At 38.0% G+C, this 121,896-nt stretch overlaps 4 protein-coding genes across 4 annotated transcripts; 3 read left to right on the forward strand and 1 right to left on the reverse strand.

Annotated features, from left to right (window-relative positions):
- Window positions 1-27,018: 27,018 nt before the first annotated feature.
- LOC5566180 lies at window positions 27,019-29,157 on the forward strand. The gene is made up of 2 exons (XM_021837319.1): window positions 27,019-27,907; window positions 27,972-29,157. Exons 1-2 carry the CDS (start codon window positions 27,019-27,021, stop codon window positions 29,153-29,155), a joined length of 2,073 nt encoding a protein of 690 aa, XP_021693011.1. The 3' UTR covers window positions 29,156-29,157.
- A 10,571-nt stretch (window positions 29,158-39,728) lies between these two features.
- Window positions 39,729-41,956, forward strand: LOC5566819. The gene is made up of 2 exons (XM_001651177.2): window positions 39,729-40,709; window positions 40,770-41,956. The coding sequence occupies exons 1-2, from the start codon at window positions 39,809-39,811 to the stop codon at window positions 41,924-41,926; spliced, it is 2,058 nt and encodes a 685-aa protein (XP_001651227.2). The 5' UTR covers window positions 39,729-39,808; the 3' UTR covers window positions 41,927-41,956.
- A 20,257-nt stretch (window positions 41,957-62,213) lies between these two features.
- Window positions 62,214-64,591, forward strand: LOC5566178. Its single transcript, XM_001650500.2, has 2 exons — window positions 62,214-63,164; window positions 63,228-64,591. Exons 1-2 carry the CDS (start codon window positions 62,321-62,323, stop codon window positions 64,478-64,480), a joined length of 2,097 nt encoding a protein of 698 aa, XP_001650550.2. The 5' UTR covers window positions 62,214-62,320; the 3' UTR covers window positions 64,481-64,591.
- On the reverse strand, window positions 64,442-121,695 carry LOC5566179 (DDB1- and CUL4-associated factor 6). The gene is made up of 5 exons (XM_021839137.1): window positions 121,566-121,695; window positions 98,070-98,654; window positions 77,963-79,451; window positions 77,649-77,904; window positions 64,442-64,914 (listed from the first exon to the last, which is right to left on the reverse strand). Exons 2-5 carry the CDS (start codon window positions 98,176-98,178, stop codon window positions 64,639-64,641), a joined length of 2,130 nt encoding a protein of 709 aa, XP_021694829.1. The 5' UTR covers window positions 98,179-98,654; window positions 121,566-121,695; the 3' UTR covers window positions 64,442-64,638.
- Between the last annotated feature and the right edge of the window lie 201 nt (window positions 121,696-121,896).

Below are 121,896 nucleotides of genomic sequence, written 5' to 3' on the forward strand. Positions count from 1 at the left end.
GACGATGACGTTTATCGAGATTGTTCAAGAACTAGTCCACGTCATATAAAAATGGGTAAACATACATGTGTGAATAACTTGAAAACTAATTGGCTCAATCAAATCGTCTTTGTTTTGCTATGTTTGTTTATATCCTCCTAAATTATGTGGGATTTTTCCTCAAAAATAATTATGCAATAATAATAATAAACCTTCAAATTGTTTAGTGGAATACCTATAAATAAATGAAAACCGAATTGAGAACTATATCATTTTATTCCACTACAGTTTGTATCCTTTGACAGTTACGCATTATTCAACCTCCACTAAGGCCGTTGTCAGAGTCGTGTACTAGGCTCGAAAATTAAATTATTATTTTAGAGACTCCCTCCAACCTCTTTCACTCACTTTACCTAACATATACACTATCACTTTTGAAATCACATAGCCCTCCTTCAAATGATGCTTGAACGATGTTTTTGTTAAGGTTGGTAACATGGAACTAATTTATTTTAAATAACTGGAATCATTAATTTTATTACTAGAGCTAATATGGAAACGTCAAAATATGCAGTCTGGGTAAGCAGCTTTCTCATGAGCACTTCCACAGATATTAACTAACAGCTCTCTTTGTCAATCGACCAATGTTGCATGTGTATATCGTGTGACAGGTACGATCATACTCTACGCTCAGGGAAGTCGAGAAAATTCCCTTTACGAAAAGATGCTCGACCGGCTGGACTCTAACCTACGACCCTCAGCATGATCTTGCTTAGTATCTGCGTGTATACCGTTATGGCTATCTGGCTCCCAATATCAAATTTACTTTATTTTATTTTTTACATCGAGTCTATTTGCTTAAAATGGATTTTAAGTCATTGTAATACAGTAGAGACCCGATTTTGTCAGCCCCCCGATGAATTTTAGGCTGACAAAATGGGGAACCTGACAAAATCGGGACATATATTTTGTTTCTGTTTTTCAAATTTTAACGTGTTAATATTTGCTTATGAACTACGTTTACGACCTACATAGCTTTTAAAGGGGGGCGAGGGACATGGGCGTAGTCAAGTTTTTTTTGTTTATCAGGGGGAAAAAAGCGGCCCTCACAATTTCATTCTCAAATTTCACGCCAAAGGATCCCTTTGATCGGCAATTTTGCTCTGGCCTGTAAGACAACCGGCATCAATCTGAATCTTAGTTCTACCTAACCGTTGAATTATCTAAGCATTATTTCTTAGGACACCGCAATTCCTAAGAAAAATCAATCGAAAATTTCTTTAGGTTTTTTTCCAGAATTTCTTTTAAAATGGCATCAGTAATTGCCTCGAAGCTCTTCTTGCAATTCCAAGTATAATTCATAGAATATTTCAACTGGAGATTTCTATGTAAATTTTAAAACATTTTTAAATTCATCCAGAACTGTTTTTAAGATTTTTATAGAATTGTTTTAAAAGTTTCATCAAGAATTTGACCTGGAATTGTTGTAAAAAAAATGTTTCCAGTATGAGATTTTTAAAAATAATATTTTAAGAAACTTTCTTCAGTTTGCGATTTTTTTGTGTTCTTAGAGGTATTCGTAAATGACATTCGATAAAGTCGTGAATAAATATCTGAAATTATTTCCATACCTATGGGATGATTAAATGCTTGAAAAAGATCTTCGTGAAATTCCTGGTCGAATTAATGAAAAATCTTGTGAGATGATTCCAGTAAAAATCCTTCATAATCTTAGCAATTTTGCAAAAAAATAGAAGTGAAATTAGAGGAATTTCTTAAGGAATCTCTAAGACAGTTTTAAGAGGAGTTTTTGAAACTATTGATGAGTCCTAGGCCAAACTACATTAAGAATACTGTGAGCAAATTTCATCAAAATGTAGTTTTGAAGGGATACTTTCAAGAGCTTATAGAGTTATTCAAGGCAGAAAACCAATAAAACATTAGGAGCAAATTTTAAAGGCAATCCTCGAGATATTACTTTAAAAAAAAAACCTGAAAGAATGTAACAAAATGTGACCAATGAGTTGAATTTATAGTACAAACGGTTACCTGGTTCTCTAGATATGTGCTCTTGAAAATTCGAGGTTTGGCTTCGATGCATCTTAACCTTTAGAGAAATTTTTAGAGGAATTCATGAATGAACCTACATACCAAATTTCTTTTTCGTGAACTCGGCTGTGTTTTTCGGTTTTTCATTTTTAACAAATAATTGCCAGGTTGCCAAGTAACGAAGCACGATTTACTGATACTCGAGAATGTATGTAATTCGTTTGTCGACTACTCAGCTGTGCATATCTCCATTGCGGACTGTTGATAAAATCTTCGAACAATGTCTGACAATGTTTTCAAAAAGTCTGATGTTTGGTAGACTTTTTAGGTTTTATAATCTACCATGACGTAACCACTGCATAAGTACGAGTGCTGGAGACAATCTTTGAAGAATTCAAACACAAGATTTATTCTCATAGTAAAATTGTTCTTTTGTACAGAGGGAAGGAGGATTGCCATTGTCCCCTCTGGCTACGCCCATGCGTGCATGACATCGAACATCGTCATCAGTATTAATGTAAACGGGTACTACATGACGAAGACAATTTTTGGATATATTCAAGATAGGCTGACAAAATCGGGTCAAAAAGCTGACAAAATCGGGGGCAGACAAAATCGGGTCAGTACTGTATTAGTTTTTAGTAGTGTGTAGGATTGAAAGAACTATGAAGGATAACTTACATATAACAGGGAATTCAAAAACCCATTCAAAAAGGATTGACAAAATCAGGTCAAGAACCATATTAAAGAAATTTGATTTTTGAAATTGTTACATACATATATTCCAGCTAATTTAAAAATTACATAGAACGCTCAATTTTTTTTTAATGTATTTAAATATTTGAAAACTTCCAGATTACTAAGGAAAATGTAAAGCTCGACCATACTCGTAAGTTTTGTTTTCCCTTTCGTTTCGGTTGCATGTACATTTTTAGCTGTCAATCCTACCGTGAAAAGTTTCCTGGACAATTTTGAAAATTAAAAATTTATTTATTTCGTCAATCATTTGTAGACTACATAGTTACATAGTTTCTTATATTCTAAGATTTCCTAGTGAGTTAAAATATGATTTCAATTTGGTCCGGGGCATACTAAGATCAATCATTTCACAGTGCTCATTGTAAACAGACATCATTTGATTTAGAGGACTAAATTTGGCGTAGTTTGTACGATAACGATCTAAAGTAAACAAATTTCTGTGACGCAATTGTCGATTAGGATGTATTATGTACGATTATGGCCTTAAAAGGAAGCATAACACGAATCAACGGACTAGCATGCAACGCCAAATGGCACAATCGTAATACGTATCTGACGAAAAAAAATACTGCAGCGGGAATTGAACCTAAACTACTTTGCTAGTTATTTTGCAACACTGTACGCACGGCAATAAAGTACAGATTTTTAATTTTAATATATCAGCTTATCTAAGTCTCAAAATTCCAGATTAGGACAATATATGTTTAAACGTAAAAGGAATGAATCGATATTTTTTATGTGAGCGGATAATCTAGACTCCATAACTTCATACATTGTTTAATAGTTAAGTAGACTATTTCAAACGCATTTCATACATCATTAACAACATATTTGCGAGTAATACCAGCAGGGGCCTTCCTTAGCCGAGTGGTTAGAGTCCACGACTAAAAAGCAAAGCCATGCTGAAAGTGCCTGGGTTCGATTCCCGGTCAGTCCAGGATCTTTTCGTAATGTAAATTTCTTTGACTTCCCTGGGCATAGAGTTTCATCGTACTTGCCACATAATATACGAATGTGAAAATGGCACCTTTAGCAATGGAAGCTAATAACTATGGAAGTGCTCATTGAACACTAAGCTGAGAAGCAGGCTCTGTCCCAGTGAGCATGTAATGCCAAGAAGAAGAAGAAGAAGACTAGCATGGGCTGCATACATCAATAGTATGCCATTTAAAGGACTCTGTGGTTCGGAAGCAAATAGTAAGTAAAGGTTTTCAGCTTCAGTTGTCAAATTTCATAAATGTTATGGCAGATATACATTGTAGAATACTAAAATGGATTATCGCGTCAACGTGGTACACTGAGAACAGCGTTGCGGTTGAAAATACTATATCAGAGGGTTAAATTAAATACACAACGCCACTTGATTTGTGCAGACTAAATTCGCATTTATTTAGAATATTTTGTGCATTCAATTTTACCATGGCACCATTTGTATAGTAAAAATTACTATATCATGGTTAAAAACTTGCAGCAGACCAGAATCGAACCGAGGATCTGGCGATTGTCAAGCGCGAACGCTAGCCGCTCGGCTATCGACGCGGTTGGATTGAGAGGGAACAAAACACAAATAAAAAGCGTTCATGATAGCTCAATCGTGGTTGGAATAGTAAATTTAAAAACACGTTCATGGTTCTCATTACTGCAACGCTTGTTTCAGTGTATTGATCGATTATCAAAGCAAGGGGAAATTCAAAAATTACGTCCATTGTTTTTAAGTCAATCTAAATCCTCCCCATGTCCACTATCACGCTTTTGCCCACATGCACTGTCGCACTTTCATACACCTCTACTAACCTAAATGAATGACGTAATTTTTGAACGATCCCCTAAACTTTCACTTTGTCTTAAACTGTGCTAAAGGAGATTTAAAACATTAAATGTGATTCCCAATCTATTTCAAATATGGACGTATAAAACATACAAGTTTTTAAACCAAAGCTATGAGTTTCTGTTACATAGTTTTCGAACGGTACATCATCCTGATGATTCGTATGGAATCACTCATTCATGTTTGAATGCAATGTTATGCACTATTGTGGACATTGAAACCAGATTTAGCCACTTAATTCGATCAAAATACTGAAAATGAAAATTGGTAGTCTACAACGAACATCGACCGGGTAAGTGCCGGCACCAGCACAATTGTGCTGGTCCCACTTTGTCCCTCCAGAAATATTTGCTGTGTGAATCAATTCTCATTTGGTCTTCACCGTTTCAAAGAATGACTCTTTCACTCTCGATTCGTATTTGTGCATACCTAGAAAAAACGAATAGTTAAAAAGTTGCGACAGATAAAACTTTTTCAATTCTTACGGTGTTTGTTTACTTTTTGTTTACCCTGAGCTGGTGTTTTCTAAACACGATGTAAACAAAAGCTGTTGTGCTTGATTACAAGTATCAATGATAATTCAATAATTGAAATCGAAAAAGTTTAGTAAAACAATGATTTATTGGCTGAAATAGTCATTCGATGTCAAGGGTGCTGAACAGCACAATTGTGCTGGTTCGTCCCGAAAGGGATATCAAACAACATGACACGATAAGTAGAAATTAGCTGTGATGTTAAAGTCACCAAAATAGCTTTGGTGAGCGAATTTGACGGATAGCGCCGACAATTTTTGTCGCATAGGATTCATCGAATGTAGCGCGGTTGTTGCACCATGGCCAGATTCATTTCCCGAGCGCGTGTACGGAAAGAAATAACAATTGTGATTTAAAAAAAAAACAGTAGCGGAAAATCAACTGATGATCATTGTCGTTCTACTATTATCAAACATTTTAATAAAAATAAAATGCTTTTAGAAGTGCGCAGCAATGCTAAATCGGTCTGATGTATTCTGCGCAGTTCATATGTATTTTCCACACGTTCTCCTATAATTGTTTTTAATCCACTTCGATACCGTCAATCCGCCCCCAAACTGGATGGCGTACACTCAGCTTAAGGTGATTATAAAACGAAGCCAAACAAGGGCACAAGACTGGAGAATCTGACAACAGTTTGCGTTGAAAACCAATCAATCTGCTTGCTTGCTGGTGGTGACTAATGGGATAAATTTTCAACGGTGAGAGCTGTTTGGTTCTCAAGTCTTGTGCTTTTGAAAATTTGAGGTGTGGCTTTGTTCTATAATCACCTTAACGCAATTTATAATTAAGTATTGAGTTGTTAATATTAGTATATATTAGTTGTGTTGCTAGAGGACATCTTGAAAATTCACTGAGATTCTTTCAGAAACCCTTCTGAAATTATTATATGTAGTTATTTCTTTGATCGCTCTGATTTTTCCAATAACCTCCTTGGGACTTCCTATTGGACTATCCCAGAAACCCATCTTGGGTTATTATGGAAATCCTTTCAGGATTCTGCTGTAAAATTCTGGAATTCTGCCGTAAAATTCTGGAATTCTGCCGAAAATGATTTAATGATTGCTTTCCAGTGTAATGGAATCTATTTTAAAAATCTGGGTTCGGGGATTCTCACAAAATTTCTCGGGATTTCTTCTGGAAATCCAATCGAAATTATTATTTAAATTCTGATATTTTCCTCGTAATTCTTCAGTATTTCTTCCGTGAAACTCTTTGAAAGTTCTTCAAAATCCCTTTGAGATTCTTTCCGAAAAATGTCTTAGATTATACCTATTATTCTAGAATACTCTCGGAAAGACGCCTGAGACTATAATCAAAAAAATCTATTATTTCACTTCACTTTCTTCCGTGCAAATTCTTGGGATTCTTTCGGAAATTCCTCTGGAATTCTTTTGTAAATCCCAATGGAATTCTCCCAGAAGTCCATGTGGAATACTTCCGAAAATCCTGCTAAGAATCTTCCAGATGACGGGGATTTTTTTAAATCTTTATTTATGGAAATCATCCGAAAATTCCTCTGTAATTGTTTGTAAATCCTCCTTATATTCTTACAGAAATCCTAATTATATTCTTACAGATTTATTGCTATTGATTTTATTGTTTCTGCCTGAGATAATTTTGTATATCCAGAATTATTCCGAAAATTCCTTCGTGATTCTTTAGAATTTTTTTCTAAGATTTTTTGAGAAAAAAAAACTCTGTGATTCTTCTGGAAATTCATAAGGAAGTGTTTTTGATTTTTTTCGTGATTTATCATTGATTTTCCTTGAAAATTTTCTTAAATCCTTGGCAGAATTTTCTGAAAATCCCTCATGACTTCAAATGGAAATCCTCCAAGAAAACTACCGGACAGTCACTGGGACTTTAAAAAAATACCTATGAGATTCTTTGATTACTGATCTAGCATCTATTGAAAGTGACTTTTAAATGGTTCTGGAATTTCCATTTGAAATTATTCCGTAAATCTTTCTGGAGCTCTTCTGGACATCGTAATTATTCTGGAAAATATTCATGAAATCGTCTGGATGTCTGTGACTTTTCATTGAATCTTCAGGGGTTCTTGCGAAATAACTTCTGGGATTCTTTTGGATATCACTGTAAAAAAACATTCAAAATCCATTCGAAATTCGAAAAGATTGTTTCAGGAATTTACGAGAATCCTTAAAATAATTCCTTTAGAAATCTCCCTGATAATATTTTAGTGATTTCTCTGTGGTTCTTCTGTAAATCGACCTGGGATTCTTCCGGAAATCCTCCTTTAATTCCAAAGCAATTTCCAGAAGAATTTTCAGAAGGATATTTTTAAGAATCCTGTATATTTTTCCCTAAGAATCTCAATGTATTTAAACAAAATACCAGGACAATTTACGGTTGAATCCCACAAAAACTTCCGGTGGAATTCTTGAATGCTTATCATTCAAGCAGAATTCCAGACGTATTTCCGGATGAATTTCGGCAGGTTTTACGGAAGAATCCCAGCAGAATTTCTTGAAAAATTCCACTAAAATTTCTGGAAGAATCTTTGAAAGATGTTTGAAGTCCTCCAGCAGGATAACAGAAAAAAATCTGGGGGTATTGTAGAAGAATTTCCTAAAGAATCCTAGAGAGATAGTCGAAATAATAACAGTTTTCTTGAAAAATTCAGGAAACTCCCAGAGTCTAGAGGTAATTCGGGAAGAATTTCTGCAAGAATCCTTAACAGAAGGATTTGAAGGATCCTCAGAAAGATTTTCGAAAGTATCCCAGAAGGCTTCCCGAAAGAATGCTAGAATTATATCTGGAAGATTTCCTACAGGATTTTTGAAAGAGTCCCAGACAAATTTCAAGAATATGGACGTAAAAATCTCAGTGGCATTTCTAGAATAATTTCAGAAAGATTTTCGGAAGCATCCTCGAAAGTATTCTAAAGGGATTCCGAAAGCATCTCAGGTGATTTCCGGAAGAATGCCAGAGGTATTCTCATAATAATCCCAGAAGTATTTCCGGAAAAAGGCCAGAGTTATTTTCGGAGGAATTCTCGACGAATTTGTAGTAGAGTCGTAGTACATTTTTTGGCAAAATCCTCTAAAAATATCCAGAATTTTTGTTAGAATCTTCCATTGAATTTCCGAAAGAATCTTCGAGAATTTCGATTCGAATTTGATTTCCAGGATTTCAAAAGTAATCCTTAAGGAGATAAACGCAAACTCACATACAGATTTATGCAAATATTCCAATAAGATGTCCAGAAGAATCACAAAGGATATCCGAAAGAATCTCAGATATAGTACCGGAATGCTAACGATGTTTTTTAGATGAGTTCAAAAGCGATATCTGTAAGTATTCTGTGATTTCCAGAAGAACTTAGAGAAAAATCAGAAATAATCTTTAGATTTCCAGAACAATCCCAGAGAGGTTTTGAAGGATTCATAAGTGATTTAAGGAAGAATCCCAGGAGGGAAATTCCATAGAATTCTGGAGTAATTTCTGGACCAATGTCTTTTTATATGCTGTATCAATATTTACAAGTAATTATAATAAACAAGTATTTATGGAACAATAACAATTTTAATTTATCCCCATAATTAAACGACAATATTATTTAGAATATCATCCCTCTCAGGAGAATATTTATTTAGAATATCATCCCTCTCAGGAGAATTTTGATTCCCAATATTTTTTTTTGCGGTGGTTCAGAATTGAAAATATCAAAAGTCTATTGTAATCACATCCTTTTTGTTCAATTGCATGTGGTGTTATTCGATATTTAAAATAAGATTCGTTAAGCCGAACATGTTGATCCTTCCACAAGAACCAACAACAAGCATTGCTTATGTTAAGAGATTTTATCGTAATGCACAACCAGCCTAAACGTTATTCCCCTTTTGTATATGTACTAATTATAATTTCAAATTATTTTAATTAAATTAGTTGTGTTGTCTACTATTGTACACGGCAATATGTTTTAAAATAAGTGGAGCTGCTTTTAAAACAAACTTTAACATCGATCAACCAAACCATAGAATATCCAATAGCAAAAAAATAATAATAATAACCGATCATTGCAAATCAAGCCGAACTGGCGCTCTTTCCGTGCGCACGCGCTCTGTCCGTGCGCACGCGCTTTCTGCAGAGCTGTCAAACAGACTTTTGTGCCTTCCTTCTTTCGCTCTCCTTCAACTCAACAACTCAGCACGATCCACCTCGCGGTGGATTGGTGAGCTGTCTGGTTGTTGCAGATGAACACTTATCGTGTAGCGTGACATCATCATTGACAGTAAGCGTGCAACTCACCAGACAAACGATAGGTGTAATTAACAACTGGACTATTGATAAGCGTGGATACCAACAATTTTCTGTCTCTCCGTTTGTGTCATCGTTCTGAACCTCGGATGCAACCGAAGATTGGCACCAAAATTTGAACCGCGGTTGCAATCGAGGTTCAAATGGACCGGTTTTCGAACCGGCGTTTGCTGCGATGTTCATTTTACACATGTTTGGGTTTGGGTTCAGTTTCGAGCGTTTCGGTTTGCACACGAAAACAGAGTACAAGGAGAGTACGAAACCGCCTGAACCAACGTGTTCGGTGTTCGTTTGGAAAGAGTGGTTGTTTGATAAATATACACTGAGCTAATTCCCTCGTTGAATGCTATATGGTAGTCATATACATCTGCACTATTAGATTTTCCTATGAAAATTACCATAGTATGAAAATGTATGTTTGATGTCATATGCGTAACATATGAGATGACTTTTCTGTATCCATGTCAGTGTTATATGCAAATATATTACGGTCTACGAACCGTGCGAGTAGGTGAATATCATTTGCATGTCTAGTATATGCTATCGTAGTTAAACTGAACATTTATATGTAAAAGCAGTATCTTCTGAGTGCATCCAATAAACTTTTTATTGATATTTCGAATAGTTGATACAAAATACTAACACATATTCTTTTTCAATGATTTTGTTCTTTTTATTTCAAATTTATTATTTACCTGTTACTATTAACAACTTCTAAATTTCAATTCTTTTTGTTTGATCACCTATGGAAGAGCCCAGTATCTTGACAAGTGCGTTGTCGTTCACGAAGTCGGGTTGCCTTGAATGTTCATTATTTTCCTACAAAATCAACAAAATTCAAATCCGACATAAACATTTTCTCTTCAGTAATAATTTGTTAAAACATATGAAGCTTAAACTTACTTGTCATTGCCAAAAAGGTCTTAATCTCAATGGTTCGATCCTTACAATGTCCATTGTATCGCTTTCATTTATTTGAAGAGACGTCGAGTAGTACATTCTGCAAAACGGAAAAAGGAACAATTCAAACCAATATCAACTTTATTGTCAAATCAATATAAAATACAAAACTTACCATTCTTAATTGAAAAAAAAAAAATGTTTGCTTTTGCTAATTTTTCAGTAATTCTGTTGGTTTGCCTTCCGCTCTACATCTGTTGCCCTCACTGGGTAAAATCATAGTGATGACATGAAGTATACGCATATAAAAAACGCGATGTCGTTGAACCCGCTGAAACTATATACGAAACATGTACCGGTTATATGTCTCATGCTTATAGCTTCAATGTAAGCCATCGACTATAATGTTTATGAGGACGCTGTTGAATTCAAAGAGTTTTGCGGATGATATGCATAGGAATCCATATAAATTTTAGGCAACGAGGATACAGTTGAATTAATATGAAATTTCTAATAAAATAGCCTGTTCGTTTTATTTCAGTGTAAAAAATAAGAATAACTTTGCATCACTTGAACATGTTTGGCGTGTATGGCGTTGATTCAAACATGTCAAAATGGAGAAGGGAACGAAACGATGCGATGGATTCAGAAATTGAAAATTTTCGGGTGGAAATGAATACGTCGGTTTGATGAGCAGGGAGCGAGAAGCACGGCACGAATTAATCAGGGGAGAGACTTCGGGTGATTACTAACGACATGGTGCACGGTAGACACAACAAGGTAGGCTATTCCCACGTGTAAACAACGGTTTTCAATCAAAACAGGTGTCGTCATTCCTATCGTCAAGCATGAGCCAGTAGAAGTATTAACCTAAGAATGCTAATGTCGCTGCTTTTCGTGTTACCAACATCTAGTTTGCAACGAACTGACAGCGTGAGTACCGGGCCTCAAAGTGTCAGATTAATTTTCAAACCCAAAAGAAAGACATGGTATTGACCAAACAATAAAAATCCATAATTTAAGGTAATAATAATTGAAATCAGTTTTGTGTGAACAACGCCATTAGCGTTCTACTTCTAATATTTCTATTCATGAGCCTTACAGGATAGTAAAAAAGAGCAAGCCTTGCTTTCTTTTGCACTCGATCGAGTTTGCGATAGGAATGACGTCACTGCCAAATGTAATTTTTCGAAGTATAATCAGTATAATACAATACCTACCTTGGACATGGTGTAAATGTATGGCATGTGACGAGCCACCGAGAGTGTAGAAGAGAAAAATGGCGTGTAAACTAGTACTGCATCAAATGTTCAAAGCCGCTGAGATGATATTGAAAGTTTAGTCTATCGTAATATGTTGACTCGATTGGACGCGCTTTGTACAATTTAATTGGAGAAAAATGAACAGGCGTCACGACAGCCTCTTTCAAGAATCAATTTGGAATTTTGGGATTTCACATGAAATTACTCCAAGCAGTCTTCCAAGGATTCATTCTAGTTTTCTAAAGGAGATAAAACAGAAATTATTCGAAGCATTTGCACTAAGTGTCCATCACGTAGCACTCCAGAGATTTCTATCGAAATTCATCCGGCGATCCCTCCAATATTTTGATTCAAGATTTCTTCATGAATTATATAATATATTTTTGTTTCTAAGGATACCTTTAGGAATTACACCAGAGATTCCAGCAGATCTTATTTAAGCAAGTCCTCAAAGAATTCTATCACGAATTTTGCCAGGGATTGCATTGCAAAAATCTTCATGATTTTTTAAGCATAAACAATATTAATGGATTAAAATTTCAATGAACTCGAAGTAATACCTACACGGTGGTTCGCGAATACCCTTTAATGGGTAAAAATTTACCCATTGTTAAATAGCACACACTTCTGTCAAAAAACGGGTAAATTCAAAAATGAAAAACGGGTAAATAAACACCCATTATGTTTTGGCCATTGCAGTTTAAAAATGGGTATTTAAAAACTCATTTATGGGTGAAAAATAGTTAAAGCAAACATTCCATAGATGCAGCTGTGTTGTGCGAAGTTGCGAAGATTAAGTATAATTATAAATCTTTAAGTTCATCTTTCTTTTATTTTGTAAATACAGCGGTCAAAGAAGAGGTAAGTTATTGACTTATATAGTAATGTAAAATGTATATTGATCTCAAACTACACAGACATTTCAGATTTCCCTGCTATTCCTGCCTCGGTTCCAGCCGGCTGCAGCAACATTCCAACAATTGACAGATTAATTCAGTTTATGTGTGAACAAAATAAATGAATGTTCTTATTAATTATATTTGTAAAATAATGCTTATTGTTTGTAATAAACAAGTATTTATATTGCAATTTCATTTCAAAACCCATTATTAAAGTTGAGGTTATGATAATTTGCATTCCCCTTCTAAAAATGGGTAAATTTTTACCCTTTTTATGCCGCAAGCGAAATTTACAAAAAGGGTAAAAATTTACCCATCATGTGACAGAAACCGCTTTTACCCGTTAAAGAGTAAACCGTGTTTACTCTTTAAATGTGGAGAGGCACTTCTAGCGGAAATGGGTAAAATTTTACCCATTAAAGGGTATTCTCAAACGACCGTGTAGGGTGAACTTTTGCGAAAATCTCTCTAGAAACTTTTGGACCCGTGAAAAAGTCTCTAAAGAGGTCGATAAGAAAATTAGAAAATAATTTCAGAGATTGTCTGGATATCCTGAGGGATTTTCAGATTAATATTGCGCATTTCTTTCACCACTGGACTATCGCAGAAGTTTTTATAAGTGCGGAAACGCTAATAAAAGTGCGCAATTGCATCAAATCGGCTAGGTGTCTTCAGAGGACTTATTCCTCGTAAATTAAAGAATAAGTGCTCTGAAGACACCAACAGGATTCAATGCAATCCCGCACTTTTATTTACGCTTTCGCACTTATAAGGCCGCACTTCGCAGTCGAAATCCATACAAAACGTGTGATATAGAGGAAAATTGAGGAGCATGAATATGGCAAAACTTTGCGTGACGTAGTTTATGGACATACTCTGATAAAGAAATTGCAACATAACGAATAAAAATTTCAGAGGGAAAAGATGCATGCCAGAGCTAAATCATTTAGTGACTTCAATTTAATTTTCTGCTCTACCACGTAAGTAAGCTACAGACATACATACATTTCCATACATGTACATGGGATGGTACACAAATTATGTCACGCTAAATTTCAACTTTTTTGACCCCCTCCCTCCCCTTTGTCACGTTTTTTGTATGAGTCCTTCAAATTTTTTGTAAGGCTTGTCACGCTTGGCTTGACCCCCTCCCCCCCCCCTCGGAGCGTGACGTAATTTGTGCATGACCACCATGCACAATTATGCACACTTACACCCTTTATATCAAAAACAAAATAAAATGTTTCGTCAAATATTTGGATTTACCTACAGATGTTTCAGAATGGTCTTCAAAAAGATTCTATAAAACTTGCCAGCTGATAATAAAAACATAACTATCAAAATATTTTTTCTGAGTCAAGTTATTAGTATACAATATGACTCGGATTTGAAAGCGATCGAAATATATATTTGGCTATATTAGAATTTCGTAAGTGCCAATCCAATGACAGTCAAATATTGCACTCCAACTATTACATGCTTTACAGACGTGAGTATTTGAAGCCAACATTATTCGTCTATAACGTTGAAGTTACTGCATCACTAATGCATTTGGTCTTATGTCACAATTCTTGGACCGAGGCTCTTTACTGCTACCTCAACGTGTCGCTGCAAACAACCCTACAAAAATACGACCAAACAATGGTGAAGGCGTAATCAATTTTCTTGAACATTCATTTTAGTAATTTTGTAGAAGTTTCAGATTAAATTGGCAACAACGCACTGCAGTAGCGCGTAGTAAATAACTGCTTGCAAACAATATCTTCCAAGCGCATTTATTACCTGTAATTTTGCGAATAATAATTTTTACTTTTCCACGTTAAGCTATAAAACTTGTTCTGCACTTAGGTTGGTGGCTATTTAATTTTACTCTCATTTAACAGCCACCCTTCACCCTTGGAGTTCAGTTCATGGATGGATAGGTCAATTAATCGTTTTTTTTTTGTTCTTCACTCCCTTCAAAAGATCATCTTTTTCATTCTACGGCTAAAAACATGTGTTTTCTTCATTTAGCCTTCAATAAATGGTGTCAAGGTTCATCTAAAAATGTAAGAAGCATTGCATCCAAAATAAGCGATTGTTGCTCGACTCGAGAGTAAGTATCCATTGTTTTGATCTAGGCAGACCAATTTCTTATTGGTTGTTTCCTTGATGTTTCACACATAAAAGCAATTCCCTGCTAATAAGTTCTTTTTGCGAAAATATCTCCTTTAGTTGGTCACCGTTTTCGAAGATACCAAATTTTTCATCGCTGGACTTCAATATAGGCGAATAAAATATTTGACGACTAGCACCAACATGAGAATGACTTCCGAACTCAGAAGGATTTATATATAAGCGAATAAAATGTGTGCCCTGTAGTGCCATTTAGGTGATTTCCGAAGTAATAAGTTTCCAGGCGAATAAGTCTCATTTAGTTCTTCAATTTTGTCAAAGTCACTAACTTTGTAATCACTGGATTGAGATATAAATAAATAAATAAAGTCTTTGCCAACTAGCGCCATCTAATGAATGTTTTTCTAATTTATGAGTTTTCGGGTGAGTAGATCTCATTCAGTTGAACACATTTGACGAAAACACCAATGTTGTATCTCATCACTGAACTGAGATATGAACAATCAACATGTTCGAAAACTAGCGCAATCTTTTGAGTGTTTTCCGAACTAAAATTTTTTTAGGCGAATAGGTCTCATTTAGTTGATTAATTTTGTCGAAGACACCAATTTTGTATCTAATAACTGGTCTGAGATACAAACAAATAAAATCTGCTAACTAGCGCCATCTAGTGAATGTTTTCCGAACTAAAAAGTTTTCGGGTGACTAGATCTCATTCAGTTAAACACATTTGTCGAAGACACCAACATTGTATCTCATCACTGAACATAGATATAAACAATCAACATGTTCGACCATTAGCGCCAGCTTTTGAGTGTTTCCCGAACTAAAAAGGTTTTAGGCGAATAGGTCTCATTTAGTTGATCAACTTTATCGGCAACGCCAACTTTGTATCTCATAACTGGACTAAGATATAAGCAAATAAAGTTTTGGCACACTAGCGCCATTTTGGGAGTGTTTTCAGAATTTATAAGGTTCTATGTAAATAGGTATTATTTAGTTGTTCAACTTTGTCGAAGACATCATTTTTGTATCTCATAACTGGACTAAGATATAAGCAAATAACGTTTTGGCTTACTAGCGCCATCTTGGGAATGTTTTCCGAATTTATAAGGTTCTATGCAAACAGGTATTATTTAGTTGTTCAACTTTTTCGAAGACACCAATTTTGTATCTCATCGCTGGACTGAGATATAAACGAAGCAAATACTTGTACGTCGGAAAGTTGTTTCATGTGTTGCTTATATATGCAACATTTATTGGCGTCTGTGCGCCACCTGGTGAGTTAATACTGAATTAAAATAGTTACCAATTGAAAGTCAGCAATCCTGTGATCAACTTTGCAGAAGACAGTTTTCTCGTAAACCTCTTTATTTTCAAGATATTTGCACTACAAGTACTGTCCTATTTATAAGACGCTGGGCGTTCGGGGCTTCTGTCCTATTTTTAGGACGCTGGGCGGATATGGATTAAGAAATAGTCAATAAAAACTGCTGAAGTAATCTCTGGAGAAATTGAAAGAGAAATTCATATATAAATATCTGTAAGTATCCCAACAATCTCTGGAGAATCCTGAAGAACTCAATTTGAATTTCTACAGATGTTTCTACAAAATGTCTGGAGTTTTTCGTGAAGAATTCCTGAAACAATTAGTATAGGAGTAATCTGTAGAGATTTTTTTAGAAGAACCCTTCTGGAGGAATTTCTGGAACAAATACCTTGGAATACTTCTTCAATAATCTCTGGCTAGGACTGCGTCTATTTATTACGAATATAAGAAACTATTTCAAGCATCAAATACACATGCAACAAGAATTTCAAAGAATATTCAATTAACCTTTACGTTACCGAGCTCCGATATGGAATTTTCAAACAGCTGCCATTTCAACAATTTCCACTCGATTTTTTTGAAACCACCTTCAGTTGACTTCAAAAGGTACCAGTTATTTGTCATGAATGGACAATGCAGAATTCGGATCCATACCGGAGATATTCCGGGTTGTACTGGGGTCACGATTTATTGCAATTACAACACCGAAATTTTAATGTAAAACGTAGCATAATGATCGATTTTCATCCTATAAACATAATTTGAATTAGTGGACCGTTCCGGTACACCGTAGTCGGTTCCGCCAGGGTTCCTACGGGGACATTTCCATTTCATGTCCAAAACATACCGTGCGACGTCTCAATCTTCAAAGCCTGTACTTGGTGCTCTGGAGTAATCACATTAGTTATCACGGCATCTTTTGAACATAAATCGGAAATTTCACCAAAGAAGCTATAGCGGAACCTGTTCCAGTTTTTTTTTGCGGAACCTGTGCCTTGAAACCGAAATTATCTTTCGTTTATTAACATGTTCTATCGAATGTAACTGGAGTAGCCAAATCAGTTGGTAATAAACTGATTCTTCATTTATTACAGAATTAAATTCGATGAAGATCGAGACATGAGTATGTTCTGGATATAAAACGGAAATATCCCCAAAGAGGCCCTGGCAGAACCTGTGTCAGGTGCTGTGGAATGGCCATCCATTCGTACCGATTTCTTTCTTTCTTTACTGACGTGTTCTCCCGAATTCACGAAGATTGAGACGTCGCACGGCATGTCTTGGGCAAAAAACGGAAATGTTCCCAAAGAAGCCCTGGCAGAACCTGTGTCAGGTGCTCTGGAGTGGCCAAATCTGTTGACATTTAGTTTATTCCTCCTTAATTGACATGTCCTTTCAAATTCACGAAGATTGAGACGTCGCACGATATGTTTTGGACATAATACGGAAATGTCCCCTAAGAGGCCCTTGGGGAATCTGTGCCAGGAGCTCTAGAACGGCCACATCCATTCGTACCGATTTTTTCTTCTTTTACTGACATGTTCTCCCGAATTCTTGAAGATTGAGTCGTCGCACGGTATGTTTTAGACATGAAATGGAAATGTCCCCAAAGGGGCCCTGGCGGAACCGACTATGGTATTCCGGATCGGAACACTATTTCAAATTATGTTCGAAAGATGACAATCGATCATTATCTTACGTATTACATTAAAACTTCGGTGTTGTAATAGCAATGAATAAAAAATAATCACTTTTCAAAAATTTGGCACCCTCGTGATCCCAGTACAACCCGGAATATCTCCGGTATGGTTCCGAATTTAGCATTGTCCTTTTAAGACAAATAACTGGTACCTTTTTAAAGTCAACTGAAGAAGGTTTCAAAAAAATCGAATGGAAATTGACGAACTGGCAGCTATTTGAAATGCCATATCGGAGCTTCCTTAGCTGTAAGGGCCTTCCTTAGCCGAGTGGTTAGAGTCCGCGGCTACAGAGCAAAGCCAAGCTGAATGTGTCTGGGTTCGATTCCCGGTCGGTCCAGGATATTTTGTGTAATGGAAATTTCCTTGACTTCCCTGGGCATAGAGTATAATAATAATATATATTTTGCCACACGATATACGTATGCAAAAATGGCAACTTTGGCAAAGAGAGCTCTCAGTTAATAACTGTGGAAGTGTACATAAGAACACTAATCTGAGAAGCACGCTCTGTCCCAGTGATGACGTTAATGCCAAGAAGAAGAAGAAGAAGAAGAAGAAGTAGAAGATATTGTTAACATATGAATTTTAACTCCAATACCAAAGCCCAAAATGTCCAAACCTTACCTCTATTTTTTTTTTTGCTGAAGCAGTTTCGATGTTTCGCATAATTTTTTATGATAAAAATTGGTATTTTAGAACCAAAAACGGTGTTCCAGAACTGGTCATTTTTTGTCGAATAAATATGATTTTATTTGATACAGTAAGAAAATCAACATTTAATTTGAATTGATTCTCCGGGATCGCATACTAAGACTTCCGGTCTCCTGGTCCATGCCAGTCCTGGTCCAGTGATTGATATGGTTCAAAAATGTTCCACATAAGCTCGCAAGACTTAATACATACTACAGTAGTTTCTCGATTTTATCACTGTTCATTTTGGTATCGCTTCAGTATATCACTCTCGATTTTAGCACGGTTTTCTGTTCGATTTTATCACACCACATATATTTATTTGACCCATGTCTCACATACTTTTCATTTCATTCGCTCTATTTCTGCCACATAAAGCACAAATTTTGATGAAAACTATATGGAAGAAAAAACATTTTCATTATTATTACGCTTCGGTAAATCACGCCAAAAATTTGCAATGCAACTAATCTCCTACATAATACTGTTAAAATTTTGAGAATTAATGAATTGAAATGAGCAAAAGAGTACAAAAAAGTCGTTCACGCCTTTTAAGGGTTAAGATTTTTTCGAGATTTCAATCAGATATTCGTTTCAGAATACCTCTAGAAATTACTCCAGAGACTCCAGCAATTTTTCAAGGGTTATTTTTTGATATTATTAGAAAAAATGTTGGATTAACTTCTTAAGAAACTTTCGATAATAATACCTAGTGATCTCTTGTAGAAAAACTTGGATGAACTTGAGGAAGTCTCTGGAGAAGTCGATAGAAGAAGTAGCAGTATGCCTGGATAAGATCCTGGAGGACTTTCAGAAGAACATCACGAACAAACATATGGTGGAATTCCTAGAAAATTTCATGTAGAAATTAACGATTTACCACTGAAAAAAATCCTGGAATAATTGCTACAGCATTTCCTTGTGGAAACCCATTATTCGATAAATAGTCAAGAAAAACTCTGGATGGATTGCTAGAGAAATTCATCTCTGTAAGCAGTCCAAGAGAAATCCCTGAATAAGCTTCTTGGGGAATCCCAAGATGAAGTTACTGGGAGTTTCTGTAGACATCCCTGGAAAATGTCTGGAAAATCCTTGAAGAATTCCTGAAACAATTAGCATAGGAACTACTGGAGAACTTCTTGAAGGATTTCTAAACCATAATCTTCTGGAAACCTTCTTTATTGATCTCTGGCCTGGCCTCTATTTATTACGAGTATTAGGCACTATTTCAAGCATATTTGATCACATACAACAAGGTTTCCAAAGGATATTCAATTAATTTCGCCGCATAATGGCGCTATCTAAAAAAAAACATTATTTTCTGATCCCCAGAATTCTATAATTACATTCAAATATATTTTGAGATATTTGAGAAACATTCATATGCGAACCAAAAAACTCATGAAAAAGCACCAACGTATGAAAAAATCACAAATAGATTTACTAACAAAAAAGTTACAGCCCTTCAAAGTTTAAAGACAAAGGGTCAATCCTTTTGCTGGGATGACAAATCATAATCTTAATCCAGCTTTTCACGTTAGCTGGCTATAAAATTTAATTCACCCCCTTCTGACGTTTTTTGACAACACTATAATTTTTAAAGCTGGGTCGCAGTAAGCTTTGCGGTTGTTGATTATTATCATGTTGTCAAAGAAACGCCAAATATTTTTATTATGTTGTTAGCTGGGTTTGGAGAAAATTGAAAAAGTATTTTATATTTACTTATTGTATACCTAATAATGGTTCTATTCTTTCAGGTTTATTGAAAGCGTATCAACAAGACTTTTGGTTGCAATTGTGCCTGTAAAATGAGTGCTGTTATTACGAATGAGCTAACGATGACGGTAAACAAATGTTACTGAAATGAATAAACGCGGTCGGGACGATTCCTGATGACATTTTTTTTCGAACTTGTGCTCGAAATGTTACGTTGGAGCACAGAAAAATTAGAGCGCATTGCACAAATAGCAAGTACAATTAGAAGTGTGAAATTGCAAATAGAAGTGCGGGATTGCAACGGAACGGTTCAGCATAAGTTCACGAATAAGTGAAATGAGAACATCAGACTACTCCGATGCAATCCCGCACTTTTATTTGCGATTTCGCACTTATAGGGGGGAGGGCTAGTTAGCAATGCTATTTATAATACCTTTCCCCACCTACCTACATCCTATCCTTAACAGTTCCCCGGTAAACCCCAGTCGGGAATACCTAATTAAAGTTATACCATGTTGGTTATGCATTGCGTTGTTCATAACCCACATGGATCTAATCTTAAACATATTTTCGAACATCTTAGATCATTTAACTTTTGCATCATCTTTGCACATTTTGCGAATATCTCGTCAGAATCACTCTGGCCAGAACGGATGTTCTCATGTGTAAATATTTGAAAAGTAAATGTCCTTATCGGGTCTATGAGCCTTTGTACGTGCCATAAAATCCTTTGTTCTTCTGACTTTTACGGTGCACCGTGTGTTGGTGCTGTCTCGCTCTCTCTCACGGGTAACTTGAAAACAGGGCGCACAGTAAAAGTCAAACGTTTTATAGCATGAAGAGGCCCATTGTTCTTTTATTCTGCGGTGTTTCGGTTGCACTTTTCGTATTCCTAAAAATAAATGCAATTAGTTACTAGAAAGATGGTATAATTACTGAAAATCGGAAAATGAAGCTTTTTAACTACCATGATATGTACAAACAAATGTAAACAGTGAAAATTCTTGACAGTTCAAACAACAATCTTAAATTCCAGCCTACTAAGAACAAGCTATAAAACTTGTAGACAAAACATGTCAAATTCAATTCACCCCCCGTAGTTTTATAGCTAGCGTAAAAAGCTGGATAAACCTCTATGTACTGTTTAGATCATGATATAATTTCTCATACTTTGTTGTACATCGCCTTAGGAATAACGTTAGGAGTATCTCGTTGGACTAACATGTGGCGGTCGAAAGGTGGTAGTTGTACTTCGATGAACAGTTGAATAGAGATAAATGCACATGAGGTAAGGGTGGAATGTCCATATCAGTGCAACGGACAAGGATGCTTACAAGATTGATAAATTGACGGCTGATAAAAACGTTAGTTTTGAAATACGAAGGCACATCTTTCATGGAAGGCTTATATGTAAGTGTAGATGCACCGAGAACACGTCTCGAATTGTCAAGAGCAAAAATCTGGAGAACAGATTTTTTTTTTATTCTGAAAAAATGATCGATTGACTGGCAATGATAAATCGATTATGTTTTCATCGCAGAGCCCTTTGTGACTTTGTTTTATCTTCTCCTGAATAGACTTCTGAAGAAATGCAAATAAAGCTGGAATGGTATTCTGGGCTGGACATGTTGAAAGATTGCCGACCGATAACACAGCAAATTTGAACGATAACACATAACACTGCAAATCGAGCGCGGTGTGGTGTAACTCAGCTAATAAATTAATAACTATAAATTTGCACTCTAAACTCTTATTCGGCGTTTGGTATGTTATGACGAAGTTGAAGGAGGCTTGAAAGCTTTCTGAACCAAGATTTAACTGTCAATTGGTGAGCTCGTTTCATGCGGTTTTTTTGTTTTTTGTATTATTCAAACGATAAGACCTACAAAAAAGTGTTGTATGAGGGACTGTCGTGAAATTTGCTGACGTTTTAGAGAAAAATATTGAAAAAAATAAAAACACATTTTCTACACTGAAAAAAAAAAATGATTCAAAACTTTAAAGTCGATTTAAAAATAAGACCATTTCAGATTTTTATCATCCTTAAGCAAAAAGTTTCGTAATTAAATTTACTAAAAGTCGTCCATACATTGCAAATTGGGCTTATTTTAGGGAAAAAAGTTTTTCTCATCGAATTTTTTATGTCCCAAAGTTTTTTTTTACTTTTTTTATAAACCCGTATAACTCGAAAACGGTAAGACCTACAAAAAAGTGTTGTATGGGGGACTGTCGTGAAATTTCCTGACGTTTTAGAAAAAAAAAATGAAAAAATAAAAACACATTTTCTACACTGAAAAATAAATCTCGCGGAACATTACTAAACGACCTATCTAACATTGAGAGGCTCTCTTTGTTTACTTCTTTCTCTTTCATTAATAACTGAGTCACATTAACTTCTTCTGTTGCGTTTTTTGTATGAAACGCTAGTCAAGGAAATTGACTTTCGATCTATAGTGAAAAACTTCCCAAAATCTTTAGTATTCCACTGTTATAATCGAAAGAGAACGAGAGAGGAGAGAATCTCTCATTTGTACATAGGTCCTTTAGTAATGTTCCGCGAGAAATATTGAAAAAATAAAAACACATTTTCTACACTGAAAAAAAAAATTCAAAACTTTAAAGTCGATTTAAAAAAAACGGCCACTTCAGATTTTGATCATCCTTAAGCAAAAAGTTTCGTAATTAAATTTACTACAAGTCGTCCATACATTGCAAATTGGGCATATTATAGGGAAAAAAGTTTTTCTAACATCGATTTTTTTAAGTCCCAAAGTTTTTTTTTACTTATTTTTATAAACCCGTATAACTCAAAAACGGTAAGACCTACAAAAAAGTGTTTTATGGGGGACTGTCGTGAAATTTCCTGACGTTTTAGAAAAAAATATTGAAAAAATAAAATCACATTTTCTACACTGAAAAAAAAAAAAAATCAAAACTTTAAAGTCGATTTAAAAATAAAACGGCCATTTCAGATTTTGATCATCCTTAAGCAAAAAGTTTCGTAATTAAATTTACTACAAGTCGTCCATACATTGCAAATTGGGCATATTTTAGGGAAAAAAGTGTTTCTAACATTGATTTTTTTAAGTCCCAAACTGAAATTTATTTTTTCAAAGATTTTGTTTTAAACCGTCAAATATGATTGTGTTTTCAAGTGATAAATGAGTTTGAATCAGAAAATAGATTGTATTTTTTATTGAGCATAGTTAAAAAACGGAATTATACAGTGATTATGTTTTTTAAATGCAGGCAATCAATGGACTTCGCCTCTGCCTATGAGAAAATCAACTCCGTCTAACAATCCGACGGATTTTTATGGTTTGAAAGGTATCACAACAGTATTGCAAACATTGAAAAGAAACAACCTTATCCATACCCCATAAAATTCTCTTCTAGAAAAAGTTTTGTGAAAAAAAAACTTACTAAACGTACCTGCGTTAAACGCCAGATGAATAAGAAATAATGAATGTGTTTGTATTGTTATCTATCTAAAAAAAGTTGATAAGCTCATAACTCATGATTTTATTTACAAATAACAGTCTGCTTTTCTAGGAAACAAAAAAGACTCCTTAAAACAAGGTTAAATACTGGTAATTAGCGACTTTTCTGAAAATTATAACGCTGCTCAAGGATATCACTGGAATAATTCCCAAGCAACGATACACCAATTCTAGATTTACCATAAAAAAAATTATAAATTGGAAAATGTTAGTTTTATTATAATATCAGACCCATGACACAGAAGCAGTTCAGCTATTTATTTCAAAATTGATAAATTTTGTTAAACAAATCAAAAGTTATTTTTAAGTTAGTTGGAGCTGCAGCTCATTATAAAAATAAAAAAAAAATTGTCAGCTTATGAAATTTCAACAAAGAGCAAGTCTTGCAAAATGCTATGAAAACACAATCGCACTCCGCGTAAACTATTCGACTGGGCAGTGAAACAAACTGATACATGTATCACCAAATTAAATTTCTGTTATATATCTAATGAACAATATGTTAAAATGTTAGAGGAATTGGTGGAATTTTTTGATAAGGTCAAAACTGTCCCTGGTACCCAAAAATATCATTGTTTTATGCCTATTAGTGATACACAAATTGCAGCCAAACGGTATACCAATTCAGAGGATGAACCAAAAATATTCAATTTATTCAGTAAAGCCCAAAAATAATGTAAATATTCATGTGCAGATACTACGTTTTAGGATATATAGCAATAATAAAAATAAAAACAAACCACGACTTTTTTCATAAGCAAAATATTTCCAGACACCTGTTAAGATTGGCTTTGACCAAATAAGAAATTAAATATTATTGTGATATCTTTCCAACCATAAAAAACCCATCGGATTGTTAGACGGAGTGAATTTTCTCATAAGCGGTTCGGTGCGAGATCAATTGAATTTAATTAAAAAACACTCTGTATAATTCCGTTTTATTTCGTTTAACTACTCCCAATAAAACAAATATGATCTATTTTGTGATTAAAACTCATTTATCACTTGAAAATATGATCATACTAGACTATTTAAAGCGAAATAAAAATAAAAACAAATATTTTGGACTTAAAAAAATCGATGTTAGAAAAACTTTTTTCTCTAAAATATGCCCAATTTGCAATGTATGGACGACTTTTAGTAAATTTAATTACGAAACTTTTTGCTTAAGGATGATCAAAATCTGAAATGGCCGTTTTTTTTTTAAATCAAACTTAAAGTTTTGAATCATTTTTTTTTTTCAGTGTAGAAAATGTTTTTTTTTATTTTTTCATTTTTTTCTAAAATGTCTGTAAATTTCACGACAGTCCCCCATACAACACTTTTTTGTAGATCTTACCGTTTTTGAATTATACGGGTTTATAAAAATAAGTAAAAAAAACTTTGACCCTTTCCAAATGTTAGTCTAGATCGATTTTGAAAAAACAAAATATGCAAAGTTAGTTTCACATACTCTTGACATCCAGAAAGTTTCATTGAATTCTGAAGGGGTGCTGCCAATTGCATGTCGAGTTGGCGTGAAATCCGTCAAATGAGAGGTTCTCTCCTCTCTCGCTCTCTTTCGATTATAACAGTGGAATACTAAAGCTTTTGGAAAGTTTTTCACTATAGATCGAAAGTCAATTTCAATTTTTTTGTTGCCAGTTACGACGAAATTTTGAACCTTTAATGAAAAACTGGATTACAGTTGAAGAGTGTTGCTATGTTGCTAGGCATTCTATTTTTCTGGTTTTGATCCCTTCTTTATTCTTCTTAAACAGTGTTGCCAGCCGCATGAACATTTGTGATTCGGCCGACTGTATGGCACGCAACACTTCCTTAAACTTTGGTGAACATTCGGTATCGTTATCTTTAAAATTTTTTGGTATTTGCATATCACACCCCCATAAAATTGGCTCTTTTGATAACAATCGAGCAGTGTTGCCATCTATTACCAAAATATGAAAACTTGAACGGCCATTTTTGAAAGTTCTCAACCCATGCTTCAACTTTGCCGAATATCTCAAATCAGTATTTCCGCATCTAGACATGGCATTTTTCAAAAACATAATTATAACCCTGATTTTTTTTACGACCGATTTTTTTTACGACCCCCCGATAACGGTCGTAAAAAGAGGTTGGAGTGTATAGCAATAATAAAAATAAAAACAAACCACGACTTTTTTCATAAGCATAATATTGACCCTTTCCAGACACCTGTTAAGATTGGCTTTGACCAAATAAGAAATTAAATATTATTGTGATATCTTTCCCATCGGATTGTTAGACGGAGTTGATTTTCTCATAAGCGGTTTGGTGCGAGATCAATTGAATTTAATTAAAAAAAATTCTGTATAATTCCGTTTTATTTCGTTTAACTACTCCCAATAAAACAAATATGATCTATTTTGTGATTAAAACTCATTTATCACTTGAAAATATGATCATACTAAACTATTTAAAGCGAAATAAAAATAAAATAAAAAATTCATTTTGAATTTAAAAAAATCGATGTTAGAAAAACTTTTTTCTCTAAAATATGCCCAATTTGCAATGTATGGACTACTTTTAGTAAATTTAATTACGAAACTTTTTGCTTAAGCATCCATCATGGCCGTTTTTTTTAAATCGACTTTAAAGTTTTGAATCATTTTTTTTTTCAGTGTAGAATTTTTTTTTTCATTTTTTTTCTAAAACGTCAGGAAATTTCACGACAGTCCTCCATACAACACTTTTTTGTAGGTCTTACCGTTTTTGAGTTATACGGGTTTATAAAATAAAAAAATTTGACCCTTTCCAAATGTTAGTCTAGATCGATTTTGAAAAAACAAAATATGCAAAGTTAGTTTCACATACTTTTGACATCCAGAAAGTTTAATTGAATTCTGAAGGGGTGCTGCCAATGTCGAGTTGGCGTGAAATCCGTCAATGTTTAATCTATTATAATTATTATTGGGATTCTTGCATATCGTTGTACAGTGATGCGTTAAGCTTAAAGGGTATCGCTGCCATGAATTATGACAATTAGGATGAGTAAATAACGATGAAAAAGTTATTTTTAAACCCCAACCATTAAGGTCGGTAATGATAACAACCATTATGCTCTGATACAGACATAATAAACCTATGTTCCATGGAATTCCATATATTCATAGGACAGATATGCGTACAACGCTAAGGTGTGATCAATCACATGCCGTCTGCTTCGGTTTGAAGTAAGTTGTCCGCCGCTGTACTTCTTCAAATATCCCGTGCTATTAATCATAATCACATTATGCATTTTCCCCTAAAGGACTCTTCCCAGTCATAACACAGACAAGTTTGATAATAAACGATGTAATAACTCACGCCTATTTATTATTCACTAATGGCCTATGTTATTCCCAATTTTCGCCTCCCTATGCAAACGATTACGCCATTAAATCTGTTATAAAAATGAATATAAAAATCCATCCGGAACGATGATACTCTAGTCTCGAATTACCCGGACTCAACATGATTACTTTCTCAATCCGCCTGACCGTTTGTCTGAGTTTGTTTCTTGGCCTGAAATACACGAGATCCGACGAAGACCTGCCATCATGGCTAACCAACGAAACCGTTCAATCGCACATCTCCGCCATCTTCAGTGGAATTGATCACGTCGACATAGTATTGGGCGATCTCGCCCCGAATCAAAGTTACCCACCGATCCTGGAGTGGTTGATTCATCGCAGAAGTCCACCAGCTATCCTTCAAGGCAAAACGATTCGCATCTACCAGAACGTGATTCCCGGCCTCAAGGACACCGGTTGCAAAGCGGGTCGACCAATACTGTCCGCCATTGTGGACACGGACGATGCCAACGAAGACGAACTGGGCATGATCGATCGGGACTATGGGGATGAGTCGAGGTTCATCGCGTTGGATCGATCCTTCGAATCGTTTGCGAGAGTTTGGGACCAGAACCACCAATACGGATATCTGGCGTTTGCAAGCTGGACCACTTTTCAGCTGTCGATGACCTGTCTTCTGGATCCGTATGCAACATATCTGATGATTCTCAGTGACCGTCTGGACTTGGAGGAGTTGACCAAATTCTCGAAAGCTACTTGGATTACCCAGGGCGTCTTCAGGGTGTTCTTCATGCTTGGAGAACGAATCTTCACCTTTGATCCGTTTTTGGCTAACGGGCCTAGGGAATACGGAGTCCTTAAAGAGTTAAGAAACTTTTCGGATATTCCGAGGATTCCCCAAGGTGACTTCAAGGGTTACCCTATCCGAATCGATAGGTTTCGAACAACGTTCTCTCACACACTTCTGAACAAAGAGGGCAAGGTCATCGACTTCATCGGAGCGGATGCTGAAGCGAGTCGCGTTGTCACTCGAGCGCTAAATCTTACGCGTACCGATCTAGATTATGATGGTGAAAAGCTTCACGTCTAATACGCCTTTCTTTTAAATTACAGCTAATTTTCTACCCCCGGACAAGGACCAGTTCGGGTTCAAACTTCCTAACGGGAGCTTCAACGGAGTCCTCGGACGACTGTCTCGCAGGGAGAGCGACATCGTTTTCGTCGGGTACTTCATCAAGGACTACTTCACCCGGGACACGGAGTTCACAGCCGGGATCTACGTCGACGAGCTGTGCTGTCTGGTTCGGAAGGCCAGTCGAATACCGGAGTATCTGCTGCCGATCACCATCTTCCCGGCCGATCTGTGGGGTCTGCTGTTTCTGATGGGCATCATTTGCGCTACCACGTGGATCATCATTCGGACGGGGATCAAGATGAAGGCCACGAAGAGCGAACGGAGAGCTCCGAAGACACCGTTGGCGTACCTATTCAACTTGTCTAATACCATCCGAGATGCCCCATTGTATCGCAAATTGATCCAAATTGTCGTCGATACCTACATCCTGCTGGTGAGCGCTCCCTACCGGAGATTCACCCGTTCGGGTATTGAACGTCTTATGCTTTTCGGACTAATGCTGGTCAGCTTGATCTTCGTGTCCATGTTTCAGTCCAGCTTGTCTTCAGTATTCCTACACCCAATGTTCTACAAGGACATCGACAGCCTTCAGCGGTTGGACGAATCCGGCATCAAGATTCCCGTCAAGTACAAGGGCTTCATGGACGATGTCTTTCCGGCCAACTACAGTTCGATGATGGATTCGCTGCGCAACAAGATGATCTACGAACCGGAACAAGACGAGGCCGCTATGCTGGATCGGGTGGCGCAGTCGCCGAAGATTGCCTTCGTGACCCGCAAGTCCTTGGTACCGCTGGACGATGCGATCTACATAGCGAAGAAGCAGGTGATCGTAGTTCCCGAGTGTCCCCGGTTGTACAATCTGGCGTACGTGGTTCCCCGTCATTCGGTGCTGCTTGAGGCGATCAATGTGGTCATTTTGCGGTTGCTGAACGGAGGTTTAATCGAGCAGTGGATCAATGTGATGAACTTCAACGCCACAATGCGTGACCTGGCACTGTATCGGAACGTGGATGATGAAAAGTTCAAAATCTTGACCATGAACGATTTGCAGTTTCCGTTCTACCTGTGGGCGATTGGGCTGATTTTGAGCAGTATTATCTTCATAGCTGAACGAATGCACTACAGGTTGGTGATATCCAACCGGATAGAAATGTTTTAATCCTATGAAACTATTACACAAATTAATGAGGAAGAAGGCATGTCAGATATGTACATTACATAAGATTCCATTGCAATATGATTGAAATGGAAATCAATAGAAGTGTGATAAATTATCTCCTATATATTTATAGAAATGACACCAAATATAAATGTTACAAATTCTCAAAAATGATGAAAAATAAAAAAATGACTGTGAGTAGGACAACAATTCTGGAAACGCTTCAATAATATTATTTAAGGCTTTCCCTAGAAATCACTCCAGCGCAACAATAAGGTTTTCTGCGAGAGTTCCTTCAGCCATATCTGAAGAATTTTCTCTTATAGTTTTCAAGGTTTTAAACCTCATATTTCTTAGAGATTTTCTTATGGAATAACTACGAATATATCCAGCTAGCCTTGATTACTAAGAAATGTATCTAGTTAACCATCACATTCAAAATTTATCATTTCTTAAGGAATATGTTATTTTTCTTCTTCTTCTTGGCATTACGTCCTCACTGGGACAAAGCCTGCTTCTCAGCTTAGTGTTCAATAAGCACTTCCACAGTTATTAGCTGAGAACTTTTTTTGCCAAAGTTGCCATTTCCGCATTCGTATATCGTGTGGCAGGTACGATAATACTTTATGCCCAGGGAAATCAAGGAAATTTCCATTACGAAAAGATTCATGACCGACCGGGAATCGAACCCAGACACCTTCAGCATGGCTTTGCTTTGTAGCCGCGGACTCTAACCACTCGGCTAAGGAAGGCCCCTAAGTAATATGTATGTACAAGAATACCTTGAAAACGAGAAATTCTCCAAGAATGCCTCCAAACATAAGTACCTCCAGAGATTTCTCAACAATTTGCTCCTATAATAACTTTAGAGATTTATTCAGGAATCCTAAGTAAACTACTGAAGTAATCATTGTAATCCTCATCCATGAATACCATTAAGGCTGATACAAATATTAATTTTCTTTTATGTCACCCCCCCCCCCCCTTCAAAAATTCAAAAATTTTGAAGGGGAGAAAAAAAGATTCATCATTGTTTTGACATCAGTTAGGTTTTTTTAATTTTTAGAGTAAAAACCAGGTAAAATAATGATCCAGATGACGATTGGAAAAAGTTTTACAACAATCGTTAAAAATAAAAATTCGAAAAAATAACTTGTTTTTCATTTTTATTTTTTTGTTCCTTATTTATTTTTATCCCCCCCCCCCCCCCCCCCCTTGTACCTTCCAAGTGATTTCGCACATAAAAGAAAATTAATATTTGTATCAGCCTAATGGTTACTCCAGAAATCCCTTAAAGAGTTCGTTCAACAAATTAGGCCAGTGATACGTTCAAAAACATTTTTTGAATTTGGTATACTAAATTTTTAAATAAAGCTGTTACATTAAAAAAAAAACACACTGAAAATCATATCTTTTTTTTTTTTTTTTTTTTTTTTTTTTTTTTTTTTTTTTTTTTTTTTTTTTTTTTTTTTTCTTCATTAGTATCATTCCAAACATTACATTCATTATTTCTTATATCTAGGTGTTCTGTGTTATTAGACAACACTATCATTCTAATTTGGTATTAAAAATCATATCTAATTTCCTCAACATTGGGTCGACCAAAATTTTAAATCAATGTGTCATTAGAATCGTAAACTTATATTCTTTGAAGAGACCCCACGAAATTTTGGCGGAGAAATCTTGAAAGTATTCAATGAAACAGTCAGTCAAGTCATCGTGCAAAAGTTTGGGTTCACCCCCCGAGGAGGAACAAATAATTTCCCAATAACTAATGCATACCATATTTTGGTATCATACCAAAATTAGGTATTGTTCAGTTGTCAATACCTCAATTTGGTATTATAATGGTATTGAAAAAAATCTTTGAAACAATTAAAAATACTTCATTGAGGTATTGAACAGCTATTGAGGTCTGCTGGAGGTATTGAACTACTATTGAAAAATTTCACTTTTATATGAAAATCCATCAAGTATTATTGAGGTATTACAATACCTGATCTAATTATCAGTTTGGTGTTCGTAGAATATGCTTGAGATATTATTTGAGGTATTTTACCTCTTATGCAGGGCTCATTCATTCCTCATTCAGGTTGTAAGTATTGGAAATTATCTGGTATGGAATACCTCAATTTGGTATTCAGTAGTTATTTTCTTCTGCTCGGGCCCTCAGTATGATGCAAATCGTGCAAAAGTTTGGGTTCACCTGAGCCGCACGCACATCATTTTTGTCAATAATTCTACTATTTTTCAACCGATTTTAATAGTTTAAAGCTTTTTTGAGTGCAAATAATGGCGCGTACATGATTGGTTTGAGATTTAAGTAAGTTCAGGTGAACCCAAACTTTTGCACGATACACCATACTGAGGGGTGAACCCAAACTTTTGCACGATGACTTGACTAACTGTTTCATTGATTTTGAATACTTTTAAGATTTTTCTGCCAAAATTTCGTGGAGTCTCTTCAAAGAATATAAGATTACGATTCTAATGACACATTGTTCTAAAATTTTGGTCGATCCAATGCTGAGGAAATTTGCTATGTTTTTTCATTATGTTTTTTGAAAAATGTCACAACTTTGTTTAAAAATTTAGTATACAAAGTTCGAAGAATGTTTTTGGAAAAATACATACGAAGTAAGAATAACTCTTTGCCTTTCGAATGCGGCTTAAAGAGTTTCAATTGGACGTGTAATCACAGAGATATGGACAGAACACTTTTGCATGTTTTTTAGAGGGTGAACCCAAACTTATGCACGGGAGTGTATATCCTCAGTCACCTATACCCTAGATTTGGTTGCCATCTTTTGGGCTGCCATGAGGGGTGGCCTTGAGTGGCCATCAACTCAATCATAGATGGCAATGTTCGAGCCACGAGATCAGGGACCTTAAGACGGTCGATGACTTCATGATTCGATTATTTGCTTACAGTTCGTCTTCTAAAGCAACCAAAAGTTCGAATCAAAGGGCATTTTTTAACTTAATCAGCTCACTTTTTAAGTAAACAACCAAACTTCAGTGTACATACATTTCGTTTAAGTTGCTTATAGAGAATGATATATATATCTTCAAGTAAGAAAGAAGTTCAAACTTGTTCTAAACTTTTTAGTTGATGAAAAGTTCACGATCAAGTTCAATAATCAAGTTCTGTTAATGTCCGTAGTGTTCTCGCAATCAGCGAAATAGTTTTACTGAAACAAGGTCTATATCAAAAGTGAACATTGGAGTTCACTGCTTTAGTACATTTGATTGCTTGCGGAGTGTTGAAAGGAATTGGAAAAAGGTAAAGGCGAAGAGGACTGTAGAATCCCACCGTCTTTTTAAGGTGAAACAGTTTGGATCCAATGCGAAGGAAGTGTCCAACAACAGGAAAACTTGAGTAGGGACACAAGTCGGCCATTGTGATGGCCATTTTTAGATTCAGAGATGTTTCACCTTAACTAAGAGTGCGATCCGTACATATATCAGTATCGCCGATCCGTACACATATCAGCATGACCAGGGTTTCAGGTCATTTGGCCGAACGCCATTTGACTAAAAAGGTCATTTAGTTGTATGCTATTTGGCCGAAATCAATTTGGCCTAATTTGACACCAATGGGAAAATATAAATATAACATGCCAGACACAAGATGTTAAGCTCTTATCTCGTTTGGGATAATATGATCCATATGTTATAAATGAAACCGTGGAGAGTGCGACTGTGAGTCCTCTAGTAGAATGACATCTCAGCCTAAGTTAACATTACTACCGGCGATTTCATGCAGATAAGCGGATATCGCATATGACTATTCTAACATTATTAATTGAATGAATAGTCAAGTAAAAGGAGGTCTATGAAAATATTAGAGTTCAAAATGTCAACAATCACTATCAGAGTTTTACTCGTAAAAAAATCGTATGATTAAAAGAAGGAAAAATATAATAACTGAGCATCAGCAAGTGCAATGCCAATAATCAAAACACAGCCCTTCATTACAAGAAGAGATAATCTATGATGAAATTTAAAGCACCTATAATACAAATAATCACTATACCTGCATACCTTGAAAGAATTGTTTGTGACTTCGAGAAGACAAAATTTCCAACAAAAAAGCTAGTTAGACACCAACCATTATTTAAAAGGTGTAACTCAATAAAACTGCCCTACGTTGAAAGAAAAGAGTATCTTTGATTTTCTGGGTCACACTTCTTAACCCTACGCTTCAGCATTGTTGGCAACTGAATTAATGGTAAGTTTATAATGCGGCTAAGCCATTCATTCGATCACAGGCTTTCAATAAAACGATATTCGATCAAATGGCTGGGAACCTATGTTAATAAGGGGGTGCACTTATTAGGTCAGCTTAGTAGTAATAAAGTGAGATCTGTGGCTAGCTAGCGAATAAATAAATAACAAAAGTGCTGTGGCTGCTTTTCTCGAATGTAAGAATTTCCTGCCTATGAGTTTTAATTGTGAGCGTTCTGACCTTTAGGTCAATGAGTCAATGAGTCTTAATGGTGCTCTTGCTCTAGAATATATTTCTACCAAATTTTACACCACGAATTGCATTAGGTTTTCATATAGGATTTTTATGAATCATCCAAAACTACTTACAAAAATTCCTCTAGGAACTTCCCGTGGAATTCATCTGGGGGTTTTACTAGTAGGGTCGGTGTTTCCTTAGTGGACAGTTCCCTATAGTCGCACAAGTGGCTTTTTACGGCCGTTTTGCTATAAATCAAAATATTTTTTCTCATGAAGGTCAGGAGCTATTAATCTAAGTACCATTGATACACAGCTTTATTATGTTCAAAAAATGATCGAAATAATAAGTTTTGTTTAAAATTTGAGCTCCCTTGCGCCTATAGTAAATCTATTGTTCCTACAGTAGCATAACTGAGAGAAACTATTTTTTATTATGCGAAATAATTAAGAACTTTGTTTACACCAAACAAAAGCTTTTAATCCACACTTTGTAGGAAAAAACTGCACACACTTGTTGGTTAAAAATCTTCCATGCTTAATTGTTAACGTTCCTAGAAAACTCTGCAGATGTTTACAAAAGCTTTCCTTAACCTAATTGGTTGAAATTGGAAATTTTTTACTCAACACAGATTTTTACCATGATTTTTTTAGGTTGACTACCAGTGAAAAAGATTTTTTCAACCAAAATCACAAATGAGAATTGAAAAATATGTGGCAACACTGGTTGCTACTCCGTGATCAATCAGGATAGTGATATTGCACAGAGAACGGAGAACCACTCAGATGAAGCTTGGGTTTTAGCTTTTTTTTCCATCTTCAATGTACAATCCCACAACCCTTGATATTTTTCGATTGATAATGGCGCCGGCCACGTCCTTATGTCCACCGGGGAGAGGAAGGAAGTTACTAAAAAGCCGGAGAATCTCCTGCATTTCCCACAGCTACCTTGGAGGTAGGAGTGTTTTATTAGTGATGGATAAGGTATTCGACCGTATGGAAACCACTGTGGTAAGCGGTTAAGTCGATATATTCAATTCTAGCGATAGATAGAACTGATGATGTTTGCGCCGTAATGACGCAGAGAGATAGAGAAAGACAGCTATTAGAAAGAGTGTTACAAATATGTGAAAGGGACTGGCCTGGGATTGAACCCATGACCTTCTGCTTGCGAAGCAGAAGTGATAGCCATTAGACCACCAACCCCGTCTCTCAATACAAAAATCTTGCAGAAGCTTCTAGCTATCGTCCAATCAGTTTGCTTTCCTCCATCAGTAAACTTTTTGAAAAGGTCATTTTGAACAGAATGATGGTCCACATCAACGAAACTTCAATTTTTGCCAATGAACAGTTCGGATTCCGCCATGGACATTCGACCACTCATCAACTCTTACGTGTAACAAATTTGATCCGTTCCAACAAATCTGAAGGCTATTCTACTGGTCTTGCTCTTCTAGACATAGAAAAAGCATTCGACAGTGTTTGGCATGAGGGTTTGATTGTAAAATTAAAAAACTTCAATTTTCCAACATACATTGTTAGAATAATTCAAAGTTATCTGTCAAATCGTACACTTCAGGTTAATTATCAGAACTCCAGATCTGAAAGACTTCCTGTAAGAGCTGGTGTTCCTCAAGGCAGCATTTTGGGACCAATACTATACAATATTTTCACATCTGACTTACCTGAATTACCTCAGGGATGTCAAAAATCTTTGTTTGCGGATGACACAGGCCTCTCCGCCAAAGGACGAAGCCTGCGTGTCATTTGTAGCCGATTGCAAAAAAGTTTGGATATTTTTTCTTTATACTTGCAGAAATGGAAGATTTCTCCTAATGCTTCCAAAACTCAACTGATAATATTCCCACATAAACCAAAAGCTCTTTATTTGAAACCTTTAAGTAGACATGTTATCACGATGAGAGGGGTTCCAATAAATTGGTCAGATGAAGTTAAGTATCTAGGGCTCATGCAAGATAAGAATTTAACTTTCCAAAATCATTTTGAGGGCATTCAAGCCAAATGTAATAAATATGTAAAATATCTCTATCCCCTTATTAATAGAAAATTAAAACTTTGTCTTAGAAGAAGCTTTTGATATTCAAACAAATTTTCAGGCCAGCCATGTTGTATGCTGTACCAATATGGACTAGCTGTAGTAATACCAGGAAAAAAGCTCTGAAGAGAATTCAAAATAAAATTTTGAAAATGATTCTGAGGCTTCCTCCCTGGTATAGTCAATGAGTTACATAGAATATCCAATGTAGAAACATTGGAACAAATGTCAAATAAAATAATTAATAATTTCAGGCAAAAATCGTTACAATCTTCTATTGCCACGATTAATGCGTTATATGTTTAGGTTAAGTAAGGTTAAGTATATTGGAAACTTTATTTTTTTCTCTTATAAGCAGGTGAAATCAACTCACCTGTAAAAAATCTGGATGAACTTGTTGTCTAATAACACAGAACACCTAGGTATAAGAAATAATGAATGTAATGTTTGGAATAATACTAATAAAAAAAACTCACATCGAAAGTGACGATGAGAGCGATTTTATGGGATTTCCAGAAGGTAAAGATCTGATACACAAATTATAAACAGCTTATTAAAAATGGTGCTTATTTTTAACATTTTTTTGCAGATGGACAACACACCTTGCCGATCAGTGAGGAATCGGGCGTGTCGATTGCTGCCCTATAAGATTCTGCAGGTGCGACAAACATCCACGATTCTATAAATACTTGTTCGTCTGGAATGGTTCCTACTTCAAGTTGTGCGGTAGATGCAGTGTTTCAAAGCATTTTTCCATTTCCGGAAGAAATGCAAAGATCTTACGAATCATCACGCGCTAAACAAAATTTTCGCCTTCCTGCGGTAGCGACAAGTCAGACTTTTATTGCATACCTGAATGCAAAAGAGCAAGAAAAAATAGCAATTGAATGCGAGAAGACTCAAAAACGGACAGAACGAGAGAAGAAGAAAAAGGAACAGGAAATCAAAAATGAAGAAAAAAGATTAAGCGTAAATTGAAGGCCAGGAAGTCATTGTCAAAATCCTGCAAAAAGAACTGAATCGTAATTGATGTTTTTAGTATAGAGCATTTTGACAAATAAAAACTGAATTTGAACCAATTTTCCTATTCCCGGATTTTTCCCGGATGCCCGAAGAATCAAAAACGGATAACAAATAGATCCCGCGAATTGATTTTTTTGTACAAGATGGTTGATTCAGCTTGTTTATAAATTATGTTTGATTAAATTTATAAAATTCTTTGAGCTCAAAACAATTTGAATTTCGAAAGAGTTTTGGACAAACATATACAAAACTATTTGTTGAAACATATGAAAAAAACTTGGATTTATATGAATAAATTTTTGATCTGTGTTTCTAAATTCCAATATATTTTCACAAAATAGCAAAGTTATTCAACTTTGCTATTTTGTGAAAATATATATATAGCCAACCCGCCAAGGAGAGATCTTTTTTAACAGAAACGATATCTCGCCAAAAAGCATTTTACTGTTCCCCTATGAAACTGTATATAGTTTTTCGACATAGATTCGAAAAAAGCATCTTCCAAATAATCTATCAAAGGTTTGGCCAAGAATCTCGTCAAGAACTCCACAAAAATCTGACCAAGAATACCTGAAGGACCCTGATATTTATTTATCCATTAAAGATCTTCTCAATTTGTTGAGAACGATTACTGTAAATCTGCAGAAAAAAATCTTTTTAGGGGCCTCATAACAACTTTGTCAAAGATTACACGTTAAATGAGCCCCATGAATTTGTAGGTTACAAAAATACAAGTTTTTAATCATTTTTCAAAAATACAAAAAAGCTTCAAAAGTCATAGAAAACTTTCCTTATGTGCGTGTTATGAGCTAAGATTTAAGCCAAAAATAAAATCATTTTGATGTTCGATCTACGAAAAATATACAAAATTCTAAAGTGTCCCCCGTCTAAAGGCGGGGTTGGGTATTAGAGGGTTAAAACATTGTCTCTTAGACTGGCCAAAACCGATGTTTTTACCATACATTTTCTAAGGGCATTTTATAGGGCTAGTACAAGCATTGCCAAATGGAAAAATAATTTTTCTCTATTTACGAATACGGTTCAAATTGTCCATTTTACCCTTTATTCTGCAAAATCGCAGCCTCATTATCACGTAAAACAAATCTCGTTTCTTCAGCGTAGGTCATGCGCTTCATTCACCTAACTCACTTGATATGTTCTTTTAATGAAGCATCTTCTTGAATTATTAATCACATTCGCGAAGCGTGAATTGACCCCCAAAATAAATCCTCCTCTTCATAGTAGGGTGCGGCTTATTTTTACGAAAGCTCTCGAAACCATAAATTAGTGTGCTCTGCTGAATACGAATCACATAAAATGAGAAACCTCGAAGTTTGAGCCAAAAATTATTGAGATTTAGAGGTGGCTCAAGAGACTTGAAGGTGAATTTTCAAGTTATGGAATATGACCTTCAGTGAAGTCTTTATAACTTATTTTGAAGATTCAAAATTATAGTTTGTAAACATTTGTAGAAATTTTTTTTCTACTCTTAGTTCAAGGTGAAACAGTTTGGAATCAACTTCTAAGATTGCACTGAAACTAAAATGACACAAATCTCGCGAAGAACGCATCCAACAACAACGAACTTTTTATTTTGGCTTTGTGCTCTAGCAGAAAGAAAACGTTTGCCAACTATTTCTCCAGTTTAGTGCCTTTGAAATCGTGAATTGGGGTACAAGCCGACCATTGTGACGGCCATCTTAGGATTCCGGGATGTTTCACCTTACAGTAGTTTTCTTCATTTTTTGTCCTTATTTAACTAAAAACTTATCTATGTTTTACCATAACTTCATGCATACTAAACCGATTCCAAATCTTTTTAAGTCAAACAACCCTTACTCGATATTTCGATCTCAACATCGAGTTAGACAACCACAATAAAAGTCGGTTTTCATGGCTTTACCTCGATGGTCGCTTGGATCCCATTTGCACTTTTGTGTTAACTTGATACCTCCCTAACTCGATGGTCCCTTCAATATCGAGTGACAGAGAGTTGATTGTATATGCTTTTGAAGCTAATGAAGTTTGTTTTTAAGTAGTTTTCGTTGAATGACTGAGTAAAAACTTTTTTTTAAGAAATGTGTTTTTTACACAGTTTAAAAAACAACTAAATTAGCATGCGTTCAAAATGTAAAAAGATTTAGAAGCGTTTGAATATTTATGAAGTCATGGTTGGCAAAGATTGTTTTTTTTTTTATAAAATGAGGAAAATATTGCAGAAAACTAGGGGCCCAGATAGCCGTAGCGGTAAACACGCAGCTATTCAGCAGGACCAAGCTGAGGGTCGTGGTTTCGAATCCCACTGGTCGAGGATCTTTCCGGGCTGGAAATTTTCTCGACATCCAGGGTATAGAGTATCTTCGTACCTGCCATACGATATACACATGCAAAAATGGTCAATTGGCAAAGAAAGCTCTCAATTAATAACTGTGGAAGTGCTCATAAGAACACTAAGCTGAGAAGCAGACTCTGTCCCAGTTGGGAGGTAACGTCAGAAAGAAGAAGATTGTAGAAAACTACGTTTAACCTTTTAACTAAGAATAGTTTTAAATTTAGACAAATTTGATGTTTTGAAAACATTTTATGAAGTTATGAAGACTTCACTGTAGGTCATATTTTGTAACTTGAAGATTTGTCGTTACCGATTCCGCCACCTCAAATCTGAATATTTTTGGCTCAAACTTTGAGGTTTCTTTTTGACGTGATTTGAATTTAGAAGAGCACACCATTTTTTGGTTTTGAGAACCTACGAAAAATAAGCCGCACCCTACTTCACAGGTATACCGATAGGAAACATTGTGCTTGAGAACGGCCCAAATATAGACACTCCATCCACAGCTGGCAATTACAAATTACAACTCGGCAAAATGTAGCACTGACTGACAATGGTTGAACATTGTCTTGCAAATCTCAACACCGTCCTCTGTTTCAATTAACAAAACATTTCAAGAGCCGTCAAAAAACTGTCACGTTCGATTCCTAATGAGCACACATTCCCTCTATCCATTTTCTATTGAGGCAGGTTGGCGCGATTCGCCACACCATAAATCCAACAGCCCCGCAAAGAATCAAGCTCAGTCGTTTCTCGACTTCCGGCTTATTCACTCAAAATGCCATTCTTATCGGCCTTTACCATCGCTATCCTGCTGCTGGTTCCCACCCCAACTCCATTAGCCCAAAATGCCGAAATGGACATCGACTGGCTTAACAATGGAACTATTCAATCGCTAATCGGCACCATCTTCGATCAAATCCATCACATAGATATCGTAATTGGTGAGCAATTCTCGGTCACCCGGTTGGGAGATCGAATCGACGGTCTCATTCATCGACGGGAAGGCCCATTGTTTGGCAAGTCCGTCCGAATCTACGGCGGAGAAGTGCTTCGATCCGACGACTACCAGGAAGGCTGTTCCGGCGATAGGTCCATCCTTTCCGCGGTCATTGTGAATCCGGCGGAATCCGGAGACTTGGACGCACTTGGAGTAATCGATCGGGACTACGCCGAGGAGTCCAGTTTTATAGGATGGGATGGCTCGTACGAGTCGTTTGCGAAGATCTGGGACCAGAACCATCGCAATGGGTATATAGTATTTGCAAACAGGGACTCGTTCGATTCAATGATGAAGTGTCTGCTGGATCCGAGAGGTACCTACTTGGTGGTTCTCGGAAGTGGGGAAGAATTTCCAATGGACGAAATGCGTGGAATGTTGAATTCACTGTGGATGCACAACGGATTGTATCGTCTGTTCTTTTTGAATAGCGATCAAATCTACACCTTTGATCCGTTCGCGATTGATGGACGCAGATATGGGACGCTAGTTAGTTTGCGAGGACCCGACGATATCCCAAGGATACCCGCGAGCGATTTCAAAGGTTATCCTTTGAGAGTCGATATCTTTCGATCTACATATTCCGAACCGGTGTTGAACGCCAGTGGCGCAATAATTGACTTCGAAGGAGCGGACATGGAAGTCAGTCGCGTGTTCACCGAAGTCATGAACTTCACAGGTTCGATGTGCTTCATTTTGATTTCGTGTTTCCGTTATTAACATTTGTTCTTTGTTGCAGCCGACTATCTGCCTCCGGACAAAGACAACTTCGGTGTCCAACTTCCGAATGGAAGCTTCAACGGAGTTATCGGACGCCTGTCGCGTCACGAGAGCGACGTCGCCTACGTTGGATTCTTCATCAAGGACTACTTTAGCCGGGACATCGAGTTTACCAACGGGATCTACACCGACGAGTTGTGTTGCGTTGTGAAGAAGGCCAGTCGCGTGCCGGAGTATCTGCTTCCGATCACTATCTTCCCGGCAGATCTTTGGATACTGCTGTTCATGATGGGTATCGCTTGCTCCATAGCGTGGATGGTGCTGCGAGCTGGTATCCAGGCAAAAGGAACCTCTCGCATTCGGTGGGTTCAGAAACGTCGTTTCGCCTACCTGTTCAACCTATCCAACGAGATCCGAGATGCGCCGCTGTATCGCAAACTGATTCAAATCTGTATAGACACGTATGTGTTGCTGTTGAGTGCTCCATACCAGCGATTCACCCGGTCCGGTATCGAACGCCTAATGCTCTTCGGAATCATGATGGTTAGCTTGATCTTCGTCTCCATGTTCCAATCGAGTCTGTCATCGGTGTATTTGAACCCGGTCTACTATAAGGACATCGACAGTCTGCAAGGGTTGGACGAGGCCGGCATAAAGATCCCCGTGAAGTACAAAGGCTACATGGACGACGTCTTCCCGGCCAACTACAGCCCGACTATGGATTCGCTGCGGAACAAGATGGTACTGGAAAGTGGAAAAGAATCGATGTTGGCCAAGGTGGCTCGAGTAGGAACGATTTCAACCGTTACGCGTAAGACGACCTTCTCTCTGGACAATGCGGTGTACATCACCACCAAGCAGCTGTTCATGATTCCCGAGTGTCCTCGATCGTACAACCTGGCCTATGTAGTGCCGAGGCATTCCGTATTTCTGGAAAAGATCAACATTGTACTATCGTGGATGCTGAACGGTGGACTGATCGACCACTGGATCAACGTGATGAACTTCAACGTGTCGATCAAGGACTGGGACAAGATCAGGAACGCTGAGGCGGCCAACTTCAAGATTCTTACGCTGATTGACATGCAATTTCCGTTCTATCTTCTGGTGATTGGATTGATTATGAGTACGGTGGTTTTCTTCGGCGAACTGGTGTATTTCAAATATTTGAAGTAGGACTTAAACGTCTTAGTATTTATTTGTATAAAACGCTCCATGCAAAACAAGAAATAAATCTCAAGACCAAAGGGTTTATGTCTAGGTATGCCTAACACGCATCGTTATCGCGCGAGGGTTCAAAAAGATAAAACGGAAATTATCAACTCTCGCATAATCTGGGATAACGCCCTAAAAGCCATCGGTAACCACGTGTGTAGCTCGTTTTTCCTGAGAAAATGAAAGAACAAACATCCAAACCAACACCACTGGCAGGTAGAGAATGATCCTTTCTTCACCATTGCGTTTTAACAGCGTGTAACTCCATTCAAATTCATAGAAACAACGAGCTACACACATGGTTACCAATGGCTTTTAGGGCGAGATCAGCAGTTATGTGAGAACTGTATTCAATTTTGAAAAATACAGTCGACTCTCCATAACTCGATATTCAAGGGACCATCGACTTATAGAATTATCGAGTTATAGAATATACTGACGCAAAAAATCCCAAAATCGAAGGAACAAATTTTTGTATTTTCAATATATATATATATATATATATATATATATATATATATATATATATATATATATATCTATATATATATATATATATATATATATATATATATATATATATATATATATATATATATATATATATATATATATATATATATATATATATATATATATATATATATATATATATATATATATATATATATATATATATATATATATATATATATATATATATATATATATATTATATATATATATATATATATATATATATATATATATATATAATATATATATATGATTACTTCTGCAAGAAAGCAATACCATTTTGTTGATTTTATTTGATGAACCATCATTTAAACCTAGTTTCCCAGAATAAGAAGGATTTTAAAATTGATATCGAGTCATGGAGAGAAATTTAACTCTCACGTGACATCGACTAGAGGAGATATCGAGTTATAGAAATATCGACTTATGGAGAGCAAGATGTATGGAAATTTGAAGGGACCGAAAAATCCATCGACTTATAGAGTATATCGAGTTATAGAATATCGAGTTGTGGAGAGTCGACTGTATAAAAATTTACACAAAATTGTGTACACGATTTATCGATACTTTGTCCCATATAATAGGATTCCCTGAAAACTTAGTTCTTATGTAATCCTTTATGATCTTCTGTAGCTCTGCGGTTACTATTGACGAATTTCATCCATAATGAGTCGAAAAAAATAAACATTGTGCTCGATAATCTTCGATTTGGATTAAATTTAACTTAAACTTTTGAAAAGGGCCTATAAGATTTTGCATGCAATTCACTTAAAAAATTCCAACTCCGAAACTGTTCATTTTAGAGAAAACTGTTGTACAGTCGACTCTCCACATCTCGATGTTCTACATCTCGATATCTTTCCCTATGTCGATGATTTTATCGGTCCCTTCAATCTGCATACATTTTCACTTTCTTTCTCGATAGCCTCCTTATCTCGATAACTCTCTATCTCGATGGGATTTTCGTTCCTGATTTTCTCTCCGTATGTCGATATGCCCAGAATCAAAGGTTACTAGACCAAATTTTTGGGATTCAAAATCATTTACTAAGACAAAATGACGTCTGTTTGTTTTTGATCTTCCTGGAAACGAAGTGATTTTCTATATCTCGATCTCTCTATATCTCGGTGGTCATTCGATGTTATGTTTACTGTACAGAAACAGTAGCGGATGTCGACGATCGGAAAATTGGAATAAATTTAGTGCTAAATTCACAATACATTAATTGAAGAAAGAATATATCTTTTTTTATTCTAAACAGATTCAAACCTGTTTTTTTTTTCATTAGTTACAAGGATAATAAAACATGTTACCGAAAAACTACAGAATTTCACATCAGTAAAAACTTAAATAACGAAATGTTGTGATGTTTAAAAAATTAAAATTGGCAAAATTAAGCAACACTGTTAATAATTTTGTGAATATAAATAAATCATTGCCCAAAACATGCTCAAATCGAATTTAGATAGCAAAGACAAATTTTTCTTCATTCCGTTTGCTCTGCTTGCTCACAAAAAGAAGGCGTTTATTGTATATTCGCGAGCTACGCACCAAACGGCGAATGCCATTAAAGAATTCAAACATTATGTCTATCATGTAGTCCATTAAAAGTCTATCAACATATAATGAACAAATTTGATTTACCTATTGTAGGTAATTTTATATAAGCATTTATAATTGCGCTTCATATACCTTGCCAGGATAAAGTTTTGACGCTTCACACATAGAGTAAACTTTTTCCAGATGGTAGCACCTTATATTCGTAGATTCAAATAAAAAGGCCAGTGCCTGCTTGGAAATCGAAAATGCATTTAAACTTTTTTTTCCATATTGTTGACAGTTTTCAGAATTCGTCATTCAACAAGCAAGAAATCATATTGATTGATTTGAATGCTTAGAAATAGGAATTGAAAATGTGGCGAACAATATTCACATCGATTTTTCTCATAATTAATTTGAGGATTGTCCCTTTTGAATTGTTACTCAAGAAATGTGTGAAATGTGGAAGTCCAACTGGCGACGTTAAAAATCAAGTCAGCTTAAATTTTTGTTTACCTTTCTCGTTGACCAACTACGTAAAGGTTCAATAGGGTAACGACTGTTTATTTCGTTCTTAAACGCTAACAGTTGGCACCAAAGGCAAAAAGTACAGGTAACAACCTTTCGAACATTCAGTTTCTTTCACTGGCCGTCGAGCGACGACACTGTTGTTTGTATTCCTCCCACTGATCGCGCTACGCTGGATTCTCAAATTTTTCAAACTTTCAACACAAGCGCATGGAAGAATGGTAGTCGGAAAACTGTCAAAACGTATGGAAAATAATGAAAATCGTAAATTGCTTGCAATTAGGAAACTGAATCAAAATAAGTATGGATTAGAAATCAAGTGTAAAGTAAATACATAACTATTTGTGTTTAGTTCATCTTCCGTGGTGATTTATTTGCTTTCGTTTTTACTACCACTGAAAAAGAGCCATGTATTGCCTTTTCAGTTTTGAATATCGCCCTATTTAAATGAAACCGATTTTAATTCTGTTAACGATTTTAATTCTGTTAACGATCACATTGTGCTCTGCGAGAAAAAATCAGCTAAACAAAAATAAAGTCGACTTAATTTCATACGTTGCGTTTCTATCACGGGAAAAACCTCCGCGCGTTACCGCCACCGCTGAATTTGAATATAAAACGAGTGCCGCAATATTTTGTCCTTGTTCAGATAATCGTTCCGTGGATTTTTCTTGCAGAGCGCAAAATTTTTAACAAGAAAAAAGAATGATTGGCAAAATAAATGAACATCACTAATGCTGTTGTTTACGAGACCTGTCAAACATTGCGGTATCAGATACCAGCGTTTAAAGTCATAATATCCTAATATACATGGTAATAATTTTAAATCTTCAGTGTTGTTTTGCAGTAATGTGGCATGATATTTGTCGGAATATCAAAGAATTACTACGATTTTTTTAAATATTGATCAGTCATAACAAACGAATATTGAGTTGCAATCAAATGTATCCATTCATAATTCAATGGATAGCAATATTTTTGTGATAATAGGCCATTGTCATTTTCTTCGCTTGACGTTGAAAATTTAGACAAAAGTGTGATCTAAACTTCAACTATATTAAGTCAGTGAAAAATAATAGTTATGGATACTAGAAGAAATAAAAGGCACTACTATATTGCAGAAGAATTCTTTCTCACCAAATATGGACATACGGTAAATTGATTTTGTTGATGTTTATTTATATTTCTTCAAAGGTAGTTATTATTTTCACAGAGGAAAAAACGATCCGTGGTGAACAACTCACAATGTGATGTAAAAACCACTGATTACGCGCAGACAGTGCAACCAACGACAAATTATTCCAGACCAGAATGTGAATCGGCTGATCGTGATGCAGATCTAAGATAACCATCAACACCAAGTCAGATGGAAGTCTGTGCAATTGATTCTGTGTTCCAGGAAGACATCAACGCTTCAATTCAATCTGACGGTAGTTCAGAAACATACATCGAAGATTCCTACTCCAGATCGGAAACAGATTTTCTAAATGAGCAGGAGCAAAATTGCTGGTTCGAGTTTGAAGAGATGGTATGATAAAAATGGTTACACTGTATCGTTGATTATGAGAACTACATGTGCGCATGGAGGAGTAATACAGTCAACTCTCTAAAACTCCACATAAAAGCGACCATCGAGTTCAGTGAAGAAAATCAGTGCAAGCGCATCAGGTGTCTTTCGCAGAAAAAACATTATTAAAATATAGTACAGCTAGGGCTCTATTTTATAAGTGTCGACTAAAAAACACTCTGAAATATATTTGCTTACTTTGATCGACAGTGATTTCAGACGAGTCACATGAATCTACACAATTTATAAAATAGACCCTCTGCCTTACTCGATATTTCGTATCTCGTGGTACAGGTTTGTTTTCATGACTAACTCGATGGTCCCTTGGATCGCAGTTGCACTTCAATAATAAGTTATGGAGAGTTGACTGTATCTTTAAAATAATCACCAAATAAAAGCTTAGATTCTACTCTTTTATTTGATGTTAACATAAAAATTATTAGTCGGGGGAAATTTTTCCATACAAACTTACCCAAAAAATCGGTATTTCTCTATAATTTGTTCCATTAAAAATATTTTAGACCCCCCATAGATAACTTTCGTTTTAGCATCATATGAAACAAGAGCTCGTAGGCTTCAATTGTTTATATGTTTTAGAGATACTTATTTTAAATTAAAGTTTTGTTTTACAGGCACCGTGTAGTGCAACCCCATACAAATAGACATAACAGTTAGAACAATTTTGAATTTAAAACAAAGTACGGCGAACATTAACGTTCAATGCTGAAAATACTGATTTTCGCCTTACAGAAACTAGGTGGCGATAGTGCGCAAATGACAAACTTGAACAATACGAGAGCCACGAGGGAGCATATGACACACTAACAAATATTCGAATTGAGCGCCATTTAGGTATTTAATAAATCCGAGTGTTATGCCTGTTTGTAAGTGGTGGAACTGCTGGACCATTGAAGTAGCCATGAAAACTATTTTTATATTTAGTTCTAAGAGCTCGATATCGAGACACGGAATATTGAGAGTTGAATTTTAAATTTCATTAATTTTTCGGTTCTTTGACCTTATGTCAAGTTTGTGGATTTAAGTTAACTGTTTATATCATTTTCCCATATTCATTTTTTATAAGGAAGTAAAACAGTGAAGTTCTATTTATTATCAACGATACAGTACTTAAATATGGATTGTAATAGAGTATTTTAATAAAATTTTAGGAAGTACCCGATACAAATGAGAAAATAAAATTCGACTCCGATGTGACACTAGGAGACGCGCATTTGATGATCCTCAATTATTATATAAGACATCGGCTTACTCAAAGTGCATTAGTAGATTTGCTCCGAATGCTTAATGTATTGGCAGGATATAAACTACTACCTGAAAGTTTTGAAACATTTGTGGCAAACTTTCCTAATCAGTACAAGCACTCTCGGGTATATTACTGTGTAGAATGCCAGTCAAGAGTTGGAGAAATTGTTCCTGATGAAAATGAAGTTTGTGCCATACCGGATTGCGGAAGTACAAAATTTGACTTTTTTATGATTATTCCTATTGAGCAACAAATAAGAGACACCATTGTAAAATATCAGAAAGAAATTCTAGACTACGAAGAAACGGTTAAAATTGAAGCGGTCAGTGACATAAGTCAAGGAAAAATCGTTAAACAAATCTCTGAAAAAATCCCTGAAAAGTTGATAACACTATCGGTTAACACTGACGGAGCCGCAGCATACCGCTGGAGCACTAATAAGCCTTGCTACCCAATATTTGTTACGATCAATAACCTTCCTCCTCGGATTCGATTCGATAAAAACAATCTATTACTAGCTGCAGTGTGGCTGAGTAAAGGCGAACCTAACATACCTTTATTCTTCAAAGATTTTTGTGAAGAAATCATCAAATTGGGGGAAGGCATCTCTATTGGACCTGTGAAGTATAAAGTTGTCGTCGTTCAAAACTGTTTGGACTCCGTAGCAAGGCCCAAATTACAGAACTCAACCCAGTTCAACGGAAAGTTTGGTTGCTCTTTGTGTTTGCACGAAGGAAAAATTATGCTCGGTAATCAGGTGCGCTATCCTTTGGAGAAACCTCGAAGCAGAAATCACACTGATACAAGGCGTGATATGATAGAAGCGCACCATGCAGGACATTCTATAAATGGAATCAAAGGCCTGTCAGTGTTTCTGTCAATACCTTATTTCGATGTTGTTTCAGGTAAGATTTGAAAATTATTAATGAACTGCATTCAAAATTTTAACTTTTGTTCGTTTTTTATGTAGGATTCCCACCCGATTACATGCATGCGGTGTTGCTTGGTGTTGTAAGACAAATGTGGGAACTGTTTACAGCGTCAACAAATCATTCTAAGCCATACTACATTGGTCAAAAGCTGAAAGATGTCGAACAACGTATGCTGCGCATACGAGTACCTAGCGTGTTTTCTAGGTATCCGGGCAAAATAGAAGATATTAAGAAAAACAAGGCAAGCGCTTGGGAGAATATGTTGTTCCATTATTTTTATCTGTGTATGGTCGGCGTTTTACCACAAAAATATTTGAAAAACTTCATGTTACTTTCTGATTGTATTTTTCAACTACTAGACATCAATCTGACGCAAACAAGAATTGATGAAGTCGAAAAGCAGGTAAACCGGTTTGTTCGTGATTTTCAAAAATTATTCGGAGAAGAAAATATGCTTTTTAATATACATTTATTGACACATTTGACTGAATGCGCTAGGAATTTCGGAGCATTATGGAACTCCTCACTTTATCCATACGAAAACGGAAACGGCATGATTTTAGGGTTTAGAACAGGTAATAATCATCCTGTCATACAAATCACGAATAAATATATTTTTAACAGAATTTGCCAAAACAAATCATTATTCGTAAACACTAAGCTCAAAGCATGGCATAATTATCTGTGGCATACGAAACCAACTATCCAGCCGAAGTTTGATCAGAGAATACGTTTCGAGTTACAAGATAATTTGATTATTGACGAAGGTATTAGAGAGAGTGAGTTCAGTTATCATGCTAAATTTACATTTGAAAATGTTCAATATTGTACCAGAAAAGCTTGTGAAAAACTTGGATACGACGATTCTTTCATTAAGATTGATGGGCAATTTATCCGTATAGAAAATATTTTGACTGATAAAAATGACAAGATTTATATTGTAGCACTGAAACTAATAACTTCTACTATCAATTTTAATACATATTCCTATGTTGAAAGTGGTCAATCGTACCTCAAAGAGGTAAAAAAAGATATTAGAATTTGCGTCAGCACTGGTACCCAAACTTGTAATAGTACTACGAATTATATTTCTGTATGTAAACCAAACACACAAGTAAACTAAACTGGAAATAAACATAAATTCGATTCGTTATTCACTAGACTCAATACAAACTGTAGCTTGAATTGGTTTAAATAATATCAATACACATTTTCCTGCGATTTTCAACACTGATAATTAAATTAGTTATCATTGAATTATCGATGATTTTGAAATGTGATAACTCAATAACAAAATGATAACAATGATAACATGGTGTGTTATCAACTTGAAATCATTGGGTTATCAGCCTTTGCTCGGGGGCCGCCAGACAGTTAAGAAATCGGAATTTGTTTGCATCAAATAATCATCGAACTAACTATGCAAAATTCGGCCCAATGAATCGAATGATGTGTCTTTATAATCAGCATTGCACAGAAATAGATCTGACAATGTCGCGAACAAAGCTAAGACAATATTTCAACTCCTCAAGATATAGGGAGACTTACGGCTTCGGCACCATTCGACTATTATCGGCTACCAAACATCAAACGCCAAATCCACAGTATTTTTCTATCAAAACACACCAATGAAAACATTCTGATGATTCTTTGTTCTGTCAGCTTCCCGCTGACGAGATTTCCGAGACGGAACAAACAATTTCGCCAGAGATTACATCAATTGAAATGAACACGTCTCAAAATGCAGCTGATTTGGAGCTGCTCAACAGATTCGCCTGTAGCTCTTATGGGAAAGCTGCCGAAGAGAATGAGGCTGCCGACAATAGTCACTCTGACAAGAGATGTTCGCAGCGTTGTAAAAACATTCCCAAAAAGATGTTTACAACTCTATTGGTGTGAATCGATAGAGGATTTAGCAGCGCATGAATGTTAACAGACAAACACGTAATTTGTCTGCTGATGTCAGAAAAAATTACAAAAGAAGCGCGGCTTTCGGCTTAGACTGCCGAGAATACGTAAGTTCTCCTAATACAACATAGAATTAAGCAAACATGTAGTCGACTATTGATTGACGAAAATAAATCAATAAAGTGTCGTGTACTACACTCGACACTGCAGACGGCCTTACAGTTGAGGACGAAATACACGTATCTGTCAAAGGATACAACCTCTAGTGGAATTAAATGGAATACAGTCGAATTTCGTTCGTTGCACTATTTTTACGTGGGCTTCGTTTTAATTGAGCTCCCGTTAGTTGGGTTATAGTCCACCTAAAACGAAGGCAAACGTCATTTTTTGACATACGACGCAATTTATCAATGTTGGTAGCCCTGATTTTCTTTTGTTCTATGCTATTTGCCAGTTCGAAACTCAGCCCAATTAGTGAAAGTCTTTCACTAAGTGGGCTACAGGTTTAGTGCAACGAACGAAAGTTGACTGTAGTACTAAATTCGTTTTTTTCATCTACTTATAGGTATTCCACAGCTCGAAGGTGTATTAACATCTTGTCGCTCGATGGGGAATTCGAGTGCAATGTCACCATCGAAGAAAGCACACGGCGAGAGCTCATCTGTGTCACCGGGAAACAACTTCAGCTACTCGGTTCCGACTTGGTAGACAGCTTCAATCTCTGGTCCGTGCTCACAGTTTATGTTGCCACGTGCCAAGCTCTGCTCGTCACCCGCTGCACTCAAGTCGTCTTTCCCCAACGTTTTCAGCGAGCAGCTCGGCTTGTGCAGCAAAACAAAAATTTAAGGGTAGAGTTGAAAGAAAGTGTTCGACCCGTTTTCTGTCCGAAGCGTCCGGTTGCGTACGCGATGTACGATGCCGTCGACCAGCAGCTCGACCGGCTGGAAAAGCTAAATATCATCACCCCGGTCGAATATTCGGAGTGGGCCGCTCCGATCGTCGTCGTCCGCAAAGCCAATGGTTCTATTCGAATTTGCGCAGACTATTCCAGGGGTTTGAACGCTGCGCTTCCACCAAACCAGTGTCCACTTCTAATGCCCGACGACATCTTTGCCAAGCTGGCTAACTGCAAGGTCTTCAGCCAGATCGTTTTGTCCGACGCCTCCTTGCAGGTGGAAGTTGGCGAGCAGTGCCGTAAGTTGCTAACTATCAACACTCATAGTGGTCTTTACTCCTACAATCGCATCCCGCCTGGTGTGAAAATTGCACCTGGTGCGTTTCAGCAGATCACCGATACAATGTTAGCCGGTCTGGAATGTACTTCCGGCTATCTCGATGCTGTTATCGTTGGCAGCAGAATTCAAGAGGAGCACGACCGTAATTTACGGGCTGTTTTGAAGCGAATCCAGGATTTCGGCTTCATCATCCGACCCGAAAAGTGCACGTTTCGCAAGCAGCAGGTGCAATACGTGAGTCACATCGTCGATAGTCGCGGGGTACGTCAGGATCCGGCCAAAATCGAGGCGATTACGAAGCTGCCACCGCCTACAGATGTATCCGACGATACTTCCTGGGGGCCATCAACTACTATGGCAAGTCTGTCGCGAGCTACGATACCCGCTCGACAATCTCCTGAAAGACGACGCAAAATTCCTCCTCGGATCTGCTACTAACACATTAAGATCCGAAGCGAGAGATCATCGTTTCTGTCGACGCTTCCTCCGTTGGGCTTGGGGCAACAATCAACCACAAGTTCCCGGACGGTACAGTCAAGCAAGGCTACAGTCAGCCGGACCACGAAGGTTTGGCCATCATATTTGCCGTCACGAAATACAGTGACCCCACGCAGTTGAATCACCCACAATTTATGAATCAGCTGATTTCAAAAGACAAAGTTATTATCAAACTTGTCACAAAACATCACAGAATTATTTTTACACATAGTTTCTTATCAGTAAATATAATTCTGTGATGTTTTGTGACAAGTTTGATAATAATTTTGTCTTTTGAAGTCAGCTGATTCATAAATTGTGGGTGATTCAACTGCGTGGGGTGACTGTACCACAAAATGCTCTTCGGACGTCACTTTCGGTTGCAAACCGACCACCAGCCTCTGCTCCGTATCTTCGGCTTGAAAAAGGTAATCCCGTCTATACTGCCAATCGGCTCCAACGTTTCGCTCTCCACCTGCTGCTCTACGATTCCGACATCGAGTACGTGCCCACCCACATGTTTGGCAATGCAGACCTGCTTTCTCGGTTGATCAACCAGCACGTCAGGCCCGAAGGGGACTACTTTATCGCGAGCCTCAACCTGGAAGAGAATCTCAGGTCAGTTGTATCTAATGCGATAAAGGTTTTGCCTCTCAAATTCAGAGCCGTCGGGCAAAGCACCCAAGCAGATCCATTGCTCCGCCAAGTCTACCACCACGCTCAAAATGGCTAGATCCTTTCGGGGTCTGACATTCAACGGTTCCAAGTCAGGCAGGAATCGCTCTCCGTGGTAGATGGGTGTGTCATGTTTGCCGAACGGCTCGTCATTCCGTCACTACTCCGCAAGCGGTGCCTCAAACAGCTCCATCGTGGCCATCCCGGAATGCAGCGTATAAAGGCCCTCGTCAGAAGCTACGTGTATTGGCCCAGTTTGGATGGCGATATAGTCGACTTCGTCAAGGCATGTCGACATTGTGCGTCCGTAGCCAGATCGCCTCCTTACTCTGCACAGGTGCCGTGACCCAAACCGGCCGCTCCATGGCAGCGCGTCCACGTCGACTACGCTGGTACAATCGAAGGCGATTATTCCTTTACCCAGTTCACAAGCGCCGGCATCGGCATCGAACAGCGCACGACTGCCCCATTCCATCTACAATCGGATGGCCAAGCGGAACGATTCGTGGACACTTTCAAGAGGGCCGTGAAAAAGATTCGAGAGGGGGAGAGGATCGATACAGCACGCACTGGACATTTTCCTGCTCACGTACCGCAGCACACCCAACCGGGTTCTGCCAGACCAGAAGTCGCCATCAGAGATCATGTTCGGGCGCAAAATCCGCACGTGTTTCGAGCTTCTGCGTCCTTCGCCGGTGCGAAAACCAGTGCCAATGTCCGACGACCTCAAGAAATCGAGATCCTTCAGCCGAAACGACTTTGTTTACGCCAAGCTCCAGTCGTAACGGTTGGAAATGGGTTCCCGGTACAGTCGTCGAAAAGATCGGAGACGTGATGTATAATGTATGGATCAACGATCGCCGAATGTTGCGCTCTCACATCAACCAGCTCCGTAGTCGTCATGCTGCTGACGCGACACCGAAGCCTTCCATCGGTCAAGCCAACTCTAACCAGCATTTGTTGCCGCTGGACATGATGGTGGGAAATATGCCATCTTCAAGAACGATGTCTTCAAGTCTTTTCACTGAAGGAATTTATGAAATTTTCCTTAAGGTGGCAAATAGTTGTACAGCTACCCTAACTACGTCAAAAATCACCCCAGCATTTTCGCGAGATATATCGATAAGAATGTCGCTTCTAGAAATTTTACATAAATTCTAAGACAACAGGAAGCAATTTTTGCTGAAACCAGGCCGCCATCGGCACACATCGTTAGAAATTCAATGTTATGTCACTGACCGCTAGTATACGCCAAAACTAAAGGGTGGTCCTTTCGGTTTTCTCTTATTGGTGGACCCCTCGTACGCCGGCTAGTTACACAGTTTGCGAAAAAGCCCATTTTTTGATAAATCTTAGGTATTTATTCGCGTAATATGTCATATTTTCCTTGGAACACATAGCAAACTTAGTGACATCGCATAGAGGAAGAATATAGCTTTCATTTGAAGCTGAACAAATTTTCGTCAGTGAAACTGTTTTTTCACCATTAGCTCACCACTATTTTTGGAAACGGGGTTGGTAATAGCTACCGCTTCTGCTTCATAAGCAGAAGGTCATGGGTTCAATCGCAGGCCCGTCCCTTTCCTCGTACTTTGTAGTTGTATCTTTCACTTGCTTCTATCTACCACTCTTAACCCACCGTCGGTCGCCCTAGTGTACTGAGTACACGCACTTTGCGAAAAGTCGAAAAACACGTTGAAAATCCCTTCAAATTGATCCGGGTGTTGGTCCTATTCCAAGATCTACTCTTCTTCTTGCCTGTAGAGAAGAAATTTTTCGAAAAAATCAACGAAAAGTATTCGAAAACATCGTGTTTTTAACCTATGTTTTAAGGCGTGTACTCAGTACACCAGTGCGACCGCTCGTGTAACTTTTTTTTACCGGGCCCGTCACACGAGCGGTCGCATCGTGTACTGAGTACACGCGGAGCAATTTTGATAGTAAATTCAAAGCTAGGCAAGATAGAATATTGATGTCTTCGGCAAATTTCTTCAGTTCAACGGTACCAATTTCTCAGTGGACAAAAAACACTTTGGAAACATCCTCATCTTCCTGTGGCCATCGGATTATGCCCGGGGGAACCGACATAGTGGACATTTCGCAATGCAACATCTCGAACACAAATATCTCAGGATCTAGATTTTTTAGCAAGATGGTATCTTCGGCAAAGTTGTTCAGTAGGTCAAGGGCTAACATGTGATAGGCTGCTTGTTTCGAAATTCTGCCACCAGATGGTGCTAGTGAGCATTTAATTTTTCAAACACCGATATCTCAAGATCCTGATTACCTAGAAAGATGATGTCTTCGACAAAGTTGTTTAGAAGGTCAAGGACTAACATATGATAAGCTACCTAACAAGAAAAACTGCCACAACATGGCGCTAGTGAGCATGCAATATTTTAATCACGATTATCTCAGGATCCCGATTTTTTAGAAAGATGGTGTTTTCGCCAAAGTTGTTCAGTAGTTCAAGGGCTACCATGTGATGATCTTCTTGATTCGAAATTCTTTCAATAGATGGCGCTAGTGAGCATGATATTTTTCGAACACAGATATCTCAGGATCCAGGTTACCTATAAAGTTGACGTCTTCGACAAAAGTGTTGAAAAGGTCAAGGTCTAGCATGTAATAAGCCACCCAACTTGAAATTCTACCAACAGATGGCGTATTTTGATCGCGAATATTTCAGGATAACGATATTTAACAAGATGGTGTTTTCGGCGAAGATGTTCAGTAGCTTAAGGACTAAACATTTGAAGCGCCGTTTGATTCAGATTTTTTCCACAAACCGACGCTAAAGATGCAATTTTTCGAACGCAGATATTTTTGGATCCTGATCGCTTAGAAAAATGATCCTGAGATATTTTCATTACTAAGAAATATTACCCCTTCGGCAAGGTTGTTCATAAGATGAAGGCCTAAATGCAAGGAACCTCAAGCTTTAAAATTCTTTCAACTGGTGGCGCTATTGAGCATGCATATTTTGATTTCTAATATCTGAGGATCCTGATTACATCCAAATATTAACTTCTCGGTTCAAAAGTTCAGTAAGTCAAGTACAAACTTGTGATGGGCCACACTTGTTTGGAAATTTTTCCACTAGATGGTGCTACTGAGTATGCTATATTTTCAACCCAAATTTCAAGGATCGTGATTGCTTAATCATGAAAATGACGTCTTCAACTAAGTTGTTTAACATGTAATGAACCGTTTGATTCGAAAACGGTGCTCTTCAGTATTAAAATCCCATCAGAATGTACTTCAGAATTTCAAGTACAGTCAAATTTATAGTCGATACTCAAAAGATCATCGACTCATGGAACAGATATTCTTAAGAAAGCTGATAATAGGGAGCATTATAGTAATTATGATTTTTTGTTTTAAATATGGTTTCATGAGTCGATACCGAACTATGGAACATTGACTAATACAGGTTTGACTATATTTAAAAATATTGTCGCACCGCCACCAAACCGGATCGCGCCAGTGTGACTCGCGACATTTTGAAATCAGTTTTTTAGTGTGGCGCTGCATTCTAACAATTTCTATGAACACAGCGCACTATTCACATATTAGCTGCGATGCTCGGGGCCCGAGAAAATAATAATTTAAAAAAATTGTTGGTCTTGATTTCTACTGGATGCATAATATGACGATCAAAATCATTGCCGCAAAAACGTATAAGCCCAATGCTAAAATGACTTTGTTTGGCCGATGGGCCAACAGGTAGCGGTAGTGTGTAAACGTCAAACACGAATGAAAACGACGCTAGCGCTGTAGCCTGCAGTTGGTCGCATATATACGAATCGGTTCTTTAAAAAAATGATCGATGGACACCTATGAGAGTGTGACGTCTTTTTGTCTGTGCTGAAATCAAAGAACTGTCAATGATGGTTACAATTGAGCAATAGGCCTTTTCACGAGACGTCTCAAATCAGCTGATTCGGAAGGTCTTTGACAGTTCTTATATGCAAATGCCGAACGTTTCGGTGGTTCTAAAAGGTAAACAATAATACAAAATAACGATCAAATAATGATGAAGGCGTAATCGGTTTTCTAGAAAACATCTATTCTGTGAATTCAACTGAATTTTCTGACAAAATTGTCAATAGCATACTGCAGTAACACGCAGTATTTTTCTGCCTTCAAACAGTATATTTCAAGCACATTGATTGGTTTAAATAATGCGAATAATAGCCTTGAAATTGGTGTAGACTTAGTACACGCGGCTTTTGGTTTCACCGATAGAAACGAATGCAACATGGACCTGTCCCATGGAAAGGCCTATCAAACATCTAATGAGCCTATGCATGCTATAAAACGTTTGACTTTTACTGTGCACGCTGCTTTCAAGTACCTCGTGAGAGAGAGAGCGAGACAGCACCAACACACGGCGCACAGTAAAAGGTAAAATAACAAAAGAATTTATGGCACGTACAGAGGCTCATGGGCGGCAGAAAGCTGTTACACAAAAATGAAGATGGATGTGTGTTAGTGCCAAGTGATATGAGAAACTCGGTCTCTCATGGCGACTCACGGGATGGCACGTACACTACAGCATCGTTCGAATCACCTCGAATGTGATAGAAATGCCTGTGTTGTTTACAAATCAATTCAAAGTGCTCTTTCTGCTTGTATAACCATATTATGATTATAATAGAACAAAGAGCACTTTGAATTTATTTGTAAACAATCAGGGAGTGAAATTATCGGCCACGGCTATAATCATGAGCCTATTCGTGATCAAATGTCAACATCCCACCGCAAAATCGCTAGTGTTTGGAGGTGATTTTAACCTCCAAATTGCCAAATAACCTCCAAAACATCACCTCCAAGCTAGTTCTAATAACTTCCGTTATATGAAATATGGTGGCGCATCGATTGTCGCAAGTTTATCGTTAAACAGTCAATCGTTCAAGCTGATTTTCCTGAGGAAAAAGACGTTCCATAATATCAAACCCGACCAGTACTACGAGATGTGCAGCAACGAATTTAGATTATCAGCAGCAACGAGAAGTTTGCGTCCTACTCCTACTTTTCTACTAAACATAAAACTAATATTGTTCAATTTGAATCTAGAATTTGAAGTAGAATGAACCCTATATGTTTAATTTTATTTTGTGCTTACTGGTAGCGAAATGTTTTAACATTTGACAAAACGTGTATTGATGAGCCCAAAGGATCAGTATCATAAGATGTTCTGAAAATTAAATGCTCACTGGCGCAGGGTTACATTGGGAACTTGAGATTCTGTATTTGAAAAATATTAAACCTGGAGCTTAAAAAGTTAAACCTTTCTCTAACCTGATGGAAGTATTTGAAATCTAGCAGCCCATTGAATTTTGAATTGAATGTGGAAGAATTTTGGGTAGGTTTCTTCTTCTTCTTCTTCTTCTTTCTGGCGTTACGTCCCCACTGGGACAGAGCCTGCTTCTCAGCTTAGTGTTCTTATGAGCACTTCCACAGTTATTAACTGAGAGCTTACTAAGCCCATGACCATTTTTGCATGTGTATATCGTGTGGCACCCAGACAACCAAAATGTACGTATAACGAAATCACCTGGAGGCTTTGTATGTGCAAAATTTCACTTATTAGATGTCGCGAAAAGGCCTTCTACGTACAAAAGTAGAGGCTATATGCGTACATATATTATGTGATAATGCGAGTGTATAAATATTCTACCGAACTAACCTGTAATATTATGCGACTTAACTTATGATAACAAATGTTGATTTGACAGCTGCTACGGATAGATTCGACTTACTTTGTACGAGTATACGGGATGAAACAAAATGTATAAATGAACTCAGAAAAAAAGCGTTTTATGCGAAGACTCTCATCAATCTGACGATTTTATCCACAGTATTTTGCGGGTTTGATGTAATTTGAATGAATTAACGAGTTATTACGTGAACTTTGATGCGACTTCTGGTTGTCTGGGCAGGTACGAAGATACTCTATGCCCTGGGAAGTCGAGAAAATTTCCAACCCGAAAAGATCCTCGACCGGTGGGATTCGAATCCACGACCCTCAGCTTGGTCTTGCTAAATAGCTGCGCGTTTACCGCTACGGCTATCTGGGCCCCTGAGTAGGTTTATTTTACACTCAACACGTTGGTCCTTGATATACAGAACAACTTCATCAAAGAGATCATCTTTGTAATCTAATTTTATTTTCCTAACCAGGATCCTGAAAAACTTGCATTCGAAAATTTCGTTTTGTGGAAGAATTCCGAATCAGTCCTTGATCTACTAAACATCTTTGCTGAAAACACCATCTTGCTAAAATATCATTATCTTAGGATATTCGCGATCAAAATACAGCATGATCACTAGTGCCATATGGTGGTAGAATTTCAAGTTGGCTGGCATATTACATACTAGACCTTGCCCTATTCAACACTTTTGTCGTAGACGTCAACTTTATAGGTAACCTGGATCCTGAGATATGTGTTCGAAAAATATCATGCTCACTAGCGCCATCTATTGAACGAATTTCGAATCAAGAAGATCATCACATGGTAGCCCTTGAACTACTGAACAACTTTGCCGAAAACACCATCTTTGTAAAAAATCGAGATATTCGTGATTAAAATATATGCTCACTAGCGCCATCTTGTGGCAGTTTTTCTTGTTAGGTAGCTTATCATATGTTAGTCCTTGACCTTCTAAACAACTTTGTCGAAGACATCATCTTTCTAGGTAATCAGGATCTTGAGATATCGGTGTTTGAAAAATTAAATGCTCACTAGCAGCATCTGGTGGCAGAATTTCGAAACAAGCAGCCTATCACATGTTAGCCCTTGACCTACAGAACAACTTTGCCGAAGATACCAACTTGCTAAAAAATCTAGATCCGGAGATATTTGTGTTCGAGATGTTGCATTGCGAAATGCCCACTATGGCGGTTCCCCCGGGGCATAATCCGATGGCCACAGGAAGATGAGGATGTTTCCAAAGTGTTTTTTGTCCACTGACCAATTGGTACCGTTGAACTGAAGAAATTTGCCGAAGACATCCATATTCCATCTTACCTAGCTTTGGATGTACAATCAAAATTGCTCCGCGTGTACTCAGTACACGATGCGACCGCTGGTGTAACTGTTTTTTGAGCGACTGACGGAAGGTTAACACTTCAGTCGTCGCGCTGTTGTATTTTGTACAACACTGTTGAAAAAACCTCGCTTTTCGTTCACAACAGCAGCGTGGTGGTTCTGACGGTGGCAAACCGCGTGACGACTGGAAGGTTAATATAATCACACAGTTGATCTATCATCTATAGTTGATAAAGAGATTTCCTATTTATTATCCTGTTTTACAACTAATTAAACTGAAAAGTAGACTCTGTTCCAGTAAGAACGTAACGTCAGGAAAAATAAGATCAAGAAGAAGAAGAGTAAGAGTTACGATAGCCTGGAGTACAAGGGGTCCACCAATTTAAGAAAACTGGAACGACCACCCTTTAGTTTTAGTATATACTAGCGATCAGTGACATAACATTGGAATTCTAACGATGTGCGCCGATGGTGGCTTGGTTCCATCGCAAATTATTCCAGTAATTTAGTAAACATCTCTGAATTGAATTTCAGCAGAAGTTCCCATTGAATCATCCAATAAATTTTCCTATAAGCCGTTACAAAATTTAGCTTGTTATGTCACTCCAATTTTTTTGTTATCAAATTCTCCAGATACTAAGTGAGGAAAATGCCGTTAGTGTTAAAATGTTCATATATGAAGCTAGTAAAAATACCAGATTCTTTTCAAGCAATATTTTAACTAGACTAATCCTTCAATAAATGTTTTCTGAAGTACTGTTAATTATTTGGCAGGCTCCGATAATCCAATATCTTTGAAAATGTACATTGAGTGATAATTCTGGAATTCTTCACAAACTCGCTGGAGGTAAATTTCTGGATAATACCCTGAAAGTATATTGAAATATCACTTGATAAATACTTGGAGGATATATGAATTATCATTTAGGTATAAAAGAATCACTTGATGCCAACTCGGAAAAATTCACAAAACAATTTTTAAAACCTGAAGAATTGTTCAGAGGAGTTTAAGAATGAAATACAAAATCATTAAGAAAAGCTCTTGAAAATTTCCTTAAACAGCTCTAGAGAAAATCTCAGAAGCAATAAAATGTTTCAGAAGGAAGCAATGCACAGTTTTTGAAGATAGGGTGCCGGTACCAATGGTTGTAATGTACCAGCAGATTGGATTATGGAGCAAAACGTACATTTTTCGATAAAAACGACATGTGCTGTTTTTGGTGGAAAGATCGTCTCTAGTTTAGTCGATTTGCCAAAACTCAGCTTTTTATTTTATCAAAAAACCATATAAATAATTAACTATATGCAAAAAAATTCGATCCCTTGCACCAGTAGTTGCCGTCGTGTTCCAGTAGTGGATCAACGGGTGGAAGCAGTTTTTAAAATGGATGTATAACAATGAAGATATTAGTTCCTGTTACGAGGGAGAATTGTTAAACCTATGTAAAAAATTACCAGTTTGTTCAAAATTCCTTATATCATTCCCGAACGTCTACTACTGGAGCACTAGCGCAACTACTGGAACACGTGTACCAATAGTGGCTCAAGCGATGTTATGTTAAAAAAATTGTTTTATCATTCTTTTTATATTTTCCCATATAGTAGAGGTTGAAATCTTTCTGTTGACGCCAAAAGATCTCTTTCAAGGCTTTTCGTTATTTTGTTATGATTTTTTATAGCTTGGGTAGTCCACTAATGGAACTGGTACCATATTGCAAAACATTTGTTTCAAATTGAATTTAAGAGGTACACTACCCACCGAATTAGGAATCGCATAGTCAAATATTGCAGCACTTGTGCTTACGAGTGGTTCTAAACTTTCTAGAGGGAATGGCGAACTCGCCAATAACGATATATAACAATAATAATAACTTTTGAGAGCGTTGCAATTTTAGATGATGCGATTCCATACTTTTAGTAGAATGAGCAAAATCTAAATTAATTCTTTTACGTATCCGAACCCGTCGAGCAGAATCTCAGTTAAGAGAATAAAAAAAAGAAAATTTGAGAATTGTACCTTTTAATTACGCCCTAACTAAACTAAATTAATTGCTATAGAAATCTAAAGTAATCTGTATGATACAATGTTTGGGATTTGAAACAATTTTTCGAAAACTTTTTGTGTCAGATGAAGTCGCTAGTCCTATAGTAACACTATCCAAAAAATTGGAGCCATTTTCAAATAGCAGTCATAGAAACTACCGGCCCTTCGAGAATATTTCGTATACAGAGGTGAAAATGCCAAAGAAATACATTATCAGGTGCTCAACTCGCGAAACACACGATTTATGATGCATCGTTAGATACTCCTCACAGATGGACATTTTTACTTGATAACAGTTGTGAAAGACAGCTTCACTAAAGCATCGGCACGTGTAAAGCTAATGATGTCCTAGGTGAGAATAAAACCCACAAATAACAAGCCAATCGACGCCAATACAAATGAGAAACGCATCAATCTGCCGGAGAATTAGTAATCACCACGAATAGGCAGCTCTCATTTATATACGCTAATGAAAAATAAACACGGTTCGTTGGCTTTTGTTCACGTGTTTGACCACTCTCATTCAAGGGTGGCCAATAAAGCACGACGTTCGATCCTGGGAAAGCGTCAGTCCCCTTCGAATTTCTACATCTCTACTAATCCTAAGGCAGCAATATGCTGCCTTCGCCATGGTCCAGTATGTTGGTCGTAGCAGTTCTGGTGGGAGTTCGCCTAGCTCAAATGAGTACCATGGTCGAGGACGAACCGGATTTGTATCTGCCGAGCTGGCTCACCAACGATCTTATCCTTGCCCAGATCGCCACGATCTTCGGCCGAATGACCCATATCGATTTCGTACTGGACGATCGATCACCGGATCGCGTACGGCAGCTGGATTACATTGTGAGACATCTCCGCGACGATAGCGGATTCCTGCGGGGGAAATCCATCCGGATCTACCAGGAACAAGATGGGATGGACGGAGTGGACAGCTGCGCCACGGTACTCGATCACGACTACGGCGATGAGTTCGACCTGATCCACTGGGACCGGACGTACGACTCGTTCGCGAAGATTTGGGGACAGAATCAGTTCAACGGTTATCTGGTGTTCGCGAATGTATTCACCTTCGATCGACTGGTCGGATGTTTGCTGGATCCGATCGGGACGTACCTGATCGTGATGGATGATGAAATGGAGCCGGATGAGGTCGGCCGATTGCTGGCAGCGATCTGGGAGAAGGATGGGTCGTTTCAGGTGTTCACGCTGGCCGGGGAACGGTTGTTCGGATATGATCCTTTTGTGCGGGTGGGGTCTCGATACGGGATGTTGAAGGAGTTGAACGTTTCGGACGATCTCCCGAGGCTGCCGAACGTTAACTTCGATGGGTATCCGCTGAGGATCGAAATATTCTGGTCAACGTACACGATACCGATGAATACGAGTCGACCGAACAGGGACTTTATCGGTCCGGATGCGGAAGTTGGACGAACGGTTACAAAGTTCTTGAACTTCACAGGTAATGGGGAGTTCAATGATGAAACTAGAGAGTTACCTAAGTCTCGCTTATTTACCATTTCAGCCGTTTTCATTCCACCGGACAATGACAATTTCGGAACCCAACTGCCGAACGGGAGTTTCAACGGAGTCATAGGACGGTTGGCGCGGCGCGAAAGCGACGTGGCCTTCGTAGGATTTTTTGTCAAAGATTACTTCAGTCGGGATATTGAGTTCACCTCCGGAGTGTACGGCGATGAGCTCTGCTGTTTGGTGAAGAAGGCTAGCCGCATACCGGAATATTTGCTTCCGATCACGATTTTCCCTTCGGACCTGTGGGGTGTTCTGTTCTTAGCAGGGATCATCTTCTCTGTCATTTGGGTGATAATTCGAGGAGCGATACGAATTACCGCTAGGGTTCGCAATCAACGGAATCAACGACAAAGACTAGCCGAACTGTTCAACCTATCCAACGAAACCCGCGACGCCCCGAGGTATCGCAAAGTGATCCAGATATGCGTGGATACCTACATCATTTGGGTGAGCGCCCCCTATCGAAGGTTTACCCATTCGGGCGTCGAACGTCTGATGCTCGTCGGCACCATGCTGGTCAGCGTGATCTTCGTATCCATGTTCCAATCAAGTTTGTCTTCCGTATTCTTGAATCCAGTGTACTACAAAGATATCGACACTCTCCAGCAGTTGGACAAATCCGGCATGAAGATTGTAGTCAAGTATCGGGGGTTCATGGACGACGTATTTCCAGCTAACAATACCCCCACCATGGATGCCTTGCGGAATAAGATGGCGTTCGAGCAGTACGCGGGATCCATGCCGGGTCGGGTCGCCCGCATTGGAACAATCTCAACCGTAACCCGAAAGTCGACCTTATCCCTCGACAACGCCATCTACCTGTCAACCAACCAACTGCACATGGTCCGGGAGTGTCCCCGGATGTACAACCTGGCCTATGTCGTTTCGCGCCATTCGGTGTTTCTCGAGCGGATCAACACGATGGTTATGCGAATGTTCGACGGTGGACTCGTCGACCGCTGGATCTCGGATATGAACTACAACTTTACCATTAGAGATTGGGAGCAGATTAGGGCTACGCTGGGGTCGAATTTCAAGATCTTGACGCTGGTGGATATGCAATTTCCGTTCTACCTGTTGGCGATCGGGCTATGTGTGAGTACGGTGGTGTTCGGAGCGGAACTTGTACATCACAGGATCGGACGAGCACGCGGCAAGTCCGATGGAGGGATTTCTTTTAGTTCCAGTGAAGGAAAGCTTGCGAAAAATGCTTCTTCAAATAATTACAGTTATAGTCAGTATTAGAAGTACAACAGAAAATCACATCTTGCTTGTTTGTTGATAATGTCAGTTGTTAAGTTGATCGTAGCTCAAAACGTAATAAAGGTGTTTGTTAATGTTTGCAGTTGCTTGGAATAGAGCACACAATAACCGTTTCGCACTTACTTACCCTTTTTTTCAGCTTACAGGAAGTGCTCGGAACTTCCGCTGCGGTCTCCACCGCCGGAACTTTCCCCTCGATCGTTGCCACTGTTATTGTTATCGTTATTATCGTTATTGCTATTGCCAGTGCTTCCGTTGCCATTGCTGGCGGCGGCGGCGGCGGACGCTGCCGGACCAGCCGGCCCCCGACGATTCCGCAGCGAGTGAATACACGCCAACATTCGGATCATGAACGAAGCCGGCACCGTAATAGTATCTTTGGTTTCCTCTAGCATTACCGCGTTGCGTTCCATGAGCTGCAGAAGTGGAACAAATCAGAATGTTAGGTGTCTGATACACTTATCTTCTAAATAATAAAGATGTTCGTTTTGCAAAAGTTTTCTAAGTAGTTGTAGAAGGCCGTTCAAGAACATTTAATGAGGTTCAGCATTTATCATTGACCTACATCCATACTGGGATTTCCAATCCAATTTTCCTTTGGTTACAAATAACCCCGTTTAGAAATTTGGATCTGCGCTTGTATATCAGGGTGCCAATGAAAATCGATTTTTCGAATTTCAAAAAATGGTAGTGCTCAAAAATTTTGTCTCCTCGAAAAAAGTCCTCATGCAAAATTTGAGCTCAATCGGACTTCATTAAGTGGACCCCAAAGCGGTCAAAGTTTAGCTTTTTTGACCCATGAAAAATCTCCAAAGAGGGGGGGGGGGTACATGAAATTTCCGAAATCGATTTTTTTTTTATGCCAGATGTCTTAGAATGCATGAAACGTCGAGATCTGGTGTTATTTGGAAAAATAAAAAATCGACCTTATGGGACTTGTAATTTTTTGAGTTGGTGGAGTGAATTGAATTTGAAATGAACGATTTGAATTCAATTGCTGAGAAATTCAAGGCAATAGTATTGAAACATATCCTATATCATTGTTGATCACTGAAAGCAGATGATATGTGATATTTCATTAGTGTGGTTCATTTACTTTCCATTAGGGTGGTCCTTTTTGTTAAAAAATAAAAAAAAATAAAAAATAGAATTTTAATTGAATATTGAAGGCAATAATATTGGAACATCTCTCACATAATCGTAAGCCATTTTCTACATTTAATATGTGGTATTTTATTAGGGTGGTTCACTTATTTTCCATTACGGTGGGCCTTTCTGTCGAAAAATCATAATTTGAATGGGATATTAAAAACAATAGTATTTTATCACCTCTTTCATCATCGTAGGCCATTTCCTTCATTAGATTCGTGATATTTTATTAGGATGGCTCAAAAATTTCGCAGGAAATTCGCAGGAAATTCTAGAGGGAATTCCGAAGGAAATTCCAGAGGAAATTTCAAAGGAAATTCTAGAGAAAATTCTGAAGGAAATTCCTGAGAAAATTCGGAAGGAAATTCCAGAGAAAATCCCGAAAAAAAATCCAGAGGAGATTCCAAAGGAAATTCCAGAGATAATTTCGAAGAATAGTCTAGGGGAAACACGGAAGGAAATTCCAAAAGAAACTCCGAATGAAATTTCAGAGGAAATTCCGAAGGAAATTCCAGAGGAAATTCCGAAGGAAATTCCAGAGGAAATTCCAGAGGAAATTCCGAAGGAAATTCCAGAGGAAATTCCGAAGGTAATTCCAGAGGATATTCCGAAGCAAATTCCAGAGAAAATTCCGAAGGAAATTCCAGAGAAAATTCCGAAGGAAATACCGAAGGAAATTCCAGAGGAAACGAAAATTATAGAGGTACTTCCGAAGAAAATTCCGAAATAATTTCAAAGCTTCAAAAGAAATTCCAAATGAAATTCCGAATCAAATTAAGCAAGAAGCTCCAAAAGGAATTCCGAAGGAAACTCCAGAAGAAATTCCGAAGAAAATTGCAAAGTAAATTTCGACGCAAATAACGTAGAAAATTCCAAATCAAATCCCGAAGGTAGCTCAAAAAGAAATTCCAAAGCAAATCCCGAAAGAAATTCCAAAGCAAATTCAAAAGGAAATTCCAAAATAAATCCAAATTTAAAAATAAATCCGAATGGATTTTTGAAGGATGTTCCAAAGCAAATTCCAAAGAAAACTCGGACGAAAATTGCGCAGAAAATTCCAAATGGAATTCCGAAGCCAGCTCTGAAAGAAATTGCAAAGGAAATTCCATAAGAAATTTCAAAGGAACTTCCGAAGTGAATTCCAAAGGAAATTTCGAAGGCAATTCCAGAAGAAATTCCGAAAGAAATTCCAAAGGAAACGCCGAAGAAAATTTTGAAGAACTGAAGAAGGAAATTCCGAAAGTAATTCCAAAGAAATCCAAAATAACTTTCTGAAGAAACTAACTGAAAGAAATTCATGAAGAAATTCCAAAGGAAATTCTGAAGTAAATGAGATATGAAGTTCCGAAGAATACAAAGGAATTTTAAAGGATACTCCTAAGAAAATTAAAAAAAAAACAATTCGAAGGAAATTCCAAAGTAAATTCCGAGAAAATTCAACGGAAATTCCGATGAAAATTACGTTAAACAGTCCAAAGGAAAATTCCGTAAAAAATTCCAATCAAAACTTCTAAATAAAATTCCGAAATCTCCATAGGAAATTCCAAAGGTTATTCCAAAGGAAATTCCGAGGAAACTCTATAACAAATTTAGAAGTAAACTTCAAACGAAATTCCGAAAGAAATTTCAAAGAGAATTTTGAAGGAAGTAATAAAGGAATTCCAAAGGAAATTCTGAAGAAAATTTGATAAGTAGCCTCAAAGAAAACTGCAAAGGAATTTTAAAGGATACTCCTAAGGAAATTTCGACGGAAATGCCAAAGTTAATAAGAAGTCCATAAAAAAATTCAAAGCAAATTCCGAATGAAATTCAAAAAAGAATTTCTTAGGAAATTTCAAAGCTCTAAAAGAAATTCCAAAGAAAACTTCAATGGAAACTTTCAAAATATAAGGGAAATCCCGAAAAAAAATTAAAAAAAACTGAATAAAATTCTAAAAGAAATTCTGAAGCACATTCCGACGACAATTCTGAAAAATATCCAGAGCATATTCAAAAGGGAATTTCTAAGGAATTTCCAAAGAAAATTCCAAAGCAAATCCCGAAGCAAATTGCAATGAAAAAAGGAAGTTAAAAGGAAATTTCGTAGAAAATTTCAAAGGAATTTTCTATGGAATATCCAAAGCAAATTTGTAAGGAAATTCTCAAGAAAACTCTGTAGAAATTCCAAAGAAAATTGCAAAGGAAGTTCCTAAGAATATTCCGCACTAAATTTCAAAGGTCCAAAAGAAATCCCAAATAAAATTCCGAAGAAAGCTCCAAAGAAAATTTCGAAGGAAATTCCAAAGTAAATTCCAATGCTTCGAAAGAAATTCCAAATAATATTTCGAATACAATTCTGAAAAAAGCTCCAAAGATAATTACACAGGAAATACCGAAACAAACTCTAGAAGAAATTCGGAAGGAAACTCCAAAGAAAATTCCAAAGCAAATGTCGAAGGAAACTCAAAAAGAAACTCCGAAGTAAATTTCGAAGAAAATTCCATTGAAAAGTTCAGAATGAAATTCCGAAGGACACTTCATAGGAAATTTCGAAGGAAATACCACAGAAAATTCAAAAGGGCACTTCTAAAGATACCGAAGAAAATTCCACAGGATATTCCGAAGCAAATTCAGGATAAATTTCCAATTTTTTATGAAAATTCCGTAGAAAATTTCAAAGGAAATTTCGTAGAAAAGTCCAATAATTTTTTTAAAAGGAATTTCGAAGGAAATTCCGATTAAAATTCCAAAGGAAACTCCAAAGAAAACTCCAACGAAAAAATCCATATGAAATTCCGACGAAATTTCTAGAAGGAACTTTGTTACATCTTTGTAGAATAAACGAGAACTGATTGTTAAAACTGGAATTGCCTACGTTGTCACAACCGAATCGCGTGTACTATATCAAACAGAAGGCAACGTACTTTTGTTTCGGGAATGAAGGAGCCCAAGGCTGAGAATCTCTTTTAAAAATATAAACTAAAAAGTCGAGTCTAGTACACGACACTGAAGACGGCCTTACAGTTGAGGTCGAAATACGCGTATCTGTCAAAGGATACAAACTCTAGTGGAATTAAATGGTATAGTACTAAATTCGGTTTTTTCATCTACTTATAGGTATTCTACTAAACAGCTCGAAGATTTATTATAAACTAAACACTTTTGTTGCCCTTCATCGTCGCCCATCAAGCTGTTGTCATAATTTGAATACGTCAAAAATTATTGCATTCCTTTTTTATCTCTATTTTGATTGTTTTTATTTATTTATATTTTATTTATTAATGAAAATACTTGCAGCGTAAGGGTATTTCCCTTATAAATTTACTACAATCGGTATTATTTTGTTCTCCAAATTTACCACTTCCATTCTTTACAAATTCAATAAATTCAAACAATACAAACATTAACTTTTTTTTTCGGTGATTTGCTGCATCGTTCACTTTAATTTCCCCCATTAAGCCAGCTTAAACATTCACGACGGAAACTTGTTGCTGAACGTGTAATTCAATTTCATTAGGAAGTTGATTCCATAGTATAATTGCACGTACAAAGAAAGTATTACCGTAGTGCGACGAGTTATGCTGCAATAACACAAAGTGTCGTACTCGGATGCTTCTGAAAGGTTGCAACTTATCAGCAAGATATTTTGGCCCATGATTTATTATCTTAAACAATGTTGTGTAGCAACGTAATTTGAAGAAATTGTAAAAGGAACACCCCAGAAGTTGTCGTTGTAAGTGCGTTACTCTAGAACAGTGCTTCCCAAACTTTTTCAACTTTCGCCCCCTTGAGGCCAACATTTATCTGGAATCGCCCCCCTGATATGTGATTTCAATATTTTATGTAATGAAGTGCTGTACGTCAAAAAATGTATTTGACTCGCATATCGATATCCACTGAATCACGATACAATATTTATTATGTACATTTTAAAATATTTTCATAAATATAGATATCCCAAAATTATTAGGAATGATTTACTAGATTGCAATTCATAATACCAATTTTAACAATATTTTACGTGCATTACAGGCTACTGAATCAGTTTTAGATACAAGTTCAGCCCAGTTTTATTTGAATGAAATACATGCATAAGCGCCAACTTGTGACGTAGTTGGGGAATGATTCGTTAATGGTGATTACATACTGATTTAACTTTTATTTATAAAATTACTGCAATAATTTTCAGAAATTGTGAATAATTAATGTTTGACGTTTCTTGGAACAATTTTTCTTTATTTCAACCTAAAAACACTGAACAAATATATGAAAATCCAGAATGTTTTTCAACTCATATTTCAATGTAATATATAAAATATGTATTTTTTCTAACACCAAGAAAATGTTGCTTCTAAAATGATTTGTTCCATGAGAAATGAGAAGAAAGAGTGCAATCGAATCTTATTTTTCCTGTAAAAAAGCTGGATGCCTATAAAAGAAATATTAGCTTCCCAACCTCACAGTTCCCACATTAAAAAATCCTTACATAAAATATTGGGTGTTTGCAAAAAAATCAAAAAAATCTCAGATACATGTTTTTACATCCAAAATTTGTTGTGTACGAAATGTTATCTGTGGCTAATCATCCGACCTTGTGAAAATTTCAGATACCGACCATTCTTAAAACTTACATGATATTAAAAAACCTGAATGCATGTGTTTGACAATTATTAAGTGTAGTCTATCATAATATTAAAATGACCCTGATTGGAGATATACCGATCCAAGGTAAAATATTCCTGGAATTAGTTAAGTTTGGAATTGATTAATCTTCTGATGTGTGTCCTAAAAAAATTATGAGTTATTATTTTCAAATGCTCCCGTGTTAGAGTTTCGCCCCCTTTCTGAATTTTTCGCCCCCCAAATTCTATTTTACAAATTTTCGCCCCCTTGAGCTTGAAAATCGCCCCCAGGGGGGCGAATTCGCCCACTTTGGGAATCACTGCTCTAGAATATCTGTTAAGATTAAATATCCAGCGTACACAGTGGTTCAAAGCAACTCTTAAACGGTCATAATCTGAAGCCGATGAATTTAAAATCAATTCTAAACCATACGAAAAATGAGGCAACAAAAGCGATTTGAACAATCGTAGTTTAGTAGAAACGGAAACCATAGAAGCTGTAAGTTTTAAGTGACGAAGACCTCCGTAAATTTTCCCGCATTGTGAGTTCACTTGGACATTCCATTCAAGATTATTTTGGAATATCACTCCTAGGTTAGAAGCTTTTTCGGCATATTGTATGATTTCATCGTTGATCAACAAAATAGGTAAAGGTGAACGAGCCTGCTGCCTAGAAATAAACATGACTTTCGTCTTGGATGGATTTATCGGAAGAAGATTTTTCTCAGACCATTCTTGAACCAGCTTAAGATCAGAATTTATTAGTACTGCTACGCTTTCTAAATTGGTATTAGCCGTACAGAAATAAAGTTGCACATCATCTGCAAACATGTGTATTAGATAGAACTTCAGAACGGATGGCGGATCGTTAATAAATAAAGTGAAAAGCAAGGGACCCAAGACGGACCCCTGAGGCACACCTGAAAGAATAGTGATTGGATTAGAGAGTTCACCGTTAGCATCTACCACTTGCGTGCGTAGATTCAAATATGATTTGATTAATGTTACAGCATTACGATGAAAGTAAAATTGAGTCGACAGCTTATTCAAAAGCTTAACATGTGGTACTCGATCAAAAGCTTTTGAAAAATCAATAAGAAGTAAACAAGCTACACCTTTCTTATCAATGGTTTGATGAATATCATCATGAACCTTGAGTAGTGCGGTAGTTGTGCTTCGCCCTGCTCTAAATCCGGATTGGTACGGACTAAGAAGTTCAAATCGTTGAACAAAGCCTTGTATTTGAATTTTTAAAATCTTTTCAAAAGCCTTAGAAAGCGAGCTCAGAATGCTTATTGGACGAAGATTGTCCAACCTGTTACTCTTTGGTTTTTTACGAATTGGCAAGACCTTTGCAGCTTTCCATGTTCGAGGAAACTTTGATGTAGAAATAAACAAGTTGAAAAGATACGTGATAGGGGTAATGACATAAGGTAAAACCATTTTTATGAATCTCAAAGACACACCATCTAATCCAACTGCATTCGATGAAATAGAAAAGATTGCCGACGAAACTTCTAACTCACTACATGAGGTGAACTTGAATCCATCGACGTTTATTGGGGGTACAGAATGGTAATCTGATTCACGTGTATAATTACCACTAAAGTAAGAATTGATTTCATCACTAGTATTACAAAATTCCACCTCGTTATTTGAAGCAGTAACATTTAGCTTCTTCAATCTTCGCCATATTTTCTTGTTAGAAGATGATGATTCTATGTTTATTGAAAGATAATCAGATTTAGCCTTATTAATCAAGCAAGTGACCCTATTTCGAAGCCTTTTGTACTGATTGCGATTAGCATCACTCTTACTACAGACCTATTGACGATATGCTACATCCCTTACTACCATAGCATTTAGAATATCGTTGGTGATCCAAAGTGCATTTGATTTTGGTCTAGAAATGCGCAGTGGAACAAAATTTTCGTAAAGATCAATTATTATACTATTGAAGAAATCGAGTGCTGTATCGGCCTCAGTAATACTATAGAGTAACGACCAATCGATACATTCCAAGCTTCGTCTTAGACGAGTATAATCAATTCGGTTGTAATCTCTAAACATCCTTGTTCGATCGGATGGCGTACGAGTAATGTTAAGCGATGAGAAAATTATGTCATGTTGGGAAAACCCAGGAGCTGCTACCTGATTGAAGTTTAGTACAAAATTGGAATCGTTCGTTAACAGCAAATCAATCAAGGAGCTCCCACCATTATAAAAGTGAGTGGGTTCGTTGTTAACGCAAAAAAGTCCGAAGTTAGTTAACACATCATTAAAACGATTTGTTTTCTGACAGTTCTTCATTAAGTTTGTGTTGAAATCACCTAATAAGATTATGTTTTCATAATTTAAAGATAATTCTGAAAGCTTTTGCTCCAGCACCCATGAACAATCAACTCCTGGAGGACAGTAAACAACCCCCAAAAGAAATTTAATTTGAACAACGAAAAATTCAACGAAAAGGTATTCAGTACGATTAAAATCTCTTGAATCACTTACTATCTCGGAAGCAGCAACTTGTTTTCAATTAATACAGTTTTTATAATAAATACAAACTCCTCCACCTCGACTATAATTTCGATCGTTCCTTAGAATTGTGTAACCCTCGACGCCAACGGTACTATCGGAAATAGAATCTTGCAGCCATGTTTCAGTAACGCAAATGATATCCAGTTTACTATTAACAAAACAGGATTTGAATTCATCAAGCTTACCTAGCTGACGGGCGCACAAACTTTGAGCATTCAAGTGACACAAATTAATAAGATCACCAGGAAGAGCAAGATTAAGGACTGTTCATGTTATAAAGTGGACACTTTGTTTATGCTATATCTTTTTAATTTATTGATAAAATCGTAATCGGTTTTCTGTGCATCGTTCAACTAGTATTCTACAATGCTATGAAAATATAAGATCTTAGAAAATGATTTTGGTTGAATAGCTAAATAGTTTTTCCAAAAACTCCCAAGAAAAGCTGTTCATCAAAGTTAAACATTATTTTTCGCAAAACAGAAACCGTTATTTTAATGAACAATTTGTACGTTTGTATCCTTTACTATTCTACCAAAGGTGTAGCTTTAAAAAAATGAATTATATTCCACCATTCTCTGATATTAGGTAACCTTAGTGATTTGTCCATTTATGTCGAAATTTGCTGATACACCATCCTTTCACTCCCAGAAAAAGAGAAAAGTAAAAAGCGTGTTCAAAAGTAGTTTAGACTACTAAAGAAACTATATTTGTATGAACGAGAGCAAAATCGTGAGTTTAAACCGCAGTCTTAAGTATAAATTTTGCTCTTTATAGTCGTTTTACTAAAAAGTCTCATACTTCTAAAATCATGCACGCATATTCATCGATCTACAGCAAATTGTAAACGTTTTTCTCCGAATATTTCAATTGATAATCCCAGAATAACATATTATGAAAATGATATGTGGAAAATTAAATCGATTTTATTACAGCAGTGTTGTCAATTTCGATGATTGTCATTGTGTTTTGAAAGGTCTACTAAAAATAAAGCAATTGTTTTTATATTGTGCTTCAAATGTGACGTGGGGACTAATTAAGTAACTCTATGAAGGCGTAAGTTATTTTTCACATTAATAATATCTTATTACTTCCGTCAGGACGTACTTGAAATTAAAAAAAATCTACTCATATCAGTTCCCTTCAAATTCAATTTTTTTGTCTCTGAAAATATCGCGGAAAATGATTTGATTATATCTGTAAAATTGTTGCCCCAAAAATAACTTGATTTTTTCCATCAGGCTTCTGATTGATGATGCTTTCGAAGAACAAGTCTTTCTTGAAAATAAAGAACATAGATTGTCGAATTGCCCAGCCAATTTCTAACAATCATTGATTTTGATAACCTCCAAAAATCGATCGTTCTAAACGTTGCTCCATATTCGTGTGAAATTTAATTATTTTGGAGAATATTTTATTATCACAACATTGTACAATACTAGTCGAACGATGTACAGAAAACCGTTTGAAATTTAATTGATAAATTAAAAAGATATAGCATGCACAAGGTGTCCACTTTATAAAATGAACAGTCCTTATGGCAGTTAGAGTTGTGCTTCACTGAATTCACTGATTATTGTTATTGGAACTTAACTATTCAAAAGAAACCCTTAATGAAAATAGCTTAACGAAGAGTTGCATGCCAATGAAGAATCATGATTCAAAACTATACAAACAAAGTTGATTTGTTAGATCTGTTGAGAATATTTTTTTTTTAATTTACAAATTAAATGATCACCCTTATGCAAAACTGAGGACAATAGCCCCAATGAAATATCACATATTATATGTTAACAGTGGCCTACAATGACATAGGAGATGTTTAATTACTCTTGTATTTACTATTCCATTCAAATTCTCAATTTTTTTTAAAGGACCACCGTAATGGAATATAAGTGAGCCTTCCCAATGAAATATCACGAATCTAATGAAGGAAATGGCCTACGATGATGAAAGAGGTGATAAAATACTATTGTTTTTAATATCCCATTCAAATTATGATTTTTCGACAGAAAGGCCCACCGTAATGGAAAATAAGTGAACCACCCTAATAAAATACCACATATTAAATGTAGAAAATGGCTTACGATAATGTGAGAGATGTTTTAATACTATTGCCTTCAATATTCAATTAAAATTCTATTTTTTTTTTATTTTTCAACAAAAAGGACCACCCTAATGGAAAGTAAATGAACCACCCTAATGAAATATCGAATATAATATGCTTTCAGTGGCCAACAATGATATAGGATATGTTTCAATACTATTGCCTTGAATTTCTCAGCAATTGAATTCAATCGTTCATTTCAAATTCAATTCACTCCACCAACTCAAAAATTTACTACCGTGAGGGCCCCTAACTCTGCGCAGCTCCTAACTCTGCGCACTTTTACCAAAATTCACCAAAATCTGGTAAAACACTTAAATTTTTGTTTACAATTTTTGTTTCATATATTGCTACAATAGTAATAAAAAAGTACGCGAAGAATTTTCTTGACAAATTATGTTTATTACTCTAATAAAAAATGAAATAGCTTTAAAAATATTGAAAAACGTCCAAATTGACTGCCCGTTAGCAAAAATGCTAAGGGAGTACCTCATCACTTAAGTCATTTGAAGCAAATTAAAGAGAATATGTTTCAGATTTTTAGTACGTAGGCACTAGTTTATTTATCGAGCAATCATCACTGGTAAAGTGCAACTTTTTTTTCCTTCATTTTCTTATTCTTCTTAAGTGCGCATAGTAAGGAACCATTTTTGAATGCTCCCTAACCATGCAATAAAATAATTTAGATATTTTGTATAGTTTCATGAGTCAATATCGAGTAATGGAACACCGAGGTTTAATCGTATTTGCTATATAGAAACGCCAATAAAGTACTGTTATTGATCTGCAATAGGAATCGTTCATTAATTACGTCACGCTTATACAGAGTGGCGATACTTCTCGATTGATTGATGAACAATACATGAAGAATGGATATACCCTTTCGCTTAAACTATTCTTCGTATTTAGTAGAAATGTTCGGGTTTTACCAGAGTCTATAAATGAAGAGTTGCGCGAAGAGTGAAACCAAATCTACCTATCGAACTGTCAAACCGTCTACCTATCGAGCAGACCAGCATAACAAATAGCCCCATTAAACATTTGACAGTTCAACAGCCGACTAAATTGGTTGTTGCACCGACGCTTATGGAAGTTTAACACAGCGAACAACTGACTAATCGCTAGATTAAATCGGGTGACCGAGGAAATCTGCGTTTTAGTAGGTCAACTTGCTTGGATTTTACTTAAAATACCGATTTATCCACCTATTTAGTAGGATTGCGTCGGCCCACCCTATTAAATCGGATGATATTCGATTGATCCTTGTGTTAATCTTCCATAAGCGACGGTGCAATAATCGACCGATTTTGCAACTAATTTAGTCGGCTGTTGAACTGTCAAATGTTTAATGGGGAGGGGCTATTTTTGAAGAAAAAGGAGAACAATCATTCAAAGAAGCCTCTTCGCGCAACTCTCTGTATATAGACTCTGGGTTTTACATATAACAAACCCGAACCAGGTTCTTATTTATTTACTTCAAACCCGGATCCGACCCGAATCCGAGACAATTATTTAATACCGAATCCGGACCCGAACAGAACCAAACAAATTTGGGTTTTATATTTTCTAATGAAAATACATAAACAGTCCAAGCTAATTTTCCTTTACACGCCAAAAGTGAACGCAAAAAAGACGTAGTTTGTACGTGTGATTGTAATTTCGATTATTTTAAGAGTTGCCCTTAATGGCATTCATTAACACTAATTATCATGGATTGAATTATAGATAAAATTCACTTCATTTAGTAAACTTCTATGTTACAGACATTCCACGCTCCACTAGGGACGTAAAGTCGTATAAAGTAAGAAAATGAAGATTAATTCAGAGTTTAACTGCTAGTAATGCTTTTAGTAAAATACTTTAACTGTTATAAAGAATTTATCGAGTGCGCAGAGTTAGGAACCTAAATGCGCAGAATAAGGAGCATTGCAAAAATGAGTGCGCAGAGTTAGGAACACGGACACCCTTGAGAAAAATTAAAAAAATGCAATAAAAATCATTACTTAGTGAAACTTTTATATTTTTTCCTTATACATAAGATCAATAAGTATTTGCTCCGAAAATTTCAGACTATTGTGTTTTGTTTTCAATTAATTACAGCTGTTTGAAATTTGAAAAGCCTTAAGTGCGCAGAGTATGGGGCCTTCACGGTAAGTCCCATAAGGTCGATTTTTTCAAAAACATTTTTTTTCCAAATAACACCAGATCTCGACGTTTCATGCATTTCTAAGACATCTGGCATCAAAAAAAAAAAAAAAATCGATTTCGGAAATTTCATTTGGAGATTTTTCATGGGTCAAAAAAGCCAAACTTTGACCGCTTTGGGGGTCCACTTAATGAAGTCCGATTGAGCTCAAATTTTGCATGGGGACTTTTTTCGAGGAGACAAAACTTTTGAGCACTACCATTTTTTGAAATTCGATGGCAATATTTTCCCCATACATTTCATTGGCACCCTATTGTATATCTCTATCATGTGTGCTCTTCCCACCAGTCCCCACATGATTCAGTTAGAACTGCATTTCTTATTAGCCAAATTTAACATACATAGGAGAAGGTATCGACCGTGATTGTTTTATATTATATTTGTTAAGGCTATAGCGATCATGCGACTCAAAGATAAAGGGAGTCTATTAGAAGATTTTTGCAAATGATGGAAATGAATAGGTGGATAGGCGTCGCAAGGGAACGACACGATTGATTGCGCTTGTATAATAGCAGATCAGATGTTCCGAGGTTTCGCGTTCCCTATACTTACATCATTGGCAGTATCCTGATCGAACCGGACTTTCTCCGTGTCCATGGGTGACCAAACTTTGATATCGTAATCGATGCCGGACGTGGCCAGCAGGGGCAACGTCGGATGCGGCTGCACGCAGTTCACCACGTGCTGATCGGCCTCCATGAGCATCACCAGCCGGCCGGTTGCCCGCTCCCAGGTGAACACGTGCCCGCAGTCCGAGCCGGACATGATGTAGTCGTTGCCCCAGAATGTGGCCTCCTTTATCATCGTCCTGAAAATGGCAGATTCGTGAAATTACAACCTTTAAGCAAAGTTATCTCCCATCCTACCGTGCATTACGATGACCCACAAACTTCCGGATTACGTAATCGTAGTTACTAGCTTTCGCTTCGAGATCTTTCAGTGCCTTCAATTCCGCCTCGTACTCGGAATCTTCTCGGCTACCCGCCTTGTTTCTTTGGTTTGATTTGTTTGTTCCCCCGTTTTCGTCATCGTAGTCATCATCGTCGTCATCATCTTCGTCCTCGTCTCTTTCCCTGCCGTTTCCAACCCGTGTCGCGTCACCTTCGGACTGCCTTGGCGTCCTCGGCCGAGCACCACTCGTTGAAGGTTGTGGTTCTCCCGAACCTTCCCGTCCCCCTTCCTCATCACCCCCTCCCACACCCCCACTACTACTACTACTGCTAGCAAAACTCCGAAAGTCGTCCACAACGTTCGCCAGATCGCTATCGTTGGTCAGCTCGTTCGTGTGCGTTAGTCCGATTCGTGTCCTGGGGTCGGCCAACATTCGTGACAGAACCTCGGTCATACGATGCATGATCGTAGCCTGCAGTTGTGGTCGAGCCTGGCCGGCCCCGAATACCCGTGATGCCATTTCGCGAGCCGGACGTGCCTCCGGCCCGGTATCGGACCAATCGCCACGCAAACGCAACCGACGCACCGGCGGTGGACTGTCGATACTGTGTTGCGTTTTCGAACCACGCTTTCCCTTCTCCGCACTGCTCGAAGCCTGCGCCGCCGACACTTCTATTCCCTCCTTCGTCACATCAAACAGGTACAAATGGTCGGACGAGTAGTTGACCAGCAGCTCACTCTCGTCCTGACTGTAGGCGATCGAAGTCACGCGGAACGATCGCTTCTCCATCGACGGATTGGTGAACATCTTGACCGGAACGGTATGCCGATCGTTAGGAGACCCGGGCGAATTACAATCCACCATCTTAAGGAACCTTCTGTCGTAAATGCGCACGTGGCTATCGGAACTACCCAGTGCAATGTAGTTCATCGAAATCGGCGACAGAGTCATGGCCGTCACTGCCGAAGGGCTCAAAATAAGGATGTTATCCTTACAGCACGTCTTCAGACAACGAGTCATCTTGCGGAGGTCAAACAGCCGCACCGTTCCGTCCTCTCCGCAACTCATGAATGACTTGGGTTCCGTCGGGACTGTCAGGACTTCGTACGTCGTCCCATTGCTGTGACAGTTGAAGTAGTTCAAGTTACGTTCGTGCGCTTCGGCCGGTTCCAAGGCGACGTCCTTCAGTTCCGTGTACAACACGATGCCATCACCGGAGCAGGACACAATTTCCCGATTACCGCTCTGCGGTAGGAACCGGGCGCTGAAGATGTTTGCCCGATGGGTAGTCTTGTGCTGGAACAGCGTCTGCCCGGTGAAAGGGCTGCTGATGACGATGTGCTGATCGTCCGAACCGGACAGCAGCAGCTGGCCATCGTCGCTCCAGAAAACAGTGTTCACGCATCCCTTGTGCACCTTCAGGGTTTTCCAGAGGTCCATCCGCTGAATGAACTCGAGGCTGTCTGTAAGAGATAGAAACAAAAATGAGACAGATTTAGAATAGAGATTCCTGAAGAAAACTGAGGAGATTACAACTACTTTCTACACTACTTTTATGCACTTTATATTCCACTTTTTTTTCTACTATGTATACACTACTAGTTACTATAGTATACTGCTTATTCTACTCTACTCTTTTCTAACTTCTTCTCTTTTTATGCTTTACTATGGAGTAGTGTTTGATCCGTAGAATCTGTTGCATGCTTATGTGGAGCGAACAACAAAATCAGGATCATTTCCGGTTCGCGTAGTAGCCGCACTATAGGTATCGGTCATCCGTGTGTATGCTCATGTATTCATTTCAAATTATATCCTTATCATTTACCGAAACGAATCCTTCCCCATATCCAGACTCCCAGTGTTTTCTTGTGGAACTGCAGATGACTCCTCGACTTCTACAAATCAAGTAACACGTCAAAATTTCCCTCGTATCTAAAAATTGACCTGCATTCGGACGCAGCCGGCGCCGTTATTGTTTGTTATAATAATGAGGACACCAGTACTTACACATTGAGGATGCTACTGATCCTGAGCAGCGTCTGTTGGTTCCCTATGTACAGCTTTTCTTGCAATAACGGAGTAGCAACAGCAGACGGTCAATCATGCTCATGCTCATTAGGGTGCGGCTTATTTTTCAAAAGTTCTCAAAACCAAAAATTCGTGTGCTCTACTGAATTCAAATCACATTAAAAGAGAAACCTCAAAATCTGAGCCAAAAATATAAACATTTAGAGGTGGCGCAAGCGTGTTGAAGGTGAATTTTCAAGTTATAAAAAATGACCTGCAGTTAAGTAAACATAACTTTGTTATTTTTCAACCGATTTCAAAACTTTTAGCACCATTTTCTTTCAAATTAAATTTATAAAAAATTTGTTGAACATCAAATTTGTCTAAAATCAAAACTTGTCTTAGTTAAAAATACTTTTATCCAAAGTTTTCCTCATTTTGCTTAAAAAATCATTTTTGTTTGACCATAACTTCATCAAAATTCAATCGATTCCAAATCTGTTTTACATACTTTTGAAGCAAATTTATTTGTTTTCAAACTGTACATACAACATTTTTTTCTTAAAAATATTTTTGACTTAGGTATTCAACAAAAACTACCCAAAAACATGATTATTCAATGAAAAAATCAAATTTCTTTGGATTATTTAAGTTTTTATTCCGAAAATAGTATTTTTTCTATAAAACTTAAATATGTAAAGCATCTTGCCTTAATTACGAGTTGAATAGTGCATATATTTTTTAACATATGCAAACATAATTTTGTTTCAAAATTATTTAAAAATTGTTGCAAAGTCCTTCCCAAAGGTTTAACAAATGTGAAAAATCAGTTTCAGCTTAGGAGACAATATTTAACTGTCAAAGATTTGACAAAACTGGCTTTTTTCGTTAAAAAATAATGTTTTTGTGCATTAATTTTTATTTATTTAGTTAACATCTACACAGATAACACTGAATCAACAATTTCACGCTACAATACTCGGTTCGTGGCCGCATCTCTCCATCCTCGGTTCTGCCCCACGCTCGCCAAATCGATACGCACTTGATCCGCCCACCTAGCTCGCTGCGCTCCACGCCTTCTTGTACCAATCGGATCAGACGCGAACACCATCTTTGCAGGGTTGCTGTCCGGCATTCTTGCAACATGCCCTGCCCATCGTATCCTTCCAGCTTTGGCCACCTTCTGGATACTGGGTTCGCTGTAGAGTTGGGCGAGCTCGTGATTCATCCTTCGCCGCCACATACCGTTCTCCTGCACACCGCCGAAGATCGTCCTAAGCACCCGACATTCGAAGACTTCAAGTGCTTGCAGGTCCTCCTCGAGCATCGTCCACGTTTCATGCCCGTAGAGGACTACCGGCCTTATGAGCGTTTTGTACATGGTACATTTGGTGCGGGCGTGAATCTTTTTTGACCGCAGCTTCTTCTGGAGGCCATAGGGCCTGACTTCCACTGATTATGCGCCTTCGTATTTCACGGCTAACGTTATTGTCAGCCGTCAGCAAGGATCCAAGGTAGACGAACTCGTCGACCACCTCGAACGTATCCTCGTCTATCGTAACACTGCTACCTAGGCGAGCCCTGTCGCGCTCGGCCCCACCAGCTAGCATGTACTTTGTCTTGGCCGCATCCACCACCAGTCCAACTTTTGCTGCCTCGCGTTTCAGGCGGGTATACAGGTCTGCCTCCTTTTCAAATGTTCGGCCGACGATGTCCATATCATCCGCGAAGCAAACAAATTGACTGGATCTCGTAAAAATCGTACCCCGGCTGTTAAGCCCGGCTCTCCGCATAACACCTTCTAGCGCAATATTGAACAACAGGCACGAAAGTCCATCACCTTGTCGTAGTCCCCGGTGGGATCCAAACGAACTGGAGTGTTCGCCTGAAACCTTCACACAATTTTGCACACCTTCCATCGTCGCTCTTATCAGTCTCGTGAGCTTCCCGGGAAAGCTGTTCTCGTCCATGATTTTCCATAGCTCTACGCGGTCGATACTGTCGTATGCCGCCTTGAAATCGATGAAAAGGTGATGCGTTGGCCCTGGTATTCACGACATTTTTGGAGGATTTGCCGTACAGTAAAGATCTGGTCCGTTGTCGATCGGCCGTCAACGAAGCCGGCTTGATAACTTCCCACGAACTCGTTTACTACGAGTGACAGACGACGGAAGATGATCTGGGATAATACTTTGTAGGCCGCATTTAGAATGGTGATCGCTCAAAAGTTCTCACAATCTAACTTGTCGCCTTTCTTGTAGATGGGGCAGATTACCCCTTCCTTCCACTCCTCCGGTAGCTGTTCTGTTTCCCAGATTGTGCTTATCAGCCGGTGCAGACAAATGGCCAGCCTTTCCGGACCCATCTTTATGAGTTCAGCTCCGATACCATCCTTACCAGCAGCTTTATTGTTCTTGAGCTGGTGAATGGCATCCTTAACCTCCCTCAAAGTGGGGGCTGGTTGGTTTCCATCTTCCGCAGTACTGACGAAGGCATTTCCTCCGTTGTCCCGTCCTTTATTGCCTGTGCTCTCAGCACCATTCAGGTGCTCGTCGAAGTGCTGCTTCCACCTTTCGATCACCTCACGCTCGTCCGTCAGAATGCTCCCATCCTTATCCCTGCACATCTCGGCTCGCGGCACGAAGCCGTTGCGGGATGCGTTGAGCTTCTGATAGAACCTACGCGTTTCCTGAGACCGGCACAGCTGTTCCATCTTCTCGCACTCCGTCTCCTCCAGGCGGCGTTTTTTCTCCCGAAAGAGGCGGGTCTGCTGTAGCCGTTTCCGTTTATAGCGTTCCACGTTCTGCCGGGTCCCTTGCTGCAGCATGACCGCCCGCGCTGCATTCTTCTCTTTCAAAACCTCATGGCACTCCTCGTCGAACCAATCGTTCCGTCGACTCCGTCCCACGTACCGTAATTTCGGGTGAAATTGATCATTTTTCACGGTTTTTCTAGTCTGTTTTCTATAATGTTAACAATGCCAAACAACTAAATGCAGGAAAACAAGTACGAAGGTGAGCCTCATCGACTTATGTACCGACGTTTTCTAACAAATGTCATTTTAGTGTTAACAAATACCTCTAAAATAAAAAAACAGGGGATCTCATTTCGGGGTGTACGATGATCAATTTCACCCTTCTGATCAATTACACCCGATTTTACGGTACCCGACGTTGCTCTCAGCTGCATCGTTGATGGCTGCTTTTACTGTTCTCCAGCAGTCCTCAAGAGGGGCTTCGTCCAGCTGTTTTTGTGCAGTTTTTGCTGAATAACTTGCTCAAGACATTTTTTTTAGTGAAATGTGACATATGAAAGGGTTGTAAACAATTAAATTAGCTTCAAAAGCATGTAAAAAGATTTGGAATCGGTTGAGTAATCATGAAGTTATGGTCAAACAAAGTTGAAATTTTTAGTAAAATGAGGAAAAATTTGGAATAAATTACGTTTAACTAAAACTTGTTCTGATTTTAGACAAATTTGGTGTTCAACAAAGTTTTTACAAATTTAATTTTGAAGGTATTGATGCTAAAAGTTTTTAAATCGGTTGAAAAATAACAAAGTTATGTGTACTTCACTGAAGGTCACTTGCGCCACCTCTACTGAGTCACTCGCACATGGAGTAAGTCATACCAGAATCACTAGAATATGATACACTTGAATATACATTTGATCAAACTAGCATCACTTTAATTTCCTGGATGCCTTTGACTTTCCGAACAACTTTGCCGAAGACTCAAACTTTCTATCTCATCTGGCTCAAAAGATAGAATTTGTTTCATATATGTAATTAAATATGCATACTAGTCCAACCTAGTGGCAAAATTAGGAACCAAAAAATTTGATATTTGGATGTCCTTTACTTTATTTCTGTTCTTTACTTGCCGAAGACTCGAACTTTCTATCTCTTATGGATCACAAGCTAGAATTAGTTTAAAATGCTCAATTTTTCATGCTCACTAGCGCCACCTAGCGGCAAAATCGCGAAAAAAACTGTTCGCTTTCCGGATGTCCTTGAAACCCCTGAGCAACTTTGCCGAAGACCCGAACTTTCTATCGCTTATGGATCACAAGCTAGAATTAGTTTAAAATGCTCAATTTTTCATGCTCACTAGCGCCACCTAGCGGCAAAATCGCGAAATAAACTGTTCGCTTTCCGGATGTCCTTGAAACCCCTGAGCAACTTTGCCGAAGACCCGAACTTTCTATCTCTTATGGATCACAAGCTAGAACTAGTTTGAAATGCTCAATTTTACATGCTCACTAGCGCCACCTAGCGGCAAAATAGCGAACTAAACTGTTCCCTTTCCGGATGTTCTTGATCCCCTGAACAACTTTGCTGAATATCGCTTCTTTGCAAGTCGTAAGGATCTCGAGATATAGCAATGTGAATTTACCTGTTTTGAGGTGATGCTAAACTTTTCAGGGTGATTCAATATTCAGCTGAGTGTTGCAATACTTATTTAAGTGAGTCCGTATTTATGACGGGTAGTGTATGTTTTACTATGCTCTATTCCATTCTACCATTGAATGTTCTCCTATCAACTTTCTACGGAGCTCTACTTTCTACGTTTCTTTACTTTTAATGATACATTGCTTTCTATTTTACTCTACCTTAATTTATACACTATATGCTACACTAGCCGATTTTTTAACTCTTGACCCTACTACTTACTATTCTGAATTCATCATCATCTCTTATGATTTCACGAGCTAAATGGTTTTGGACTAGCCGAATCATCAGTTCGAAAAAAGCTGATGATTTCTAAAAGAAGCAGGTTTAAAAAAAATACAAAATTTTTCGTCAAGTAGCCTCTGCTATTTTTTTCGTATTACTCTATTTTCTTTTCAAAACTACTCTAATTTATGTTTTACCTTATCTTAACTTTGCTATATTACACTACTTAACTTTGCTTTGTACTTTACTGCACATTTTGTTCTACCTTTCAAAAATTCTTTTGTAAATAATTTTATTTTAAATATCGAGGTATACTGACCATACTTGCATAACAGTCCCATATTCTATGAGATTTAAATTGAGATGAGATTAAATTGGACTGTTATGCGAGAATGGGCAGTATATTGTGTAAGACAACTATCGTCCTAATTACATTCTTCCCTTATTTCTACTCTCTATCAAACTTTATTTTCTGCTCTACTCTACGTTTTATGCTACTTTATTATGTATAATAATAAACATTTATTGTACTTTCATCTATAATGCTCTACTTTATTGTACCCTACCTTATACTATACTCTACTTTTCTAATATCCAATTTACTCAACTTACAATTATACTTTCATAATCTACACAGGAGGTTCTCATGGACTCTACTTTCTACCGTATCCTACTATTTCTCAAATATTCAATTTCTTCCTCCTCTACTGTACCACTACCTCTACTACTTCACTTAGGCGGCATCCACAAATTACGTAACGCTCTAGGGGGAGGGGGGGAGTAGGCCCAAGCGTTACGACTCATACAAAAATTTGAAATTTTTCATACAAAAAGCGTTACGGATGGGGGGGAGGGGGTCAAAAAATTCCAATTTTAGCGTTACGTAATAAATGGATGCTGCCTTACTCGCTGCTGAACTTTCTACTCTACTCTACTTCTTACTCAATTCTACTTTGTATTACTTTTCCGTGGGTTACATGAGCACTCCAAAGCCTTGTGATGGAAGTAAGAAAGTCCGAAAGTTGGTTGGGCCTATCATGAACTGGTCCTCCCGGAAACAATCTGATGTTTTCTGCAGGGAGAGAGGACTTCAAGGCACTTACAGGGTTTTCACTATAGATACTTTTAATATTTCCATAAAAAGTCCACTAGGGTACTCTAATTAAGATATATTAGAATACCCTAGGTAAACTCTTCTGGTAAGCCCTACGGGAGAAACTAAGAATTAGATCATTTTACGAAGATGTTTCCAAGAACTGCCGATCCTGAATTGCTTGAATTGATGCGACTCAGTGAATCAATTGTCACCCAACACGCGGTAACAAAGACATTGTCATTTCCTTTTCTTGTTGCAACAATTTTATTCCGCAACATCAGTTTATCATCACTTGAGCAGAATATGACAAAGATCGATCGCCACGTGCGCAGCGATTTTCTGGGCTTTGCATTGTAATTTTCGAGAACTTTCTTCATGTTGGTAAACATTGACACACTATCGAACAGCATACATAAAAGAAATTTGCTTTTGTGTTTAAAATAATTGATTAATCGCGAGTTGAAAAGGTTGCAACAATGTTGCGCCCTGTGATTGTCATGACAATTTTGCTTTGGATTTTGTCCTTATCCACAACAGTTGCAACAAACGGTTATGAACGAGCTTGCTTTGTTGTTTGTTTTTCGTCTATTTTGATGACAGTTTGATTCACTGATGCGACTATTTTTGGAAGAGATTTTTGTTGAAGTTTTTAAAATTTCCTGAAAAAAATCCCGTCAAAAATATCTGAAAAATGAATACTTGGAACAATTTTTAAAACAATTTCTAAATTACTGGAAGAATCCAAACCACAAATCGTTTTTACTGAAATGTAGATATAAAAAAATCAAAAGGGGCAAAAATTCCTTTACAAGATTGTTTGAAAATATATTTCTCCAATTGTTTAGCAAGGCATCTCATTAGGAAATTTCGACCAAATGTTCAAACTGATTTCGTCCAAAATTTCTCCGAGAATTCTTTCAAAATTTCTAATATGTATATTTTTTTAATTATTCCTCCGAGAATGAATTCAAGGACTTCGTTTGCGAATCCATAAAGTTTGATATGTCGAAAGCTGGTTTTAGAATCACAAATATAGTGACCACTCCCGGGAATTTGACGATATTTAGAAACTTGATTTGAACATTCATGTCGCAAGCCACGTTTTACAACGCGCCCGAGAAACTGGCTCTTGAATTAGAGCAAATTATCACGATTTGTGATTAAAAAAAATGATCAATTTGCCATAACGAAGTACAAAACAATTTCAATCATTAATTATGGGTAATATATATGACCATCTAGCTTATAACCCAATGATTAAATATTTCAAGGCGTATGCTGCCCATAAACGCATATCAGTCCCATGTTTGCTGGATTTGCTATTCACATGTGACAATTATGCGTTTATGGGCAGTATAGTTCACATTTAATCATTAGCTAATGAATGATTAATCATTAACCAATGATTACACATATAAACAATAATTAAATAACTTTGGAGATGCCTTTAACGCCTTTAAGTATGCAACGAATGTACCACTTTATTGGAACTGATTTGCTTTAGGCATCGTCAATTTATTACGTAACGCTATGTTTGAAAATTTTGGTACTTGATACCTCTTTCTACACTAATTCTCGAAAACTTCCCAAGTAACCACGAAGCTATATATGAATAGTTTATGTTTGCTCTATAGTATGCTTTAGTAATATGGCTTTAAAATTTAGTAATATGGCTTTTCATATTTCATTTCAATGTTAAATAGTTCTCCAATAACCTAGCAAGGAATTTTGTAAGATTCGTTCTATAGGTTTATTCAGAATCTTTAATAGGATTCTATAAAAATTTGCCAAGTGAGGGCACCGTCCAAAGCCAGGTGATGACACCGTCCACAATTGACAAAGAATCCTCGTTAAAATTTTTACCAATACTTTCTAGTAAAAATTAGGTTTATGTGAATCCAGCTTTTATAATGCAATTCATCTCAGAATTCAAATATTACCGACATCTACCAAAATCACTGCTTAAAACGCAATTTACGAAAGAAATAGTAGACTAAAGATCCATTTTTTTCATTTTATGCATTAGGCTAGTGCACAGAAGGCGAAAATTAAAATTTCACTTTCAAATTTTTGATCCAATATTTAATTTATATTCTAAGCTGCTCAACATATACCAATCCTCAATCTTTGTGTTTTCTAGATAATGATTTTTGGATAAAGTAATCTACAAATCATTTCCCTAGCATTAGATAGATTTTAATTACCTAACTAAACTTTCAGCATCTTCTAAAAAGCTTTCAATGCATTTTGTTACAAATAATTTAGTAATGAATCGAGAGAATTTTCAATCTGAAAAGTTTTTCGGTCGGCATTCAAATCTGGAACCGACGATATTTATCATGCTCTTGCTGAATAGCTGCACGTTTACTGCTATAGCATCCGAATTTTCACGTTTTCGTCACAAATTAACTTTATTCAAACGAAATTTTTCCGATCATAAAAATGTCTGCCATACATCATTGCTGGCTATTCTCTATCTGTCCGTACCGGATGTCATCTGCTCAACAAATCTCGACCATCCTACAACTTCCTTCTCAACTATTCAGCACAATTCACACTCCTACCGCTACACTCAGAGAAAAACATTAATGACTCTCACAAACTGCTACACTGCTATGACTTTCTAGAACCCACAATTTGATTTTTACATTTAGGTTTTTTTAAGAAGTGCTGTTATTAAATATGTAACTTCCAAAATTTCACCAAGTATGTCACGCATTTTGGCGTTCCCTAAAGGCTGGCGCCCTTGGCGGGTGCCAACCTGGCCAACCGCACGCTACGGCACTGACAATCGTTCAACGAATATGTTAAGAAAGCTTTGGAATATTTCCAGAAAAAACATTCCCCAGATATTTATGTAGGAGGAATTCCAGTAGACAGTCCTGGAGGAACTCACAAAAAAATCTTTGCATAAGATCATAGAAAGAAGCCAAAAGATATATACCAAAAATTTCTTTAAAAAAATAAAAGGAAAAATTTCTCGACAGAAAGCAGACCTTTTAATTCAACAAAAATCCGCTGCTGCTAGTAAGCAAATACAGTTAAAGATTTCAAACGAGTTATTCTGATCTAGATGAGTTGTCAGACCTGAATGACTTAATTATAATGTGAATCAGACAGGATTTGCTAAATTCTGAGTATACCAATGCAGAATCCCTTGAAATTGAATTGATCAGTCTTAACATATTTGAACATGAAGTAAATCAGACCTGAACCATTAGAAAACAAAGTTAATCAGTCCTAAACTGCCTGAAAGACACAAGTCACTGGAAAAGTATTTGCTCTGCGAATGTTCTTGATCTATTTAACAACTTTACTTAAGACCGCACCATTATAGATCATCAGCATCTCGAGATATAGCATCATGAATGTTCCTGTTTTGAAATTATGCTAAACTTTTAAGGATGATCCAATATTCAGCTGTGTGTTGCAATACTTTTTCAAGCGAGTCCGTATTAATAACCGGTAGTGTATGTATTGTAAGAAATCTCGATTACTTTTTCAAATCGACGTAAGTAACTTTCATATGGTTTTGAGAAAATTAATTCAGAAGAATCACAACCTGTCTTTTAAAACTGTTTTAAAATTAATCAACTTTTTATTTTTTTTCGCCGTGTACATCGCTTAAATTTTGCATACATTAAGCTCGCGTTCAAAAACTAGGGAGTTCCTGTTAATTCCCACAAAAAAAATATTACAAAATGATAAGCCGATTTATTCAGTTACTTTCGACGTTTTTCTACCAGTGTAAAATCGGCTCAAGTAGTGTTTTGTTTTGATTCGTGGTTAAGTCACTTTGTCTCTCCATACAGCGGGGCGGCGAAAGTAGTGGTTAGGTTGCGAAAGTTGAGAATCTTACTTTCGTCGTTTTGTAAATCCGGAAATTAAACGTTTTAAAAGTGAAAAATCGAGTTGGTTCAGAGCGCAACGTGTAGAATTTCGTCTGCGAAACACGTAGAATCGATAAAGTAAGTTTGTATACTTTTTTGACTTGAGTCTGTTAGAATAAGTTTTCGAGAAATCTTGAATTGAATTTCTGAAGATTTTGTTATGGAACATTATGGAACTCATGCAAGAATCCATACAAAAAACTCACTAGAAATTCCTGTACGTATTTCTGAAGCAATCTTTAAGCAAGTGCATGTAGAAGTTGTTGGACGAATTGCTGGAGAAATCACGAAAGGAAACCTGAAAGAACTTATGACGGAATTTATATAAAAATCTTAGGGAGACGATTAATAAATTCCTGAATGAATACTTGGAGGAATTGTTCAGAACTTCTCCAAGTGAACCAATGGAAGAATCAATTCCTAGTATATTCTCTTTATCATAGAATCCCTAGGAAAAAACTTTTAAGAATACCTGGACGAATTCCTGCGAAATTCGTGGAAAGAATTCGTTGCCGAAATCCGAAAGAATTTTATTATTTTCAGAAAAATTTTTGGTCCCTCTTTTTACAAATCTTGTAATATTTTGGAAATAATTTTGTGGAAACTTTTGGTGGAATCTAGGGAGATGTTCCTAGACGAATTCTCCGGCAAATTTTCTTAGGAGCCCCTGAAATAGTATCTGAGCGAATCACTCGTGGCACCTCTTACGAAAAACCTCGGAAATCTTCCTAAGGAGCTCCTGAAGAGATGCTTGAGATTCCAAGATACAGATTCATGCAGAAATTTAGCAAATATTGAAAAAGCGTTTCCGGTGTTTTAAATGTACTTCGAGAATTCCATTTACTGGTTAGCTCATGTAAGGCTTGCGATTATTTTTACGCCGAGGACCTGGGATCGAATCCCATCCCCGAAATAGTCACAAAAATTTCAGTGACGACTTCCTTCGGAAGGGAAGTAAAGCCGTTGGTCCCGAGATGAACTAGCCCAGGGCTAAAAATCTCGTTAATAAAGATAGAAAAAAAAAATTACCGGAATTCTCCATCACTTTTCCCGAGCATCGGGAGTTCTTCCAGACTATTTTTTCAACCAAAGTTTAGGAATTCCCTTTTAAAAATCTTCTGATGATAACTTTCAGAATTTCTTCCACATAAGTTGTCATAAAACGTTTGAAAACTTTCTAAGAAATTCTTCTAAAAGTTTTTCATCAATTATTTGAAGATTACTTTCAAGATAACAATTAGTAGGGTGCAGAGCTATTTGGGCACTTCCATGATTCACTTTGGCACAGAGCGTTAATAATTAATCATAAATTTAATCATAATTAATGATTAATGATTATGATTAATCAAAAATGTTAATCATTAATCACAAAAATCAAGAATTAATCATTAATCACTAATCCTAATCATTGCAATATTATGTTTTAATCATTAATCACTAATCATAATCATAAAGATCGCTAATTTTATTCAGTAATCATAATCTTAATCATAAGTCAAACATTTAATCAATCATCAATCAATCATTGAACAAAATTTAACAAATTTTACAACATTGCTTTCTAATGTATAAACAAATTTTGCATGTCTTAAATCGTGTTACAAGAACAATGATAGTTTATGCCCAAGAAAGTTCCAAATCCAACAAATCACAGAATGACTTTGCTTTGTATCCACGGACGTTACAAGTGTAAAAAAGACCCTTAAATATTTCCTCCATGTAAGACGGTGCATTTGCTCAGTTGTATTTGATCCGAATCCGAAGACCCGGTTGGAAGCATGTGAGTGGTACCAATCATCAAATGTTGAAACAAGATTAGCTTAACGTTCTGCTATATTCAGTGAATATCTGCAGGCGATGTTCTGCCCCTATACAGATCACCAAAATTCGACATAGCACTAGGTTTTAAGCTGTTCAAAAGATTTCTGTATACTTTGTATGGAAATCGAAAATCAGTCCATTTTCCCTAGTAGGTGGTATTTCTGTTAATAGTTCCTCGCTGTTTTGTTCACGTTTGATGTAACATCGCCTGCAGATATTCACTGAATGTAGCAGAGCGTGAAGTTAATCTTGATTCAACATTTGATGATTATATACGATAAACCATGCTTAAAACTTTTCAATTTGAATTGTTCTCTTTAATAATGAATAAAGCCATTAATTTTCATGTTTATTGCTCATTCATTGTGTACGTCAAGGCGCTAGAAATTTAAATTTTTGAACCCCGGGGAAAGCACTCCCCTACCTGTAATGCTTTGTGTATAAAAATTTTCAAAATTTTGTTTGAGTCGTACCGCACGAGCCTACCCCCTCCTCCTTCGAGCATTACGTGATTTGTGGACGGTGCCTTAGGTAGATGCCATTTAATCATTAAGTTGATTGATAATCATTGATTAATGGTTAATTATTCAAAGGCCAATGATTAAATGACAGAAAGTATTAAATCTGATACAAAAATTGTTTGAGCTTCGTTACAGCCAATTTTTAAACTCAAACCGTTTTTACTGCTATCTAGATTCAAATCAAGAAAGGGCGGAAATTCCTTCAAAACATTGTTTGAAAAAATATTTTTCAATTTTTTTTAAAGATCTCGTTAGAAAATTCTCACCAAATATTTAAACTGATTACGCCCAACATTTCTCAAAGAATTGGGGTTTTTTAATGATTAAATATTTTCAGTGTTTTGTAGCTTGTTCAGAAGATCACATTTTTTACGAACATCGCAATTTTATTGCGCTTCAATATTTTAATGTTGATATTATAATTGATTTAAAAAATTTAAAATAGTTCCAGGGCACGGAAAATTTTGGAAACCTTGGGTTCTGGTTTGAACTTTAGCGTAAATTCAGAATATACAAAACAAACTGGATGCACCTAAACCAGCCAATTCTTCCGAAAAATCCAATATCTACTTCATTAATTCCCTTGAGAATTAATTCGATGGCTTGATTTGCGAAATTCACGAAGTTTAATATATGGAAAGCTAGTTTTCAGAACTACCAATATAGTGCTTCACTTTCACTTTGGAGGAATTATTGGAGTATGAATAAACAACTAGGGTAGGTGTACCAGTTATGGACATAGTGGTTCTTTATTTCGCCATACGTGATAACTTTAATGTCTACAAATTTTGAAAAGTTTTGTGTGTTGTAGAAGTTAGATTTAAGATATATCTTGACGTTAAAACATCAAAAAAGATTTGAGATGTGAAAGTTGTCAAAATTTCTCATATGGCCAAATAGGGAACCACTATGGCCATAACTGGTATACTTTCCCTAATTGAATTTAAACATTTCACTTTACAAAAAAATACAGACAATCACTAGAAAGGCAAGCAAATGCCATTAATCTTTTATATGTACAATAAACATACACACTTAGAAAATTTCACCGACTCCGGTAATTTTTTTACCGAAATATAAACCGCTGAGCGCTCAGTAATCCTTTCGGTAAAGTTATGAATCACCGAACAATCAGTAATTTAAACCAAAACACAGCTGTCAAAATATTACAAACTGTTCGTTAATGGTTACCGAGCAAATCGTAAGATTATTACCGAACGCATTGTTTTTATCAGCAGACAGCCAATATTCCATTCCGGATGAATGAAAAACATAGATATAATGAAACTTATTTTGATAATCGATAAATTTATTTCGGATTCTGTTTTCTATACAAAAAAAATATTGAACTGTATAGACATTTGGAATGCATTTCCACAGCTACAGTGTTCTGAAGCACAATAAAGGTCAAGGAATCACTTAATTTTCCCGAACATCTTTATACGTGACGTTGTAATTCGGAACGAGATTTATCACAAGATTATCACAAGATGAGCAACATATTAGAGTTTACCGGGGTTTGCTCGCCTTACTAATTCTACACTGTTCTTTAAAGTGTTAGTTTTTTTTAACAATATTTTGAATACTTTCCCCGGGTAATCGACACACCATATATAACGGCATATGTTGCAGTTTATCAATAACGCTTAAAACATCCGCTTGAAACGAAGTTTCGCAAGCTATGCTTCACAAAGCTAATATATTCGGCACATAGTTAATGAATGATTAATGATTAATCAGAGTTATAAAAAAAAAAACAATAATTAAATGATATGAGATGCCCTAAACACCTTTAAGTATGCAACGAATGCATCACAATCTTACAATTTTTTTGGTACACATATGATTAAAAAATCTGAATCAAATAGCTCTCAGCATGATATTTTGTTCAATCATCATGTTTTCAATCATGATAAATTTAACGCTCTGCTCTTGTAAACCATCCTTCTTAAGGCTCGATCTGCAAAATAATAATAAAACAATAACAGGGTGTCTACTACTCGGAAAAAACTGGAAAACCTGGAATTATCAGGTAATTTTATTCAACCTGGAAAAAAACCTGGAATTCTCAGGGAATTTTGACTACACTCAGGGAAATTATTTTGAAACAGTAATACATGGTAGACTATGTCGTTTTTAGGACACAAAATCCACTCAGATTTTTTTTTCAGCTGAGCCGCTATCAAAACGCTAGTTGACATATTCAATTAACTAAGGACTGCATAAAACGTGTTTGGACAAGGGATTATAACTTAATATTGCCATATTAGTAAAGGCAAGTACAGTTACAGTTGGGTGTCGTTCATGAGCAGTTGATACGTTGAAAACATTCAATTTCTTTTATGAAAAATGTTTTCTTACCTGTTATGCAAAAAAATATAAATTTTGTAGGAAAAGAGCAACAAATACAACAGGCACGAAATATAGAACATTTTTCTCACAATTTTAATGCAAATCTCTACTTTTGGTAAAGGTTTCTAAAGTATGAATTTAAATAAAAAATATCTATGAAGTCACTTTTTTGATTTGCTTGCAGTGAATCCTGTTGCAAAATTCTAGAGGCTCAACTATCCTAGAGCACTTCAACGCTTCCACAAAAGTTCATTCCAGAGTTTTTTTTTTCCAGGGTTTAATCTCCGAATTCCAGATAAAGAAACAAAAATTCAAAACAATCTAAAAGAATTCCTTGAATGGCTGCAAAAAATATTTGAGAAATTTTTCAAAAAAAAAAAGGAGGAATTTCGTATTTTTGAAGATGTTCTAAATGGAAATGGTGTAGGAATAGAAAAATTTTAGAATGAAATGTTGAAGGTATCTAAAGTGAAATTATTGGAAGAATTACTTAGAAAGCTAGTGAAAATCTCAAAACAAACTCTTGAAGAGATGTCACGAGACATTCCAAAAAAGGCATTAGAAGTCTGTTCAACTTAGAAATTGAACTCTCATCTCGTTTCTTTTAATTTTTTATATTCTTTTTTTTTCAAGCTAGGGTAAGAAGTTAAGATTTCTTTAGTTTAGTTATCTTATTTCTAATTTGATCATTTTCAACCAGCTCTGATTTCAATGATATATCATCTATAGGAAAAAAATACAAAACTTCCTCCAGAAAATATTGTGGGTATGTCGCTGATGTCCATAAATCTGAATCCCATTTTAAGGAAAATGGCTATTTCCCTTAAGATCGAATAGATTATTTTTACATATCTGACTTTGATGATTAAAGGCACTTTAAGGTGAAACATCTCAGAATCCAAAGATGGCCGGCACAATGGCCGACTTGTGCCCCTACTCACGTTTTCAAAGGCACTAAACTGGAGAAATAGTTGGAAAACGTGCCTGATCTTCTTATTTTAAGCTTTCTGCTAGTGCACAAAGCCAAAATAAAAAGTGCGTTGCTGTAGGATGCTTTCTTCGTGAGATTTGTGCCTTTGAAGTTTTAGTGCAATCTTAGAAGTTGATTCCAAACTGTTTCACCTTAAGATAATTAAATCAATTAAAACTTTGAATGTTGAATTTTAATAAACATTCTTGATTTTCGTGGCTATTAGATGTAATTCATCAATTTCTTTGATTTTTTTTCCTGTGAGTACACGTTAAGGACAACACATAATTGTTTTTTTTTTTAAGTAAAAAACACTTTGAAATTTAATGTTAGATACATTTATTTTCAAGGACACCTATTATTTAAAAAAAAAGTTTTTAGTGTTATAAAATTAACCGTTGGTATATTTTGTGATTTTTTTAATCTGGAATTATTTTTTAAAACTTGTAAAACCTGGAAATATCAAGGAATTGCATTACCTTAAATGAGTAGATGTTATTTTCGAATCGATACCCGCAGTTCTAAAGACAAACAGCAAGACTGATATTTACGGAATTTCGTTAGAAGACGACTGAAAAACATAATATTGAACAACTGTCGTAAAACTAAACATTACATATATTTCGCAATTGGATTAAATGGGAAAATTGATGTGGAATTTGCGATAAAGTTACATGTCTTCTCGGTGAGAATCGAACTCGCGACCCCCTATTTACTAGAAAGGGCGCGTTACGTGTAGGGGAGGAGGACTCATGGACTGAGAAGCTAACCTGAATTCGTTTTCAACTCAATAATCACGTGATCCTCTTTCGCGAAGCGAACCTCTTTCGGAATAATGAGATGCTCATCCAAACACAACGCTTTCTATTGTTGAATGCCTAGTAGCCGAGAGCGCGTTAGTTATTAGGTATAGGGTAACGGTCGTATTTTGGACCCCCTAAGGAAGTGATTTTAGTTGTTTGTCCCAATCAATTAATTGCACAGCGTAACCAACTCTAAGAACATGTCAAAATGTAGAGGAAAACTTCCTCTACGAGATAAAAATGTCCATACGGCCATGTAGAATCCAAAAAATGACGAAAATAATTAAATTGTGAAGCACTGTTTTTCATCATTTTGGACACACCATTGGCATTGGCATTTTTATCATTTGGCGACAAAGTCCACGACACTGGTTGTGTAATATGCTTGTCCATAGTCTAATCACTCGATTGACAATATAAAACCGAAGAAATTCTACGCTTTTAGTTCAGAAATTTGAAAAAAAGTTTTTGTTTACATTTGAAAAATTTCTGACGGAATCAATTTTTGTGTGTAACGTATTGTAACGGTTGCATGGATGCACAAATTAAATTAAATTATTTTTACATAAGCCAAGTACGGACCTGAAACGTAAATCACTCAAGTAAAATTTCCCCTTTTTACCAAAGTAATTTTGACAGCTGATTCAGTTTGAGCGAAATGTCACTTTTACTTGCGGAATAATTGAGCGCCACATTTTTCCGTTCGGAAAAGTGACAGCTCCCTTTGATTTGTATGGCAGGCGTTACCGACGTTATGAAATCAGCTCTACTTCTCAGCTGCGTACAGCTAAAGTAATTTCGGTAGCGGAATCATTCCTTGACCGTTTCTTGTCCTATCCTTTTACACAGTACTTATGATCAGCGTACCGGCCAATAAAATAAACACATTTTCTATGTACAAACGGATGCTGCAAGTGCGGAATAGTCATATCTTTCCGAATAGCATGCAAATTGAGTTGGTATCTTGATTAAAACTGGGAAATTTGCAGGAAAATGGCCCAGGGTGTCCAAAATATATAGGGGTCCAAATTATATTGGTTACCCTAGAAAGACCACACACGTGCTGGACAAGATTTGTATAATGCGGCCTCACAATGGGTCGCGACGTTCTGAATATAAATAAAATAGATGATAATTAAAAAAAAAATTAAAATTGAAAATTTTGATCAAATTTGACATTAGGCACGTAATAATCATTAATCATAATCACTTTTCATACTGAGTTCAATCATTAATCATTTAAAATTTTAATTTAATCAATAATCATATTTATTAATCATACCTTGGCTTAACCATCAATCACAATCATTAATCATGACTTCAAAAATTTTAATCATGAATCATAATCATTAATCAAGATAAAATTGAATTTAATCATTAATCTGTCAATGGACTAACTCAGAATAGGAATGAACACTTTTTAAAAAAGTTCCAGGGATTCTATTTATCGATAAACGATTGATGTAGATTGTTCATTGCAGCTGATACCATCTTCCAACACAATCATCATTCTTTGAGACATTCGTGCGAGCCAAAACGTAGATATAAATAATCGATGAATTGCCCGAAACAGGTATTTTCGACAGGTTCCTGCTAACGATCGATATTAACCACAACAACCAGCAGTTATTTTCGTACCTACTCAAAAAAAAAAAGCACTCGCCATCCGCACGAGCCGCCAAAGTCTTAAGATTACATTCTCTCCTAAACACATGGATACATGTAGGTATCTTTATTACGCATTACACCTTGTAAACGACGGTTGCTCGTCGTTGCTATTTAAAATTCTAAACCTGCTAGATCTTTCCCATTGCCAAACGTGCCATGTAAAATGGGACGAGTTCATCACCATCCTCATCACATAATGCACGATGACCATGATGATGAAAGTGCGCCAAACCTTGACCATCAAAAAGAGCCCCCCCCCCCTTTCCACGCCAACTCACCTTTGCAGCTGCGGGCCAGCCGCTGGCCGAACAATTCCTCGCCATGTGCCGATCCCCCTCCGTACAGCGTTCGAAAGACACTATTGGTCGCACGTCTATCCGTTCGCATTCCTGGCAGTTTTACCACGAGCAACTACAATTCCACAACCTTCAGCAGTTCGCGATTTCCGTTAAATTTCCGACACTGATTCACTGCCAGGCAGCAAACTGGCCTGTTTGACACACAAATCCGGTCTGGTCGTTATCATCCAACACTTTTCTCTCTCTATCTATCAGCACCACCACTGGAACCGTGGGGCGATCGCTATCTTATCTGACACTGACTGAGTTGTGCAGCGAATCGCACTATCACCTAATATCTTTATTCTTCCTAGAAATGCGGGCGATTATCGAACGTCCTTTCCTTCCAGCCCTCGGTTGATGAGGCCAATTCGCTACCGAACCCTACCAGGTGACGACGCGCAATGCCTTCTTCATCCGGACGATCGACGACACCACCATCATCGTGTGATCTCCCCGTTGGCCAGGGTTGGGATGGGTCTGGTTTCTGGCGGTGATGTGATCAATCTCGAGCGTACGGAAGCACTGAAAAAGTGAGAAATGTGTTATACAGGTTTAAGAAAGATATCTATGGTATAGACAACACGAAATTCCTGTCTCGGTTCAGTCGGTCGGTCAGCAGAGTGGAGGAGAGAGAATTGTATACAGCTTAAGCTTTATAATTACGTTTGGGTGGTTGGGAGACACAGTGGCGTAGAACGGTAATCAGGAAAAGGCACTAAAAAGGCTATGAAAAAATAAAATCTACGAAAAAGGTTAAAAGACAATAGCTTTTGTTGGTTGAAAGGTTTTTTTTAAAGAGGAGAAAATTTCTCATCAAGAAAATCATTTTCAACCTTTTGTTATTTGATTTGTTGTCCATAATCCGAAAAAAATCCATGCCATGAAGGATTTAATTGGGCTAATGTAATGTAAAATGTAACTTAGTTACATTTTTAAATTTCCATATCAATTAACCCACCCCATCTTCAAAGTTTGTGCACACCAGTTCCCTACAAACAACGACGTCAGACAGAAAGTACCGTGTTCTCTGCCACAGAAGAAGCAAGGGAGCGGAGAACAGCAGATAAATGGTTCCTGCCGTCATGAGCATGCGAAAACATACAAACTGGCCGCGCGGTTCTATAATTAGAACACTGTTCATCAACAACACTTCGAACTTCGAGGCAGAGACCATAATGGATTTAATAAACTGTTTGAGGCAAATTTGGACCGGGAAGTGGGAGGACGCGTAAGTATATCATCAGACGTGGCCCTGCGAGGTGTTAAGTACTCGAGCTGACGAAAAGCATGATTGCGTTGAGAATTCCCTCGCGATCCTCAAGTGTGGACTAGTAGATTGAACCGATATATAGGTATGGCAATTTCAATCGGATTTCTGTTCCTTTCGATGCTAATTGCAGGGCTGGTAGTGACTAAGTTTCTTAAATATAGGAACTCATGCCTAAAGAAGAGACCGAACAGGAAATAATTTTAAGGTAGAAAAGAACCGAAATATAAACAAAATTGAACCAACAAAGGATTAAAAGTTTTAAAGAGAATTTACGAGAAAATTTGCTCAGGCATTTTATTAGGAATATTTCTTAGTTTTTTTTATTATTCCTTGCTACATTACAACAATTACTGTATGTATTTTTTCATGATTTTCTATGAGCTTTTATTCCGAAAATGTTTCCGGAAATTAGTTCAAGAAATCAACTTGGATTATTTTTAGGATAACTTCAGACATTCTACGAGGTATCAATCCCAAGATTTTCGTTTCTTCAAAAACTCAAACAGAAATGTATCTAGAACTTCTTTTAAGGATTTCTTAGAATTCCCTACAAAATTGTCGTTTTGTTTTGTTTTATTTTTTTTATTATTACAGCCAGGAATTTCTCTAAGAATACCTACAGATATTACACATGAGATTTATCCAAAGAGTTCTGCAAAAATTCCTCCAGGTATTTATTTATTTATTTATTTGTTTCTAACCTTCATCGGACGTAAAGTCCTTATGAAGCCTGGCAGGGAAAAGCCTATTTGAGCTGGCCACATCGTTTGACTTGCCCAAATAGGCATAAAAACCTCACATCTTTTAAAGAGAAAAAATACAAATACAACATAAAACTAAGAACAAATAACTTACAGTACAACAAACAGATAGTTCTTAAATTCTAACAATAAACAGTTTTGTGCTATAAAAAGAATAAAAACATTGTAATTTGATGAATTTTTCGGTGTTTCGTTAACGGTTCATTTCCCGAAGCCTTCGTTTGAAACGTTCAGCAGAAGCGTTGAAGTCGAACAACTCGTACACTCCGTTAAACGTTGCTGCCATAAATCTTAAAGGATCATGTGAGCCATAGCCTGTGTTTCTGGATTCCAACATTAGGAAACCACGTTGTCGTAGCACCCGCGTTGGAGCATATATATTGATGCGGTTCAGCATTTCAGGAGAGTCCAACTCTCCTAACAAGATTTTTGCAATGAATACAGCCTGTGAATTATTCCTTCTTTGCTCAAGCGTCTCGATACCTAGCAATCTGCAGCGATCTTCGTACCTTGGCAGATTCGTAGGATCATGCCATGGAAGGCTACGTAGGGCGTATCTCACAAGCTTTCGTTGAACAGCTTCGATTCTAGAGATCCATGTTGATTGACACGGGCACCATACAATAACATTCGATTCCAGAATAGACCGAACAAGTGCACAATACAGAGATCGTAAACACAGAGGGTCGTGAAACTCGTCAGCTATTTTAAACATAAACCCGAGCTGCCGATTAGCTCTGGAGATCATATCGTTATAATGCACCCGAAAGGTTAAGGCAGTATCTAATGTTACGCCTAAGTCACGAACCTCGGTTACACGGGTTAGAGGTTGATCAGCGATGGAATAGTCAAAAGTGATGGGCGTTCGCTTACGATGGAATGATATAACATGACATTTTTGTAGACTCACTATTAACAAGCTACTGTTGCACCAGTCGACGAAGTGATTAATGGACTGTTGAAGATGAAGACAGTCTTGGAGCCGGCTGATAATCATGTATAACTTCACATCATCTGCATAGAACAAACGGCATCCGGGCGGTAGCACACTAGAAAGCTCGTTGATGAATATGGAGAACAGCAGAGGACCCAAGTTGCTCCCTTGTGGCACTCCGGACAAATTGGAAAACGGTTCGGATGAGTCTAATCCAATTTTAACTGTGAGTTGACGATCCGTGAGGTATGATTTGAACCAGTGAACGAGATCACGTGAGACGCCAAGTTTCTCAAGTCGAGCGAGTAGTATCCCATGGTCCACACGATCGAAGGTGGATTTCAAGTCCGTATATACTGCATCTATTTGCGACCCAGAGTCCAAGTTACATAAGCAGAATGAAACAAACTGGACAAGATTTGTGGCAGTTGATCTTTTAGGAAAAAACCCATGTTGATCTGGGGTGATATAGTTTTTGCAAGAAGCAAACAACATGTCATTCATGATAATCTCGAAAATCTTGGAGCAGGCACACAGTGATGTTATACCGCGGTAATTTTCAACATTGCGCTTGTCATCCTTTTTGTGCACTGGAAACATTTCAGACGACTTCCAACTGGTAGGAAATTTGCCCTGCCGCAATGAGGCATTGAATATCGATGTCAACGGTTGGATCAAGGCATCGCTGCACTTCTTGAAAATGCACGACGGAATTCCGTCTGGGCTGACATAAGAGAGCTTAAGCTTCAAGATTGCAGTCTGCACATGTTCGGTCGTTATTTGGAACCGTTCCATTTGAAAAGCATTTTCCGGTGTATCTCTGCATGCCATTTCAATCTGTGAGGCGGAAGATACGAAATTGTTGAACGCACTTTTGAAATGGGACGCAAACAGGTTACATTTTTCCCTTGCAGAGCTTTCTACTTCGGTTTTCAAATGCATCTCAACGGGTAGGCCTTTTTCTTTGCGTTTTGAGTTGACAAACTTCCAAAATTGCTTAGGATTTCTTCGCAGATTTTGTTGTGTTCGTTGAGTATATCGCTTGTAGAGGAACCGACTGTAAATTCGATGCTGATAGCTAGCTCGGTTGAACAACTGTTTACTAACGGGGCACTGATTCCTACGGTACTTGCGTTGTAATTTTGATCTAACCTGCTTCAATCGTCGCAAGTGAGAATTCCCCCATGGAGGTTTTAAGGATGGTCTACGTAAAGGAATGTGTTCAGCCATGGCGCTGCGTAATTCGCGGGAAAAAATCTGGACCGCTTCATCGACTTCTGTATCAAAGTCAACGGCCGCCCAATTAATTGACGCTAGTGCTTCAGCTAAACCTGAATAGTTTGCTCTGAGAAAGTCCAAGCTAGGAGGGTCCAGCGAATCGTCAAATTAAGTTTTCGTTAGACCTAGTTCTATTACAAACGGGGGGTGATCTGCATCCAACGTGGAAAGAGGATCGGCAATTTCGGATAAGGTGCAATTTCCTAGTGATGTATCATTCACTAGGGCAAGATCCAAAAGGCGGTTGTTCCTATTAAATATTGTGTTGATTTGTGTCAACCCGTGGAGATTGAAGCCATCAAGAAGCGAAGCGCATGCTGGAGAAATGTGCGACCGCAATACGTCAACTTTAGGAGGATCGTCGGTGTGTAAATCCCAAACAAGGCCCGATTGATTATAGTCACCGAGCAGAATAGCGTGATCGTTGGTTTGACAGTGAGACAGAACGGCTCCAATAGATTCAACATGATTGTCAACACTGTCCAAGTCTGATTTGCGATCTGGTGGCAAGTATATAACCCCCACACTCATTGAAAAATTCGTGAATTTTAGCTTGACCCAAAGTTGCTCGAGAGAATCAACAATTGGCGTTGAGTCAGCAGCGCTATTAATGTGACGTGCAACAGCAATTAAAACTCCTCCACCACGAGATTTACGACTGTTTCGTACATTACGATCGTTTCGAAAAACAGTATATGCATCCCCGAAGATCTGCGTCGAAAGAATCGGGTCGGAAAGCCACGTTTCAGTTAAAACGATTACATCGTAATTGGTTGCGGAGATGGCTACAAATACATCGTCGATTTTCGTGCGCAAGCATCGTACGTTCTGGTAGTACACGGTTAATTTCGCATTATCGGAGATTGTTCGACTGCTCGACGAAATATTTGCTGATCCCGACGTCGAAACAGAATGAGTGCAGGTTTCTGTATTCTGGGCTGTGCATTCCGGAATAATTGCAGTAGATGAGGAGCGCGGACAATGGCCTAGGGTTGTTGAGGAGCGATGCGTAGATGTATAGACGATTCGGTTCGGACTAGCATTAGGATCTTGTACCATTGATGTGCTGGAATACGGAAGACTTTCAAGCTGTGGACGTTCCGTATGAAATGTGTACTTGCCTGTGATAACCGGTTGGAAGACCCCGACACCATCCTCGACCACAGGGCCAGAACGACTACGATGGCTGGAACAATCAGGAAGCGCGACTGTGTCGGGAGGACTAGGGGCTTCCATGATGCTACAGGCAGTGCGTTCTGAGTTGAAAACGGAAGCAGGTACATGTGGATCTAGGGATGACATTATCGACCTCCCCCGCCGGATTGGCTGTTGCTCGCAGTAATACGTAACACACGGCGATTGCTGTTTAAAGAATTGTCGGATTCCCGGAAGAAGATGTTGTCAGGCCACGTGTCCATAGATAAAGCAATTTCCTTAAGCGCCTTGCTCACACCCACTTTGAAGGTAACATAAGATAATGTTGCTGGATCCTTGTCCTTCGGAACAAGTCTTACAACTTTCGGTTGTGCGTCAGTGCCCATATCCATACATTCTCTCACGAGGTTGACGATGTCATTTTCGGAAGTGCTCGGATGGAAGGCCGAAAGATAAATCCACAGCAGATCCGCGGGGGGTACAACCGTCTGAAGTTCGGATGCAGTTTTAGTTCCACGGATATTACATGGCTTTGCATTAGGCTGATTCATTGGTCCATCGTCGCGTATTCGTTTTGGCGTATTCGGAACCGGTAATGTGTCAGCAATCCATCGCCGAGGTGCACGCAAGGACGGAGTGAGCTATTTGGATTCAAATTTGGTCGTAAATGCATTAACGACTTCTTTCAGTCCACAAATATCATCCTTAAGTGATTGAAGAGTAACGTTTTCATGCGCAGACGGGGTTGGTGGTCTGATGGCTACCGCTTCTGCTTCATATGCAGAAGGTCATGGGTTCAATCCCAGGCCCGTCCCTTTCCTCGTACTTTGTAGTTGTATATCTCTCACTTGCCTCTATCTTCCATTCTAAATATATCCCACTCAAACTATTCGTTCATAGCAAACGCTAGAACCAGAGACGGACAAGAAACCGTTTCCCTAACGCTTCCTACTTCCACGCGCACGCCTTTCTTACGCCTGATACATAGGCAGTCTGCTAACCACAAAAGCAAACCTCTCTGCCATGCCTTTCCCCCAATCCATACACTCCCGCATGAACTGACGTGGATGCAGTGGAATATACGGTCTACGTGGGAGCCAGTTCAATGCATCATCAATTCCTCCCCCTTCCCCTCATTGGTCTGCATTCTGACGTGGCAGGTGCCATTGTTGCCTAAAAATAGAAGATCACCAGCACTTATACACTGAGGATGTCTGTTAGTCCCAAGCAGTCATTCGGTTGGTTCCTTGTGTAAGTGCAGCTGATCTGGCGATACTGGAGTGCATCCACGGGCGGCCAATCAAGCTCAAGCTCAAGCTGAAGAGTAACGTTTTCATGCGCAATATCGTGATTACAGTGATGAGCAAATTTTTGAATGCCGTCATTAGACTACGTATCGGCAACTCCGTCGCAAAACCAGAATAGGTTTTTCTTGTGAGCTTCCAATGCTTCATGCGAAAGGTCCAACCTAACACATAGCATATGATAAGAGTTCCCACAGAAACCACGGCAGGTAACTCCGTCATCATCTGAAATGACTTTTTGGCAAATGTTGCAGGCCATATTCCGAACCAACGTAGTGACTATTACGGCAACAGAAATGTTCAAAGGATCTTCACTGTACGATGGAAAAATGAAAACGCCTTTGGATATGCAGCAAGTTGAACTCAGGCACAATGGAAGCTTTTAAGCACGGGATGGATTGATGAAATGTTGCATACGAGTTGTTGTAATAAAGCAACACCGATGCAGTCAATACTAGTTGACTTTGTTGACACCACAATAAATTATTTAAAAACTACTTTTAAGCAGCAAACACACTATTATCACTATGAACTCCAATAAATCGTCAAAGAAAACTCACGAAACAATTGACCGATCAACAAAAAAAAAACAATTCAAAATCAATCTAAAACTGATAAAAAACGCTTAAGTAAAACGCATTTACCAAGTCGTGCTCATACATAAACAAGCCACACGGACTTTCCCAGAGAAGTCCCCAAGAGAAGTGCATCTAAAAAAATCTTCTAGGGACCTCAACAATGTTTGTTAAGAAATAGATTTTTTTTAAACTAGGGAGGAAGGAAATCTTTGGTGAAACTTCTGTAGAAATTTCCGATAAACTCCTGCAAGGATCTTTAAAAAAAAAAACTCCTGTACTCTTGACGAACTTTTGTAAGATTTTCTAAATAATTCGATAAGATGATTATTGAAAGAAAATTTCACAGTTTTTAATGGGCTTCTTGAAATAATACCTGGAAGGCTAACTGAAAATATCGGCCTAGAAACTTCAGGAGCAATTTTTGTTCCGGGAAAATTCGTAAACGAATTTCCTAGACGACCTCAGGAATTAACTTCTGATGATTTTCTCGGAAGAACTCTTATAGGGATCATTGAAAAATTTCATAAAGCAACAATTGGAGAAATCGTTGGAGGAGTTTGGGGAAAAATAGTTGAAAAACGCAGACACAGTCCCTAGGAAAATTTTTAGAGTTATCCCTGTGGACGGGAGGTAGTAGTTCCAGAATGCTCAAGGATTTCCTGAAGTAAATTCTGGGGAAATTCCTATAATAATCCTTTGGAAACTTGATAAAGAAATTTTGGATTCCTGGGAAAATTGAAGAAGGAATCTCTAGAGGAATATGTGAAGGAGTCTTTAGAAGTATTCCAGAAGAAATCTCCTGAGATATCACTAGAAGAATGGCTGAAAAAAACTGGAGAAAATATGCTGGAATAACCGTAGCTAGGAGGTGTCAGATGGGAGCCGTTGCCCAGTATTCCAATAAAGTTTATATAAAACATTTCCTTTTGATTTATCCAAGAATTAATCCTGTGACTTGTAATTGTAATTGTAATTGCTCAATCCACACCCTGGCAGACAATTGTCCGCCAATCTAGACACGGGCTGGGTGAGGACCTACCAAGCCTCCCCCGTTAACATGTCCTATACCGTTTAGCACACCGGGTTCTTCCACAAGCAGGCGCCGGAATTAAAGCGGTCCCACGAGTTTCAGATACATTAAATAGATATAGTCCCTCTGGCACTAAACCGAATAGCGCCCTCCACCTCATCACCAGCACTGCCCATCCCGCACGCCAAACAAAATGCCGGAAGTGGCGCGCCGTGTAGCACATCAGATGTTCTACAGAGCACACCACCTCCGACACCATGCTCAACGTACAGCAAAGACAGCGCTAATAAAAGCGGAAGGCGCACCACTCGGTTCAGTGCCAGAGGGACTATAAGTATAACGAAGAAGAAATGAAAAGATAGTAGAGTTGGTTCGGTTGTTTGATTGCTGAAACGAAAAAAACAGAAACAAAGTGTTAACATTAAAACGGGGTTTTATAATTGATAAATGTATCGATAGTTTCTCATCTGTTACGTTTCCTTGTCGTAGCGCTGTCGATTTTTTCCATCTCCAGGGTGTTCATCTCCGCTCGAGCAATGAGGACCATGATGAAATGAGAATATAAAAATGTGAGCATTAGTGTTGATCTACTAATAGATTAATTTAAACTGCTTTTCATGTGCTTTCAAGCCCTAAGTAACTTGTAAACTCCTACTCAATTATGTTTTGTTGGCCTCCACGTTTTATTTAGACACAATTTTTATTTAGAAAACTATTTGGATCCGAGATTTTAGGTGCAGATTGAGTATGTTTAATAAAACAAGCATCCTGTTTTCCTGTTGATGATTCTGTTATTTATACCAGCTGTATACAAGAATTTATTAATGTAATATATGGATATTGAATAAGTTTCAACGCGCGATTATAATACTTCAGTTTTCGTGCAGTTGTATTGGTGTATGTAGTGGGAAACCAATCAGTTTGGTGATTCTAACGGTAACAAATAGCACGACGAAAGGAAAGTTGATAATCTATCATCATTATGATTTCAGTCCTAATTTCATAATCCGTTTAATAAATTCCGCGTATGCTTCGGCAATTTTAACAATTTATACATATGTATTCGAAGAAAACAGACTACGAGCATTTATTACCTTGCAACACATTCATAAGTGATCAGATATTTATCATTTTCTACAGCCTAATTTAATAATACCTACATTGGGTTGTAACAAAAAAATTGATCTTGGGATGTTGATTTGCCTCCTAATCATAGTTTCGACAATAGTCACATGCTTACTATCCCTTATGGCAGTGTTGTTGATTCTATTGTCTATCGCTCATCAGTTTCGCGCTACCCGGCAGGGACTTGGTCCTATGTACCCAATACTCTGCTATGTCTTAACTTCACGCAATACATTCTGTAGATGTGTGATACAGTTTGCGGAATATTATGATTTATCACTTCATCCAGATGAAAAATTCTGTTATGGTACCATATTCACATATCAGATAACTCCCACCTGGAACGATGTAATACATCGGAGACATGTAGATTCAGATGTATGTAGACGATCTATGCCTAGTTCGGCTCTGATCGACAGGCAATCAGTGTATTCAGTTTTTCAACTAGCTTGAAGCGATGAACGTATCAAGACAAGCTCTCCACTATATCTGCTAGCAATCACCGGTCGTCGATAGACATTTCGGTTCTTTTCTGCTAAAGAAAGATCCAATTGTATGCCAAAGACTATGGCTCATGCTTTTCAATACAGCTGGAAAAACAAGAACTACACCCAGCACCAAATAGTACGTAACTATGAGGCGGACCGGAAGGTTTGATGAGCAATCCCCACCACTTCCTTTTGATTTATCCAAGAATTAATCCTGCGACTTCCCTAGAATATTTTTTCTCAGAACTCCTCCAACTGTTAAAACAGGAATTCTTTCAAAAATACATTGGAAAATATTACAGAGATTTCTTCAAGACTTCATCCAATGCCTTCTTTGGGTATTATTTTTGCGATAATGAATCGTATAGATATGAATGTATCTAGGTATAAATACATCTAAAAAACAATATTTAAACAATCCAATGTAAATTTCTCTAGATATTACTGATTGGATTCCATAAATCCAATACTGAACGCATTTGTTGCAAATTTGACCTCAACTTTTGCCAATACTTAGACGGAATAGGCTACGCTGCCCGCTTTAACACTGTTCTTTGAGTATTGTGCAGAACCAAATTATAGTCTAGGTAGGGTAATGGATATTCATAGACAGAATCCTGATTGGAGAACTTTCTGAAAGAATTTCTAAAGTATTTTTGGAAGAAAATCGCTAGAGAAACTCAAGAATGATTTTCTTATAGTTCTAGAAAATATTTTAACTTATATTGAAAAGAATGCTAACATTAGCTGTTAGCAATAGTTGTAGAGAGTTTTCACAGAGAAGCTCTTATATGAAGTTTTGGAGGAATTTGGGTGATGCAAGAGTAATTATTGATTTTTGGAGTCGTTTTTGGTAATAATTCTAAACAAAAAAAAATGCTAGAAAGTACCGTACAACCTCCATATTATAGACAGCGCCATATTCTGAACAGTTTGTACTATATTCAGAAATACTAAATTGTAGTAATTTATGACTATTTTCTATCTGCCTCTCTATCATTCTGCAGGGAGTCTTATTCCTATTTGTCAATTCACCTGGATTGAAGCATTGCTGAATGGAGCCGAATAAAAGAGATGCAGATAGAAAATAGTCATTAATGCATAAACTTTAGTAATTCTGTCACAGAATTCCTGTGACTTTTTTATTTCCGAGTGTTCATCGTTTTTGCATTCAAAACTGTAAAGCATAGCTGTACATGTGAATGGTTGCTAATCCAAGATTGATCGGAACTGGTAAGAATTGCACTTCGATCCTAATGAATATGCAATGGGACTTTCCGCTTGCTTTCGAAGTATACATGAAAGCAGCTCTTATATTATTGATTAGTAACGGCGGTCTTCCAAGTTCTTACAGTCAGTTGACATGGGGAAGGAATGTAAGTGTGTAACGATTGTTGCTTCTAGAGACCGAAAATACCTCTGCATATCCACAATCACCACGGGAAGGGTGTTAATTAGTGAAAGAGGAACAAAATCTGGGAGTCACCTTTGATCGGCGATGATGAGAAGGAATAATACGATTCTTACTTAAAAAGTTTTGCATTTTTGTCTCGTGATGAGGATTAAAAAAGAACTATTCACATGTTTCTTCATAAAAAAAGGTGTGTACAGTAATTTCTCGATTATATCATGCATGGTTCGATTTAATCTCGCGCCACTTTATCACTCTCGATTTATGCACGGTTTTCATTTCCATTTTATCACGCTTTAGCTTTAGCAGATTGTTGACGAATTTGGAATTCACAGGACTTCTGTATCTGACTCTTAAGAGCATCTGTCACAATGTCTAAAAAAATGCAAATTACCTACACTCTTAAAAAATATCAAATTTACATGTGTTAAAAAGTTACGTTAAAAGATGTTGTATTTTGGGTAACGACTGTTATTAACTAACAGTTGGCGCCAGCGGTAAAAAGTACAGACTGTGAGCGCTGTTTTCCAAGGGTGGAGGGCGGCTGTAAACTGGGAGTAAAATTAAAAAGCCGCCAACCTAAGTCCAGAACCAGTTTTAAGGCTTAACGCGCAAAAGTAAAAATCATTATTTGCAAAATTAAAGTTAATTAATGCACTTGAAATACATTGTTTGCAAGCAGTTATTTGCTACATACTACTGCAGTGCGCTATTGGTATTTTAATCAGAAAAATCTGCTGAATTTACAAAATGGATATTTTCGAGAAAATGGATTACGCCTTCACCATTGTTTGGCCGTTATTTTGTATGATTGTTTACATTTTAGAACCAACGACACGTTGGGGTCAGAGCTGCCAGATGATTTGATAGAAAATCTGTATCTACCATGTTCTCTGTGATCCATACAAATTGAATCTGCATCAAAATAAAAAAAAATCTGTGTAATACAGATAAATCTGTATATGTGGCAGCCCTGGTTGGGGTAGCAATAAAGAGCCGCGATTACCTCCCTTGCTGTTTTCAAGTTGCCCGTGAGAGAGAGCGAGACAGCACCAACACACCGCGCACAGTAGAAGTCAAAAGAACAAAATAATTTATGGCACGTACAGAGGCTCATTCCACTCACTGATCGCGCTCATCGCGCTACGCTGGACTCTCAAATTTCTCAAACTTCCAACACAAGCGCTTTGAAGAATACTCGATTACTTTTTCAAATCGACGTAAGTAACTTCCATACGGTTTCGAGAAAATTAATTCAGAAGAATTACAACCTGTCTTCTAAAACTGTATTAAAATGAATCACCTTTTTAACATTTTTTCGACGTGTACATTGCTTAAATTTTGCATGCGTTCAAAAACTATGGAGTTCCTATTATTTCACACAAGAATGTTATGACAAAATGAAAAGCCGTTTTATTCAGTTACTTGCGACGTTTTTCCACCAGTGTAAAATCGACTCAAGTAATGTTTTGTTTTGATTCGTGGTTAAGTCACTTTGTCTCTCCATACAGCGGGGCGGCGAAAGTAGTGGTTAGGTTGCGAAAGTTGAAAATCTTCCTCCTTCTGTCGGGTGTGAGATCACTGCGTCCTTTTTTTTTAGAACTACAGTCATCTCTCCCTTACTCGATATTGAAGGGACCATCGAGTTAGGGAGGTATCGAGTTACAGAACACAAAATCAATGCATCTGCGATTCAAGGGACCATCGAGGTAGCCATGAAAACCAACTTTTACTATGGTTCTCTAACTCGATATCGAGATACGAAATATCGAGTAAGGGAGAGATGACTGTATTGTGATATACCCTTTTGCTTTTACAAAGACTCTCAGTGGCGGGAACGCCATTGGAATACTTTGCGCGGTGACTGAACTTTTAGACATCCGCCATTGATGGGCAGAAGTCCTAAGTTGCAGCATTGTGAATCCCCCAATCTGGTACGATCAGCCTGATAAAGCCGACCACTTCCCTGGGAGATGCGTTCCAAATATCGGCCGGCTCCTGGGGCAGTGTCCAGTTATTAGACCGGTGTAGGTGCTGAGGTCCCTTTTGTTGAGACCAATGAGTTTTTGTGTTTGTTTCGAATTAATTGTGACGAATCTTTTAGACTGATTCGCATTGGAAACTGTTTTCCAATTGGATATAATTTGCCTGGACAACCAGCTGTTCAGTTCAATATTTAGTGAGCAGTTTGATATGCCAAAGATTGGCTCAGGACCAATGAATGTATTGGCCGATCCATTCCTGGCTAGCTCATCGGCAATTTCATTACCCTCTAGACCCGTATGCCCGGGGATCCAATATAGTTTAACTCGATTGCGGATGGCTAGGGTTTTTAGAGCAAGAACACATTCCCACACTAATTTTGAGTTAAAAGTGTAAGCTTTCAGAGCATGAAGAGCTGCTTGGCTGTCGGAGAAAATACAGATTGTGGCATTTCTGTAATTCCTCTTTACGCTGAGCTGCACACATTCAATGATAGCATACACTTCAACCTGAAAAACTGTAGGCCACTGTCCGAGAGGGACAGAGATTTTGGTTCTTGGTCCGTGCACTCCAGATCCAGAACGATTGTTCATTCTCGATCCATCAGTGTAGAATTTGATTGAGCCTGGAGGAATACTCGGTCCACCTTCTTGCCACTCTTGGCGAGAAGGAATGAACACCGTATATGGTATGTCATAATTCACAACCATTTCCATCCAGTCACTGCATTTTTCTACAATTGGATTTATAGAAAATTCGTTTAGTATGCTTAGGTGACCGGTTAAATCACCTGGCAGAAAGTTTATTGATCGTTTTAGCCTCAGAGCGCTTTTCTCAGCATCCAGCTTTATGAATTGATCTAGCCGGGGCAGATTAAGCATTGCATCTAGGGCGAATGAAGGGGTGCTGCGAACTGCACCAGTAATGGCGAAGCACGCGGCGCGTTGGATTTTGTTCAGCTTGGCTCTAGCCGTAACCTCGCTTGTTTTTGGCCACCAAACAAGGGAAGCGTAGGCTATTCTAGGCCGAACGATGGTTTTATATATCCACATGATCATATTAGGTTTTAGGCCCCACTTCTTTCCACAGGTCTTTGAGCAGACCCACAGAGAATTGAGACCTTTATTTACCATGTTTTGAAGATGTGTGTTCCAATTGAGTTTAGCATCAAGCGTAATGCCAAGGTATTTGACTTCATTTGAGTAAACCAATTGTGTTTGATTAAGGAAAAGAGGTTGCAGCTGTACCTTTCTGCGCTTTGTGAAAGGAACAATCGTAGTTTTTGAAGGATTTATCCCCAGTTTCTCTTTCAGACACCAGGAGAGCGTGTAATCGAGAGCTGATTGCATTCTTGCAAGGACAACGCTTTCAAATTTGCCGCGTACAATGATGACAACATCATCAGCGTAGCCAACAACCTCAAATCCTCTTTTTTCCAGGCTATTAAGTAGATCATCCACCACTAGAGACCATAGCAAAGGTGAAAGTACCCCTCCTTGAGGACACCCCTTTGTGGCCATGACAGTGGCGCACGATCCGCTCAACTCGGATGAGATTCGGCGATTTGCTAGCATAGCATGTACCCAGGTAGCAATGCATGGGTCAAATTTTCGCCTATGCATTGCTGACACTATAGACGAATAGGAAGCGTTATCGAATGCACCCTCAATGTCAAGAAATGCCACGATGGCGATTTCCTTTGCATGAAAAATTTTCTCGATCTTGTTGACTATCATGTGTAGTGCTGAGATCGTAGATTTTCCACTTTGGTAAGCGAATTGGTATTTGGAAAGAGGCATTGCTTCCATAAATTTTGAATTTATGAACTCTCCTAAGACCTTTTCCATTATTTTAAGCATCACTGACGACAGACTTATCGGTCTGTATGCTTTGGGATTGGTTTTGTCTTTTTTCCCGCCTTCGGGATAAAGACAACTCGAACTTGACGCCAGTCATCTGGAATATGTCCTAAGACTAAACTGGCCTTAAAAATAAGCGTTTGCTCCTCTTTCTGGATAAGCGCTGGGAAAATTCCATCCATGCCAGCAGATTTAAATGGCTCAAAGGATCTCACTGCCCTTTCCACCCTTGCTCGCGTAAAGGCTTCTTTGGCAACTTTCAATGCGTCTCTTTTGGTACTTGAGTCCCATGACAGGAGCTCTTGTTGACCAGAGACGCCATGTCTGTTGCCATTAGCGTTCACGATCGCTTCAGGGATTGAATCAGGGAAGTGAGTCCTCAGCATTTCACTCAGTGTTTCTGTGGGACCCACAGTGAGCGAACCGTCAGTCTTTCGGAGAGTTCCCAGACCATTGGAGTGGTCTTTCGATAGAGTTTTATGAAGTCTGGCAGCTACGGGAGTCTTCTCAATGCTTTCACACATGAGGACCCATGATTTCCGCTTAGATAGCCTTATTTCCTTGTTGTAGTCTGTCAGAGCCTTTCGGTATAGGCTCCAATCAGTAGAGCGTTTGGCACGGTTGAACTCCCTCCGTGCCGTTTTCCTAAGCTTTTCAAGATGGTTGTTCCACCACGGAACATCTCTGCTCGACTTAACAGTTTTAGTCGGACAGCTTTCTTGATATGCATTAAGAATTTTGGTTTTTATAGAGTCAGAAGCCATTTCTAACTCTAGAACTGTTTTGATATTAGGATTTATGATGTAGTCTTCGGATCGGAGAGTGGCTGAATAGGTTTCCCAATCAGTCTTCTTAGGATCTTTAAACGATTTTGCAATAGTTAGACCCCCTTCCCATTCAAAGACTATGTGTTTGTGGTCTGACATAGATATTTCATCAGAAACTTGCCAGTTTGTTATTTTGTGGGAGATGGACTGACTACATAAAGTCAGATCCAGCACTTCCTGTCGTATGGCGTTTTCATATGTAGGCTTGTCACCTGTGTTACATATGTCTATGTTTTTTGAGGATAGAAACTGTAAAAGGTACTCACCTCGAGGATTTATATTTGTACTTCTCCATACAGTGTGATGCGCATTCGCGTCACATCCGATGACAAGGGGAATGTTTTTGTTTCACAGTAAGAGGTTAGCGCAGCAATCTCTGGAGGAGGAACATCTTCCGCGTCGCCTGGGAAATACGCCGAGACCATGACGATATCAGCCTTCCCTCTAGCGGTAGGAACCTCCACCCTGACTGCTACGATGTCGCGTTTAATGAATTCTGTGATTGGAAAGCATTTAGTGTCATTGCGTATTAGAATAGCTGCTCTTGGAGAGAGCTGGCTGTCATCATATACCAACTTGCATGAGTTTACATGAATACCCTGTATTCGAGATTGGTTGACCCATGGCTCCTGGATAAGAGCCACAGTGAACAGTTCTTTTGTGAATCTCCGGCAAAGCACATCCGTTGCGCTTCGAGCATGATGGAGATTCACTTGAATGATCTTAGTCATTTTTAGGTGTGCCGCAGTTTCCAGGACGGAGGTCGTCCTTCTTTGGATGCTGCGGATCATCTTGTATTTGTTTTGGATGATGTTTCGGGTGTTCGTGTTTGTCAATCTTCTTCCATAGGCCAGCCTTTTTTGTCTCTGTAGTCGAATTCAATCTTTTACCAGATCCACTGCTCTTAGATGTCACCAATCTGCCACCGCTCGTTTTGTAAATCCGGAAATTAAACGTTCTAAAAGTGAAAAATCAAGTTGGTTCAGAGCGAAACGTGTAGAATTTCGTCTGCGAAACACGTAGGATCGATAAAGTAAGTTTGTACACTTTTTGGCTTGAGTCTACATGAATGAGTTTTCGAGAATGGTAGTCGAAAATTGTCAAAACGTATGGCAAATAATGAAAAACGTGAATTACAAGCAATTAGGAAACTGGATCGAAAACGTAGTGGTTCGAAATCAAGCGTAATGTGAATATAAAATTTTTTGTGTTTAGTTCATGTTCCATAGTGCTTTCTTTGCTTCAGGATGTCGTTTTTACTACAACTGAAAAAAGTCATCTATTGCCTTTTCAGTTTTGAATATCGCCCTATTGAACAATCTTTACCTGTGATACCTATGATAGAAACTTAACAGATGAGCATGACGTTCCACTGGCAATTCATTTCAACATACTAACGGTTGAAGTGGAAGTACTTTTGGATTAAATTGAAGAAGAATATGTCATAAAATTTATACGAATGTGAGTACGTTAAGTAGTTAAGTACCATCGTTCGGTGATTGACTCTAGTTATTCTTAAGAAGAAGAATGGATAGATTTTGAAGCGAAAGAAAATTTAACTGAAGTTCAGAATATGATACAGCCGGTCGAATCAAACATTCACACTAACACGCTGTGAAAGTACTGGCTATTCATTTCATTTATTTAGTTAACATCTACACAGATAACACTGAATCAACAATTTCACGCCACAATACTCGGTTCGTGGCCGCATCTCTCCATCCTCGGTTCTGCCCCACGCTAGCCAAATCGATACGCACTTGATCCGCCCACCTAGCTCGCTGCGCTCCACGCCTTCTTGTACCAACCGGATCCGAAGCGAACACCATCTTTGCAGGGTTGCTGTCCGGCATTCTTGCAACATGCCCTGCCCATCGTATCCTTCCAGCTTTGACCACCTTCTGGATACTGGGTTCGCCGTAGAGTTGGGCGAGCTCGTGGTTCATCCTTCGCCGCCACACACCGTTCTCCTGCACACCGCCGAAGATCGTCCTAAGCACCCGACGTTCGAAGACTCCAAGTGCTTGCAGGTCCTCCTCGAGCATCGTCCACGTTTCATGCCCGTAGAGGACTACCGGCCTTATGAGCGTTTTGTACATGGTACATTTGGTGCGGGCGTGAATCTTTTTTGACCGCAGCTTCTTCTGGAGGCCATAGTAGGCCCGACTTCCACTGATGATGCGCCTTCGTATTTCACGGCTAACGTTATTGTCAGCCGTCAGCAAGGATCCAAGGTAGACGAACTCGTCGACCACCTCGAACGTATCCCCGTCTATCGTAACACTGCTACCTAGGCGAGCCCTGTCGCGCTCGGCCCCACCAGCTAGCATGTACTTTGTCTTGGCCGCATTCACCACCAATCCAACTTTTGCTGCCTCGCGTTTCAGGCGGGTGTACAGGTCTGCCACCTTTTCAAATGTTCGGCCGACGATGTCCATATCATCCGCGAAGCAAACAAATTGACTGGATCTCGTAAAAATCGTACCCCGGCTGTTAAGCCCGGCTCTCCGCATAACACCTTCTAGCGCAATATTGAACAACAGGCACGAAAGTCCATCACCTTGTCGTAGTCCCCGGTGGGATCCAAACGAACTGGAGTGTTCGCCTGAAACCTTCACACAATTTTGCACACCTTCCATCGTCGCTCTTATCAGTCTCGTGAGCTTCCCGGGAAAGCTGTTCTCGTCCATGATTTTCCATAGCTCTACGCGGTCGATACTGTCGTATGCCGCCTTGAAATCGATGAAAAGGTGATGCGTTGGGACCTGGTATTTACGACATTTTTGAAGGATTTGCCGTACAGTAAAGATCTGGTCCGTTGTCGATCGGCCGTCAGCGAAGCCGGCTTGATAACTTCCCACGAACTCGTTTACTACGGGTGACAAACGACGGAAGATGATCTGGGATAATACTTTGTAGGCCGCATTTAGAATGGTGATCGCTCGAAAGTTCTCACAATCTAACTTGTCGCCTTTCTTGTAGATGGGGCAGATTACCCCTTCCTTCCACTCCTCCGGTAGCTGTTCTGTTTCCCAGATTGTGCCTATCAGCCGGTGCAGACAAATGGCCAGCCTTTCCGGACCCATCTTTATGAGTTCAGCTCCGATACCATCCTTACCAGCAGCTTTATTGTTCTTGAGCTGGTGAATGGCATCCTTAACCTCCCTCAAAGTGGGGGCTGGTTGGTTTCCATCTTCCGCAGTACTGACGAAGGCATTTCCTCCGTTGTCCCGTCCTTCATTGCCTGTGCTCTCAGCACCATTCAGGTGCTCGTTGAAGTGCTGCTTCCACCTTTCGATCACCTCACGCTCGTCCGTCAGAATGCTCCCATCCTTATCCCTGCACATCTCGCCTCGCGGCACGAAGCCGTTGCGGGATGCGTTGAGCTTCTGATAGAATCTACGCGTTTCCTGAGACCGGCACAGCTGTTCCATCTCCTCGCACTCCGTCTCCTCCAGGCAGCGTTTTTTTCTCCCGAAAGAGGCGGGTCTGCTGTTGCCGTTTCCGTTTATAGCGTTCCACGTTCTGCCGGGTCCCTTGCTGCAGCATGACCGCCCGCGCTGCATTCTTCTCCTTCAAAACCTCCTGGCACTCCTCGTCGAACCAATCGTTCCGTCGACTCCGTCCCACGTACCCGACGTTGCTCTCAGCTGCATCGTTGTTGGCTGCTTTTACTGTTCTCCAGCAGTCCTCAAGAGGGGCTTCGTCCAGCTCACCCTCTTCCGGTAATGCAGCCTCGAGTTGCTGCGCGTATGCCGCTGCGACATCCGGTTGCTTGAGCCGCTCTAGGTCATACCGGGGCGGCCGTCGGTACCGTACGTTGTTAACGACGGAGAGTTTTGGGCGCAGTTTCACCATCACCAGATAGTGGTCAGAGTCGATGTTAGCGCCACGATAGGTCCTGACGTCGATAATGTCGGAGAAGTGCCGACCATCAATCAGAACGTGGTCGATTTGCGATTCTGTCTGCTGTGGTGATCTCCAGGTGTATCGGTACGGAAGGCTGTGCTGGAAGTAGGTGCTACGAATGGCCATATTCTTGGAGGCGGCAAAATCAATTAGTCGTAGGCCGTTTTCGTTCGTCAGCCGGTGGGCGCTGAACTTTCCAATCGTCGGTCTGAATTCCTCCTCCTGGCCAACCTGAGCGTTTAGATCTCCTATGATGATTTTGACGTCGTGGCTTGGGCAACTGTCGTACTCGCGTTCAAGCTGCGCGTAAAAAGCGTCTTTATCATCAGCAGTGCTTCCGGAGTGAGGGATGTGCACGTTTATTATGCTGAAGTTGAAGAACCGGCCTTTGATCCTCAACTTGCACATTCTCTCATTGATCGGCCACCACCCGATCACGCGCCTCTGCATATCACCCATCACTATAAAAGCTGTTCCCAGCTCATGTGTATTGCCGCAGCTCTGGTAGATGGTATGGTTACCTCTAAACGTTCGCACCATTGATCCCTTCCAACACACTTCCTGCAACGCTACGATGCCGAATCCACGGTCCTTCAGCACGTCGGCGAGTATGCGTGTGCTCCCGATGAAGTTGAGAGATTTACAGTTCCACGTACCGAGCTTCCAATCGCTAGTCCCTTTACGTCGCTGTGGTCTTCGCCGATTGTCCCGGTTCGTATTCTCTCGTTGATTATTCGTTGCTTGATTTTTTTACGGCTGGCTTGCAGGGCCTGACACCAACCCCCTAGATTTCCGGAGGACCATTCCCCCTATATGTTCGGAGGGCCATAGTGCGCAGTTTAGCTTAGAGTCCTTCTCTGGAACTCGGACGATGATCAGCCGCCCCTGACATGGGGAACAGACGCTGTTGTGAGCCGCTCCTAACATGGAGTACAGACGCTCCAGGTTTGCAAAAGCAAACCCCCCCTTCCCTGTCAGCATACGACCAAAGTTCCCACCGGGGGTTGGTTACCCGATCTTCCCTAAGGTTACTCGTACCCCGGCCAGTACCGCGAGGAGGTAGGGATAGGAGTTGCTGGGCAAGAGGCTAAGGACCGCACAAAGGGGTCTATTTTATTCCTTCAGGTACGCGAGGTACCAATGGTACGCCATGCCCAGCCATTTACCAACCATCCAACCAAAAGTACTGGCTAATGTTCTTGATTTCTGCCCAATTTAGATCATAAATTTGATCTTAGGAAAACTCAAGAAACTATCATTCAAAAAATTATACGAAACTAAGCTTAAAAATTGTTAACTTTCCATAACTGATGGGATGCATTTTTTGTACATGATAGTGACAATCTAAACAATAAATACGTATGTATCAAGAAAAATGTTCTATTTTATCACGCTTGAATATATCACGGCGAAAAAAAACTACCGTGATATAATCGAGAAATTACTGTATTTCAAATTACTCACGGAATCACTTTAAAATACAGCCTTAATGGCTTAATTACGCGCATTGGGTCCAAAATTTGTCTATTTTTTTCCCTTGCTGTTATCTGTATATGATGATGATACATCACATTTGCACTTAAAATTATCATCACAATGATTTTCCAAAATGTGCGGAATTATCTTAGGTGAGCTGAATTACCGCACTTTACGGTATTGTTCATCAGCAAAAAAGTTTCTGTGATGTTTAGTGATAAATTTCATTATATTTTTTGTTGTTTTTTCATTAAATCAGCTGATTCATAAACTGTGGGTGATTTAACTGTTTGGGATGACTGTATATTAAGCCATTTTCCAGGGCTGGTAACGACTGAGTACCTTAAAGAGAGGAACTTAATATGCCACAAAGAGACCGAGCAGTAATCAGGAGATGAGAGATTTCATAAGATTTTTTCATACAATCCAACCAGACATTTCTCTATGGTTATTTATAAATGTTTTACTCGTGACGTTACGACAAGTAATACTGTTTTCATATTCATAACCCCAGAAATTACTCCGAAGATTCTATCATTTTTGTTCAGGAATTTTCCAAAGTAATTCACAAATTTTCTTAATAATAATCTAAGTCCTCTAGGAATTATCAAAAAAAAAACTCATCGATTTCGCTAAAATTCTCTTTTACGACACTAACTGACTTTTTAAGATTTCCTCCAAAACTGTTGTAGGCAGGATAGGTTCAAAATTTCAATTAGAATATTTTCTCAGAATACCTATTGAAATTACTCCTGAGACATCACTCAAGATTCATAGAGTTCACCCTCCTAACAAAAAATAAGGTAGAGTTTATCCAGGGAGTCGAGAAATGGTTTTAAAAATCATTGACGAAACTTTAAAAAAAAAAATCGGATGATTCTTCTAAAACTAACACTAATTCTGATGGAACTTTTGTAGAAATTATAGGTAAGCTTTTGCAAGGAACTCTAAAAACTCTCACTAATATCTGATGATGACTTGAGGGATTTTCCAGATAAATTGCCAAAATAATTATTGAAAAATATCCTTTCCAATCCGTGGATTATATCCTGCAGGATTTTCTGAGTTAATTTAGAACATTATCCCTGAAGAAATTTGTAGAAGTTACTCGAGAATTGTCTCTAAGAACTGCAAGAGTAATTATTGGATGAAATCAGCAATGTTTTTTTTTCATAAGGGCTTATCCGATTTCTCTTCATCGTTGCTCTTTCTGCGTTACTCCAGAAAACTTAATCTCTTTTCGTAACATACTTTAACAAGAAATTAACAAGAAATATTACAGATTTATCTAATTTAGCAAAGTCATTAGCGAAAAAGAGGATCGATGAACAGAAATCGCTTGTGAAGTAACAGTGTAGAAATGTTCAAGACATTTCTAGAAAAAAAAACTCTGGAGAAATTCCTAGAAGAGCTTATGGTATTTCTAAAGCTTTCCATCTCGAAATCGGAGGAATTTTTCTGAAGACTATAGAATTATGTACCAGCTTTCACTACAAGGATAAACATAAAAAAAAATTACTTTAGAGATCATTTCGGTTAAAAAGACTCTTTAGACACACTTAATTGAAATTGAGAAAGTCTCCAATTGCTTTACAATAGTGACTTGCTCTAAAAAGAGAATTCCTACCAGCCCTGGATTTCTGTTAAATTTCTGAGCGTTTGCTCTGTTCTTTTCCTCCCCATTCAATACTCTGCGATCAGATATAGAGTTTTGCGTTATTTTAATCCGCCTATCACCTACGATCAAAGAGAAATGAAACTTGTCACTTGTCCCATTTGGTGGGTGTCCACTACAAATTGAGATTTTCCCTTCACTAGAAGGGTGAAGGTCAATGTCTCCCAGTCCTTCCCCCCACATTAATTCTGCCCGGCACCGTTTTGCCTGTGATTTAAAGATTCCTTCCCACGGCACTTCCCCTGCGATCCACCTTACATCGCAGGCAGTAAATTTATTTTTATAAATTAAAAAATTCCTCTCTTGCGACGTAACTTTAGGAACCGAATTATGGCCGGGGCAGGAAGAAGGAAAATTGATTTTTGCTCACCCTTTTATGATTCGAGGTCCACGGCAGACAGCACTAACCGCTACCACTATTCTACATGATCACACAAACCGAACCGATAAGTAACACACTTCAGATGCCAATTCGACGGATTTTCAGCGAAAATTGCACAATTGAGCTCTCGCCGAGTGGTGTCACAAACACGTGCGCAAATTTGCTGGTTGAAAATACTGCCGTTTGATTTTGCTGGGAACAGCTGATCTTTGTTTATATTTTCAACCAGCAATCTTGAAGTAGTGTTGGTGATATGTAACGTGTATGTACACGAGTGCAGAAACCACTATTATCACGCAAATCAAAACTTTCTTTCAGA

Source organism: Aedes aegypti, chromosome 1, assembly GCF_002204515.2.
Source record: "Aedes aegypti strain LVP_AGWG chromosome 1, AaegL5.0 Primary Assembly, whole genome shotgun sequence".
Classification (NCBI taxonomy): Eukaryota; Metazoa; Arthropoda; class Insecta; order Diptera; family Culicidae; genus Aedes; species Aedes aegypti.

Bases quoted from the DNA above. Each gene is read 5' to 3' on its own strand.
- LOC5566180 (XM_021837319.1), top strand. From the start codon at position 27,019: ATGATTACTTTCTCAATCCGCCTGACCGTTTGTCTGAGTTTGTTTCTT. The intron at 27,908-27,971 runs GTACCGATCTAG...TTTAAATTACAG, and splicing joins TCGAGCGCTAAATCTTACGC to CTAATTTTCTACCCCCGGAC.
- LOC5566819 (XM_001651177.2), top strand. From the start codon at position 39,809: ATGCCATTCTTATCGGCCTTTACCATCGCTATCCTGCTGCTGGTTCCC. The intron at 40,710-40,769 runs GTTCGATGTGCT...TCTTTGTTGCAG, and splicing joins CGAAGTCATGAACTTCACAG to CCGACTATCTGCCTCCGGAC.
- LOC5566178 (XM_001650500.2), top strand. From the start codon at position 62,321: ATGCTGCCTTCGCCATGGTCCAGTATGTTGGTCGTAGCAGTTCTGGTG. The intron at 63,165-63,227 runs GTAATGGGGAGT...TTACCATTTCAG, and splicing joins AAAGTTCTTGAACTTCACAG to CCGTTTTCATTCCACCGGAC.
- LOC5566179 (XM_021839137.1), bottom strand. From the start codon at position 98,178: ATGCGAACGGATAGACGTGCGACCAATAGTGTCTTTCGAACGCTGTAC. The intron at 77,905-77,962 runs GTAGGATGGGAG...TGCCATTTTCAG, and splicing joins GTGGGTCATCGTAATGCACG to GACGATGATAAAGGAGGCCA. The intron at 64,915-77,648 runs GTAAGTATAGGG...CCACTTCTGCAG, and splicing joins ATCAGGATACTGCCAATGAT to CTCATGGAACGCAACGCGGT.